Source organism: Xyrauchen texanus, chromosome 9, assembly GCF_025860055.1.
Source record: "Xyrauchen texanus isolate HMW12.3.18 chromosome 9, RBS_HiC_50CHRs, whole genome shotgun sequence".
Taxonomy (NCBI): Eukaryota; Metazoa; Chordata; class Actinopteri; order Cypriniformes; family Catostomidae; genus Xyrauchen; species Xyrauchen texanus.
This window is the reverse complement of record NC_068284.1, coordinates 29196307-29340485: the sequence shown is the minus strand read 5'-3', so window position 1 is coordinate 29340485 and position 144179 is coordinate 29196307. Positions and strand designations below refer to the sequence as shown.

The window sequence follows — 144179 nt, the reverse complement described above, 5'->3', positions numbered from 1 at the left end:
ATTGTGTCACGTCCTCTTTTGTTTGAGCGTCCTGCGTCACTTTATATAGCCGAATTTTAATCAAGGCAAAATATGGGTATGAAATGGCGATGCCCGGCCGGAGCTGTTGACCATCAATTACTCTCACTTGGTCAAGAGCATGTTTAAGGGTTTCGTCCCGCGATTGCTCTAGAGGAATGTCCCCCTCAGGGAATTCCCTGAGAGGAGGGGCGGCCACCTCGCCCCTTCCCTCGTCATTCAGAGCAGCCGAGGACGGCCCCTGCTCCGCCTCCCATGCCAAAGCATCGCACACCGCACACCTCTTTATGCAGGACCCATCCGCGCAAATACCCTCTAAAACATCTCTAAAATCCGGCCAATCAGTACCCAAGATTAGCGGATGAGTGAGGCGGGAACTAACCGCTGCCTCCACACTATGGTTTCTTCCCCTGAATTTAATTGCCAAAGTCACCATGGGATACTTGTGAACATCCCCATGCACACACCTCACCCTCACCACTTTAGCTAAACCCAAAGCCCCGGGTTGAACCAAGCGTTGGTGGATGGTGGTCTGATTGCAGCCGGTATCCAGCAAAGCTTGGTAAATACCCCCCCTGATCCTTACCGGAATCCGGTATGCTCCAGTCCGATTGGGGGCAGCCTGCGGGACGTCAGAGACCCGCACCACCGTCCCCACCTCCATTAGCGGGCACTGATCCCGGAAGTGGTCCGGGTCCCCGCACCTCCAACAGGCCGGCCAGCAGGTCGCACATACCCTCCACGCCTGCACGGGGCAGGAACGGGCCCTGGGGAGAAAACAGAATGAGAGAACACAGGGGAGGGGGAGGGTGGGGGTGCAGACACAGGGGAAGGGGAGAGAGAGAGAGAAGAAGAGGGCTTGTCCGCCCTCAGGATCGCCTCCAAATGGTCCTCCGCCAGCCGAACAGCTTCCTCCAGCGACGCCGGGCGATGGCACTGGACCCACTCCGCCGTTTTCCTGGGCAGCCGTTGGGCGAATTGCTCCAGCACCACCTGATCGATCACTCCCTCGACGTCGCGGTCCCCCGCGAGCAGCCACCACCGACAGGCGTCCCGGAGCCGTTGAGCAAACGCGAACGGGCGATCGGACTTCTCCAACTTCATGCCCCAGAAGAGCTGGCGATTCTCTTCCGGGCTCCGACCGACCCGTTGCAGAATGGCCCTCTTCAGGTCAGAGTAAGCCAGGAGGTTCGTCGCCGGCAGTTGTTGTGCCGCAAGTTGAGCTTCCCCGGACAGAAGAGGAATTAGGCGGGCTGCCCACTGTTCGGGCGACCAGCCCCAGATTTGTGCTGTACGCTCGAATAAATCGAGGAAGGCCTCAGGATCATCATGATCTCGAAAAACCGGCGATCTTGGTCCTGCCGGAGCTCAAGCAGGGATTGCTGGTGGCTTTGATGTAACGTCGCGAGGGACTGGAGGACCTCCGCCAGCTGGGAGGACTCTATGGGGCGACCTTGCTCCATGCTTGGATGCAGTTGAAAAAGAAGTCCCGGGTTTCGGCACCAGTGTAACACAGTTACGTGAAGGAGGACACAGGGAACAGGGTTGTGAACTAAAGGTAGGCTTTTTATTGCCGTTTTCTCTTTTGTTTACAATATTAATCACCACAATTTACAGTACACTGGGTTGCGTGTTGGGTTCTCTCCCTCACTGGGGCTCTCAGTCTGCTTTTATGCCGCTCTCCTCGTGCTCACTGGAATTAGAGACAGGTGTTAGGCATAATTTAGCTCAGGTGTAAGCGCCCTTACCGCTTTCCTCTCCCGGATGGGCGCTTGACCATGCCCCCGCTGCCACATAACCATAATAGTAACTATATGTTGTTTAAGCAGAAATACCATTATATATAAAAGATTTTTAATCGCTAAAAATGTAGACCTACTGTATCTTGTTTTAAATGATTAAACTGCACATCGCAAGTATTTTGTTATTGCATAAACATCAAATAACCCTTCATAACCTTGCCAGTAAACATTTCTGACATAAAATGAATACATTAATAGCCCCATTAATTTTCATCTCATTATAAGAGTAGGTAAGTAGCAAAACTCTTAATTTCACTTTTTATATATATATATACACTCTAAAGTGAAAGAGAGACCACAAAGTAAAAGAAAGTTAAACTTCACCACTGCATCTTTTTCCCACAGTGGTTAAATACAAGGTTAAATATAGGTATTTATTTAACCACATTGAGGATACCACTCCAGAGCACTGTCAACCATGTCTCCTGAACATGAACAGCAGACATTGTGTCAGCACAAACAGAACAGTTAAACAGTGGTCTGCAAAGGCTTTAAACAGAGACACATTTATTCTAAGTAGGCCCGACCAAAAATGTATTAAAGTTTAAAAAAAATTGTATCTCTCTCTTACTACTGCATTTAGGTGGATGGATGTGATTATGTGAGAGTGCGTTTCTAGTGTGTGTGTGTGTCTGTGTGTGTGTGTGTATTTTTGATGGGGAGAAGGAGAGAGTGTTGGATTACCATGAGGAAACTGGTTCCTGTGAGAAATGAGTGGATTAGGGAAGTGTGACATATCTCACAAGGCTGAGAGGCCTCTCTGGCCCTTGAGTTTGGAGAAGTCAGACTGCTCAGTTCTTAATGATGTTAGGGTCAACTCTGTCTAGCTTCAGGAGTCTAAATTACTTATGCATAGATTGCCACTCTCAAGCTTCTGTTTGTGGAGTTTTAATGATTTTTAGTGACTAGAATTACATTGAGGGCTATATATGGGGACTGACAAGCATGCATAAAGGGCATCCTGAAACTAAATTATTTGACGTATGAGTGAATTTATGCGAATGAAAAATGTTTGCATTGATTTCTTCTGCCACAAGAAGCTACTAAAATCTGTACCTCATAGGTTTCTGTCATGCATCCAAAAAAATTGGGCCAAATGACACATTAGGATTTTGTAATTTTTTTAAGCAAATTTTTTAAAACAATTATCAAACGTATGATATTTTCTTTGTGAGTCAAAACATAGCTTCGGCCAAAATGTTTAAAGCACATCAATGATTACTTGCAATGATGAATGATGTCTTATTTTAAATACTGATTTGCTGTACCATACAAAATGCTTTCGTTTGATTTTTGAATGATTTTCAGAAAAGATTTGATAACAGGAAACACCAATATTTGCCCAGGACACACTAAATATTTTTATTCTATTTACATTGATGCATTTAAATTTTAAGATTAGATTTTTGCAGTTTCTGATCGATGATAAACTTATGTGAAAGATGTGCCATTTCCATTGTCAGAAAAGTAAATTGAAATTTAAAAAAAGTACATATTTAAGACACTGGAGTGAACATTCTCATCTGTTGAATCCTGGCAAAAACAAACAGTAGAAAATGTTAATGGAAGAACAGGTTTCACATTTTACAGTATTCATGTGTTAGTGTACAGGATATATAGGCTAAAAGAAATACTCAAACTCATTGTGCTATCATAGAGATTATAAACAAAGTTTCTATCAAGCACATCATTTTCAAGTACAGATTCCCTGCAAAGAAATAAAAGAGGTTCCCCTTCTGTCAGAGGATTAACTGATGCCTACTCTAACCATAAGACATGGGATACTTTATATGGCATTGTCTGAACCTTGGATTTAGGATGGACCACACCGAACCTCACCGAAATTACCAGCCAGGTTGAACTGCGTTTCACATCCCTGATCTCTGCCTGCATCACCTCGGTCTATTGATGGACTACGATCTTGAAATGGAATTCATAGACTAACAATTGCCAACAAAAGCCTTCATCAGCCAATTAACAAGGACAATTACATCTATGTGAACTTCTGCAGTTAATACAGGATGGACTTCAAAGACATTGGTCATTAATCTTACAGTTCAAACAAAATCGATGTTTAAACACTGACCCTTAACACTTACTTAGTTTAATAATTTTAAACCATGACTTTAACTTTGACTTTAACTATACATAAGTAATATTTACATTATATTCATGATGTTAGCCAGAGAGGGAACTGGCCTCCACAGTGAGTCTGGTTTATCCCAAGGTTATTTTTCCTCCATTAATCATCATTTTATGGAGTTTTGTGTTCCTTGCCAGTCGCTTTCAGCTTGCTCACTGGGGTTATTAATACAATTACTATTTAATTACTTATTTTTTAAACACTATAAACAATCGTATTTTATCTAATTACACAATGATGATTCATTGACATTATAGACATTACACTTTTAGCGTCTGTTAATGCCTGATCTTCTGTAACTGCTTTGAAATGATGTGTGTTGTGAAAGGTGCTATACAAATAAAATTGACTTGAAATTGACTTGTCACTCACTCGACATTGTGTCAAAGTAGTGACACTAGAGGGTCGAACTTGAGAGCCCAAAACACCTTGGATCTTTGAGAAAAGGCCATTGAAAATTGGCGAGTGGAATTTGCATGCCACTCCCCCAGACATACGTGTATAAAAGGGAGCTGGAATGCAGATTCATTCAGATTTTTTCTTCAGAGCCAAGCGGTTGTACTATCAGTGAGCTGAATACTACTGCTGTTCCATTCATCTCTACTGAAGTGAATGCTGTTGGATATACACCGCATTCCAGCAGCTTACTTTCCTTCTGCACGCCAAATGCAGATTCGCCCCTGGGTGCTTCGCCACCGCTCTCACTACCCTTGATGGCAGGATGGCCCACAGGTACACGGAGATCCCTCAAGTGGATAAGGCAGTTGCGATACACCTTTGCCTGCAGAACGCCGCCACCTTGCGGGATTGTCCAGTGCTCCCCTCCAGAGCCTGTAGGATTTCGTTGTCTCTGGCAACCAAAGCCTACAGTGCTGCTGGACAGGCTTCCTCCGCACTACATTCCATGGCCCTTCTGCAGGTACACCAGGCCAAGGCACTAAAAGAACTGCACATGGGTAGTCCTGATCTCGATGTGTTGCAGGAGCTGCGCTTGGTGACCGACCTCGCCATCCGGGAGACGAAAATCACGGCGCGTGCACTTGGGTAGTCCACCTTGGTGGTCCAGGAGCGCCACCTGTGACTGAATCTGGTCCAGATGAGAGACGCTGACAAAGCACTTTTTCTCAACGCGCCCATCTCCCAGATTGGACTTTTTGGCGACACCATTGAGGATTTCACCCAGCAGTTCTTAGTGGTGAAAAAGCAGACGGAGGCCATCCAGCACATCTTGCCCCGGCAAAGCTCAAGAACCCGCACCCCATCTGCTCGACGAGGGCGTCCCCCTGCCGTGGTGAAAGAACAGGAAGCTCCGCCTCCGCCTTCCCGAATCGTCTCCAAATCAGCTGGACCACCTGGCGACCTCAGCTGCTGCTGACTCCAGAGGAGGAGATGGCAGGTGAGTTGCGACATGCGGCGAGAGCATACGCCATCTTGGCGATTTATATATGCTACTGTCGCTGTGTTGTCGGACCAGATCAACACATGCTTGCCCTGGATCAATAGCAATAGCCTCCGCAGGGCAAGTAGTACAGTCAGCAACTCTAGGCAGTTGATGAGCCAACCCAGTCACGTTCCTGACCAGGAACTGGCGACAACTGCGATGGGATGGAAAGCGTTAGCAACGTATCCAGGCTCCGGGCTCCCAGGAACCTCTTGCCACAATGCTGTACTAGCCGCTGAAATGGATGGGACCGTGTCTTGGTTCCTCAGCACAAAACCTGAATGAATCCGCAATCCAGCTCCCTTTTATATCCGTATGTCCGGGGAGTGGCATGCAAATTCCGCTTGCCAATTTTCATTGGCCTTTTCTCAAAGATCCGAGTTGATCGGGGCTCTCAAGATCGACCCCCTAGTGTCGCTACATCAAAACAACATCTCATTCCCTGCATCAGGCGTTTTTATTATATATATATATATATATATATATATATATATATATATATATATATATATATATATATATATATATATATATATATATATATATATAAAATGACCAGCACATACCTGTTAGCACTTCTTTTCATATACAGTACAAAAAGGGCAGCACCAACTGTAGAAATTACCAAGAGTGTCAGTCCCACTCCCACCCCAATGCCTACACAAACCAACAAAAGGGACTATAAGGTGCTTCTGGCTTTGACAAGTCACACTTTACAAAAATAATATAATTCATTTCTGATAAATGTGTGAGATTTAAGTAAATAAGACCAACAGGCATGAAAGTATTGCTAACTATCAAGACTGTTTGGAGGTGGATATCTGAGATCTGATTTACAAGGCCCAGGGCTGATGTGAATATCATCAATAGCTACATTTCCTTCGGTAAATGGTCCCTTAATAAATGTAAACATAAACTATTGGGAGAAAAGAGGACAATGTTGACATTTTGTGGTTTTGAGTGAATCTCAATCTCCCATTTGTGGGATGAGTGAAACCCTGACATATGAAATAATTGTCAGAAAATTCAGTTGTTTTTTTTTACATTCATTTGTTTTTAGTACCATTAGACAAACTATAAAAAGTCTATAAAATCGTAAAAATATTTTTTTGCACATTTTTTATTTAAATGTAACATATTTGATACTTGGCTTTAAAGGTGATTATCCTCCTACTGCTCAGCAATTAATGTTTGTGTAGAACATTTGTTATTTAAGTGTTTCTTGGGGTATTATCAGAAGACTCCCTGGGCTTTTCAGAGATACTAAATGTTTGAGAGTTTGGCCATGTCAACTTCCTCTCCTTGGTCTATAAATGTGGATTGAAATGTATCACTGTTCAATTAAGCACATCAAATTCAATATGACTAAAATATTATTTTTTTGTCATATATATTTTATGCATCAAACACTATATTGACATTTAAAAAAGGGAAATTGTAAAACTTTTTTGCTGGGTGTCAGGAACTTATGGTAAGATGACATCATAATAGCTTGTAATGAATAATAATGAAATATTTATAATGGGAGAGCAGGCTGCATATATGAAAATTCACAGAAATATTAGTTCACACTTTAATTATATCTTATAAGTAGTATATGGCATAATTTTCAAAGCTCTGTGATTTTTTTGTGGTAGGCATGAATGGAATATAATGGTGATTGAGAGATTTACCTCAAAAGTCTGATTTATAATATATGATATATGGATTTTTAATATGGATGTGCTGGTGGGCTGGTTTGAGTATTTCTGTTACTGTTGATCTCCCGGGATTTTCATGTACAACAGCCTCTAGAATGCAAAAAACAAAAAAGGGGGTGTTCGTGTGATATGAGCGTGAAGCGATCATCTGTGTTCAGCAGCTGCTTTCGGGTCCTTGAATAACATATAATGTGCGAGTAAGGGCAGCCGTTGGACTTTCTGGTGCCCTGCTAGGTTAAGATGGTGCCCCCCTAGGGAGTTTGTGCCCTATGCGTGGTCTGCGTATAGGCAGCGGCGGTACTGGTCCTGTGAAAGGAGCTCTAATATCAGTGTTGCCAGATCTTAAATGTTTAACAAGTGACATGGTCTGGGAAAACAAGCCCAAAACAAGTAACTTGCCTCACCCAAAAAAATAAATAAATAAGGGAACCTATTTTTTTTTTCTCTTTATCTGTAACTAGCCATATAAAAATTGCAATTTATCACAAAGTAAGGCCTAAAAAAACAAACAAACAAAAAATAAAATGTTTTATTTAATTTTAATCACAGGTCAGCTTTTCAGTCAAAATCCGGCAGCATCATATCTGTATTAATGCATCATATCTAACAATAATTCAGTGAACACTTGGAAACACCTAAGAAATGCATTTTTTTTACCAATCATCCACATCATTAAACTCAATGGTATGGCTTTTAGTTTAGTGGGCAATTTTGTGCAACTAGTAATCTGTAATTGCTGTGCCAATAAGTGACAGCCTTTGTCTATGAATAACTTGTGTCAGGGTTTTGAGGCTGAAATATGGACTTGAATCTTCGATCTGTCAACAGACACAAAACTGACTCTGGAACCCACACTTTAGTTTGATTCTGAGAGGGTTGGTGGGGTCTGGGCAAACCTCCACATTCCTTCTTGTCCTCCAGATTGGGTCACCTGCAAGGTCTGATCTTTGTCCGAGAACTGTTGATACACATTTAAGGTCTCAGTGCCTTTTCCCTCCATTAAATTAAACCGAATCCAACAGCATGCTCTTAGGTTGAAGACACAACTTTCACCCAGGGAAAATTAATTAATTAAACCAATTCAATAATGTACATTTTCAAACTGTAAATATTCAAAAATGCATTGTATTCGGTTTGCATGATTTAAAGTTTTATGATATGTAAATTCAGTACTGCCACTCCCAGTAAGCAGACTACGCAGTCTGCATAGGGCACCAACTCCCTAGAGGGGCACCATCTTACCCTAAGGGAACTAGAAAGTCCACCGGCTGCCTTTACTCACACGTTATATGTTATTCAAGGACCTAAAAGCAGTTACGGAACACAGATGATCGCTTTGTGCTAATATCACGTGTTCTCTGGTCAATTTTGACACGGGTATCAATTATGTCTTTACACATGATATTATGTTGAGTTTTTGTACATCTATGATTTACATATTTACTTATAAACACTTATATTTTGCCTCTTTCCTATACTACACAGACACACACACACAAACAAACTAAATCAAAAGTAATACTGTCTATAGAGGGGTGTGTCGAGAGCAGAAGTTCATGCACACATTAGTCTAAATAGTGCTTGAAAAATTGCCCACATTTTACTCTGTAGCCATCTGCAGCCGAACCAGCTTACAGCACACCCACGTGTCAATATTCGGCAGTTCATGCTAGTAAAAAGAATAGATTTAGCTTAAAAACAAAGCAAAAAATTATTCATGTTGAATACTTGAGTTGTAAATTTGATTTAATAATGTTTAGTTGAAAAAGAATAAGTTGATTTCATAACTTTTGACCACCAAGTTGTATTTTGCAGTTATGAGTTATAGGAAATTTATTCAAATTAATAAATATTAATATAAATTGTACATTATATTATATTTAGATAAATGTCACAGAAATGGTGATTAAAAAAATATGTCTTTACATGGATCAGGTTTTGCTGTAGTAAATGTATACTTCGAAATGTCAAAGAATTACTACATTTGATTATTTCTAAAATAAATTGCATATTAATTAATAACTTTTATTTTTGTCAATTAACCTGCCACAAATATCAATCTTTTTACATGTATGAACATTTAAGAACCTATTAATGACTTACAATATAGTTTTAGATGAACACCATCAGGTTATGAATGATTCATATGGTCAGAATTGACCCGCAAATGCAAAAGGTGTTGCAATAGGAGGGTTAAGATCCATATTGTTAAGTGACCCTTGATTAGATTCACAGTTTTGAATGTTAAATTTAATCAAGTTGCCTTTGACATAAATAAAATGCCCTCAATTTGTCACCAAGCTTTAAAGTCTGAGACAGCAGATAGAATCTAGATGGATGAGTAAGACATTATATTATAGTTGTGCCAAATGTCTTTGGTGCCCTAGCAAGAATGGATGGCATTTCAACAGGGCAATGTGAAAAACAATATACACTGAATGCTAAGCTATGCCATTTATTACCTGTGGGAGCACAGGCACCTTTAGTGACTGATAAATCATCAATAACCATGTGCCCTTCTACTGAAGTGTCAATTCATATCTTATGAACTTCCTGCAGTTTCACATGACTTTGGGCCTTAAGCGATTCATTCCCCTGAGACCCCTGACTGCCACATCTACAATTGCAAGCACAGTAAAAACCTTTTCAGGGATAGTTAAAATTTTTTACACTTCTTATTTATGTGACAAAAGAAACAAGATATGCCCATCATTTTTTTTTTTTTTATTATGTTCAATCCTTGTATAGACATTCGCAGTGATCACAGAGTTGCTCCAAACATGCGATACCAGAATGTGATGGGTATTGCTTCACATTCTGGTATCGCAGTGATCACAGAGTTGCTCCAAACATGCGATACCAGAATGTGAAGCAATACCCATCATTTCCAGTTGGGGGGGACAGTTGAGACTTCAAATGAGCCATATCACCTGTTCTGCTGTGGCTTAAGTTCTTGATGTACAAATAATAGCCTGTAATATAACTCAAGACTCACATAATGGAGACAAACATGATGATTGAGCTGGTACTGATACAGTGGAAATGGTTGTTGACTCCCCCTTTCCACTGGTGTGGTCTCCCAGGTACCTGTGTTTAGGGTCTCAGTTGGTCCACTCGGTCTGTGCCAGTCTAGCTCCTCTGCAGCTCCCTGGATCCACCCACACATGTCCTTCTCAAAGGAACATGCGGCCAAGGAAAAGTCTGGATAACAGCAGAAGTGAGACATGACATTATAATGTGGATCAAGTTCCGTTAAATCTAAACCCTTAAATGCATGGGAATTTCACCAAACAGTCTTACATGTTTGGGTCTTTAGAGGCCTGGCATATATATATATATATATATACATTTGTGATATATATATATATATATAAAATCACAAATGGATCTACAAAAGAAAACCACACTATAACATACCTAGGGTCTCTAATGACCCTTTACACCTTTGGTACTTAAATCAATATAATATATATATATATATATATATATATATATATATATATATATATATATATATATATATATATATATATTTGTGTGTTACTCTATTTATAAGAGAGAGATTTAAGGAATACTAAAGATGTGTGGACACAGCTCCAAATAATGAATGTGGGGTACATAGGGTGGAATGATGTCCGCGGGCACTAAAGACCTTCTTTATTTAGCTTTATTAATTTCCAGACAGTACCATGGCAAAAAATAAATATCTTGATCTATTAATCAAACTTGTTTTAGATAGAAGAACAATCTTGTTTTAAAATTCTGATCTGTCTCTGACCTTGTACATGCTTCCATCTCAACTAACTTCTCAGCAGCTTCCCCACCTGGAGGTTGGTAGTCTTTTTCACAGTCGTGGAAGGAGATATCATCCAGGGCAATGTCCCTAGTAGTAGTAGGCAAGGAATCATCCTGTCAGATGTAAGGTCTGCATGCTAAAGATGATCTTAAATAGGACGGGATGAGTGTAAATATGCATAGACATGCCAAAATTCTACATTTTAAGATATTTTAAAATCTCAAAATGATACATAAGGTATGATCGCAATATAATGCAGAACTGTGTAGTAAATGCTTTGCATCCCCTACATATCCACACTGACATACACTGTAAGGCTGTTCTTGTTTGCCCATTGGTAAGTGTTCTAGGAGTCATTGAGTTGAACTGCTGTTGAACTGACAAGAGCAACTACCTGTCCTCCTCTCCTTTTCTAAGAGCATGCTGAGATTGCTTAAACTACTTGCTCCCATGTGGAAGTGCTCCTATTGTGTAAGAAAACAAACAAGAGAGAGGAACATTGAAAAGTGTTGTGTAATTGTAACGGTAGCCAGCTGGTATGTGCTGTGCAGTGTGTGTAAACCTCACTCCCCTGGCCTCAAGAGGCACACTAGCTACTGATGCTGTACACTTTAGCCTCCGTGTTAGCGGGCCTGCCTCCCATGCTGGAGACCCCGATTCAAATCCCACATGGAGTAGGTTGGCAGGATTGGTTACATAATGTCTGTCTGTTTCACAAGAGCTACATCTACTCCCACAATCGAATTGTCCACAATTGTTCCCTGCCTTTGATTTTCAGCATAATTCTTTTAGTATCAATCATTCTAACAAATTTCCCAACAACCAATAGTTCAACAACATTCAATACTCTCCTTTGAGACAGCAAATATAAATATCTGATAGGCTGTAGAGGTCGTACATTTGAATATTACTGAATATATAACACATGACACAACATAAATTAAATATCACACACACACACACACACACACACACACACACACACACACACACACACACAGTATATATATCATTATATAGCTAATATAATATAGAATATATATTTTAAATATCTGGGGCATTTCAATTTGGTGGCACTTTCGCAACAAGCAATTGTTAATTTCCGACACTGTCACAGTAATATTATAAATCATGTTGATGGAATATGGGACCATGCACTTTTCTTACAAGTTTGTAATGGCATAGTTATAAATTAACTCACAGAAGCTGGCAAAATGCAGAGCTGATTTGCAGGTATGGGCTCTGGAATAATGAATGTGGTGTACATAGGGTGGAATGATGTCCCCGGGCACTAAAGACCTTCTTTATTTAGCTTTATTAATTTCCAGACAGTACCATGGCAAAAAATAAATATCTTGATCTATTAATCAAACTTGTTTTAGATAGAAGAACAATCTTGTTTTAAAATTCTGATCTGTCTTTGACCTTGTACATGCTTCCATCTCAACTAACTTCTCAGCAGCTTCCCCACCTGGAGGTTGGTAGTCTTTTTCACAGTCGTGGAAGGAGATATCATCCAGGGCAATGTCCCTAGTAGTGGGCAAGGAATCATCCTGTTGGAGTAAGGTCTGCATGCTAAAGATGATCTTAAATAGGATGGGACACAGTGTAAATATGCATAGACATGCCAAAATTCTACATTTTAAGATATTTTAAAATCACAAAATGATACATAAGGTATGATCGCAATATAATACAGAACTGTGTAGTAAATGCTTTGCATCCCCTACATATCCACACTGACATACACTGTAAGGCTGTTCTTGTTTGCCCGTTGGTAAGTGTTCTAGGAGCCATTGAGTTGAACTGCTGTTGATCTGACAAGAGCAACTTCCTGTCCTCCTCTCCCTTTTCTAAGAGCATGCTGAGATTGCTTAAACTTCTTGCTCCCATGTGGAAGTGAAACCTATTGTGTAAGAAAACAAACAAGAGAGAGGAACATTGAAAAGTGTTGTGTAATTGTAACGGTAGCCAGGTATGTGCTGTGCAGAGTGTGTAAACCTCACTCCCCTGGCCTCAAGGTGGGTTTTGCATCTCCCCCACTTAGTGTTAGATCTCCTCTCCAACATCACATGCAACTGTGTACTTCCTCTGAAGTTTCACCGCCATCTTCAGGAGCACAGTATAACCTGCCTGGTTTCCTCCCAACTCCTGGAAAGGAAATTTATCAGCTTACTGCACATGCACAAGGGAACTGGGATTATTTATTTGACTGTCTGACACAGCAGGATAGAGCTGTGAAAGAACTTACCCAAGACTTCACAAAGACCATGTCTCTTCATGACTGCAAAAATGGAGTCTAACCATCAGCAACTTCACTGCAAAAAATGATTTTCTAGACAAGTATTTTTGTCTTGTATTCCTGTCAAATTATCTAAACTTTCTTAAAACACGATTTATTTACTTGTCAAGCAAAATGGGATAAGATATTAAGTCTTGTTTTAAGATAACTCTAACTAAATTTAGTGAACTTTAGACTCAAAACAAGAAAAAAAATCTGCCAATGGGATAAGCAAAATAAACTTGTTTTCCTTTTAAATTAAGTTTATTTTGCTTACCACATTGGCAGATTTTTTTTCTTGTTTTGAGTCTAAAGTTCACTAAATTTAGTCAGATTTATCTTAAAACAAGACTTAATATCTTATCCCATTTTGCTTGACAAGTAAATAAATCGTGTTTTAAGAAAGTTTAGATAATTTGACAGGAATACAAGACAAAAATACTTGTCAAGAAAATCATTTTTTGCAGTGTTCTGAACACAATAACTGCCAATAAACATTTACATTTACATTTATGCATTTGGCAGACGCTTTTATCCAAAGCGACTTACAGTGCAGTTATTACAGGGACAATCCCCCTGGAGCAACCTGCCTTGCTCAAGGGCCCAACAGTGGCATCTTGGTGGTGCTGGGACTTGAACCCCTTCTGGTCAGTAACCCTGAGCCTCAACCACTGAGCCACCACTGCCCCATATAAATAAACATTGTGAGGAAAAAAATGCAGATCAAATGACCAAGGCCATGAAGGTGATGGTGACAGGAGAACTACAAAAAAGTGACATTACCTTATGTGGAGCGGAGGGGGGCGGGGCCGGGGCCGGGTCGGAATATCGCGCGCCCGGTCCCCAATCGGCCTGATGAGGCACGCGAGGGATAAAGGCTGCCGGTGACGATTGTTCGAGAGAGAGAGAATTACGGGCATGTCCGTCATGTGCGTTTGTTTATGTGTTTTTGAGTTTTCATTAAATTATTATTTATATTGACAAGCCGGTTCTCGCCTCCTCCTTGCCCATCCTTTAACTGTTTTACATTGGTGCCGAAAGCCGGGAAGGAGGAGGGATGCCCGTCGCAGAGTCCTCGACACTGCCGTCCACCCTGGGGGCGCCGCTGCCATCTGCCGGGTGATGGAGTAGCCCGACCGCCCGGATGCGGGGAACGGCCGTCGTCCGCGGGGCAAGTGGGGATGGGATACCCCGACTGCCTGGAGCGAGGGAGCCGCTGCCGGGGGCGGAGGAGTGCCCTGCTGTCCCCAGAGATGTGGAGGGGTCGAGGGAAGACCGCCGTCCGCGAGGGGAGGAGGGAAGAAACTCTCCGACCGCCTGGAGCGGTACAGGCGCTGCCAGGGGCAGACGAGTGTCCCCATTTGCCGCCAGAAAAGCGGAGGCGCATTCTACCCGCTGGAGGTCGAAGGTTTCACTCCGGTTCGCCCGGGGTTGGAGCGGCTGTCGTCCGCCTGAGTGTGGAGGAGTGTTTGAGGACCACACGACGGTACATCAGAGAACCGGTGAGTGAGCTTTTTTTTCTCTCTCTCCTCTCTCTCTCCCTTTCGCACCGTGTTGGCCTTTTCCCTCGCCTATTTTGTTGTTGTTTTTCCCCTCCTGTCTCCTCCCAGGGTGAGGAAGGCGGGGATGACCACGCGGGACGCGAGATACACCCCGCCCAAGGGATGGGGGGGGGGGTGTACGTCATGCCGGTGGCACCCCGGCCTGAGATAACGCCGGGAGGAATGTGGAGCGGAGGGGGGCGGGGCCAGGTCGGAATATCGCGCACCCGGTCCCCAATCGGCTTGATGAGGCTCGCGAGGGATAAAGGCGGCCGGTGACGATTGTTCGAGAGAGAGAGAATTACGGGCATGTCCGTCATGTGCGTTTGTTTATGTGTTTTTGAGTTTTCATTAAATAATTATTTATATTGACAAGCCGGTTCTCGCCTCCTCCTTGCCCATCCTTTAACTGTTTTACACCTTAATTTCAGAAGTTCGCTTCATGGTGGCACAGCTCCAGCTGGAGCTGCAGGAGGACATTCGATCCACACAGCAAAACTCTCGAAAGGACTGTGAACAGCTGTCCAAGGAGATTAATCACTGTAGCACACAAATGAATGCCCTACGAGACCACCTTAAAGAGCTGCAACTGGAAATGAGTAACAACTTAAAGTCAGTGGCAGACCTTCAAAGAAGTATACTACTATCACCTCCGAACACAATTACTTCACCTCCACCTCCCGTGACTGCGACAATATCAAACCCTACACCTGCTGTCAAATGTGATCATTTAAAATTAACATTCCCCACATTCGGAAGACCATCTGATGACTCCGATCCATTGATGTGCTTGACTCGATGTCAGGACTTTTTGGCCTTGCATCCCCTGGCTGATGATGATATTTTGGCTACCTTCCGCACTGTCCTTTATGGTACGTCACGTGAGTGGTGGGAAGTTGCATGAGCCTCTATTACCACCTGGGGTGAGTTTGAATCCGCTTTCCTCTCAGCTTTCCTCTCTGAAGACTATGAAGACGAGCTGGCTGAGCGAGTCCAAAGCAGGATACAGGGAGAAAAGGAATCAATTAGGGATTTCGCCTTCACATACAGAGCCCTATGCAATTGATGGAAGCCCACCTTAATGGAGATTGAACTGGTAAAGATGATACTTAAAAACATCAAGCCTTACCTTGCCAGCCAACTTCGCAGCCGAGTAAACACTGTGGATGAGCTAGTGAAATTGGGTCATCAGCTGGAAAAGGATTTTGAGCATCAGTTGCACTACAAAGGACACATAACAACTCAACCTATACTACAAAAACCCACCCCTAACAGACTTTCTGAAAAAACTCTAGTCCTGTGTTGGAGATGAAAAGGACAACATCCCCCTGGAAACTGTCCACACTATTCCACACATTCTCCCCATCAGCATCTTACTGCTGGAAGTAAGCATTCCTCCCAACCTCAGACATCAGGAGGTCCGCCTTCTAACAATGCCATGTCTGTCACAATTCCCTCAAAATCATTCACCGGGTCTGAACACTTCACTGCTTCTAACTAATTTGTTTCCATACCTCAACAGTTGTTCCCATTAGTATTGGATCCTGGAAGGGAAAGGCCATATTAGATACGGGGCAAATGATACTCTCCTTCATGAGAGCCTGTGGAAGGAGCTCGCTCCACATGATGAACTCCATCCCTGGTCCTTGGGTCCACTCTATTTGGCCAATGGTGAGGCCGAAGTACCTTTAGGATGGACTAATATACAGATAACCCTTCACAACAAAGATTTCACCATACGTGCTGCCATTCTCACCTCCAAAGCACTGGCTTATTTTGCAGTCCTAGGTTTGGACTTCCTCTTTCCAGTGGTCTACAGATAAATGTAGCTGACAGGAAATACTCATTCAAGTCAACCCCGATGAAGAGTATCCTTTTCAACCAGGCCAGGCTAGCATTCCGGCATTGAAAAGGAGACCACACACCAAAAGTCCAAACCAATCACTTTCTCTACTCAGTTCCCTTCCTCCATCACAGTTCTCACAAGTATCACAGCCAATAGATAGCATGGATGACCAAACCTTAATAGAGGCCGCAGTTAACAAGGGTGTTAACATCATCAAACTGATGTTTTCACTTGAAGGAAAACATCAGTTACTTCCCCTCCTAGAATCCAACTGTAAAATAGCTCAAGGTTGGGCAAGGAGGAGGCGAGAACCGGCTTGTCAATATAAATGATAATTTAATGAAAACTTAAACCAAAACACATAAACAAACACACACGACGGACATGCCCATAATTCTCTCTCTGTCGAACCATCGTCACCGGCCGCCTTTATCCCTCGCGCGCCTCATCAGGCCGATTGGGGACCGGGCACGCGATATTCTGAACGGCCGCGCCCCCTCCGCTCCACACTCCTCCGGCGTTATCTCAGGCGGGGTGCCACCGGCATGGCGTACACCCCCTATCCCTGGGGCGGGGTGTATCTTGCGTCCAGCGTGGTCATCCCGCCTTCCTCACCCTGGGAGGAGAGGAGGAGAAAAAAAAACAAACAACAAAATAGGCGAGGGAAAAGGCCAACACGGTGCGAAAGGGAGAGAGAGAGAGAGAGAAAAACTCACTCACCGGTTCTCCGATGTACCGTCGCGTGGTCCTCGAACACTCCTCCACACTCAGGTGGGCGACAGCCGCTCCAACCCCGGGCAAACCGGTGACACCTTCGACCCCCAGCGGGCAGAACGCGCCTCCGCTTTTCTGGCGGCAAATGGGGACACTCCTCCGCCCCTGGCAGCGGCTCTACCGCTCGGGCGGTCGGAGAGATTATTCCCTCCTCCCCTCGCGGACGGCGGTCTCCCTCGACCCCTCCGGCGTCTCGGGGACGGCAGGGCACTCCTCCGCCCCGGCAGCGGCTCCTCGCTCCAGGCAGTCGGGTTATCCAGTCCCCATTTGCCCCGCGGACGGCGGCCGTTCCCGCATCCAGGCGGTCGGGCTACTCCGTCACCCGGAAGATGGCAGCGGCTCCCCAGGGTGGACGGCAGTGTCGAGGACTCTGCGACGGGCATCCCTCCTCCTTCCCGGCTTTCGGCACCAATGTAAAATAGCTCAAGGATGGGCAAGGAGGAGGCGATAACCGGCTTGTCAATATAAATGATAATTTAATGAAAACTTAAACCAAAACACATAAACAAACACACACGACGGACATGCCCATAATTCTCTCTCTGTCGAACCATCGTCACCGGCCGCCTTTATCCCTCGTGCGCCTCATCAGGCCGATTGGGGACGGTAGCGATATTCTGATCGGCGCGCCCCCTCCGCTCCACACCAACCCACAAGTCTGTACCCTCCATCTTGGAAGAACGACTGTTCTTCAGCACTGCCTCTATACCACGCATCCAGTACCTATTAATCAACGCCCATATCGGTTAACACCTGAATAACTGGTCTCTCACGACAGTTTGTTTAAGGAAATGTTGAAAAATGGTATAGTAGAACCATCTCACTCTGCTTGGGCCTCACCTGTTGTTCTGGTCCCAAAAAGGATGGAAGCCTAAGATTCTGCGTAGACTACCGTAAGCTTAATGCCATCACAGAGAGGGATGCGTATCCTCTACTGACCATCACAGAGATCCTAGAATCCCTCTCCGGAGCAGTCATCTTTTCCACCATTGACTTGAACAGTGGTTACTGGCAGGTAACTGTGGACCCAGAGAGTAAGCCTAAGACTGCCTTCATCACTTCCTCAGGGCTGTACCAGTTTAATGTTATGCCTTTTTGGTTTGAAAAATGCTGCCTCAACATTTCAGAGATTGATGGAGACTTTTTTGGGAGAGCTACAGGGACAAATATGCTTTGTATATATTGATGATGTCATCATATACTCACCATCCTTGACCCAACATTTCCACGTCCTCTCCCGTTTACAAACCGCAGGCTTGACCATAAATCTTAAAAAGAGTCAATTCTGTCTCCAGGAACTGACATTTCTTGGACATCTAGTAAACCTTAATGGCATTTCCGCAGACCCCAGCAAAGTGGAAGCCATACGTTCTTACCCTGTACCTACAAATATTAAAGAAGTTCAGCGCTTCCTCGGATTGGCGGAATGGTATCACAGGTTTGTACCCAGCTTCTCACAAATAGCTGAGCCCATCAATGCTTTGAAGAAAAGGGGCGTGTATTTCAGTGGTCAGCTCCATGTCAGAAAGCTTTTGATCAACTGAAAGCCTGTCTCATTTCACCTCCCATCCTGGGTCATCCCGATCTACGTCTGCCATTTGTGGTGTATACTGACGCCAGCAACACCGGACTGGGTGCGGTTTTGACACAGCGGAGAAGCCAAGGTCTCAAAGAGGTTATCGCCTATGCCAGTAGAACATTAAGTAAAACAGAAATCAATTACTCCGTGACTGAAAAAGAATGTCTTGCTGTAGTTTGGGCACTGGAAAGGTGGTAACATTACCTTAAACCTACATTATTCACCATTGTTACCAACCATTCAGCTTTGCAGTGGGTAATGAGTTCCACAAAGACTACCAGTCGTCTTATCCAATGGGCTCTCCGCCTACAAAAATTGTACTTTGTGGTCGAGTACCGCAAAGGAAAGCTCAATGTGGCACCGGACGCTCTTTCTCGGATGCACTCCAGACCGGGATGTAGCCTGTTCTCAACCCAAAAGGAGGATCCAGAACTTCCCTTTTCAGCTGTTGTCATCTGGGAAGAACAGCACAAAGATGCAGAGATCACAATAATATTTCTAACATTAGCAGAAGATAACTCATTGGAGGATCAATATGAGGTAATCGAGGATAAACTATATCACACAACACACCTGCCCAGTGGTCAAGTCCATTACAGGGTATATGTTCCTCTGAGCCTCATCCCAAATATTCTGCAACAGTACCATTCACATCCTTTAAGTGGTCATGTAGGAATCTTCAAGACGTACAAGAGGTTGCACAATGTCGCCTTCTGGCCTGGAATGTGGATGGATGTGAAACAGCATGTTAAAAGGTGCAGTGTGAAATGCCAGACGCATAAAAGTGAGAACCAAAAACCTGCTGGGAAGATCCAACAAGTCACCACCTCTCATCCAAACGAAATGCTAGGAGTAGACATCATGGGTCCTCTGCCCTGCAGCACTCATGAAATGAATACCTCCTAGTTTTTGTGGATTATTTCTCATGATGGGTTTAAATGTTCCCCATGTGGAAGGCCAATGCCCAGACCGTTGCATCACTTTTCCGGAAAGAGATTCTTACCTGGTGGGGTGTTCCTGATTTCATTTTGTCAGATCGAGGTACTCAGTTCATTTCGGCTGTGTTCCAAGAGATCTGTGCAAAATGGAGGGTCACTCAGAAAATGACTACGGCATATCACACACAAATCAACATGACGGAATGAGTAAACCGCACCATAAAACAAATGATCTCTGTATATGTAGATGACAACCACAAAAGTGGGACCAATACCTTCCTGAACTGAGGTTTGCGATCAATTCAGCAGTACAGGAGACCATTGGAATGTCCCCAGCCGAGCTCCAGTTGGGAAGGAAACTACAAGGACCCATGGATAAATTCATACAGGGCCAGAATCTCTCTCCCACCGTTCCCTCCTATGAAATTGTCGAGCATATAACCCCATTGCAATCAAGAGCAAAAGAGTGGTGCAGATAAGCCCAGATAAGACAACTTAGGAGTTATAACAAAAAACGAAAAGAGTGTAACTTCAAAGAAAAAGACCCAATCCAGTGCACTTCACCACTTCAGTGCCAAACTAGCAACCAAATGGAAGGATCCTTACCAAGTGATAATGCAGTTGGGCCCACTGAACTATCGGGTAGCACTAGAGGCAACTGGAGAAGATGTCCGCACTGTCCATGTATGCAACTTGAAACCGTGTTTTCTCACTGCCGAAGAGTTGGAATCCCGGAAAAGCAGAAACTAATTGAAATCTTCTACGAATCCTCCGAAGATGAAGATTTTCAGGGTTTTGAGTAACCCTGTCCTCTAACAACCTGGGGTTGTTTTCTCCAGGGGAGAGTGTGGCGGAGCTCGAAAAACAAAACAAACAAGCTTTTGTTGTTGCCGCCCCTCAGATAAAATCGGAACGTAATTGACGGATGTGAGGTAATGGTGTGTGTGTATATATAAGGTGAAGTCCTCAAATGAAGGGTGTTGGGATGTAAGAAGGAGAAAGAGTGCAAAGCGAATACCTGAGTGAAGAAAGACGCCGCCTCATCAGCTGAGCGCACGCTGTGTTTAGGGCTGTGATTTCAGGAGTGTTCCGAGGAATTGTGCTCGAGTTTCGAATTCCAGTGCAGAGCGTGGGTGAACTCAAGAGCTGAATGAGTTTCAGTACAGATATCTTCATTTCCTGGTAATCTTTACATACAATTCCCCGATCAAAGCTGTTTCCCGAGTTATCAAGAGTAGCGGTTCGGCTGTATGGCTTGCTTCACATACACCCCCACACACAAACAGCGCCACTTCCGCAACACATTCATTCATGCACCTCGTCAATAGTTGCTTGAGTATATGAATTTCCTTTTTTTTTTTTTTTTTTTTTTATTGTTTTACAATTTAACATTGTTGTATTTTTCCCTTTATTTTTTGCTATGGTTGTTCAATGAGATCTGGACTCTTGAATCTGCCAATTTAAATGCGGGATTGGAGCAGATCCTCTGCCATATCTCTATTTATATTTACTTATTTATTTTGTTGGTTTTTTGTTTCCCCTTTCGTTTGAGTCAAGGTGTAAAAGGTAACTGTAATAGGCTGATTTTTGTTTTGTTTTGAAAACATGAACTTGAAACCTCTTTTTCTCTTGTCTTATTATTTTATGTAGGTGTAGAGAGCCAAAAGGTTAAAGTAAAAGATAATTTATTGTGTATGTAGCTGGTGGCTTTTAGAGCTTATCTGTGGCATAATTTTGTATTTTGACAGGCTTACTCCTGTCTGGCACCGAAAAACTGTATTTAGATTGAATTATTTAATTACTGATTTCAATTGTGTTTCCTGGGAGCTGCCACCGTTACAACACACACACACACACACACACGCACACACACACACACACACACACACACACACACACACACACACACACACACACACACACACACACACACACACACACACACACACACACACTCACAGTATATATCATTATATAGATAATATAATATAGAATATATATTTTAAATATCTGGGGCATTTCACTTTGGTAGCACTTTACGCAACAAGCAATTGTTAATTTCGACACTGTCACAGTAATATTAAAACTCATTTTGATGGAATATGAGACCATGCACTTTTCTTACAAGTTTGTAATGGCATAGTTATAAATGAACTCCCAGAAGCTGGCATAATGCAGAGCTGATTTGCAGGTACGGGCTCTGGATCACAGCCTCAATCTTAGATGGATCCAAGTCTTCATGTAGTGTCCTAAAGAGCAGTATAGGGAAAAGGAAAAATGTTAATTACATATTCTTGGCCTGGGATGGCATTACCTGATCCAGTGGTGTAGTCAGGTGGCAAGCCTGTGGTGTTAGTGGCCTGTACCCTTTGCCACTTTTTAGGACCTACACTTAAATCACTCCACTGGCACAGTCCACTCTCAAAGTGACATGGACATATTCTTTCTTCCAAAAGCAGTTTTGAGGAGGCAGAACCATTAAACTTACTGCATGTTTCTTCATCTTCCCCTAGGGGCAGTCTAAGATAGAATAACACTGGGCATCAGCTTCAATGCATTTTACACCATCAGACAGCCAGCAGTGAAACTCATTCTCCTGAATTTGACTAAGAAACAATGTAACTGAATTAACAGAGAAAAGCTTGTTTCAAAAGAGTAAAGAGCAGCATAAAAGAGAGAATGGAAAATGGAGAGTATGTCTCAGTCATTATTCACATTCATTGCATCTTTTAGTGCTGTTACTCCCTAAAATTCTACCTTACATTTTGTGTTCCATGGAAGAAAGCAAATCATATGGGTTTGAAACAACACACAGGTGAATAATTGATGACAGAACTGTCATTTTGTCACAACTAAACCATTAGGATAAAAAAAATAATAATTAATTTGAAAGGATTAAAAAATCTAAAGGACATATATTAAAATGTCAGTCTGACCTTACTCTAAACCGAGGAGGAGAAGGTGACCTCTGCTCTATTCCAGTGGAAGCTTTGTGTGACAGCACTGTCCCAAGTTATACTGTCATCATCTACATTATGAAGTATCCTTAGTCTGACAACTATTCTGGCAGCAGTGATGTTACCTTCACAATAGTGGTGGTTACCTCACCTGCAAGAACAGAACAGAAACTTGAAAAAATAAGGTTTCATTCTGCGAGTGTGTTGTGCATGATACATTATTTATGTGGCATAAGTATTGTATGACTACATAATAACTCACTGCAATGAGAGCTGAGCAGCAGAGTTCTGGAGATCTTTGCTGTTTGAATCTTGCTCAGCTCATGTGCTGGAGTAATGTAATGACCTGGAATATGCCACACCCATTTCTTTAAAAAGGAGATTACTCTGTCTAATTATGATATAGAAGTCATGCCAAACATACTGACCCCAGACACAGTAATCACAACACACATGTGATTATGTGATGTATAATATGTTAAATGGTATACCATAGGGATTGGACGATATGGTTATCTCACGATTCGGTTCAATGTACGATATACTGTAAGGTTCACAATTCTATATAATCTACATTTTATATTATAACACCCTAAATTACAAAAATATTACAGACAATGTTTTATTTTCTGAAATTGTTTTTTTGAGTTTAAATAATAAGAGTTGCTCATATACCTTTCTCTATAGGAAAATGTCACAAAAAAATAAGCTTCCAAATATAGAGGGGTTCATTCAAGCTGATCAGGTGCAGAACAAGCAATAGAAGTGAACTTGAACCTGAAAAAAGTATGTCAAAGTATTTATTTTATTCTTTAATCATTTGATTAAAAAAGCTAAAAGAGGTTACTGTCACTTTAAGAGTTCAACTAGCGTAAATATGAATCTCTTGGTTTCTTTAGCATAGAGATGCACAAACAAAGACGATGACCTTTGATTTGGCCCGCCTTGAAATATATGACAAGAATAAAAAAAATTATAATAAAAAAGAATATATATATTATTGACATGGCTTTTCATTGCATTAATTTAGCAGATTGCAGAATAATGTTTTTTTGTATAATGAAATTATAATGGAGGGGAACCAGGGCATCTTTAAGATTTTAATATAAAACAGTTTGCAGAGCCTGAAATTCGGTGCGGGATTGCTGCTATTACGCACAATTTTAATAATTCCTGCAATTTCCATGTTCATAATGCAGGAAATTCATGCACACTTTTATACACTTTACAGTGAAGCTACAAATTAGTCTCTCTATTAGTAATCCATACAGGTGAACAAATCAAATCATAAACTTGTTTTGTATCAAACTGTAATTCCAGAACCTGCATAAATAAATCCACTCTGTCTCTCCCTCTCGTGCAGCTGACCTTAAATGTTCTGGCCACCATTCACTTGCATTGTATGGACCTACACTGCTAGGATATTCTTCTAAACATCTTTGTGTTCAGCAGAAGAAAGAAATTCATACACATCACAGATGGAATGAGGGTGAGTAAATGATGAGAGAATTTTCATTTTTGGGTGAACTATCCCTTTAAATTGAAAGACATATTTCACCAAAAATTTTAATTCTATTATCATTTACTCACCCTCATTTTGTTCCAAACCTGTATGACGTTCTTCCATAAAAACCAAAAGATGTCAGTCAGAATGTGGCAGAGCCGAACTATGCACTGTCCCTTTAAGAATCCACCACCACCACCACCACCAACTAAAATGGCTGCTTGTTAGGGTACCAGGTGTTTTTTTTTTTTTTATTGCAATATAACAAGAACAAAAATAATTTACATACAAGAGTACATATAACCATACATGTCCCAATAGTATCCAGCTGCAGACCCGCAGCACCACCAGTTTCAGAACCCCAGAGCCAGAACCTGAAGTGAGGGGCGGAGCTTACGTACTAAACCGAGTAGCGCCACCTAACGTTTTGGAGCGTAGTTTGCTTTTATTATAAACGAAACATCATACTTTATACGTATGTTATAATGGTACATTAAGGTACAGTACAATAAGCATTTTAAAACATTGATCTTGTGTAATATAATTGTATATAGTTATCCGTTTCTTTGTATTATGAGAGTTACTTCCTGATCATGATGGTGAAAAATAATGCTTGAAACTTATGGGCATTTTATATAAAATATACTTTATTTCACAAGAACATGTGCAGCATGCATTTTTCTTTATGTAAAATAAAACATGTCAAAAAACTAAAAAGAGAGAAAATTCAGCATCATTTTAAAAGAAACAATAAAAATATATACAACAAATGACCAATTCACCCCTAGGCCCATTTTATCATGACAATCCTGTATAAATTAAACTTAAAATGTATCAAATGAGGAATTCACTGTCAGGCCCATTTTGTCCTTACATTCTTGCTAAAATAACTCCATGTCATCCCTGAACACAAAATGAAATAGAAAGGGCTCTCTGGAAGCTTCTGACTGTTCCAGGAGATTGTTGCGGGACTTTTCCTTGTCGTCTTCATTCATTCGAATGAAAACAGGCTCTTCCACTGGACCCCTGAGCAGATGGCTGTTGGAATGGAGCAAACACTTTAACACCTTCACAAGATGTCTTCAAAACATCACCGCAAGGCCCATTTACAACATGCAAAAATGTATCGAACCATCCGTAGAATTGTTTTTTAATACAATAAAGTATGACAACATATTCAAGCTTCAATAAGATGATAAAGTTATGCACAAATTAAATATTTAGCAGATAAACGCCGAACTTAATATATGCGATAATTTTTCACCACATGATGTCAAAAACGTTAGACAACGTTACACAACTCACCATGCTCTCCGCCATGCTTGTCTTATTGTCAGTAACTCCGCCCCTCACTTCAGGTTCTGGCGCTGGGGTTCTGAAACTGGTGGTGCTGCGGGTCTGCAGCTGGATATATCTCGATTTAACTGGGTAAACACCATGGAAAATTTTATATGAAACCTCTTTCACTTTATTTGTGATGCAATACTTATGAGGCGTCATCCAAATTTTACTCCAATCAAAACGTCTTTTAAAATGAGAATTCCAATGAGTTGTAACAGCAAGTATATTTTTTGATTGAAGAAGAGAATGCAAGAAAATATTATTACATCCAGAACTTGTGAAATACTTGCCCTGCAGCTTGATACAAGCAGTAAATTCTTCAACTGTTTGTAAAGAATAATTATTATTACATTCTAATAGCCTCAAAATTTCCTTGGGGATGGCATGTAAAACCAAAAAATATTGGATAGGATCAACTGAAAATATATAAATATGAACAAATTCAAGATAATTGTATAAAACACCATCTTTTTTGATCAACTGTTTAACCCAAATATTTCCCTTTTCAAACCAATTCTCAAAAAAATATTGATTTGTTTCTAATCCTTATGTATCTATTATTCCAAATGGTACATTTATGAGGGGAAAATTATGACTATACATAAGAGTCCATGAATTGCTTGTTTGTGGAAACTTGTACCAGGTCATCAATATAGGCAATCTATAAAGGTAACCAGGAAGATGGTTGTGGAATAAAAAAGAAGAAGAAAAAAGGAAACCAGAGGACAAAACAGATGACAAGAGATAAAAGAAACAAGAGAGATTTGAGACTGGAGTGAGCTGAAGTTTTGGTGGGCCAAGCTGTGAAAGGAGAAATAAAGTTTGCTGCATTGTACTGTGATGTGGATAAGGAACGTGATTGGAGAAGAGAGGAGACAACAAAGGGACTAATTTGACAAGTGCTCATCAAGAGTGAGGCTTGGATTTTTCATCACCGTTGTATGCACTTCTTGAGTTAAAGTGGAGTGGCAGGAGTTCTTTTGATCTTCAAGCGCCGAAGAGCTCCATGGTCAAGGTGTGACGGTAAACATTTAAGGTCTAAAGTGGAAGCGCCAGGTGTGTCCTTCATTCTTCTGACCTAACTTTATTCCTGTTTGTCAGACTCTCACTCTGCGTCCTTCTTGCCCACAGTCGCCGTTCAGGTACACTGCAAACTCTTCATGACCCAGCGTGCACCTTTCACAAACACTCCTACTGCCTTAAATCTCTCACCTACACACACACACACACACACACACACACACACACACATTTGAATTATTGTTGTTACATTTGTTCTGTTGGGATTTATGTATTTATTTCTGGTATTTTGTTTGAGTCTTTGACTCCTTGCCTTTTGTTTACTGTTTTCTTTGTTATTTAAATACACTTATGCTTTGATATACTATTTTGTTATTGTCAGAGATCAACCAAGCTTGATTCCATCCACCACACAACGATCACTTTCTCCGGATTACTAATCACACACACCTGTTCACCATCAGCAGCCTCATCAACAAGCACTATAAAACACTCACATAACCCCAGTTCAGCGTCAAGCCTCCAACAGGAACAGACCTTTCACCAGTGTCGTCTGAGCCGCTGATGTATCCTGATTACTAGACGTAACGTATCCTCACCTGCGAATCTCTAACCTCTGTGTCCTCGTTCTGTTGTCTCCAGGACTCCTGTTCGAATTGCCCATTGCCAGTGATACTGTATTCTTCCAATCCTCCAGTGAGTTCTCCGAACCTGCTTGCTAGTGACTGCATCGGTAAGAGAGAAGACTAGTATCAATGAATTGTGACTTGGTATCTACATTCCTGAAGAGAGTGTGTTTACCTGCTGCCCGTCCTGCACCGAGTGATCTTCACCGTATCTGCACTTGAACTCACTAAATACTCACCTAGCACTCTTGCCACCTTGAATAAAGCTGTGTTTGGATTCACTTACCTCTGTCTCCTTGCCTATATCCTGACAGTTATTGTTTTATTGCATGTAATTGGTGGCTTTTAGAGCTATCTGGGGCAATGTATTAATTTTGAATTGTGGCATTTAAAATGAATTAAAATTTAGTACATGGACTTAAATCGTTACAAGAATGTTAGCCTTAGTCACCATTCACTTGTATTGCATCTTTTTTCCATACAACGAAAGTAAATGGTGACTGAGGTTATAATTCTGCCTAACATATATATATTTTTTTTACACAGAAGAAAATCATACAGGTTTGGAACAATACGAGTAAATGATGACACTTTTGGGGGGCAGCAGTACGAAAAATGCAACATTACAAAGTTTCACTTGCATCAGAATAATAGTGTCCAAGACAGATTAGATTGCAACAAGGGGATGTATATATCACCTATATTATCAAACATTTTATCTTTTCAAATTCATATTAAAGTGCACTCAATCTCTGAACTCATTTAAATATTTTCTTCTTATAGAAGATCCCCAAGACCCCACTACTTTGGCTTTGTCTCTGGGCCCCGATGTCCCAGTCCTTGCCCAGTTTTGAAGAGACTGTTTAGGATTTTTGTCTTTTAAAAAGTACTTTTGCTGTTAAGTTGAAAATGTATATTCATATGTCACTTCATAGCCATACTGACACCATGCTAATTATTGTCCAGACCTTTGCTGGGACGGATATATTTAAAGTGAAAAAAAGAACCCTGCTTTACATTGCAATTCATGGGGTCCATTTAACAGCCCTTCCATGAGCAAAATCCTCATGGCCTTCTTAAAATCTATGCCTACATGCATAACATTTTCTGGGAAAGCAAAATGCTGAGTCCCCTAACTTTTTGACCGGATGTGCAGGAACACTAGTACAAGGCATATACGTGCGCAAAAGGGAGCATCCATATCATGATTGTGTGCATTTTACAATATTTTACTGGCATTGTTGTATATGCTGACAGGGCAGAAGTATTGCTGGAAAGAGGCATGTGTCACTGTAAATGTGTATATGGTACATGATTCAGGAGGTGACAATGATTATATTTGTGACTGTCTGGATGTTATCTGTTGAATTATTTGTATAGTACTAAAATAATCACTGCTCACTCTGTAATTACTCCATATAAAATGATCAATTTGGAGTATATAAAATTTAGAATCTGGAATAGCTGTTTGTGTCATTATAGTACAGACACTATTTACTGATTTTGCAACATGCAGACGAAATGTTTCAAAGCACCATGACAAACACTTCCATCGAAGTCCACAGAATAAAGCTGACTTTGACAATTTTTCAATAATTGTGGCAATTCTTCCGTCATTTCAGGGAAGCCTTGTGGTTACATTGTTTCAACAGTTTCAAAGGAAAAGGCATGTGACAGGATATTATGCTGATTGGTACACTCAAACCCATTTTAAGAGCATGCAGAAGATCAGTTAAAGGCAGAGTCTGTCACTGGATTGAACCCATGAGCAGCACAGAATATTTTGCATCATCAAGATGAATACAGTATTAACAGTAGTTCTTTTTTTTGTGTTCGATTTATCAAGCTGCTTTGCACAGTCAGGTATGCAGGTTTCTGTCCTTTTGTTCTTAAATTGAAAAAGGAATTAAAATGATCATAAATGGGGTAATTATCATATTTTTTTGTTATTGTGGTTAGATATTCAATACTATTTATTGAGAAAATATCATATCAATTTCTACATTAGCTAATTTTATATTTAAAAACAATATTTCACCTGCATATAAAAAGCCCCTCCATGTAAAGTTTGCATTTCCTACAACTTTCTACTTATAAGCATACTTTTTAAGTTATGATAAACTGAGAGCAAATGGCTTAACACTGCCTCATCTCCTATTTTTGTGCAGAAAGAAACTTTTTAATATATAGTGTGCATAATAACAAATGCATGGGAAACTTCTTGGAACGTCTTGTCTATTGCGACCCACTCAGTCAGCAGCAACAGTTTCGCTGGACTTCAAAGGATCGCATTTTGAACATTTTCACAAAGAAATGCCTTGGAGTAGGAAGTAAGACAGTTGGTAAAAAACTCCAATGGTTAATGTGTGAAGATGACAATGTTCTGCAGAAGTGGGTGTGTGCTAATAATACATTGCTTGGCCTGAAGAATGAGTCTCTGTACTTATCTGTAAATGAAAACAGTGTGCCGCTGATCTCTAAAGACACTGGAATAAAGAGCAAATGGACAATTCATGGAACACAGGACAGCATTTGCTCTCGACCTTATGAAGGTATGTTGATTAATGTCTAGACTTATTGTAACATTGACATATAGGGACAATATATATGTTTGTTTTGTTATGATGTAATTAATGTTTTATGTAGAATGTACTTATATTCTTTGAATGGTCCAACACACATGAAGGGTTAATCTATGAAGCAAACCACTTTGTAGAGAAAAAATATATACTAAATGAGAGAGAGAGAGACTCATTTTATATATATATATATATATATATATATATATATATATATATATATATGCTATTTTAAAATGCTATGTAGGTTGTCCTTGCAACTGTGTTAAGAAGATTCAATCATACTATGTTTACTGAAAGGGATTTTGATTAATAAAAATGAATCCGATATGGCTAGACATATGCAGCTAACGTATTATGGTTGTGTTCACTTACTGAAAGTAAAAAAACAAAAAACAGTGCTATGTAAATACTGTATATTTAACTAAATCTAAATCCAACTAAACTAATTTAATAAGTTTTAATTAAACAAGCTTGATTCATCTTTTAGAAATGCCTGGTTCTTTTCAATATAGGATGCTGCTTTTAAAGTGAAAAACAAAAGTAAAACCAAATGTCTACAATAATATCGGTGCATATATAGTATTCTGTCTCAAAACCCACCTGTTAAAGGAACACAATAGGAGTGATTTTATGGGGTAGCGATAGATTGCTTCTGTTTAGTTATCCAGTTTCACATTTGTTTTTGTGCAAATATTTACATTTTTCTCAGTTGTGGTGCTTAGCTAAAAACACTCAAGTAAATCAGTGAATGAGGACATATTAGTGGGCCTATCAGTGAATGAGGACTCATTTTGTGATACATTAAAGCTTAACCAGTGATTTCCCAAACTTACGGTAACATTATCTATGTGGTCTAAAATTCAATTTCATCTTACCAGCCTTGTTCAATCAACCCATGTAACTGAATGTGTACTTTAATTATGTGAATTGTTTAATCTTTCGATTAAATTTAGCTATTTAAGTTATTTATTATTTAGTTTAAATTATCTTTTATATTTTTATTTCAAAGTTTACATACTTAAACTAATTATCACTTTAGGCAATTATCAGGTGAATTATAAAATATGGTTTAAAATACTGATCAGATGCACTCATAATTGAATTTTATTATTTATTTTTTAACAGAATTGTACACTATCGATGGAAATGCATTTGAGCGTCCTTGTCATTTTCCTTTTCTTTATGAGAGTAAATGGTATGCAGATTGTACCAAAGATGGTGCCCAGTCATAACGTCTGTGGTGTTCCATTGAGTCTGACTACAGTGTTAATCAACTTTGGGGCTATTGCCCAACACGTGACAGTAGGTTTTCTTCCTCTCCATTTTAAATCTGTTTCAAGTGTTATTTGTACAATAAAAAGTAAATTAATTAGAGACCACAATTATCATTTGTCAGTTATTATAGAGTATAATAATGTATCTGTTCTAACAATGTTTGCTCACACATACTCACTAGTTGTTATGTTTTCATAGATAAGTTGTGGGCCAAAAATCCTCTGACAAACACCTATTACCAGCTGAATGCTAAGTCTGCTCTGACTTGGCACCAAGCCAGAAAGAGCTGTCAGCAACAAGGTGCAGAGCTACTGAGTGTCTCTGAACCTCATGAGCACACCTTTATATCAGGTACGGTCTCATCAGAAAGACCTTCTGCATGGTATGAGCTATTCATCATTATGACATTAACAATTACTATTAGTAAGTAAGTATTTCCACAAAAAATACTTTACACATGCCATTTGAGATGATATAAACACACCGTGAGCAGCCCTATGCAAATCATGTAACTAATGAAAACCAGAATATCTGAATGAAAAACTTTTACACTCATAACATTTTCTTTGTCTAGGAATAAGTCAGGGGACACAAGGGCTACTATGGACAGGACTGAACAAATTAGATGTGTCCAGTGGATGGCACTGGAGCAATGGACAGCCTTTACGTTATCTAAAATGGCTCAGCGGTAAGACTGTCTTTCGGTCAATGGATTCAGTCAACTTGTAGAGAATGGCACCAATAATAAACAAACAGGCATTGCATTTAAATGCAATGTAAGTCACTTGAGCATCTGTAAAATGCTTCAATGGAGATGCATGAATGGAGGGAACTTCACTTGCCTTAATCACATCCTATAAGTGATTGGCTTGTTGCACTAAATATGTTAAATTAAACAGAAAAACTAAATCATGATTCATTAACTAATTGAAAAAATTAATTGACTTAGACGATCATTGCTTTAATTTTTAAAGGGTTCCCAATCACTCAACCAGACTGTAGCTGTGGTGCCCTGGGAACCGTTTATGGTTCAGAATGGACAAATACACTTTGTTTAGAAAAGCTTGGATACATCTGCCAAAGAGGCCACTCTGTTCCCACTGTCCCACCAGGTGTGGAATTTATTATTATTTTTTTATTATTCCATTAATTTCTGATGCATGTTGGTGTTTGGTTGCAAGGAATGTGATTTTTGTATATTTTTGCATAGTGGTGCACACTGGATTTTGCCCAAGCCCATGGATTCCATATTCAGGCCACTGTTACCTGCTTCATCGCAATAAACTGACATGGTTGGAGGCGCGAAATGCCTGTCAGCAAAAAGGAGGAGACCTGCTGAGTATTCAAAGCATAGAAGAGCAAAGCTTTGTCATCACACAACTTGGATACTGTGAGTTTCCTTCGATAAATTGAGATGTAAATTTATGAAAGTTTGTCACAGTTTTGGTAATCACTCACCTCCACCACTATTCACAGTGAAGACAGATGAGCTGTGGATTGGTTTTAATGACCTCAAAATTCAAATGCTTTTTGAGTGGAGTGACCAGTCCAGTGTCCCGTTTGTCTCATGGGAGTTGTGGGAGCCAAGTCACAGTGCTTTCCATGCGGAGGACTGTGTGTTAATGAGAGGAGAGGTAAAATTATGTTCTTCTAAAGAACTTCAAAAGCAAAAAGTCAATTACAAAATCCTTTACTAAACAATAATGCATCACTGTGAAAAATTTAGCATTTTCAGGAACCATTGGTGTTCCATGGAGAACCTCTAGACAAACTTTAAAGCAGTCTCAAATATCCTATACATGAACTCCAGGAACTTCAGTATATATTTCTAGTGAATCAAAAGTTCTTCACTTGTAATGTGGTTACTGAAAGAACTATTAACAGTCTTTAGAGTTCTTACATGAACTAAGAGTAAGTTTCCCAGAGGACTGAATGGGTGTCTAGAGGTTTTCCAGATAGTTTTGCCAGTGTGGCATCTGAGGAACCTCAAATTGTACATTGTAAAATCTTTTGATTTTCATAGGTATCAGAATGTTTTAGTACATTTTAAGATGTCATCTAACATTCTAGAATTATTGGTTGCTAATAAGTTCATTTGCATAATTACTGTTTATCTTTTAGGAGGGAAAGTGGGCAGATGAAATCTGTCAGCACAAGAATGGCTTCATCTGTAAGAAGAAGGCCAACTCTAAAGCCTCTAATAATGACACAGATATCACAAGCCCAGGCTGCAAATCTGTAAGTGTTTGTAAAGAAACATTTTAGGATGGATATTATCTACAATTGCAGGATTGTGTCTTTGCTCATGTTTAAAGAAGCCAGGTGTACATTCAGGTTCTGAAAGGAGTTAGAAGTTCTAAGTGGACAAATATATAGACTTTATTTGATTGTTTACCCCAATAGGGTTGGTCCAGGTATGGGTACTACTGCTACATGGCAGGATCTGAGACAAAAACCTTTGAAGAAGCCAAACAGATTTGTGAAAAAGCTGGGTCACAACTGGTTGATATTGCATCCAGGTCAGAGCACTTACAACACTGATGGCATCTTAGTACATTGGCTAAAACCTTAAAATAAAATGCCTACAATAAGACACTGCCACTATAACTGTGTAAATATGTTAATATAAAATCATGAATAGGTTTTATTATAAATGTTTAACTTACAAAAGACAAACTTTGCATAGGATTAAGACAGCGGTTCTTGAGCCATTTGATACTTAATGTGAGTTTTCCCCCTTTAGAATAGAAAATGCATTCCTGGTTAGTCTAGTTGGAGCAAGACCAGAGAAGTATTTCTGGATTGGCCTATCAAATCAAAAGGATCAGCACACCTTTGAATGGACCAACACAAAGCAAGTTCCATACACTCATTTCAATGCTGGGATGCCAGGTATAATGCCAGAGAGGACTAAATTAATTTAAATTAAATGACAATGTTTTGTCTCACAACATATTGTAGCAAGTGTTTTTGTCTTAAAAAAAAACAGGAAGAAAACAAGGCTGTGTTGCCATGACGACTGGAATTCTTGCTGGACTTTGGGATGTGCTCAGCTGCTCAATTAAGAACAAATACATCTGCAAGCAGACAGCCGAGGGAATCTTTACAACTCAAGCCCCACCAACCACACCTGCCCTTGGTTGTGCTGAAGAATGGACACCACTATTATCCAGAAACTTTTGTACTAAGGTAAATGACAATAATGACCACAAAGATAATATAAGCATTTGAAACATCTTAATTTAGCCAGGAAGGACAAGATTACTAGATCAACATATTTAGCTGGCCCTGGAACAACATTCCAGTCAATCATAGACTAACCATAACCCTGACCATGACCCTAACTATAGTCAAACCTTACAATCTGAGATAAATGATAGATTTATATAAGCATGTTGTTAAAGCCCTTAATCTCAGCCCTAACACTAAAGTAATTGGTTGAGAGGCATGTTGTTCCAAGACCAACAAGTATGTTGATTCAGAAACAGGTCTGACTTGAGTAAATCACATTAAGCATAGTGTTTATTTGGCAAGTACATTGTATTATGAAGATCATCAGTTATTTTACATGCGGAAATTAGTCATATAAACAATATGTATTTTTATATACATATATACATATTTATAAATTACAATATAAGAAAATGTATAATATGACACATCTTGTTTTCTAACAAAATTCTTTCTCTTTTTGAAGTTATATAATGTGCCCTCCTCCCAAATGAAAACTTGGAAGGAAGCTCTTGACTTCTGCCGAGAGCTTGGGGGTGATCTCCTGAGCATCCATAATGAGGTTGATATTCCTTGGAAACAAAGAGGGTAACGATTATAATTCCTTTTGCATTACAATAAATAATAAACACCAAGCTAATAGACAAATTCAGTCAATGTAACACAATGTATAATGGGCTCCACAAAACCTTTCATAAATTAAGTCAATGTCTGAAAAAAAAAGAAAGAACATTTTTGTTTTTTCTTGTAGCGTGTTTCCTGCATGGATTGGTTACAGTCTCCAAGATCCCTCTGTGGGTTATGTGTGGAGTGATGGTTCTTCGGTGAGTACATTGGAATCAACCATTCAGAAAGAACTTGTTTTTGTTTTACCAGAAAAAAGGCTCATTACATGCAATTTATTGCTCAATTACTATAAAGTAGTATTGCTCATTCCTCACTAACCTTTTAAGTGTTTTTAAAGATTTCCGGCACACCCAAAATTAAAGGCCTATCATTTGAAAGAAAACGTTTCTAAATTTCTAATGATATAGATTTTGAAAAATTATTAGACTCAGTCTAAGAAACTGCTGAAAAATCATAAAATAAATATTGAGTCAAAAAGTTTCTTTTCTTATTTTTCTGATTTGACATTATATATCTCAGGGTATAAATCAGATAGCTCCGGAAAACTTTGAAAAAAACATCATCACTGAAGGGTAAATCTACTTCCGCTACGGCTTTGTGGCTATTACTTTAGTAGCCTATACATTTACCTCGAATAACATTTCTTACCTCTTCTGTATGGTCTGTTTTCCAACGAGTATAATGTACACAGAAACTATTTATCATTATTTCCCAACTGAGTCGGCTACTCAGGTTGCAGTCTCTTTTGAGTGTATATGCTCAAATGCATCGCTGGTGTGGTTTCTTCACTAGCTCCCGTCTTGTTATCATAAATAAGAATCATCACGTCTCCATAACATGAGAAATTAATTGTAAAAAAACTTGATATACACCCAGCACATATGTAAAAATAAAATTCACTATATATCATTGCACCTCGTATTAAACTCCCAAAACTTTTAAATGCAGTATAAATGTATAAAAAATACAATTAATGAAAACAAGTCATCCTGTTGAATTTATTTACCTATTTGTCATAAATTATATACAGTACATTATATCCACAATGTACATTAAACCCACCATCCCAGTAACAGAGCAGCAGAGAGCAATACGGAACTGTGCAATAGGCTAAAAAATGCATTTTATACTGATTATAACAATGGTTGTGTCTCGTTTAGAAGGCTGTGTGCTAGGTTGGACGCGTCCTTTGAAGGCTGCAGTATACCGAGTGTCCTCCTTTAAACAAGTATCCTTTAAACGAGACGGCCTTTGTAGGACAAACGGAAACGAAACGTAACATGGTTACTATGATAGCACGCCACTCTTGTTACCTTCTCACTCTATTCGCTCTTGTTAAAAAGTCTCTTTAGAAGGGAATGTATGAGATACATTTTAGGAGAGTTATGCTGTAAAGAGAAAAGAAAATAGATTTTACAGGTGTACATTTAGTCTAAATTTAATAATTTATTTGAATTATATATTAATATAATAATACATATTATATACTCTTCACCCATCTACTGAGGTACTTCAACTTGGGAATTAACATTTCTTGCGTTTGAACATATTTACGAGCAAAGGCGTAATTTTTTTTTAGATATTTCCGTTGAAGCAACACTCTAAAAATTGCTTGGTTAAAAACAACCGAATTTGGGTTATTTTGGCAACCCAGCGCTGGGTTGTTTTGATTCAGTTGGGTGGGTTAAATGTTTGACCCAGCATTTTGGGTTAATTTGTTTAACCCATCTATTGGTTAAAAATGACTGCACTGCTGGGTTTAAATTCCTTCCCTTTGTCCTTCCCTCCTTGGATAATAATTTTTCCCGGGTTTCGGCACCAGTGTAATACAACTCTCGAAGGAGGACACAGGGAACAGGGCTTCAAAATCACAGGTGATGTTTAATTTAGCACTTCTACAGACATATAATCTTTTCATATAAAGAACACAGTAGGCTTCTTTGTGTCAGACTCTCTCTCTCCCTCTGGAAGTTCTGTGGCTGTTTCTTATGCCGCTCTCCCCGTGCTTACTGAAATTAGAGACAGGTGTTAGACATAATTTAGCTCAGGTGCAAGCGCCCTTACCGCTTTCTCCCCTAGACGGCGCTTGACCACGCCCTCGCTGCCACAAATACAACTCTTCAATGTTTGGTCACTATGCTTAAAGCACTAGTTTCATTGAAGTAGTTAATGTGACTCGCAATTAATTTGTATGCTGCACAGCCAGTATTCCAACATGGTGGCTACATCAATAAAATCCTCACTGGTTCTTATGTCATGACATTTGGTCTCAGGAGAGACAAGAACCAATGTTTGAAATTAGGGCTTGAATTGATAAATTATAAAAAAATTGAGAGCAAATAATAATTTAAAGGCATAGTCCACCCAAAAATACAATTGTCATCATATAACTCACCCTCACGTTATTCCAAATCTGCATGACTTTGTCATCTTCAGAACATAAATGAAGATATTTGAGCTCAGCTGTTTTTGTCCATGTCATCAAAAGCAACCAAACCAAAACTTTCAAGCTCCAAAAATGACAATTACACCATGTGGCTCAAATCGTATATCAGAAGTGTTCGGAAGCAATACAAAAATTTTATGTGATGAACTTAAATTTTTACAAGTCATTTTTACTCTCAAATCATGACACTCATTCTAACTTGCATATACAAAAACTACAACACTGCCATTAAATCAAACCTAATATTATGACATCATGACGTCACTGAGTATCAATGAGGTTTGATGCTAGCAGAGTTTTGTGATGTCATTTTGTATGTGTTATGTGTGTTTGCTGATCGGTGTAGTGATTTGATCACCACAGCGGATGATCCACATCTTTTATTTGGCACGTTTTACACCGAATGCCATTCCTGATGCAACCCTGCCCATTTATCTGATCTTGAGTGATTTGAGTGTGTATAGTCATCAATTATCAATCTAATCATCATATAAAGTGATAGGATCACTTCAGAACACTTCTGATATTTGACCTGAGCCGAGAACTTTTATGATGCCTTTATGTCCTTTTTAAGCTTGAAAATACAAATCATCATTGTCTGTCATTATATGGACATGAACAGCTGAGAACATTCTTCAAATGTCTTCATTTATGTTCCAAAATTGAACAAAAGTCTTACAGGTTTGGAATGACAAGAGGGAGCATAAAATAATGAATTCTAATTTCTTGCAGAATTGTCCTTTAAGTGAATACTAAGAAATGTATGGGTGCTTTAAGCTTTTGGAGTCATTAACTGCAAAATCAGAGCATTGTATATGTAGAGTGCAATGTTTTTAGAAATAACTGTTAACTTACAGGCTGTATGTCTATGAAGGCCTTCCTGGTTTCTATGAAACTTGGTCTAAACATTCTAAAATCCAAGGAGGACAAATGGCTGAGAAACAGACAAAGAGAAAAAGTTCAGATGAATATAAACAAAAAAAGAAGGATTATGATAAGTCGAGGGCTAGGAACTTCATCAACATCGGCGAGGCTTTTCAGCGGTGGAGAGACTCGAGAAGTTTTGGGGGGCAGAGCTTCCAAAATAGCACTGAAGTGAGGGGTGTGTTTGTTTTGGCAGTTGAGTTTGAATAGCCACATTTTTTCTCAGGAATCACCGAGTGCACCTTTAATAAAACCGTCTAGGTTACGAATGTAACCTCCGTTCCCCGATGGAGGGAACAAGACATTGTGTCAGAGAAGCGACACTAGGGGTCTCTCTTGAGCACTGAATATACCTCTGATCTATGAAAAAAGGCCAATGAGAAGTTGGCAGCTATTATTTGCATACCCCGCCCCCGGACATACGGGTACAAAGGCGAGGCAAATACTAGAGTTGATTCAGGATTTTTCTGAGAAGCCGGAAATGGTCTGGCCACTACAGCGGCTCGGCTCAGCGACATGGCTGGGAAGGACACAACGTCTCGTTCCCTCCATCGGGGAACGGAGGTTACATTCGTAACCTAGACATTCCCCTTCTGTCGCTCTCTCCACGTTGTGTCGGAGAAGCAACACTAGGGGTCCAATTTAAATTACGCCATGCGCTGAGCCGTGTACGTGGTCTGACACAGGAGCGGGAAGGTGTTTTTACGTGCCAGATGACCAGCTGTATCAGACTGCACGTACCCTTCCCCAATGCCCCACCAAAGTCGGCGGAATTCTTTTGGTTACCCTGACAGGGGAACAAGGCGACGCTTGCCAACCTGGGTACGGGCCAAGCCTGGCTGGGCCTCTTTTCTCTCTATGTTTCTTGCATAGAGCAATAGACAGCCGGGCCCTTACACGCACTGAGGGAAGGGGTCTTACCCAATTTCCTATTCTTTCAGGGGAAAAGACCCTGCGGAGACCACCCCTACCCAGCTGGGGAGGTAAGGTGGTGAATACATCACATGTGTTTTTAGGCGACACGTGGAAGTGGCGCGTGGTGGATCCAGCCTCAGCAGGGGAGTTGCTACAACACGCGACCGGAGGACAGCCGGAACTGCGGGTCCACTCGTAAGGGGACCGTATCATGGAAAATACACACAGGGGAGTCCGCGTAGGAGTCCTCACCCTGTGGAGCACCTATTCCAGTACAGGGTAGATTAGAGTACCCACAGTGGTTTGGGTCGGCAAGTTCCTCCACTGAACTGCGGACCCATGAGGGCTAGGGAGGAATCGACCAGGGATTCGAGTTGAGTGGAATCTCCTGGGAAAAAAGACGCACAGTTTTACCTCAACCGAGGGAAAGGGCTATATGCAAGCGATTCACCCGGCCAGCCCAGGCAAGCGTCGCTGACAGAGAACGCTTGCAGGTCCCTGACCCTCTTGATGGAGGCGGCGCAATCAACAGGGCAGTCTTCAGAGAGAGGGCCTTGAGTTCAATTGATTCTAGCGGCTCGAAGGGAGGTCTGGATGCAAGAACAGCTGTTGCTTCTTGCCCAACTTGTATATGAAAAAAAGGACATAATTAAGGGAACCTTGATCTCCGGTGTTATTGGGTTGTTTCTATTTGTTGGTAAAGTGATTGCATCCCTAACTAGCTCTACTACACTCCTAATACTCTTGCGATTAAGGCGATACCTTTTTAAAAGCTCATTATCGTGAAATGTTTCTAAAATGTTTACGTTTCGAGGCGGATTGTCGGCAACAGCCATTTTAGGATTGTTTGTGATTTGGTCTTGGTGACTTAAGAGTCCTCTTCTACTTTTCACAGATTTAGAAGCTGGGTTTAGCACTAAAATGCTTTGTGAAAAACTCTTTAAAATTTAGGAGTCCTAAAATTAATACTGACACTTAGAGAGGTTCTCCTAAATCGCCAAGTTAGGAGCTACTTTTACCCTTAAGATATTTTGTGAATACGGCCTCTGACAAATTACCAATAAGAAAGCACACCTAGACATCCAATCAGTTTGGGCCCTGACAATAATCATCCCTAAATATCTTTTATAGGTTAATGAGGACCATTCATAAACTCAATCAGTCAATCAACCAGACAACCAATCAGACAATCCTGATATCAAATGGTGCTCCAATTAAGTTTATTTCAAAAGTGTTGTTCAATTATAGGTATTAATACTGAAATAGTCACAGATACAAACATAGTTTCTAACAAATATAGCAAAAACAAATATCAGTATTCAAAGAATTAACAGTACAAAAAAAATTATTTCAAATACAAATCCTCATTCATCTCACTTGGAAATAATAAAACATGTACATTTTAAGAGGTATTGAACATATAAAACCCAGTATAAGAGGTGGGAATCATGTATATATATGTAATGTTAGAAATACACAAAGTTTTTTTTTTAATCTTAAAAGTTTATTTCCAAGAGGGATGAATGAGGCTTTTTCTTTCAAGGAATTTTCCACATTCACATCATCCTATCAATTATATACTGTAGCAAGGTGCTAAAAACCAATCAGAACACATTAGCATGCACATAGTAGCAATGCCCTGGCATCCACCCACAGTAAACATTGCTGCATCGAATTTTGTACGTACGGGCAAGCTCCACTCACATTTTCTTCTGAAAATTCAAAAATCTAGTTGGTCATTTTTATGTCATCTTGATTTTTTAAATCTACTCTCTTTTAGTCATCTTATCAAAACTGGGCCAATGATGAACCAAACAATTTAAACAACATTGAACATTGTGTTGAAATGAAAATTTCATGGTGGGACCGGGATGGAAATTGGAATGATGTGAACTGTAATGACAAAAAGGACTGGTACTGTCAGATCCCAAAAGGTACTGAAAAATAAGTATTTAACCTTATTTGGGAAGGTGGCAAACTCATAAATAATATGGAAAAAGACAAATTCTGTCATTACTAGATTGCAAATAAAAGCAGATTTGTCATTTTGAATTCACTCTATTTAGGAAAGACCCCAAAAGAACTGAATATAACAGAATCACGTAAGTCTTTTACTCAACACTAAACACTAGAAACAATCTTTCTTTACCTTTCTTTGTATAATTGATTAGTAAAAGCGAAAATTTAATTTGGAATCTTCCATTTTATTTCAGATTATAATATAACAGAGGATGGCTGGATTGAATTCAAAGACAATCAGTATTATGTAGGTCAGTACTCATCCATGTCTGCACATGAGGCACGGAGATTCTGTAAGAAAGGACATGGCGATCTTGCAGTTATTAATGATGAAGAAGAGCGGTGTTCATCTGGCATCAGGTATGACACCTGAGTGACCAATGTGAACTTTTAAGCAACAACTTTGTGGTGCACTAATTCTGGATCAATATGTGTTATTTTAAATAAGTTTTATATTACAAATGGTTCATGCTTAACTTACTGACATGTTCAAAACAGTATCTCAATGTGATGTATTGTTCTGTTTTGCAGGCTAAAAATACCCGTAGTGATGTTATCATTGGCTTGATAGTTGAACTGGATGGATCGTTCATGTAAGTTACATTTTTTTTAAATAAAACTGTATTATGTACACTTCCAATAACAGCAGATGATTAATTAAATGAATACTTTACAAAGATGGATGGATGGGTCCCCGGTAGTGTTTCAGGCTTGGGAAGCAAATCAGCCTGCGCTCAAAAACAGTGAGGAGAGATGTGTGAAGATGACTGGATCACAAGGTACTGTACAATCTCTGAAGATTTATGAAGACTTCAGAGATAATTAGTGGAATTTTCTGTTGTTCATTGATACATTTGGTGCAAAAAATGTAGCTTGTGTATGATCAAATACCTTTGTCATGACCCGTTTTTTTAAATGAAAAACACACAAGCTAATCAGTTAGAATTTGTTTTTTTCCAGGACTCTGGGAAACTGTCAACTGTGGTGATGATTTTGAGTTTGTTTGTAAAAGAAGTCAGTCTCCTCCAGTCAATGCTACAGTGGCCCCAACAGAAGAGCCAAAAGGAGGCTGTGCTCCTGAGTGGAAACAAATTGGAGTAAAGGTAAATATTATAACTTATTACAGTATTCAATTTAAGCTAACACATGTTTTTTTTTTTACATGTGCTTAAAACTTTTAGTCACTTACGTAAATTAAAATAAAGCAAAAATGTGTTATAGCAAAATCAGATTATTCATTTCATTGAGAATATAGATTTTCATAAAAGTAAAAAGAGTAAAAATATATATTTATATATCATAAAAAGTGTTTTTGCTCTGTATTATAGATATTGGTAGATAAACACTGACAGCAATGCAATGTTTGTGAAATATCTTGACAGTCAATTATCAATTAATGTTAGAAGAAATAACATTAAATTAACATATATTGTCTAATATTCTCTCAAATCTAGTGTTACAACATGAATGAGGAAAAGAAAACATGGTCAGAAGCAAGAGAATACTGCAGAGAACTTGGTGGAGATCTGGCATCCATTACAACTAGACAACAACAAGGTTAGAGCAGTGATTGTTAACACTTCAAAATATTGCAGCATTGCTCAAAAGTATGACTCCAAATTAACCTAATGTGACATTCTATTATTATTCATTCCATGTAATGTGCGTTATGTATTTATGTAAACAAAAAAACATCCCTGTGTATCAAGTGGTAATACGTTTATTTAGTCCTCTGCTTTTTCTTCACAATGCAACAAATGTGCTCACAGTTCACTCATTTCCTCTTGGATTTGTTGCAAACAATAAATGCATTCAATAAAATTATAATTTAGCATTGCTAAAACTAATACAATGTAATACAAAAAAGTAGAAATTATACATATAGGTTTGATTGTTGTTTAGCGATACCCTTTGATCATTATTATACACTTTATGAACAGAATCATTATATTTCTTCTGTCTGTTACAGCCTTTTTACAACATTGATTATTGATAGAACCACAGACTTTTGGATTGGATTCAGTAATTTGGCAAATGGAAGGTACAAGTGGACTGATGGGAGCAGTGTCACATACACAGCGTGGGCCAAAGGGGAACCTCAAGACTATCATGTACTGACATATTTTTGGCATTTATGAGTGGTTTATTTTGTCGCTAAGTAAATAAAAAAAATGTAGCCTAACACATTTTTGTTAAGTTGATGTTTTTACATGGAAATGCATACAGCCTGAATATAAAATATCTATTATTACTCTTACAGTGGCATGGATACCTCTGGACAAATTATCACTATACAGATAATCAGGTAATTTGATATTCTGATATTGTACCTGAATATTACATTTAAATAGTAATGCTGAAAAGTGGGTGCTCTTCTCTTTCAAACAGGAATGTGTTGTTATTGGAAGAGGTTTAAGGTCTGAATTTGGCAAGTGGGTGGCAACTGATTGTAATTCGACTCAGGGTTTTATCTGCAGTCGTGATCTTGGTGAGTTTAGATAAATATTTTAGGCATTGCTTTAAGTCTTTACCATCACCCCATTTTTCTTCCATTTACTTATTTCTTAAATTTACAGATCACGGTATCATCCCAGTGCCAATTGAAGTTCCCAAAAGCTTTGTCAAGCTCGGAAATTCATCTCTTAAAGTGATTCAAGAGAATCTAACGTGGAGTGAAGCAAATCGTCGCTGTGAGGCAGAGGGGCTCATCTGGTCAGCATTCAGGACTCGGTAATACAAGCTTACAGCGAGCTACAGGTCTTCAGAGCCAAGCAGCCCATGTGGATCGGCCTTAACAGCAAGCAGGTACAAGAGTGAGAAATGGAAAATCATAGTGTTTGTTTTTAAAGGAATAGTTCACCCAAAAATAGTTCGCCCTAATTTTATTCCAAACCTGTATGATTTTCTTTCTTCAATAAAACACAAAAAGAGATGTTTAGCAGAATGTACAGGCTTCCTTTTTTCATGCAATGAAAATGAATGGGCACTGGGGCTGTCAAGCTCTAAAATGGATAAAAAAGCCCCAATTGAAATATCATAAATTAGCCACTACTAACTATTCCTTTAAGCACTCATCATTCTGACATTAAAACAGAAGGCTGAAATGCTAAAAAAAAACAACAAAAAAGAAACATAAGGACGTAATATTGCTTATCTAAGCTTTCAGATGTAAAGTATACACTCCTGTATGTGTGATATATTTGTATTTACACAATTTATTAATTCTATATTCACAATCATTAACAGACAAATGGATTCTTTTTATGGGTGAATAATTGGCCCATAAACATGGAGAAATGGGCACCTGGTGAACCACGGCACAATGGTCCTTGTGGATACATGGATGTAAATGGAGAATGGAAAACAGCTCTCTGCAATCAAACCTTTTTTAGTGTCTGTGAGCACTCAACAGGTATACTATTGAGTTGTATACCAAAATAGCACAGAACATAATAAATATATTATACATAAAACAGGACATTGCATATGGTGTTGTATTTTACTGTATGCAATTGTCAAAAGAAATGTTTATTTAATTGCAAAACAATTCTCAGTTGCATCTCCAAAAAATTGTGAAAGAGGTTTTTTTTTTTTTTTTTTGCAAGTACACTGCATTTACAGCTTTCTGAAATTTGGATTTGTACAGAAACTTTATTTATCTTAAAATATGTCATTTAATAAACATAATGTTTTTTCAAACCCAAATTACTTTTATTTCTTCCATGGAACACAAAGGAAATGATAGACATAATGCTAAGGACTGACAGCCTCAGTCATTAAAAAAGAGCAGTGTCGACATTGTTAGAACTTCTCTTGTGTTTCACAGAAGAAATAAAGTCATACAGTTTGGAACAACATGAGAAAATAATGATGGGATTTTTTCTTTTTGGGTGATCTATCTCTTAATTCCCATCTGCATTGGTAAATTTTTCTTGAGGAACACCACAATATAATCCACAAGGAATGGACAGTAGGTCTTGCATCATCGGCATCATATGCAAGGCTTGACATTAATACCAATACTTGCGGTTAGAAATCAAGAAGTTATAGCTGCAGGCCAGAGACCTCCAAATGTGGGCTGAATCTCCAAAAGAGGGCAGATTACCTTCAGAAGAGGGTGAAGTTTCTCTAAAAGGTGGTTGCATCAACTCCAAAAGGGGGCATCACTTCCACTCACGGTTAAGGTTAGGGAAAGTGTTAGGTAAGGAGCTCCCTATATCTTTATTGGTGGTTTGTAGCTCCTGCTCCTTCTTGGCTGGTAAGTATAGCTGCAGGCTGGAGACAGCTCTGGTTAGAAGGTAACCCCCCAGCAGCCTAAGCCTCATGAGAGTCTCATTCACTGTTAATAAGGTTAGGTTTAGGGTTCGATTTAGTGGTAGGCTTAAGGTTAGGGTTAGGTTTAGGGGTAGGTAAAGAGCTTCTGTAGGACTCTAAATAAACACAAATACACAGTGTGTGAAAATTCAATGCTGTTCTCGTGAGACTTTAGGTAACTGGGGGTTACCTTCTAGACACGATTGCCGGAGACCTCCAAATTGGGGAAGGTTACTCCAGAAGGGGCATAGTTCCTCCAAAAGGGGTTGCGCTAACTCCAAAAGGGGCCATCACTTCCACTCATGGTTAAGGTTAGGGAAAGTGTAAGGTAAGGGGCTCCTTATATCTTTAATGGTGGTTTGGAGTTCCTGCCCCTTTTGGAGCAATGCCTGCAGCTATATCATTCAACTTTTGTTGCAATGCCTGCAGCTATATCCTTCTCGTAGAAATTGGCAGTTACGGGTAACTTTGTCACTCTTACTAGCCACTTTAGTGGGTGGCCACAGCCAAAGCAAATTTTATTGTATTAATCTCACGTCTGTGCTGCAGCCACCTGGTCTCACGTTCAGCTCTTAATAAGCAGTAAACAAATGTGTATCGGTTGGGGCTGAATGAAGCATTCTGTCGCATGAACTGCTGCAGCGCACATCAGTGTACACTAGACATAAGATCGCCAGAGCTCTGGGACAGTCAAAGCATCAGTCAGGCTTTACTCGATATTGCAGCAGCCGACAGAGACCCCAAAATGCTGGTTACGGATTTAACCTTGGTTCTGTGAATTCGAATGACTGCCAGAAATGGTGCTATAGTAGTGGATAATTGCAGCGGCAGCAATATAGGTCAAAAACCATTACCAATGAAGTCACATATCGATGTAAGCCAAGCTGAGTGTAAAATAAGCCACTGCACCCTGCCTTAGAATGTCTTTCTCATGTCTTCCAAGTGATAGCAAACTCTGCTGGTCATCCGAATTCACAGAAACACGGATACACCCGTGATCACCATTCTGTTTCATTCCTCCTGACTGCCAGAGATGGTGCTATAGCAGTGGATGATCAATTCCAACAAAGTCACAGGGAATAAAACAAACCCATGGGTTATCGCTGGAGCACAGCAGAGCTCACATCATGGTATGAGGCAGCATTGATGTTGTGTAAGATGTTGTAAAATCTCATAAAGGTCCAAGGAGAGGACCAGGTGGCTGCAGCACAGATGGCAGAAAGGGAAACACCCCTGAAGGCAGCCCAAGAAGAGGAAACATGGCAATATCCTCAACAATCCACCATGATAGCCTGTGTTTGGATAGAGGGGAACCCTCTTTAACACCACCATAAAAAATATACTGTAAAACTTATCAGATCGCCTTAATTTTACAGTAGCCTCTATATAACACCTCAAAGCTCACACAGGACACAAGAACAGAAAACGTCTCTCAATACTGGATTCAAGAACTGGTGGTTGGAAAGAACACCACCCAATGGACTGATTAATAAACTGTTGAAGGAGCACCTTAGGAATGAAAGTTGGGATGGGCCAGAGGTTGACACCAGTGTCCTCTGGCTTCCACCTCATGCAGGACTGACTGATGGACAATGCATGAAGCTCACTAACTCTTTTTGCAGAAGCAACAGCCAGAAGAAAAGCTGCTTTCAAGGACTTCCACTTAAGAAGGTCTGCATCCTCTAATGTCTCAAAAGAGGTAAACAAAGAGACTCCAACACCATAGTGTCGCCAAGACCCAAGGGTCCGACACTGTGCCTTCCCAATAACTCAGATGACGTGCTGAAAATGTCCTATCACCAGCCCAAACATGTAAGGCCTTGAAAGTTCAGCATTTCAAGGTTGTGTGTGTGTGGGGGGGGGTACTGACATGGTCACCCTGGGGTACGGGGGGTACTGACATGGTCACCCTGGGGTACGGCCGGGGGTGGGACTACTTTGGGGATGACGCATGTGGGCATCATCAGAGCCACGATATATGCTTGGTCTGAGGTCAGTTGGGGGGAATATGACAGAAGTGTGGCTGTGTAGATGCATTATGATGTTGAGCAAGTGCTGTTGGATTCTGAAGTTTGGAGCATGCTGCACCAATGTGAGCTGCTGGGTGGTTGCAGACAACTTCATACACCTTTCCAACACCTTAGAGATATCTAGACCAAAAAGATTCCTGGGGAAAATGGGTAGGTCCTTCAGGGTTTTCTTACAGTCCTCTGGCAATCTGGCTTGAGCTGTCAGAAGCATTGCTGTGAGAGAGCCTTGTGTCACTTGTCCCATGGCCAGCAAAGCCATCTGTAAGAACTGTTAAACAGAGGAATCCACTTCCACAGATTCCAAAGAGCTAGAGGCAGCAAGAATCAGTTGGCAGATTGTGTTCTCAGGACAAGTGATATAGTCAATGGACTTCTATTCTTTTTAAGAAATTAATCTGTACACTGGGTACTAGGGCATCAGACATTCCCTCAAAATGCTGCATCTGGTAACACTACCAGCATGGCGACCGGCTATTCAACCTCTGGCACTCCAATGGAATCCACTTCAGCCATAGAAGCCCAAATGCATGCAGTCTTGGCCGTCTTTTGTCCTTTAAGGGCACTTGAAAATTCTCACCAGAGTGAACAGGATGCACAGGGCGCTCATCAGGCCCAAGGCCACTGCCATCTGAAGCACCTCCAATGTTTCATCCACTGGAGGTGGAACAGTCGCTGAAGAATGATGTGAGCCTTCACCAGAGCCACCTGCTATCGTGGACACCTGCTACCATTTACTCACGTTCCACCGTGAACGAGCGTCCACGGTGGAACCCATAGCAGCAGCAGCAACTAAGTCTGCTGGCTGAAGGGCCTGCAGGAGACTTCAATTTCCGCCATATCTGAAGAAAGGTCAGCAACCTTCTTTGACAACAGGTGCCCTGCCAAATGGCTGCCTCTAGCAGTAAATATTTTCTTTGGCTTGACAGCACATAAACGGCGATATGCAAATCCCAATAAAACAATAAGATCACCAGAAATAAAAAAATAACTAGCCCAATAGCTATGATGACACACCCCAGATAGAACCTTGAGGCACAGTGATACCGATGTATAATTATGAACTTCGTATGAGGGAAAAAATAAAAGCAAATGAAAACTACCGACCCGGCTGTGAAGAAGAAAAAATAATCCAATCCATTGCAAAACCATAACATCACAGCTTGGGAGGACGAATGTTTACTGCTCTGAGAAAAGCTGCACTGATGCTTGACGATGAAAATAATCATATAAATGACCTAATATGAAGATGAGAAAGCAAAAGAGGTGGGGGTGCCGAGCTGCAGTAGCTTATATTTCCCTCATCTCGGTTTACGTCACTATGTGTTTTCACCAATCTGGCTGGCACTGCGATTATCCATTACTATAGCATCATCTCTGGTAGTCAGGAGGAAAGAAACAGAACTTACATGACCCATTTGAATCATAAAGAGAACGTTCAAGGAAAAAGCTCTATATGGAGGAATTCAAACCTCTTCAACTGCTAGACAGCCCTTATAAATGGCACAGACGGGATAAAGAGACAACAGTGTGAAATGCATCAAAATCGATTACAAGGTTTTTCAAATACAAAGATTTCCTCCTGTTCTATCCTACTCCTGTTCTAACTGGTCATGTTTGCCTTCAGACATTCTAAAGATAACTTTAATAGGCTTTTGTCCTGCTGAACTCATATCATTCTTGTTCAAATAAATTGTCCAAACAAATGCATGCAGTGACAGTCTCCAGTTCCCTTTATCACTTTTTGTGGGGTGGGGGATTTTGGCTTGTGAAAATGCTGAGGGACTAGTGACTTTGAAATATCACTAGCCACAGTGGCCGGTGAGCAAAAAAGTTAATATCAAGCCCTGATATAATAGTAAGTAACTGCCCTTAGCTACCATGCTAAGCAAACTTTTTCCATGTGACATTTTCTATAGAGATTGCCCCGACCCCTCCAGCACAGTACCCAGGTCAGTGCCCTGAACCAACAGATGACAATTCACTGAGGTGGATACCTTTCAGAGACAGTTGCTATGCTTTTGTGACAGACGACCAGCCATGGAGCAGAGCCTCTAGAATCTGCATGATCAGTGGTAAGGATTTAAATATACATAGATTTAAACGGTGGTTCTTATAGTTTTTGGTCAAACATTTGATATTTGCAAAAAGTATAAAGGTTTGCACATTCTTTTTCCTCCTCATCAGGAGCATCTCTTGTTAGCATTATGGATGCAGCAGAGGAAAAGTTTTTAGAGAGCAATCTCTTCTTGCTGAAAAGAACCAAAGACTTTTGGATAGGACTTTTGCAGAACCACAAAGGTACAAATAGCAACTCCCACACTACAGGAGTCTGTTTTTTTTTTACACGTTTCTAGTCACAGAGTCTTTAAATTAATAACGAATGACCTCATGAGTCTAGCAGTGTTACTTATAGATTTACTCACTGCTCTGTTTGAACAATTCAGGACACTGGTTATGGACAGACAACAATGCAGTAGATTACACTAACTGGGATGATTTGTCCACATCTATGGAGAATTCTAATGAAGAATATTTTCAAGAATCCTCAGGAAATCCCAGCTGCGCATTTATCTTTACCAAAACAAAACAATGGAGGAAAAGGCATTGTGATTACTCATATTTACCGTTTATCTGCAAAACAGCCAAAGGTAATTATTGTGGGAACAGATTTCAGAATAGCTTTTTTAAAAAAAGATTTTTACATTTTGTAATACATGGTAGACCACGGCTAGTTGTAATTTGAGTCAATTGTCCAAATGCTTACATGCTTATTTTTTCTAGTGGTTATCTATGTGGATTTCAGTTCAAACCTTTTGTAAATGAAGAGATGTATTTTTTGTAAATTCTAATCACAAAAAATACAAAATCATATTTTTGTAATAGTTTGTGGGGAAACAAGTAAAAACACTCTGGCATACAGTAAGGCAATTATAATATTAATGTATATTTTGAAGTAATAACACTAGTTTATGTTGCAGTTTTATGCAATTTATTATTCACAATATTAGTGGGCCAAAACAATGGTTGGACAATTTTTGTTACCTTTTCCATTTTTGCTGTTTCTTGAATTGCTTTACTTTATGAGTTTTGCTGGAAAGCCTTTAAATAGTCTACAATGCATTTTAAATGCAGGCATATAATTGTTTTCACAAATGATTGTCTTTGACTAGTCACAAAAGCTCAACATGTGCTAAATAAATGTCTTTTCTTTTTCCTGGGACACAGTGGTGGAAAAGTTCCAAATCTTTTTAAATATGTAAGAAATTGATTTTATGAAACTTGCCCTATTAAGGTTTTCACAAGATGAGGACCATCTGAAAAATTTATTTATATTTAATACAAATGCTTTAGGGGAAAAAAGGGTATATAACACAAAAACATTATCAATTGAGATTCTCTATTGATTACACTTAAAATTGGTCTGACATGTGTCTGTTTCTCCTGCAGTGGAAAATCCTACAGTTCAGGCCCCAAATAAAGGTAATGTTATGACTTAATTCCCTTCTGTATCTTCTGATTAAAATTTTTACATGAAATATTGCTTCGAATCTGCTTGGAGTAACATTTTTACCTGAAAATACAACATATTATGCTCAAACATGCAGATAAATAATAATGTTTGTCTTCATTTTTAATATTAAAATGTAGTGTGATTCATGTATTATCATAGTTACACATTAGAGAGCCTCAATTAATTATTAGTTTTCTCTGATTTCTCTGAGTGTTTTTTTTATTTATTTTTTTACAGTTCCTGAACCTAATAAGGCCTATACTGGTTTGGCTGTGTTCTTGGGCATTGCAGTGTTCAGCGTATTGGGAGTTCTGGCTTACATTTACCTCAAACGTTCAAAAAGACTGTCTTGGCCTACATTTGAAAATCCAATGTATAGTCACCCAGATGCTATTTATTCAGAAAGTAAAGATATCAAAGCATTGATTGACCCTGACTTATCTGAATAGACTAGTTTTATGGTTCCCCAATACTAGTGTGTATGTAAGGGATAATGTGGAGTCATCATTCTGCCAACTCATTCATTATTCATGAATACAAAATAAACCCTGTTCATTGTCCCACCTAGTAAACTGCTATGGACATATTGATCTGTTGCAATTATATTATGTGAGAAGAGAGACCACAAAGTGATATACTATAGAGACATAAAAACATCCACAGCTTGGTAATTGGTTGTCCGGGACAACTATCCATTTTTAGCAGTCCTTATACACAGAATATTTCAAAGCAGAATGCTGCATTTGTCCAATCAGATTTCAGTATTCCAGAGAGCCCTGTAATAAGGAAGTAAATTAAACTGTACAAGAAAAAGCATCACTGGTTAATACTGGCATAAACTTTGTCCGTTATGTTTTCCTACAAAGTTATTTCAAAGCTTTTGTACAAGGGTCCAGACTCTAACAATAAAAAGGTCTATCTTTTGGTTTTTCAAAGTTTTTTGAAATGTTAAATGTGTTCTTGTAAATAAACTCTAAGATTACAATCAAATTGTCAGTCTCTTTTTTCATATTCAGAATTTACATTATATATATCAAAGATTCAATTTGCAAAGTAAATATGATTTAAGTAGTGTCAAAGTGTCATCTTTTGGGGTGCAATGCCAAAAAAAACAGGATACGCTGAAATAAAGTTAGCTGACATGGCAGTACTGAAGTAGAGGGACAGTGTTGAATGAGAATTTAACTGGTATTTTCAGGTATTTTTAATTTCAGAAAATATTGTACCCGCTTTTAATTCAGTGGCAATTCCAACCAGGCATATAATTATTTTGCCCGAACATCCAAGTGTATTAAAAACACATTTTAAAACTGTATATTGAATGTGTACTCGTAAGAAAAAAATTCTTCTTAGTTAATTCTTCAAAGTATAGTTTTGTATTCCCTGACTACAATGAAAGATATATTTGGGGAAACAAAAAAATGCAAAAATGATAAAACATTATAAATTGAAGTGTGCAGTACTGGTTAAGGAGGACATATCAATTAAGACAATTTACAGTCAGACCAAGTTAATACAGAAATACATCTATATTACAGTGCAGCAGGAGCTGTTATCAGTTTTATCAGTCCATATCTACAAAGGCATTTATGAGGTACGTACAAATGCATAGAAATAATTTCCCAGATATAGTGTTGAAAACAAATGCATAGAGTACTCATGAAACATAACAGTATCAGGGAATGCAAATAAAAAGTCATAGATGTATCAACCATATGAACAGATCTACAAGGTTTAACTTTTGTTTACTTATTTTCTTTATCAAAACTTACCATGCTGTAGTGATAAAATAGCAATTTATTTGTTGTTGAAAATATTGTACTAGTTTCTTTCAGGACAACAGTGTGCCTTTTTACTTGACATGAGATGTATGGCTAAGACAAAAGAACATGTCCAAGCAATATATATATATATATATATATATATATATATATATATATATATATTATTATTATTATTATTTTTTTTTCTTTCTTTTTGTATTATTTGTATAATTTATTTTATTTAGAGGTTCAGGGTCATATAACGTGTTGCTATGAGTAGGCCTCAATGCTGAAACTAGAAATAGTCTACATGCAGTCTTTTGGATAAAAAAGGATCACTTTAATATGAATCAAATATAGAACAGAACATAAAAGTGTTCATTTGCATTAATTTTGCATGAGAAACGAACATTGGTATTTGGGATTTTGATTTCACTACACTTAAGGTTCATCTGCCCTTCTCAACAGATGTCTTTGGAGCAAACAATCCTTTAATAATGAATAAAATGTCTAGAGTAAAGTCTGTATAGGCTTCTGCCAATTACAATCCACAAAGCCTGGCCAAATTAAACAGTGTGTAGATTTTCAAGGCTGTTGTTTGTCTGAATGCTTAAAAAAAAAAAACTTTCTGATCCTTGTGGCCAGTAGCATGAGAATCATTTGAATCATGAAAGGCCGTTCACACCGAACGTGATTGTGCATAGTAATATTTGTATTATTATTATGATTATTATTGAAACATGGTAGACTGACATCTTTGACCGTTGCTATGTCCACGGTCAAATAATTTGCATAGCCAATCAGAAGACTTTCTGCCTATCAATCATTGTGTGCACTCTTAAAAGTGCCTGTGGGTGTCCTAAGGGGACCCAAACCCTTTTCATATATCCGGGTTTGGAATGCGGGAGTAAACCATAGCAGGTTAAACTTGTATAGAGGTGATTGGGAGACCACAGCAAATATAATCTTTGCCAACCAATTTGCTTAAACGGTAAAAGAAAAAACAAATCCACCAGTACACTTTCCCAGCTTTCCTAAAAGAAAAAAAAAAAATAGAGAGCAGTGGATAACATAAGTTAGAAGATGAAAAGAAGCCAAATTTCCTATCTTTTTAGAAACCTCATTGCAGATTATAAAACTTATTTCTCTGGCGATAAGGTGAATGCACTGTAAGTCACCTGGATAAAAGCCAAATATATAAAATGAAAATGTAAAAATTTGAAAATGCGTCAAGTCATTCTGATCCATTCATCTAGCTTTCTTTAGTGCAACTACGCATTCGGTCTGAACAGCCCCTATGTAGCCTCCTTTCTATGTAGCCAATAGCAGCATAGAATGAATGCAGGGTACACAAAACATTTTTTCAAGTGGCTAGCAAAATAGCCCTTGCAACTTCCCTGTGGGTAAATGCTAATATCTGTTGTTCCAGTTTTACAATAAATTATTTCTGTAATATTTTCATACCTACTGCTTGTTTAGTAACAAAGATTCCCCATGAATGATCATGAATGATAATCATACCCAAACCAAAACACTTTATATCACATGTAGTTAAAATTTTCCAGGGCCTTAACAGTCCTAAATGTTGAATTGCTGAGGTACTACGGATGAAATGTATTTCCCTAAGAAATTACAACTAAAATGATGTTAGGTGGGAGCAGAATAATTATGTATGCTCCACAGAGATGACATAAAAAGTCTGCATCAACCATCACTCTATTGTTGCTTTAAATATAATTCCAGGTCATGCTTTAAACTGTCAATGACATCAAACCTGATGTAACGGCATTGCCGCCATTTGTTGAATTAAGCAAGCCCAGGTGCAAATTGTATTTGAGACCCACGGCAGAGGGGAAGATTATGAGTGTTGGTTTGCCGAAGAACATTATCAAATGTATGGCTTTAGAAGACTATAGTGCACCAGTCGTCAGGATTACTTCTATGGTGCTTTTTGTCTTTTTTTGGACATTTAAAATTGCCATTCACTTTCATTGTATGGAGAAGACCTGCTCACGTACTGTACACTGCATAATGTATCTTTTTGTGTTTCACAAAGGAAATAAAGAAAATAGTGCTGGGTTGGAATAACATGGGGTGAGTACATCTTCATTTTTGGGTGAACAATTCCTCTATAAACAATGGTAATAGCCAGTGATGTAACAAACGTAATGAACACAATATTATATGAATGAAAGATTCAACATCAACAGAGAGATAAAGAAGTTTAGTTGTCAACCAAAGGAGACGATAATTCAGCAGTATAACAGACAGGGCACAACAGATCAAGAAAGTGAAACCGTGTTGTCCTGAGTACACAGTAGCCAGCATTTCACATAGCAGCATTAAAAACAATGCAAATCCAGACCATCTCAGTGATGAACGTACATATCTTCAGTCCATTTTTCTGTCTCCACACGCCTGTCCCTCTCTCTGTCCCTGTCCCGCTCCTGTCCCTGGTAGTGGTATTGATTGTGATGAGGGTTAACGTAATGATGTTCTTGGTGCGAGCGCAGCTGGCCCTGGTGTCTCTGTTGCCTGTTACGCTCATTGTGCTCCAACTCGTAGTCCTGCTGTCCGTGGTGGGAATAATCTGTAGCAACATCTGTGGTCCCACGCCAGTGTTGATGATGACGATGGCGATGGTTGTGATGGTGGTGGTTATGGTCCCTGTGTGTTGTAGTCCTGTTTTGATAGACCTTGGTTTGGTCCGGATCGTCCTCATCCAGGAGCACATGTCTGCTCTGGGGCTCCATGTACAAAGAGTCTTTAGTAGGCAGCAGCTCCACGTCAACGGGATGCTGGTGGCGAACTTGGTGGTGCTGGTGTTTGTTGTGGTGCTCATTTCGGTTGGTGCTGGACCGATGGTGATGATGATGATGGTGGTGATGGCTGTGTCTCTTTGGCTCACTACGAAGTAGTCTCTCCTCCTCCTCTGCCTCCTGCTGCACTTCCTCCTCTTCCTCTTCCTCCTCCTCATCTCTCATCTCCTGGGCCTGGGGCAGATGCTCCTGCTGGTGCTCCTGAGATCCTTTCCTCTTGGTGGCAGCCATCTTCTTGCTTTTCTGTTCATCCTATATAGAGGAAGAAGGAAGAATGATGTTTTGATATGTATCAATCTAGAATGTCCCCCCCATTCTTTCTCTATTTCTCTTATCTTGTCTCCCTCTATGGAATTTCCTTATTTAAAAAAATAAATAAATAAAAAAAATAAAACAATATATATCCAATCATATGTTGAGAAGGTTATCCAAAAAATTAAAAATCAACAAATAAAGGTAGCTGTGATTTATTTATTAATTCCTAAAAGAAAAATATTGAATAAAATAACCCCAAACAAAAACATTCTATGTGTGCTGAATGAGTACTAAAAGCTATTTGCCTGCCACACATGCCATTCACTTCCTAAACTCATTCTCATTTACAGGTGATAAAGAAAGGACTTAGGAGATAATAAAAATACATTCAAGTCAAAATAAGTCAAAAATCAAAAGCCATAAAATGTATAGTCAAAGCTACAGTATTTCCATAAATCATCATTAAAACAATACACATCATAATTAATAATCAATTAACAAATAACAAATGCATTTAAACTTAAAAGAGCTCCACAAAAATGTTTTTATTTCTTTAGAGATGCTTCTCTAAATTGTCGGTTGCAGTAATTGCTTGTGTAGAACTAAACAAATAACCAGTAAAAAATCTCTGATTGTTATGCTGAGTTTACACTACACGATTTTAAGCCCGATTTTCACTCTCCGACAGTTTTGTGGAGATTGCCGACAAAAGCCCGAAATCATAGGCAAATCAGAGCCAAATCACATGAAAATTCCAAACGCAAATGAGAGAGCATGTTATGGTGTGGTGGTGGCGTAGTGGGCTAAAGCACATAACTGTTAATCAGAAGGTCACTGGTTCGATCCCCACAGCCACCACCATTGTGTCCTTGAGCAAGGCACTTAACTCCAGGTTGCTCCGGAGGGGACTGTCCCTGTAATAAGTGCACTGTAAGTCGCTTTGGATAAAAGCGTCTGCCAATTGCATAAATGTGAATGTAAATGAGAGAGCAAGAAATGGGGCATGGGAAGTTTCAGTGGGAGGAGTCCTGATGTACCTGCAACAGCTTGCATTGGACCGAAGAAATGGAGGAAACATTTGTGGAACATTATCAGGAGCACCAGTGCCTATTTGATGTTTCCTCTGAACTGCACCACAACCGGGTGGAGAAAGAGAAGTGTTGGAGAGAAATTGCCTATTCTTTTGGACAGTTTGGTAAGCAAATAGGTAGATTTTTCAGTAGGAGGTACTTTTTCATATTGTAACAAATAAAATATATGAAGCCTTTAAACATTATGTAAAGTGATTAAAACATACACATCATATTCTGAAATGCATAACATATGATAAAACATGCATTTGTTTTCGTAACTCATATAACTTCTCGCGTCTACTCTGTTGTGAAATGTAACTTAGAGTCCAGGCAGAGTCATGGGTGGGGTTCATCAATTGTGAAATGTTTTGTAACGTGTTCACCCCTGTCACTGATTCCTCGTGTAATTTGAAAACCCCACGACTTCCATGACAAGACAGACAGTTGTGTAATATGAACAGTACCACAATCTGACGTCTTTGAAAGTCGTGTAGTGTGTAGGAGGCATAAGGTGTTAAGAAAAGACATTAAACTACAAAAGTAGCGCTACCACCCTATTGTAAAGTTTACTCACACCTAATACTATGGATTACAAAGCACTAGTGTGTACTACACAACAGACATTTTGCCTCATAGACTACTATCGCACTCACCAAAAGTTTTACCTCAAGTCTTCTTTAAACATCCAAGAGAATTTAGTAAGAGGTGGGGAGGAAATAAAAAATGCAACAAGACAATTTCTTTTGTCACCACAAAAGAAAGTTTTTAGCACATTATGGAGCATGTAGATGTTCAAATTTAAAGGCAGTAGATTATTAGAATTTATGAGTTTAGGTTGACCTGTTTAGTTGATTGTCAAGACATAGAACGAAGGGGGCTGCATTTTCAAGAATTATCATGTTAATTCTGTATATGATAACCACACTGCAAAAAATCTAATACAAATTACATAGAAAAAAAATTATAGCAAACATACATATATACATTTATATATATTTATATACAGATTACTATATATATATGACTTATGAAGCCGACATGTGTTTAATTTTGTTTTTAATTCAATAGGGATTCAGAATTCACATTTGAGGTATGATTGTGTGTAATTTATGTTGTAGAACAAAACGTCCACATTTCGATCAAGTGATGTTTACCACAGACCTTATTTTTCAAGTTAAAATACCCCATTATAAAAACCCAAATCCAGAGGGAACCCATGGTGAATTCTCTTCCATGTTTTTGCACTACAAACTGAACAGCTCTATAGTGTAAGATATTAAGACCTGTTCCACACTGATTATTTTTCTAACCACCTTGGTACATTGTTTTTTCTTGTTTTAAGATATATTTAGATGTACAGTACATGTATGCTTAAAACCATAAAAAATATTTGCCAATTGGGAATTAAAAATAATTCAAATATATTCTTGGAGAAAAAAAATGATATTCTGACTAAGAAACACAAATGACAAAATTAATGATCAGTGAAATAATTTTTTGCCGTGCATTATTCAGGACTAAACAGAAACATCTTCTACTAGAACCAGTGTGCATAAAACTGAAGAACAGGTGATATTAATGAAGAAACACAAATACAAATTGCATACAAATGGAACACACAAGTCTCAGGTCCGAAATTGTTTTGGGTAGCTTTCTCACAGTACTTTTGCTCCTGCTAAAATACATTTAATTCTGTCAGAGTATGTACCTTAGCAGGTGTGGGGCTTGTGGGGAGTGTGTTTTCTGCCAGTTTCTCCAGCATGGGATTGGGAGGCTCCATTTCAGGAGGGTGAGTGGCTCTCCAGTAGGCCTCCAGGTAATCAGCGATGTGCTCACAGGCATCTGTGAGCTGGTTCTCATCCAAGATGACATCAAAAAGCTCCTGTGATAAAGAGAGATGGTGACTTCTTAACAATGGTGTGTATACTGTAATTGACTATGGAACAAACCCTAAAAGCCCATACCACAAAGTAATGCTGGGAGGCTAATTTATGTCCATGACTGCCTGTGGTGTACCTTAAAGTGCCTTGCTACATGGTAAAGCTTAAAAATAACAGTCTCTTGATAATCAGATTAAGACAGTTTCTGATTAGTCCCTACAGCTAAATTTGGATTAGAAATAAAGGCAGTTTCAAAAGGGCAACCTCAAAGAGGTAGAGCATTTCAGCATGGGTGTTCATATTTATTTTCTAAATACACTTAAGTACAAATTATCAGAGGTTATATACCAAAGACAGAGTAATAGAATGTTTTGTGTTGAGAAATCCAGACTAATTAACTAATTTTATAGAAAAACTTCACCCAAAAATACAAATTCCAAGTTATTCCATACACATTTTTCCCCCCATGTGAAACACAAAAGGAGATGTTAGATTCCAGTCTGTTCCTTAAAAAGCTATTGAATGGCTTCAGAATGCTTGGACTATAGTACAAAAGAGTTGTATTGACGTCTTCTATGATACTTTAATGGTGCTTTTTTGTTCTTTTTCGAGCTTGACCATATAAATCACCATCCACTTGTACAGAAAACAGTGGTTCGGGCATTCTACCTTTCATGATCTCCTTTCACATCAGGAAAAAACTAATTTAGAGTTGGAGTGTCATGAGGAAGATTACATGATACATTTCTTTGTTTGTTTTTAAGCAAGTTTCTATGGATGACACTTACATTAGGACACTGGGCCAGTTTGTCAGCAGCCACCATCTGAACATTCAAATGTTTAGTCTGAGACTTGCCCCTGGTCTTAATCAATCTTGTGAGGACCTGAACAGTTGGTTAAAAGAGGAAGGAAAATGGACAGGAAGGATGAGTGGGTGGAATAGGGAGTAAAGAACAATGGGCGTTAGATCATGTTGGGTCACAAGAGAAAGGTTAAAGTTTTTGTGCAACCAGTCTTCTCTGTAAACTAAGCAGTTAATTATTCTAAAAAACATTTTTTATGTGAAAGCAATAGCTGTGCTTTAAATTGTTTTGGGTAAATGAAACTGTTCTTCCTGTAGCCTAGCAGTGACAGACAGATTGACAGATTAAAAGGCTATTAAACTAAAATATACACTCACTGAGGACTTTATTAGGAACACCAGTACACCTACTTTTGCATGCTATTATCTAATCAGCCAATCATGTGGCAGCAGGTCAGGAGCTTCAGGATGGGGAAAAAATTTGATCTCTGTGATTTTGACCATGGCATGATTGTTGGTGCCAGATAGGCTGGTTTGAGTATTTCTGTAAATGCTGATCACCTGGGATTTTCATGCACAACAGTCTCTAGAGATTACTTGGAATGGTGCCAAAAACAAAAATATATGCAGTGAGCGGCAGTTCTGTGGACGAAAACACCTTGTTGATAAGAGAAGTCAACAGAGAATGGCCAGACTGGTTCGAGCTGACAGAAAGGCTACAGTAACTCAGATAAACACTATGTACAATTGTAGTGAGGAGAATAGCATCTTAGAATGCACAACATGTTGAACCTTGAGGCAGATGGGCTACAACAGCAGAAGACCATGTCTGACACTTTATCAGGACCATAGTATTCCTACTAAAGTGCTAAGTGAGTGTATTTTCAATCTTTAGAAAAGACACAAGTTAATCAAATAAGTCATAACATATCAAGGTATCTGGATATTGCTATACTGACAGAATAATCTTGTGTCTGCCTTCTAGTGGTAACTCCTATTCATGACATTATCCTATCCTACTTGAGCAACTTTCCAAGCTCTGAAAAAGGCATTTCAACCTTAGGTGATGAAATCTTGACATAAACCAGGATTGGGGCCAATGAGGTCTTGCTAAGCTGGATAGGGTGGTTAATGGTGTCTGCATCCAGAACCACGAGCTGTAGACTGCGGGCTAACTCAAAAATCCTCTCTACTTCTCCTTGAATTTGGGCTGTAGGGACAGAGAGAGAAAATGAGGCAAGCCCTAAAATTTTCATGACATTTTCCACATATTATTTCATCAAAGTATGAATCTATTAAAGTGCAGCCTAAAGCATATAAGTGTTATGTGAAGCTTTTAAAGGAATATACCGGGTTCAAAAGTTAAGATCATTCGACAGTATTTGTGGCATAATGTTGATTACCACAAAATAATTTTAACTACTCCTACCTTTTCTTAAAAAAATAAAAGCAAAAATCGAGGTTACAGTGGCAGTGAATGGGGCCAATTTTGAGAGGGTTTAAAGGCCGAAATGTGAAGCCTATTATTTTCTAAAAACAATTACATTAATTCTAATGTTAAAACTCATGTATTATTTGAGCAGTAAAGTTGTTTAAATCGTAATTTTTTCAGTAATTTTAGGGTTTTACATTACATCATAATGGCAACAAAGTTGTAAAATTGTCAATAACTTTACAAAGAAAAGATTTGTAAGTGATTTTAATCACACTAAAATCTTGTTAACATGTATATTGTTTATGTCTTGTGGCCATACTTTTGAAATAGTGAGTATTTTAACAATTTTATGAATTGGCCGCCATTCACCTTTGTATGTCTCATTTTTTATTTATTTATGTGGTAATCAACATTATGCCACAAATACTGTCATTCGATCTTAATATGTATTAAACACATAATATTACTTTAATGTCCATTTTTCTGCTAAAATCAAAAGTAAGAAGAATATCTAGAGGAGTAAATGTAAGTATAACAGAAAAGACTTTCCTTAATTTTATTGAGTTTCAGAAGCAAAGCTAAGGTCATTCAATGTGTCACTGAAAACAGAGATGGGAAAAAAATGCTGATGGTACAGTTCCTCATCCACAGGAAAGAACAGAACAATGAAGGTTTAAAGCTCCAAAGTGAGCAAAGTTTAATACCCCCACCCTCCCCCTTTGCGCTGTATTGGAAACCAGACTGGTCTTTCACAACTAACTGAATACAAAAACACGACATACTTTGGCTTATATTTTTGGGACCAAAATAATTATACATGAGTCATGACTTATAGCAGATTTAGTGGTTATGGTGTCTATCACAAGCCGAAGCTTTTAGAAGTAGTAACCTTCACTAAAAGTACCAGGGTTCTTTGACATGTAGTGTTCTTTAATAGGTGGAGTAGCTATGATGACACCAACAGGAATGAGTTGGGGAACATAGACAGGCGACTGCTGAGTAATACATACCCGCGACATCTGAGGTAAGAGCGCATGTGAGGGACAAAGTGGAAATAACCAATCAGATCCCCTTAAGAAAGTTAGAAAACTAAGATCCACACTTGGTGAGAAAACACAATCACTAATGTTAAACAGCTACCTAATCAAAATTAATAACAAATTAATGTGTTGTGACATTTGTAAGTAATTTGAAAAAAGTTTATCTTTATTTTGAACAGTATAAGCTCAGATTCACCTTACCTATTTTTTATTTTTTTTTTGCAGTTTTAATTTGCTTTTACTTAATAATCGTTTCACATGAGCTAAAGTATAAGTAAAGGTCTGGGTTCAATGATCAATCAATTCTTTCAATACTCTGATTTATGTAGTCACTGATTCAGCATTAAATTGCAATTGATTATTTAAAGCTGAGGTGTTATTTCTCAAGGTTAAAATACTTTCTCATATCCCAGGTTAATATCCAGATACAACTTTGATAAGCCACTTATAGGCACATGAATAACACACTTCAGCTTTTATATCTCAAGCCGATACATTTAGAATATATCATGTGATTCGTTTGTAATGAAAGATAAAGGTAGACAAAAAGAGAAAAGGGCAAGTAGTGATTACCTAAGCTGGAGCGGGTGTTGGAGCGATCCATTATGGCATGTTTGCTGGGGTTGTTCAGGATAGACCGTTTGGCAAGTGCAATATCTGCTGTCACCCGGGTGATAGTTATTCTAGTAATTAATTTTATATATTAGAAATGCCACAGTAATCTAAATGACTACACGTTATAAAATCATGATCCATTAATTCTGTATTCATACGGACATCATACCTTCCTTCAAATCTGTGTTTTAAAAAATCAAAGAGAGCTTTTTGCATCATGTCTGTAACCTGCAAAATAAAAAAAGAAGGAAAACCCCTACGCAATTAAGTAACAAGCCAATAATAAAGACTTCAGAGACTAAAGTGTCATTTAAGTACTGTACAGTAGGGGGCAGTAAATATTTGTACTATGTGAGGCATTTTTGGACAATCCACAGGTTCTGTTTTAAGACACATTATGTTCACATTAAAGACAATTCTTAAACTTAAATCTGTACTGAGAAACATAATTTTCTGTTTTTGTTTTAATAGTAAAATCTAATTTGCCTGCTGAGCTACTGGATATTTGAAGCTGTAATGTTGGAAAAAAGCAGAGACTTTAAACTGTCTGTGAAGGGATGAACATGGCATACATTTAAGACCCCTTACCTCATAGCCCTTGAGAGAAGGCCCCATGAGCACCACAGGACGCATGGAAGGCACAACATCATATGCAGCCAGTTGCTCTCCCTATAATAATCAAAAATATCTTGGTGCAAATATTCTTCATAATAAAGATATGTAAATAGTTTGTATAAATATGCATATACATTGTATAATATAATACAATATAATGCAATACAATACAATAATATTAAAAGAGTGTGTATGGGGAGGGGGTGCATACCGATTTCTTCTTCACTTGCTGAACTGAAGTTTAAGATAAAAAAAGAGAAATTGTATTGCATGCAAGCATGTAAACGATAACACTGTGTATGTTCTACCTTTATTCAAATTAAAAGGACAGATAAAAATCTTTTTTGTCCAGGAGAATAGAAATAATAACAATTTCTGAATAATTATTATGAGAAACTCATGTGAACTAAAATATGAATGTAGTAATGAACAGCTCTCTTAATTAAGCTATTTGTCCTAATTTACATTAAAAACATAATCATTCATGTAATATCAGCACACCTGTTTGTGGTGGAGACACTTTCTTTGCATTCATATCATCTTTGGCAGAACTTGCCGCTTTACTAGAACAAGAAATACAAATCATTTTCAACATTATGAATGTTGCAGCAATTAACTTGCATTGTAATATCTGATTCATTCTCATTCAACATAAAAAGACAACACTGTAAAATAAACAAGTTCTTTACTTGGCTAGTGCTTTGGCAGCCTTCCTGGCCTGCACCTCTCTCCTGATCAGAATGGTCTCCAGGTTTACTGGGCTGGGGATAAAACCAACCTCTCCCCATCCTTTACAGGCCGCCCAATCCACCAATCATTATTAAATTTCTGCACAATAAAAGCAGTAACATGATGTGGCTTAAAAACAACTTCACTGACTATCCCTGACTAACTAATTTGACTTACCTAAATGTAATGATTGCACTGATGATTAGCTGGGCTACTACATTGTTGGAGAGCCTATGGCTCTCTCTCACCTCTTTGATATGCAGGAAGTCTTTAGCCTCAAAGGAAACTCCGTGCCCTGGTATAGGGACGTTATCATCATCTGAAGGAGTGTAGGTGAAGTTTGTGCGTACAGCGAAAGCAACAGGCTTATACTGCAAAAATGAAGAAAAAAAAAGACTGAAAAGAATTATATATTATATATATTTATTGATTGAATTAATTGAAATTTCTGCCTCTAGGTATTCACACACTTGGTTAATTCTACTCTCTTTCATGAGTTTATTTTTATCAGCTCAGATGAGCATGTTGTTCATTTTACATCACTGACACACAATATGTGGACATTTACTAGTGTATGCAATACATGGATATTTACTATGTCTTTGTTTAACCTATTATTACAGTAAAGGAAAATGTAAATATTTCAGTGTTACGTATGTGACAAATGTAATCCTTTGTGAGCAGATACTTTTTAATCACTAACAGCGTGTTTCAGGTGAGAATATTATAGATAGAGGTATACATGAAATATTAATGTATCACGTATGGGTAAGAATCTTTGTAAATCTGTATTGTGGCAGTTTGTATGACGAAGGGATTCTGAGACAGAAACACTGTTGAGTTCAGCATGTGCTGCATTGCCCCAGGCAAGTTACTAATAATAGCTTTTATGCATTTACCTTCAAACCAATTGGTAAGCATGAATTAATTCTTGAAAAGCTCAATATCATTCTAGTGAAGGGTAATACAGTCTTATGGCAACTATATGAATCTTGAGGATAGTGCAGATTTGGATATGTATGATGAGACTGAGTGAGATCATTGTGATTCAGTGTGCACTGTGAAATCTGTAAAGCCATATAATATAACTTGCCCTCAAAATTCTGTAAAACGTGCAAGGATATTTAATTTGGAGTGCAATATGTAACCCTTAAATAAGGCACGTGTGCTACCATGTGATCATATTTGATTCTTCCATGTGTATTTACATTAGCATTTGTGCTAAAACACTTAAACAAATGCATATGGTTCGTCCAATGTAATTGTCTGTCCATGTCAAATAAATAAATAAAAAATAAATAAATAATAAAAAAAATCCTTTTAACATGCAGTTAAAAGGATGGTGTGGTGTGGAATTAAGTGTTGACAAACGGGATTTTATGATAAGCACCTCAATATGCTTGGATTACAATGTAAAGAGACATCTGTACAAAATATGTCTGACAAATTAATAAATTTAATGTGTAAATGTACACACAATATAGTGGGAATGCAATTACTTTACATTTTTTAATTTATATATATATATATATATATATATATATATATATATATATATACACCTCACATTGAAATAAGTATTCAGACCCCTTGCTATGACACTTGAAATTAAGCTCAGGTGCATCCCATTTCTCTGGATCAATTTTGAGATTTTTCTACACTTTGATTGGAGTCCAACTCTGGCAAATTCAATTGATTGGACATGATTTGGAAAGGCACACACCTGTCTATATAAGGTCTCACAGCTGAAAATGCATATCATAGCAAAAACCAAGCCATGAGGTCAAAGGAGACAGGATTGTGATGAGGCACAGATTTGGGGATGGCTACAAAACAAATTTGGCTACATTGAAGGTTCCTAAGAGCACTCGCCTTCATAATTCTTAAATGAAAGAAGTTTGGAACAACCAGGACTCTTCCTAGAGCTGGCCGCCTGGCCAAACTGAGCAATCAGGGGAGAAGGGCCTTAGTAAGAGAGGTGGCCAATAACCTGATGGTCACTCTGGTTGAGCTCCAGAGATCATGTGTGGAGATGACTCTGGTCTTATAAAATGAAGACGCAACTGTTTGGCATCAATTTCAAGCATCATGTCTTAAGAAAACCAGGCACCGCTCATCACCTGCACAATACCATTCCAATGGTGACGCATGATGGTGGTATGCTGTGGGGGTGTTTTTCAGCGGCAGGGACTGGGGGACTGGTCAAGGATGAAGGAAAGATTAACGCAGATATATACAGAGATATCCTTAAAGAAAACCTGGTCCAGAGCGCTCAGGACCTCAGACTGGGATGAAGATTCAGCTTCCAACAGGACAATGACCCTAAGCACACAGCCAAGACAATGCAAGAGTGGCTTAGCGACAACTCTATGAATGTCCTTGATAGGCCCAGCCAGAGCCCTGACTTGAGAGCAATCAAACATCTCTGGAGGGACCTGAAAATGGGTGTTAACCAACGGTCCCCATCCAACCTGACAGAACTTGAGAGGATCTGCAGAGAAGAATGGCAGAAAATCCCCAAATCCAGGTGTGCAAAGCTTGTTGCACCATACCCAAAAATAGTTGAGGCTGTAATCGCTGCCAAAGGTGCTTTAACCAAGTACTGAGTTAAGGGTCTTAATACTTATGTCAATGTGATATTTAAGTTTTGACGTTTTAATACATTTGCAAAGTAATAAAAAAACAGTTTTTTGCTTTGTCATTATGGGGTATGGAGTATAGATTGATGTAAAATTTATATTAGGTTATATTATTATTTTTTATTTTTTTTTACCTCAAAATATATATTTGGCCTTTTGTATATAAAAAACATAAAATTGTATCCATATTTAAAAATCATGTCACAATCAAAGTGCAAAAAATGATAAATTATTATTTCATTTTAATTACATGCATTTATTATGTCATAATTTGGTATTTAATTTAAAGCAAAGTCAAATGTCAGCACAATGGCAGTCTAGCTGTTAATAGCTTGGTCTGTGGGAGATGGTAGACTTAACAAGGACATTATGCTTTCTGCTCAGTGCCTTAATTAAAAAGACTGTAGGGAGGTAATTTATACGCTCAGGGAATTTAATTCCATGTTTTTAAAGTGAACAGAAAAAATGGACACTGTGAAGAGCTATTGGTACAACACCAAGCATTTGTTGCTCGTTCAAAGCTTGCTACTTCAGGTAGTTGTTATCAAGTTTTGGACTTTCTTAACAAATAGAAAAAAAATATATGCAATAATTAATTGTGCTGTTTAAGGCAAGCATCATAATGATTATTGCTCACACTAAGGGATAGGGATTTGAACAAACCCCTGAGTATTTAATTTTGGCTTGTAACTCATACTGAACTGTTTGTGCATATGGACTTGAATGATACTTTAAATCACGTGGCTTACTGAGAAAAGGTGTGCTATATTTATCTATGTAATCAGCCTTTAAAATGTTGTCTAACCGACTATAAAATGGTGATAAAATTACCTAGACTTACATTAAAGGAGGGATCTAAGCCAAATCTAAAGACACAAATATCATAGACCCATGGAAGTGGGCTCTTTTGTCTTAGGCCAGAAAGCAACCACAGTGCAACCACTTGGCAATGCCCTAGCAACCACCCAGAACACTATCTGGCAACTACCTACAACACCCTAGAGTTGCAGCACAAGTTTAGTACAGATACACACCTCACTTTTTTTCAGAATATGTAAAACTCTAGTTGTAGCTATTGCTTCTCAGTCAAATGCAGGGCAATGCTTTTGTAGAGCTCAAGATTTAACACTTATGTGATCATTTAGTAATTAGCTAACGTGTCACTTTGACAGAGGAAAAATAACCCTACAACCTTTATGGTGACATCTAAGGCCTTGATATATTTAGTCCTTGTGGCCAACCATGTCATAGGCAGGTGGAAATGGGGTTGGAGTTGCAATCTACCTTAGCCTTCTCCAGCTGGACTTGGGCATTCTTCTCCTTCTCCTCAGTGGTCCCTGAGTCTTGACGGTCCGTTGAACCCTGCAACAGTTCAAAATAAGAGACCTGGCATTATTATATCACCTAGACTCACTCTTTTTCACAAGAACTGTCTCTCCATGCTGTCTCAAGCTCATTAGAATCACAGACTCACTGTATTGACTCAAGACAACAAGCACTTAACTGTGCTCATTTTGTCAAAACTAACACTCAAGAAAATGTGACATGAATCAAAATTAGTTGAAAATAGGCTTTCAATTACTAAATTAATTCTTGAACTTAGTGTGCAGATTCCATTTTGGTTTTGACTTATCCAACATACTTGATTAATCCTACTTATTTTTGGCACAGAACAAGTTTATTTTTATAAGATCAAATGAATATGTTGATCATTTTACATTATCACAATAGTGTATACAATATCTGTATATTTGTCAAAATTATATGTCTTTGACAAAACTACTGTTCTGTATGAGAAAGTGTAAATGTTTTAGTGTGTTATGTAAAATATAAATGTAACATTTTTAGTAGTGAAAATACATTATTTAAAGGTCCTATATCTGTTAAATAGGAGCACTATGTGTATTTTCATGTGACATGATATCATGTCAGTGTCATCAGTGTTTTCCCTATATGCATTCATCAGCGATGCTTTCTGCAATCCACGCAGTAGTGATTTTTCATTCGTGAATTAATAGACTAATTAATTAGTCTTTCTGAACGGATCTTTTAAGTTAACAAATTGTCCTTGTTCACCCCGATACACTGACTCATATTACTCTTTCACTGACGTCTCTCACTTTCAAAGCCAATGAGCTCTAGTTTGAAGTGTGAGACTGCTTTGGTGGCTTTAAATGCCTGTATGACTGACTATATAGCATGTGTCAATGGCATTCCAGTGTGGGCTGTGTGAAGGAACATATCATTGGTTTGACCCACTGAACGAATATAACCCTTCACTGAACGAGAGAGGATCAGGATCTAGGAGGTATGTCTTACAGTGCTGTGAAAATGTATTTGTATCCTGATTTCTTCTACTGTATTTTTGTGTATATCAGAATGAGCTTTATCAGAAGCTCATTCTGATATAAACAGAATCAGATATCACATATATCACTGTGGAGTGGAGGGGGCCCGGTCCACAATCGGCCTGATGAGGCGCGCGAGGGATAAAGGCGGCCGGTGACGATGATTCGAGAGAGAGAGAATTACGGGCATGTCCGTCATGTGTGTGTGTTTATGTTTATGTGTTTGTGCTTTTGGTTTAAGTTTGCATTAAATTATGATTTATGTTGACAAGCTGGTTCTTGCCTCCTTGCCTTTACTTAACAGTGTTACATTGGTGCCGAAAGCCCGGGAAGGAGGAGGGATGCCCGTTGCAGAGTCCTCGACACTGCCGTCCACCAAGGGGAGTGCCGCTGCCATCTGCCGGGTGACGGAGTAGCCCGAGCGCCCGTCCGCGGGGCAAGTGGGGACTGGATACCCCGACCGCCTGGAGCGAGGGAGCCGCTGCCGGGGGCGGAGGAGTGCCCTGCCGTCCCCAGAGACGTGGAGGGGTCGAGGAAGACCGCCGTCCACGAGGGGAGGAGGGAAGAAACTCTCCGACCGCCCGGAGCGGTAGGGCCGCTGCCAGGGGCGAAGGAGTGTCCCCATTTGCTGCCAGAAAAGCGGAGGAGCGTTCTGCCCGCTGGGAGTCGAAGGTTTGACTCCGGTTCGCCCGGGGTTGGAGCGGCTGTTGTCTGCCTGAGTGTGGAGGAGTGTTCGAGGACCATGCAACGGTACATCAGAGAACCGGTGAGTGAGCTTTTTCACTCTCTCCCTCTTTCGCACCGTGTTGTCCTTCTGGTGCCTTTCGGCAAACTCCAGGCAGCTGTCATGTGCCTTTTACTCAGGGATGATCAGTGGAAACAGGATGCACCTGAGCAAAATTTTTAGTGTCATGGCAAAGGCTGTGAATACTTATGTACATGTGATTTGTTTTCTGTTTTTAATTTTTAATAAATTTGCAAAGATTTCAAACAAACTTCTTTCACGTTGTCATTATGGGTTATTGTTTGTAGAATTTTTAGGAAAATAATGAATCAGTTTTGGAATAAGGCTGTAACAACAAAATGTGTAAAAAGTGAAGCGCTGTGGATACTTTCCAGATGCACTGTAACCTCTGTTAATTGATGAAGGGAACAAGACATTGTGTCCCTCTTGCCAACCGCTGAAATGGCCTGGTCTTTGGATCGGCTCCTCAATGAGAAACCTGAGTGTGTGTTTGCGAACGGCACTCCTTTTATACCCGTATGTCCGGGGGAGTGGCATGCAAATCACACACGCCAATTCTCATTGGCCTTTTCTCAAAGATGAGAGATGTCTGGGCTCCCAAGGGTGACCCCTAGTGTCAACTCATCAACACAATGTCTCGTTTCCTCCATCAGGGAACGGAGGTTACATCAGTAACCATGACGTTTTTTCACATGGGTGATATAGGTGTTGGATAACTTTTTTGCTTCAATAAAAAAAATATATGTATATTTGAAAACTGTAAAACTTTGTGTTTACTCAGGTTGCCTTTGTTTTAAGTTATATCTCTGTAAAGGATTAAATGGAAAGGAGGAGGTGAGAACCGGCTTGACAATATAAATCATATTTTAATGAAAAACGTAAATATAATACACAAACACACACACATGACGGTCAGCTGCCCATAAACGTTCTCTCGCTCTCTCTCACACCACCTTCCGCAGTCAGCCTTTATCCCTCTCAAAGGCTTAATTAGCCTTATAAGGGACTGGGTGTGTAAAATCATGACCTGGCCCTGCTCTCCACCCTGTCACAATCTCGTTTGAAGATCTAAAACAATTTACAATGAAAAATACACAAAAATAGAAGAAATCAGGAAGGGGCAAATATTTATTCACAGCACTATACATTAACTTAGGACATTTTGTTCAACAAGGAGAGAAAGTGGCTGGATGAATTATGAGTAAAAGTGACTGATGACATCAGGGCATTATTGATTCACTTACAATTATTTTTAGGCTAATATTGACTTTTTGTATATTTATGCACAGCACTTAAAACAAACTATAGCTATGTTTTGTAAACCCACCCCTAACAGACTTTCTGAAAAAACTCTAGTCCTGTGTTGGAGATGAAAAGGACAACATCCCCCTGGAAACTGTCCACACTATTCCACACATTCTCCCCATCAGCATCTTACTGCTGGAAGTAAGCATTCCTCCCAACCTCAGACATCAGGAGGTCCGCCTTCTAACAATGCCATGTCTGTCACAATTCCCTCAAAATCATTCACCGGGTCTGAACACTTCACTGCTTCTAACTAATTTGTTTCCATACCTCAACAGTTGTTCCCATTAGTATTGGATCCTGGAAGGGAAAGGCCATATTAGATACGGGGCAAATGATACTCTCCTTCATGAGAGCCTGTGGAAGGAGCTCGCTCCACATGATGAACTCCATCCCTGGTCCTTGGGTCCACTCTATTTGGCCAATGGTGAGGCCGAAGTACCTTTAGGATGGACTAATATACAGATAACCCTTCACAACAAAGATTTCACCATACGTGCTGCCATTCTCACCTCCAAAGCACTGGCTTATTTTGCAGTCCTAGGTTTGGACTTCCTCTTTTCCAGTGGTCTACAGATAAATGTAGCTGACAGGAAATACTCATTCAAGTCAACCCCCGATGAAGAGTATCCTTTTCAACCAGGCCAGGCTAGCATTCCGGCATTGAAAAGGAGACCACACACCAAAAGTCCAAACCAATCACTTTCTCTACTCAGTTCCCTTCCTCCATCACAGTTCTCACAAGTATCACAGCCAATAGATAGCATGGATGACCAAACCTTAATAGAGGCCGCAGTTAACAAGGGTGTTAACATCATCAAACTGATGTTTTCACTTGAAGGAAAACATCAGTTACTTCCCCTCCTAGAATCCAACTGTAAAATAGCTCAAGGTTGGGCAAGGAGGAGGCGAGAACCGGCTTGTCAATATAAATGATAATTTAATGAAAACTTAAACCAAAACACATAAACAAACACACACGACGGACATGCCCATAATTCTCTCTCTGTCGAACCATCGTCACCGGCCGCCTTTATCCCTCGCGCGCCTCATCAGGCCGATTGGGGACCGGGCGCGCGATATTCTGAACGGCCGCGCCCCCCCCTCCGCTCCACACTCCTCCCGGCGTTATCTCAGGCCGGGGTGCCACCGGCATGACGTACACCCCCCCCCTATCCCTGGGGCGGGGTGTATCTTGCGTCCCGCGTGGTCATCCCGCCTTCCTCACCCTGGGAGGAGAGGAGGGAGAAAAAAAAAACAAACAACAAAATAGGCGAGGAAAAGGCCAACACGGTGCGAAAGGGAGAGAGAGAGGAGAGAGAGAAAACTCACTCACCGGTTCTCCGATGTACCGTCAGCGTGGTCCTCGAACACTCCTCCACACTCAGGTGGGCGACAGCCGCTCCAACCCCGGGCAAACCGGTGACACCTTCGACCCCCAGCGGGCAGAGCAGCGCCTCCGCTTTTCTGGCGGCAAATGGGGACACTCCTCCGCCCCTGGCAGCGGCTCTACCGCTCGGGCGGTCGGAGAGATTATTCCCTCCTCCCTCGCGGACGGCGGTCTCCCTCGACCCCTCCGGCGTCTCGAGGACGGCAGGGCACTCCTCCGCCCCGGCAGCGGCTCCCTCGCTCCAGGCAGTCGGGTTATCCAGTCCCCATTTGCCCCGCGGACGACGGCCGTTCCCCGCATCCAGGCGGTCGGGCTACTCCGTCACCCGGAAGATGGCAGCGGCGCTCCCCAGGGTGGACGGCAGTGTCGAGGACTCTGCGACGGGCATCCCTCCTCCTTCCCGGCTTTCGGCACCAATGTAAAATAGCTCAAGGATGGGCAAGGAGGAGGCGATAACCGGCTTGTCAATATAAATGATAATTTAATGAAAACTTAAACCAAAACACATAAACAAACACACACGACGGACATGCCCATAATTCTCTCTCTGTCGAACCATCGTCACCGGCCGCCTTTATCCCTCGCGCGCCTCATCAGGCCGATTGGGGACCGGGCGCGCGATATTCTGATCGGCCGCGCCCCCCCCTCCGCTCCACACCAACCCACAAGTCTGTACCCTCCATCTTGGAAGAACGACTGTTCTTCAGCACTGCCTCTATACCACGCATCCAGTACCTATTAATCAACGCCCATATCGGTTAACACCTGAATAACTGGTCTCTCACGACAGTTTGTTTAAGGAAATGTTGAAAAATGGTATAGTAGAACCATCTCACTCTGCTTGGGCCTCACCTGTTGTTCTGGTCCCAAAAAAGGATGGAAGCCTAAGATTCTGCGTAGACTACCGTAAGCTTAATGCCATCACAGAGAGGGATGCGTATCCTCTACTGACCATCACAGAGATCCTAGAATCCCTCTCCGGAGCAGTCATCTTTTCCACCATTGACTTGAACAGTGGTTACTGGCAGGTAACTGTGGACCCAGAGAGTAAGCCTAAGACTGCCTTCATCACTTCCTCAGGGCTGTACCAGTTTAATGTTATGCCTTTTTGGTTTGAAAAATGCTGCCTCAACATTTCAGAGATTGATGGAGACTTTTTTGGGAGAGCTACAGGGACAAATATGCTTTGTATATATTGATGATGTCATCATATACTCACCATCCTTGACCCAACATTTCCACGTCCTCTCCCGTTTACAAACCGCAGGCTTGACCATAAATCTTAAAAAGAGTCAATTCTGTCTCCAGGAACTGACATTTCTTGGACATCTAGTAAACCTTAATGGCATTTCCGCAGACCCCAGCAAAGTGGAAGCCATACGTTCTTACCCTGTACCTACAAATATTAAAGAAGTTCAGCGCTTCCTCGGATTGGCGGAATGGTATCACAGGTTTGTACCCAGCTTCTCACAAATAGCTGAGCCCATCAATGCTTTGAAGAAAAGGGCGTGTATTTCAGTGGTCAGCTCCATGTCAGAAAGCTTTTGATCAACTGAAAGCCTGTCTCATTTCACCTCCCATCCTGGGTCATCCCGATCTACGTCTGCCATTTGTGGTGTATACTGACGCCAGCAACACCGGACTGGGTGCGGTTTTGACACAGCGGAGAAGCCAAGGTCTCAAAGAGGTTATCGCCTATGCCAGTAGAACATTAAGTAAAACAGAAATCAATTACTCCGTGACTGAAAAAGAATGTCTTGCTGTAGTTTGGGCACTGGAAAGGTGGTAACATTACCTTAAACCTACATTATTCACCATTGTTACCAACCATTCAGCTTTGCAGTGGGTAATGAGTTCCACAAAGACTACCAGTCGTCTTATCCAATGGGCTCTCCGCCTACAAAAATTGTACTTTGTGGTCGAGTACCGCAAAGGAAAGCTCAATGTGGCACCGGACGCTCTTTCTCGGATGCACTCCAGACCGGGATGTAGCCTGTTCTCAACCCAAAAGGAGGATCCAGAACTTCCCTTTTCAGCTGTTGTCATCTGGGAAGAACAGCACAAAGATGCAGAGATCACAATAATATTTCTAACATTAGCAGAAGATAACTCATTGGAGGATCAATATGAGGTAATCGAGGATAAACTATATCACACAACACACCTGCCCAGTGGTCAAGTCCATTACAGGGTATATGTTCCTCTGAGCCTCATCCCAAATATTCTGCAACAGTACCATTCACATCCTCCCAGATAGCAATAAGTCGGCGGTCCGCCGGCGGCGCGCCGGCGGCAGTAGAAGCGGCAGAATGGCGAGATCGCAAACACGTTCGACGGCGGTCCGCCGGCGGCAGCCGCTTTTTAAAAGCGGCAGCCGCCTTCCTACCGCCTTCGTTCCGCGGACGGCCCGCTGGCCAGCCGCCGCTCCGCCGCCGTTATATCGAAGGCGGACCGCCGGAGGCAAACCGCTTTTCGAGCGATCTGCCGCCGCTTATTGTATATATATATATTTATTTATAGCATGCAGTTTATCAAGAATAATGATTGATCAAAGCAGACATATTTCCATTTGCCGTTTTTATTCCACATTTCAAATTACAGTAACTGTCATTGAAACAATATGTCAGATCACTGAAATATAAATAACAGAAAAATACAAACATATATACACCCAAAGAAAATGCAGGTTTCCAATTAAATTTTGGTAAAAACAAGCAAAAAAAAAAACACTTTTGTAAAAAAACACTATTGTAACACTTACAACAATTGTAAATAATATAAAGAGGTCAGCTCTGGGATGAAAAGAATTACCAGTAAACATAAGCAATGAGGATATTTGGTACCAAATAAAGTGCAGGATATCAAATAAATTGAGGTATAACATCATATTTACAAGTCATTTCTAACAATAGGATAAGTGGTAATAATTTAGAGTAAAGCTCTGGAGTATAATATGCCATTATAACTGCAATGCTGACCTGTGGCACAAGGATTTACAAGCTATATTTAACAATAGAATAACAGTTAAGCACACTGATGGAATGAAAGTAGAATTTTTGGTACTAGTGAAAGTGCAATATCAAAAGGTATGAAATAGTATAACCAAGCTATTTTTAATAGAATAACAGTTAAGCACACTGATGGAATGAAAGTAGAATTAACTGGTACTAGTTAAAAGTGCAATATCAAATATCAGAGGTATGAAATAGGATTTACAAACTATAATAGAATCGATTAAGCACTGACGGAATGAAATAAGCCAATACTAAAGTCACGGTAAGTAGAATATTTGCTACCAGATAATGTGCAAATATCAAGTATTAGATGTATAATCTAGGATTTATAAGCTATATTTAAAAATAGAATAGTTAAGCACTGTAACAATGAAATAAGCAGCAAATTGTATATTAAATAATTGAGATCTTTGGTATCAAAGAATGTGCAGGATAATGTAAAGTTTTACATTCAACTTAAACATGACAATAAGTGGGAACAAATGCAATTAACAGCAGAAAATCTGGCTGTTGAGAACACAGTCAATCACAATGTCTGGAGTGGTTGGGGTCTGGTTTTCCTCGACCTCCACAATGAGGCAGTGCAAATTGGCACATCTTCAGTGATTCCTCGTGCGCCTGTATAAAAAGACAAACCATCCCATATTCATCCAAGGAGCTGCCCTGAAGGCAGGGTCATGAGAGGAAAAAAAAAAACATCCCATATTCATCCAAGGAGCTGCCCTGAAGGCAGGGTCACGAGATGGGGAAAAATAAAAAATAAAAATAAAAAAAAACAGCAATTTCTAGTGAAGAGTGTGGATTGAGTGAGTTTAGTCTGACACTTTTAGCAGGGGTGTCGGTAGCCAGCCTAGGTTTGAGGGGTCGGCTGTGGGTCCCTCTCAGCTGTGCGGCGCCTTTTTCCACCTTCACGGTCAGCTGCTCCTTTCAGGTAACGCGTAACGTTAACCTGGATCGCCTCATCAGTGGCATCCTGGGTTGCCGAAGTTCTTCCGGATGGCTCCTGTAGAAAATAAAGATCTGTCATTCCATTTGATTGGCATAAGGTCATACACATCTACTTAAATATAAAAAAATATCCAACTTACTTTGAACAATGGTCTTCAGGAACATGTCTCTAAAACATGCTTTTTCCCTGCACCAGTCCAGGTTGTGTTAATGGAAAGGCGATTAGAGAAGATACTCTCAAGCATTCGCCACACAGTTGTCTTGAGGTCCCTCCCACACTTGATTGCCAAAAACCGAAGCTGAAAAAAAAAAAAAGGGTTACAAATTACATTTCTCTGAAGCTTCTCATAAATTTAAAATGTGACCGGCTGTGGATTCAGACTGTAGAATATGCAGTGTACAATCTTAATTTTAGATAACCCTATGGCGTTATAAACGAAATCAGCACACTTACAAATCGTTGCTGGAGCTCTTTATCCTGCCTCAGACTGCTGTCAAGCAACGCTAAATCGTCCTGGGTGTCTAGTGGGAGTAACAGATCCCCTGGCAGGGATAACCCTCCAACGGACACACCGGCACTAAAATGTTGCAGCATAGTGTCCATTTTGATGTCCATGCTTCGCACAACATCGCCAAACTCTCCAAGACGCCGCAGAATTAGGGTCTGATCTGCACCTACAGGGGTCCCCAGAATAAAAGAATAAAGTAGTCAGTCCTGGTCCTTCAACTACTAAACTATGACATTTATATCTAGGTCTACTAGATGTACAGGTTCATAAGTTGTACCTGATTGCCCAGTGCGAGCAAACGTCTTTAACATTGTCCCAACTTGCTTCACCTGCTCCTGAAGTGATCCGCTGTCATCCGAAGCTACAAAATGAAAGGCATATGGTAATTTTGGACCTACATCACACACAAAAAAGTTAAATTTAAGAAAGAGTGCATGTTCTCACCTGCTGGTGCATTGCTTTCCCTCAGGGCTTGGTTCTCATCCCTCAGGGCTTGGTTCTCATCCCTCAGGGCTTGGTTCTCATCCCTCAGGGCTTGGTTCTCATTCTGGAGTCTCTGGAAATCTACGTTTAAAAAAATACAACAACTAAAGGCACTTTTTTCAATACTGTTAAAACACTGGACACTAAGACATAGGCCTTAGACATAGGCCTCTTGGCTCTGTGAAGTGGAGTCTGGATTACTGGGGAGAAACCTGGTTCTGAGAAAGAGGAAACTGACATTTTAAAATCTAACAAAGTGTATAGTTTATTGGCAGGATCACAAATCAAACTTCACAGCACTACATTTTACATACCAGCTCTGAAATCTACAGATGGCTCAACATTTTCCTGGTTTTCTGGAATCGATGCAACCTCTGGAGCATCGGGCAGCACTGAAACCTTGTTACTGGGAACAAGGTTTTCAAAGCTCAAAAGAGGTTGCTGAAACGACAGCACTGCTGGTGCATCTGGAAGACAAGACTCCTCTTCATCAGAAGAGGCCTGGGGTCTGTACTTGGAAGTTAAGCTTCTCTTTCGCTTTCCCTTCTTGTCATCATCCGTCGTTTCAACGCTGGAACCTGTTTGGAAGCGCACCAAATATCTCATTGCCTCTTGCCAAGATTCTAGAGCAGGGAATAATGAATGAAAGTCAGTTATCCACCATAAACAGACAAAGAAATTACACAGATGAAATGCAGGAATATCAAATGCACAAGTCAGACCCATTTACCTGCTCCCTTCATAAACTTAAAATGATGTTTCTCCCAGGTGCTGTGTGGAGACGTACAGCGGATGGCTAAATTGTTTCCCTTGTCTTTTTTGCGGAGGTCAAATGGGGGCCAATAGCACATGTCATTGCTGAGCCACACTTGCGGAACCACTGCAAATGGCAGATCATCCTCGTTGATAAATTGAACAATGGCAAACAGCATCTAAAATAGAAGAAAGATAGCATAAAGTATACATTTTGATTAATTTTCAGAAGAAAAAAAAACAATAACATTCAAAATGCTCACCCCTTCAAAAAAAACAAAAAAAAAAACAAGTGTCATTTTTACAAGTGGATCAACGGAAAACCAGCCTTTCCATCCGGGCAAGGAAGAAGATAATATTTCTTCTGAACATTTGCTATATGGGAAAAGCGGAGTGTATCTGATAGGCCAGATAAATGAAAAATGCCCAGCTTGGAAGATTCCACAGGGTAAGTAAATAAATCGACCATGTTCGGAACCTCTTGTAGATGACCAAAGTGTTGTCCATTTCATCAACGACTACATTCTCTATAACAACTATGTCCTTATTTTCCAACAGGACACAGTTGTTTCCCTCTGAACGTTTCACAACAAAGTCTTGAAAGTAATACTCCTCATACTGCTTTTTCACAGAAAGACCATTGAGGAGTGGTCCATGGTTGTGCTCCCTCAAGGGCCTTGTTTTGGAGATGTTTGTTCTTCTGTGCTGACTTCTCTCCGACAATCGGTGAACAACCTGCTCCAGTGGTTGTGTAGGTTTGCGCAACAGTTTCTTCAGGCGTCCAAGGAAGTTTTCAAATGGGAAGCATGAGATGTTATCAAGAACACCATACTTTTTTGCATCTTGCCAGAGGTGCACCAATCCATGCATGTTGTATGTCACATGTTCCTTTCCATAAAGCTTGCTGCAGTGATCAACAAAGAGAACCAATATTCCGTGTGCATAGTCTGCGAGGTCAGCACACAGGGATACATTCAGTAGGATGGTGATGCCAACTGAAAGCAGCATGAAGTTGTTGTACACTTGAGTTGGTACAAGGCCTTTTAAGCTGACTGGTCCAGTGTACAAGAGGAACTGCCTGAATTCTGTAGCTTTCCAACGATCAACATCTTCCATGGATCGTTGCTTCCTGTTGAACTCGCCGACGGAACATGAGGTGTGAAGGTCAGGAGTACTCTGGAGAGCTCTTTTACCATGCTGGGCGAAAATCTTGTCAGCCGCCGTCCCTTTAGCCAAAGATGCAACAACTTTCTTGTCACTCCAAGGCATACCAGATGCATATAATCCAGTGGGAACTGGGTGACCAAACCAACAGACAACAATGCCAGTGGCGTTTCTCCACACTGATGACTGTCATCAGAAAGTTCATCACGGACTGCATTGTCTAATCTCAGAGTAGCATCTGTTTGTGGAAAGGTCATCCTGTTCTCGTAGTGGACCCCTTTTGAACACACTTGTCACACCCATAATATCCACTGTGACCTTTGACATTTCTAACAAGTGCACGAGCAGGGGCGTCACAGATGAACGTTGATATTTTGAAAGGAAGTGATCTCCCTTCAAACAGAACTCCTTCCGTTTCAAGTCGCTGTGCCTCTCCTACAAAAGGATTCAAAAAGTGAAGGCTGCTTGGCTTCTTCTTCCCATAATAGAGACCAATGACAAACGGAAGTTTGTTTTGCTGGACATTACCCACGTATTGCTCAATTAAACCAAGAACTGGCCAGAACTGGGCATTTGAGCTTTTGAAAAGTGGAAGTCCATCAACATTAACTTGCATTGAAACTGACGTCAACTTCTGCAATTCGGGAGACACTAACAACTGCGATAGTATCCCACTTTCAATTCCAGAGTGATGGTATACACCACCTGAGAGTTCGGTTGTTTTAACACAAGTCACTGTTTTCAGAAGGGTTCTTGGGTCTTTAGGAAGGGTTGGATGATCCTTGGACAAAATGGTTAAAAGCTTACCAAGTGCCACATGGGGATCATGTTGTCAATAGCCCACCCTGCCAATTGTGTCCTTAGGCAATCCCCTTCCTCTTCACTATCTTCCGTGCTTGAGGAAAACATTTCAGAAGGTCCATATACCTCATCATCAGTTATTTCCTGTGCTTCAGGGATTACAGTTTGTCCATGGCTTATTGTAGCCATTCCATGTTGATGTTCATTAACAGGAGGATTTACTTGGTCAAAGTCGGGAATAACAGCAAGTAGAGCATTGTTTGCAGCTTCAATTTCCTGTTTGTCCCTCTCAACTCCTTTCAATATTCTTCTCCTTTTGGCCCAGTAACTAGACATTGTGACTAATGATGCATTTACCTTTAAAGCAAAAAGAATTGTCCAACAGTAGGTCTCTTGGGTGAAGATGACAGGTTATGCTCTGGTCAACGTATCTGCAAGAAAATGTTAACAAAACCACATTGTTAACGTTTTAGGAATATAGCTATGCAGTGGGGAGAAATCCTAGAAGTACAGAAGCAACACAGCACGTGTTAGCTAACACTTTCTAGCCACTGTATCTACGTTATGAACTGAACTAGCAGCATACTTGTTCGGACAAACATCATTATAATTTACACAATCTATATACCTCATTGTTTTGTTAAAAAAAGCACAAGCTATACTTAATCTTTGGCTAACTACTGTATGTAGCAAATAACATTGTAATGTTACTAGTAATATCGCTTAACCTCAGTGTGTACTGTAAGGAAAGCAACACAGCACGTGTTAGCTAACACTTTCTAGCCACTCTAGCTACATTGTGAACTGAACTAGCAGCCTAATTCTTCGGACAAACATCATTATAATTTACACAATCTATATACCTCATTGTTTTGTTAAAAAAAACACAAGCGATACTTAATCTTTCTAGATGTAAAGCTTTGGCTAACTACTGTATGTTGAAATGTTATTTGCTACATGTAATGTTACTAGCAACATTGCTTAACCTCAGTGTGTACTGTAGGAAAGCAACACCGCACGTGTTAGCCAACACTTTCTAACCACTATAGCTACATTGTGAACTGAACTAGCAGCATTCTTGTTCGACAAATATAATCATTTACACAACCTATATACACATCATGGTTTTGTTAGAAAAAAAAACACACAAGTTATACTTAGTCTTTCTAGATGTAAAGCTTTGGCTAACTACTGTATGTAGTTAATAACATTTCTACATGTAATGTTACTAGCAACATTGCTTAACCTCAGTGTGTACTGTAAGGAGGGCAAAACAGCACGTGTTAGCTAACACTTTCTAGCCACTCTAGCTACTGGACTAGCAGCATACTGCAAGAACAATGGTGACTAACTTAGATATTTTAAAAACAATGTAAACATAATATTGCGTTACACAAAAAGGAAACATGTACTTACTTAAACGATGGTAGTCGATGACTTTGCTAACTGTAGGCTGTTGAAACTAGTACTGAGTCTGACTGTAACTCGTGATTGAATGGCAAACTGAACCGAATGTGCTCTAGTCATATTGTTACGGGAGGGGCCTGCCTCGGTGGGTCCAGTGCGTCATCGAGCCACCGTTTTAGCCCCGCCCAAAAGAATCCTGAACACAGCACTGGTGCAAAACTGTTTAACGGTTTAACTACACAATTCAGTACTTCACAGTCCACAGTGTAATGTGTTTTAGCAATAAATTTTTACCATGTATAGTGTGTTTGGATTATTTAATTTTTATTGCCTTTACAGGGACTTTCACACTTTCTTAAACATTAGTACAGGTCGTAATTGCAAATGAATCCCTTACCTGTAAAAGGTAAAATAACAAAAAAAAAAATCGAGGTTGGAAAAAATTACAGACAAACGAAATTTCGGCGCAACTGTGAAACCAGGGGAGAAAGCTTTTTCATTGAGTTTATCCTTCACGTCAAAACGGGGACAGATGTCTTTCACTGTTCACTGATAGTCAGGCATTGGTGAAAAGTCTAACTTCATCAATTTATTCTGCTAAATTTTTCATACCCTGTATTAAATATCTATTTTTAAACCTAATCAGAATCAGAAAGATATTTATTGCCAAGTAAGTTTTACAAAAAGGAATTATTCTTGGTTTATTGGTGCATGTCTCAATGTGCATCAATCAAAGAAATATAAACAATTTTCACCTAAGTGCATAAATAATTCAATATATTTTACATATATTACTGTATAATCGCTTCAGAGTTTCAAAGTAATTTAAATGTCATTTCCTAAACCTTACCTTATCATGGAATCAAGAGTCAAGAATCTGTTATAAACCCTAATGGCTTTGGAGCAAAAATAATAATAGCCAAATGGCTGGTCGATTTTGAGAGTCAAGCTGTGACTGTATTTCAAAGCGGCTTGCCGCCGGCCGGTCGATTGCCGCCGGTCGCGGTCGAATTGCCGCCGGCCGGCATGGTCGAATTGCCGCGAGGCAACCGCCAGAGAAATGACGCGGGCGGCCCGCCGTCTGACCGCCGGTGGCATCTCGCAAGAAATGGGCGTGACGAATTCGGCGGCAAACGCTGGATCACCGCCAGTGGGACGCACCTATAGCCGACAGCTTGGGGACAGCGGCAAAAAGAAGCCGTGCGGACATTTTTTGCTATCTGGGCTTTAAGTGGTCATGTAGGAATCTTCAAGACGTACAAGAGGTTGCACAATGTCGCCTTCTGGCCTGGAATGTGGATGGATGTGAAACAGCATGTTAAAAGGTGCAGTGTGAAATGCCAGACGCATAAAAGTGAGAACCAAAAACCTGCTGGGAAGATCCAACAAGTCACCACCTCTCATCCAAACGAAATGCTAGGAGTAGACATCATGGGTCCTCTGCCCTGCAGCACTCATGAAATGAATACCTCCTAGTTTTTGTGGATTATTTCTCATGATGGGTTTAAATGTTCCCCATGTGGAAGGCCAATGCCCAGACCGTTGCATCACTTTTCCGGAAAGAGATTCTTACCTGGTGGGGTGTTCCTGATTTCATTTTGTCAGATCGAGGTACTCAGTTCATTTCGGCTGTGTTCCAAGAGATCTGTGCAAAATGGAGGGTCACTCAGAAAATGACTACGGCATATCACACACAAATCAACATGACGGAATGAGTAAACCGCACCATAAAACAAATGATCTCTGTATATGTAGATGACAACCACAAAAAGTGGGACCAATACCTTCCTGAACTGAGGTTTGCGATCAATTCAGCAGTACAGGAGACCATTGGAATGTCCCCAGCCGAGCTCCAGTTGGGAAGGAAACTACAAGGACCCATGGATAAATTCATACAGGGCCAGAATCTCTCTCCCACCGTTCCCTCCTATGAAATTGTCGAGCATATAACCCCATTGCAATCAAGAGCAAAAGAGTGGTGCAGATAAGCCCAGATAAGACAACTTAGGAGTTATAACAAAAAACGAAAAGAGTGTAACTTCAAAGAAAAAGACCCAATCCAGTGCACTTCACCACTTCAGTGCCAAACTAGCAACCAAATGGAAGGATCCTTACCAAGTGATAATGCAGTTGGGCCCACTGAACTATCGGGTAGCACTAGAGGCAACTGGAGAAGATGTCCGCACTGTCCATGTATGCAACTTGAAACCGTGTTTTCTCACTGCCGAAGAGTTGGAATCCCGGGAAAAGCAGAAACTAATTGAAATCTTCTACGAATCCTCCGAAGATGAAGATTTTCAGGGTTTTGAGTAACCCTGTCCTCTAACAACCTGGGGTTGTTTTCTCCAGGGGGGGGGGAGAGTGTGGCGGAGCTCGAAAAAACAAAACAAACAAGCTTTTGTTGTTGCCGCCCCTCAGATAAAATCGGAACGTAATTGACGGATGTGAGGTAATGGTGTGTGTGTATATATAAGGTGAAGTCCTCAAATGAAGGGTGTTGGGATGTAAGAAGGAGAAAGAGTGCAAAGCGAATACCTGAGTGAAGAAAGACGCCGCCTCATCAGCTGAGCGCACGCTGTGTTTAGGGCTGTGATTTCAGGAGTGTTCCGAGGAATTGTGCTCGAGTTTCGAATTCCAGTGCAGAGCGTGGGTGAACTCAAGAGCTGAATGAGTTTCAGTACAGATATCTTCATTTCCCTGGTAATCTTTACATACAATTCCCCGATCAAAGCTGTTTCCCCGAGTTATCAAGAGTAGCGGTTCGGCTGTATGGCTTGCTTCACATACACCCCCACACACAAACAGCGCCACTTCCGCAACACATTCATTCATGCACCTCGTCAATAGTTGCTTGAGTATATGAATTTCCTTTTTTTTTTTTTTTTTTTTTTATTGTTTTACAATTTAACATTGTTGTATTTTTCCCTTTATTTTTTGCTATGGTTGTTCAATGAGATCTGGACTCTTGAATCTGCCAATTTAAATGCGGGATTGGAGCAGATCCTCTGCCATATCTCTATTTATATTTACTTATTTATTTTGTTGGTTTTTTTGTTTCCCCTTTCGTTTGAGTCAAGGTGTAAAAAGGTAACTGTAATAGGCTGATTTTTGTTTTGTTTTGAAAACATGAACTTGAAACCTCTTTTTCTCTTGTCTTATTATTTTATGTAGGTGTAGAGAGCCAAAAGGTTAAAGTAAAAAGATAATTTATTGTGTATGTAGCTGGTGGCTTTTAGAGCTTATCTGTGGCATAATTTTGTATTTTGACAGGCTTACTCCTGTCTGGCACCGAAAAACTGTATTTAGATTGAATTATTTAATTACTGATTTCAATTGTGTTTCCTGGGAGCTGCCACCGTTACAACACACACACACACACACACGCACACACACACACACACACACACACACACACACACACACACACACACACACACACACACACACACACACACACACACACACACACACTCACAGTATATATCATTATATAGATAATATAATATAGAATATATATTTTAAATATCTGGGGCATTTCACTTTGGTAGCACTTTCGCAACAAGCAATTGTTAATTTCCGACACTGTCACAGTAATATTAAAACTCATTTTGATGGAATATGAGACCATGCACTTTTCTTACAAGTTTGTAATGGCATAGTTATAAATGAACTCCCAGAAGCTGGCATAATGCAGAGCTGATTTGCAGGTACGGGCTCTGGATCACAGCCTCAATCTTAGATGGATCCAAGTCTTCATGTAGTGTCCTAAAGAGCAGTATAGGGAAAAGGAAAAATGTTAATTACATATTCTTGGCCTGGGATGGCATTACCTGATCCAGTGGTGTAGTCAGGTGGCAAGCCTGTGGTGTTAGTGGCCTGTACCCTTTGCCACTTTTTAGGACCTACACTTAAATCACTCCACTGGCACAGTCCACTCTCAAAGTGACATGGACATATTCTTTCTTCCAAAAGCAGTTTTGAGGAGGCAGAACCATTAAACTTACTGCATGTTTCTTCATCTTCCCCTAGGGGCAGTCTAAGATAGAATAACACTGGGCATCAGCTTCAATGCATTTTACACCATCAGACAGCCAGCAGTGAAACTCATTCTCCTGAATTTGACTAAGAAACAATGTAACTGAATTAACAGAGAAAAGCTTGTTTCAAAAGAGTAAAGAGCAGCATAAAAGAGAGAATGGAAAATGGAGAGTATGTCTCAGTCATTATTCACATTCATTGCATCTTTTAGTGCTGTTACTCCCTAAAATTCTACCTTACATTTTGTGTTCCATGGAAGAAAGCAAATCATATGGGTTTGAAACAACACACAGGTGAATAATTGATGACAGAACTGTCATTTTTGTCACAACTAAACCATTAGGATAAAAAAAAATAATAATTAATTTGAAAGGATTAAAAAATCTAAAGGACATATATTAAAATGTCAGTCTGACCTTACTCTAAACCGAGGAGGAGAAGGTGACCTCTGCTCTATTCCAGTGGAAGCTTTGTGTGACAGCACTGTCCCAAGTTATACTGTCATCATCTACATTATGAAGTATCCTTAGTCTGACAACTATTCTGGCAGCAGTGATGTTACCTTCACAATAGTGGTGGTTACCTCACCTGCAAGAACAGAACAGAAACTTGAAAAAATAAGGTTTCATTCTCGCGAGTGTGTTGTGCATGATACATTATTTATGTGGCATAAGTATTGTATGACTACATAATAACTCACTGCAATGAGAGCTGAGCAGCAGAGTTCTGGAGATCTTTGCTGTTTGAATCTTGCTCAGCTCATGTGCTGGAGTAATGTAATGACCTGGAATATGCCACACCCATTTCTTTAAAAAGGAGATTACTCTGTCTAATTATGATATAGAAGTCATGCCAAACATACTGACCCCAGACACAGTAATCACAACACACATGTGATTATGTGATGTATAATATGTTAAATGGTATACCATAGGGATTGGACGATATGGTTATCTCACGATTCGGTTCAATGTACGATATACTGTAAGGTTCACAATTCTATATAATCTACATTTTATATTATAACACCCTAAATTACAAAAATATTACAGACAATGTTTTATTTTCTGAAATTGTTTTTTGAGTTTAAATAATAAGAGTTGCTCATATACCTTTCTCTATAGGAAAATGTCACAAAAAATAAGCTTCCAAATATAGAGGGGTTCATTCAAGCTGATCAGGTGCAGAACAAGCAATAGAAGTGAACTTGAACCTGAAAAAAGTATGTCAAAGTATTTATTTTATTCTTTAATCATTTGATTAAAAAAGCTAAAAGAGGTTACTGTCACTTTAAGAGTTCAACTAGCGTAAATATGAATCTCTTGGTTTCTTTAGCATAGAGATGCACAAACAAAGACGATGACCTTTGATTTGGCCCACTTTGAAATATATGACAAGAATAAAAAAATTATAATAAAAAAGAATATATATATTATTGACATGGCTTTTCATTGCATTAATTTAGCAGATTGCAGAATAATGTTTTTTTGTATAATGAAATTATAATGGAGGGGAACCAGGGCATCTTTAAGATTTTAATATAAAACAGTTTGCAGAGCCTGAAATTCGGTGCGGGATTGCTGCTATTACGCACAATTTTAATAATTCCTGCAATTTCCATGTTCATAATGCAGGAAATTCATGCACACTTTTATACACTTTACAGTGAAGCTACAAATTAGTCTCTCTATTAGTAATCCATACAGGTGAACAAATCAAATCATAAACTTGTTTTGTATCAAACTGTAATTCCAGAACCTGCGCAAATAAATCCACTCTGTCTCTCCCTCTCGTGCAGCTGACCTTAAATGTTCTGGCCACCATTCACTTGCATTGTATGGACCTACACTGCTAGGATATTCTTCTAAACATCTTTGTGTTCAGCAGAAGAAAGAAATTCATACACATCACAGATGGAATGAGGGTGAGTAAATGATGAGAGAATTTTCATTTTTGGGTGAACTATCCCTTTAAATTGAAAGACATATTTCACCAAAAATTTTAATTCTATTATCATTTACTCACCCTCATTTTGTTCCAAACCTGTATGACGTTCTTCCATAAAAACCAAAAGATGTCAGTCAGAATGTGGCAGAGCCGAACTATGCACTGTCCCTTTAAGAATCCACCACCACCACCACCAACTAAAATGGCTGCTTGTTAGGGTACCAGGTGTTTTTTTTTTTTTTATTGCAATATAACAAGAACAAAAATAATTTACATACAAGAGTACATATAACCATACATGTCCCAATAGTATCCAGCTGCAGACCACGCAGCACCACCAGTTTCAGAACCCCAGAGCCAGAACCTGAAGTGAGGGGCGGAGCTTACGTACTAAACCGAGTAGCGCCACCTAACGTTTTGGAGCGTAGTTTGCTTTTATTATAAACGAAACATCATACTTTATACGTATGTTATAATGGTACATTAAGGTACAGTACAATAAGCATTTTAAAACATTGATCTTGTGTAATATAATTGTATATAGTTATCCGTTTCTTTGTATTATGAGAGTTACTTCCTGATCATGATGGTGAAAAATAATGCTTGAAACTTATGGGCATTTTATATAAAATATACTTTATTTCACAAGAACATGTGCAGCATGCATTTTTCTTTATGTAAAATAAAACATGTCAAAAAACTAAAAAGAGAGAAAATTCAGCATCATTTTAAAAGAAACAATAAAAATATATACAACAAATGACCAATTCACCCCTAGGCCCATTTTATCATGACAATCCTGTATAAATTAAACTTAAAATGTATCAAATGAGGAATTCACTGTCAGGCCCATTTTGTCCTTACATTCTTGCTAAAATAACTCCATGTCATCCCTGAACACAAAATGAAATAGAAAGGGCTCTCTGGAAGCTTCTGACTGTTCCAGGAGATTGTTGCGGGACTTTTCCTTGTCGTCTTCATTCATTCGAATGAAAACAGGCTCTTCCACTGGACCCCTGAGCAGATGGCTGTTGGAATGGAGCAAACACTTTAACACCTTCACAAGATGTCTTCAAAACATCACCGCAAGGCCCATTTACAACATGCAAAAATGTATCGAACCATCCGTAGAATTGTTTTTTAATACAATAAAGTATGACAACATATTCAAGCTTCAATAAGATGATAAAGTTATGCACAAATTAAATATTTAGCAGATAAACGCCGAACTTAATATATGCGATAATTTTTCACCACATGATGTCAAAAACGTTAGACAACGTTACACAACTCACCATGCTCTCCGCCATGCTTGTCTTATTGTCAGTAACTCCGCCCCTCACTTCAGGTTCTGGCGCTGGGGTTCTGAAACTGGTGGTGCTGCGGGTCTGCAGCTGGATATATCTCGATTTAACTGGGTAAACACCATGGAAAATTTTATATGAAACCTCTTTCACTTTATTTGTGATGCAATACTTATGAGGCGTCATCCAAATTTTACTCCAATCAAAACGTCTTTTAAAATGAGAATTCCAATGAGTTGTAACAGCAAGTATATTTTTTGATTGAAGAAGAGAATGCAAGAAAATATTATTACATCCAGAACTTGTGAAATACTTGCCCTGCAGCTTGATACAAGCAGTAAATTCTTCAACTGTTTGTAAAGAATAATTATTATTACATTCTAATAGCCTCAAAATTTCCTTGGGGATGGCATGTAAAACCAAAAAATATTGGATAGGATCAACTGAAAATATATAAATATGAACAAATTCAAGATAATTGTATAAAACACCATCTTTTTTGATCAACTGTTTAACCCAAATATTTCCCTTTTCAAACCAATTCTCAAAAAAATATTGATTTGTTTCTAATCCTTATGTATCTATTATTCCAAATGGTACATTTATGAGGGGAAAATTATGACTATACATAAGAGTCCATGAATTGCTTGTTTGTGGAAACTTGTACCAGGTCATCAATATAGGCAATCTATAAAGGTAACCAGGAAGATGGTTGTGGAATAAAAAAGAAGAAGAAAAAAGGAAACCAGAGGACAAAACAGATGACAAGAGATAAAAGAAACAAGAGAGATTTGAGACTGGAGTGAGCTGAAGTTTTGGTGGGCCAAGCTGTGAAAGGAGAAATAAAGTTTGCTGCATTGTACTGTGATGTGGATAAGGAACGTGATTGGAGAAGAGAGGAGACAACAAAGGGACTAATTTGACAAGTGCTCATCAAGAGTGAGGCTTGGATTTTTCATCACCGTTGTATGCACTTCTTGAGTTAAAGTGGAGTGGCAGGAGTTCTTTTGATCTTCAAGCGCCGAAGAGCTCCATGGTCAAGGTGTGACGGTAAACATTTAAGGTCTAAAGTGGAAGCGCCAGGTGTGTCCTTCATTCTTCTGACCTAACTTTATTCCTGTTTGTCAGACTCTCACTCTGCGTCCTTCTTGCCCACAGTCGCCGTTCAGGTACACTGCAAACTCTTCATGACCCAGCGTGCACCTTTCACAAACACTCCTACTGCCTTAAATCTCTCACCTACACACACACACACACACACACACACACACACACACACATTTGAATTATTGTTGTTACATTTGTTCTGTTGGGATTTATGTATTTATTTCTGGTATTTTGTTTGAGTCTTTGACTCCTTGCCTTTTGTTTACTGTTTTCTTTGTTATTTAAATACACTTATGCTTTGATATACTATTTTGTTATTGTCAGAGATCAACCAAGCTTGATTCCATCCACCACACAACGATCACTTTCTCCGGATTACTAATCACACACACCTGTTCACCATCAGCAGCCTCATCAACAAGCACTATAAAACACTCACATAACCCCAGTTCAGCGTCAAGCCTCCAACAGGAACAGACCTTTCACCAGTGTCGTCTGAGCCGCTGATGTATCCTGATTACTAGACGTAACGTATCCTCACCTGCGAATCTCTAACCTCTGTGTCCTCGTTCTGTTGTCTCCAGGACTCCTGTTCGAATTGCCCATTGCCAGTGATACTGTATTCTTCCAATCCTCCAGTGAGTTCTCCGAACCTGCTTGCTAGTGACTGCATCGGTAAGAGAGAAGACTAGTATCAATGAATTGTGACTTGGTATCTACATTCCTGAAGAGAGTGTGTTTACCTGCTGCCCGTCCTGCACCGAGTGATCTTCACCGTATCTGCACTTGAACTCACTAAATACTCACCTAGCACTCTTGCCACCTTGAATAAAGCTGTGTTTGGATTCACTTACCTCTGTCTCCTTGCCTATATCCTGACAGTTATTGTTTTATTGCATGTAATTGGTGGCTTTTAGAGCTATCTGGGGCAATGTATTAATTTTGAATTGTGGCATTTAAAATGAATTAAAATTTAGTACATGGACTTAAATCGTTACAAGAATGTTAGCCTTAGTCACCATTCACTTGTATTGCATCTTTTTTCCATACAACGAAAGTAAATGGTGACTGAGGTTATAATTCTGCCTAACATATATATATATATATATTTTTTTTTTTTTTTACACAGAAGAAAATCATACAGGTTTGGAACAATACGAGTAAATGATGACACTTTTGGGGGGGCAGCAGTACGAAAAATGCAACATTACAAAGTTTCACTTGCATCAGAATAATAGTGTCCAAGACAGATTAGATTGCAACAAGGGGATGTATATATCACCTATATTATCAAACATTTTATCTTTTCAAATTCATATTAAAGTGCACTCAATCTCTGAACTCATTTAAATATTTTCTTCTTATAGAAGATCCCCAAGACCCCACTACTTTGGCTTTGTCTCTGGGCCCCGATGTCCCAGTCCTTGCCCAGTTTTGAAGAGACTGTTTAGGATTTTTGTCTTTTAAAAAGTACTTTTGCTGTTAAGTTGAAAATGTATATTCATATGTCACTTCATAGCCATACTGACACCATGCTAATTATTGTCCAGACCTTTGCTGGGACGGATATATTTAAAGTGAAAAAAAGAACCCTGCTTTACATTGCAATTCATGGGGTCCATTTAACAGCCCTTCCATGAGCAAAATCCTCATGGCCTTCTTAAAATCTATGCCTACATGCATAACATTTTCTGGGAAAGCAAAATGCTGAGTCCCCTAACTTTTTGACCGGATGTGCAGGAACACTAGTACAAGGCATATACGTACGCAAAAGGGAGCATCCATATCATGATTGTGTGCATTTTACAATATTTTACTGGCATTGTTGTATATGCTGACAGGGCAGAAGTATTGCTGGAAAGAGGCATGTGTCACTGTAAATGTGTATATGGTACATGATTCAGGAGGTGACAATGATTATATTTGTGACTGTCTGGATGTTATCTGTTGAATTATTTGTATAGTACTAAAATAATCACTGCTCACTCTGTAATTACTCCATATAAAATGATCAATTTGGAGTATATAAAATTTAGAATCTGGAATAGCTGTTTGTGTCATTATAGTACAGACACTATTTACTGATTTTGCAACATGCAGACGAAATGTTTCAAAGCACCATGACAAACACTTCCATCGAAGTCCACAGAATAAAGCTGACTTTGACAATTTTTCAATAATTGTGGCAATTCTTCCGTCATTTCAGGGAAGCCTTGTGGTTACATTGTTTCAACAGTTTCAAAGGAAAAGGCATGTGACAGGATATTATGCTGATTGGTACACTCAAACCCATTTTAAGAGCATGCAGAAGATCAGTTAAAGGCAGAGTCTGTCACTGGATTGAACCCATGAGCAGCACAGAATATTTTGCATCATCAAGATGAATACAGTATTAACAGTAGTTCTTTTTTTTGTGTTCGATTTATCAAGCTGCTTTGCACAGTCAGGTATGCAGGTTTCTGTCCTTTTGTTCTTAAATTGAAAAAGGAATTAAAATGATCATAAATGGGGTAATTATCATATTTTTTTGTTATTGTGGTTAGATATTCAATACTATTTATTGAGAAAATATCATATCAATTTCTACATTAGCTAATTTTATATTTAAAAACAATATTTCACCTGCATATAAAAAGCCCCTCCATGTAAAGTTTGCATTTCCTACAACTTTCTACTTATAAGCATACTTTTTAAGTTATGATAAACTGAGAGCAAATGGCTTAACACTGCCTCATCTCCTATTTTTGTGCAGAAAGAAACTTTTTAATATATAGTGTGCATAATAACAAATGCATGGGAAACTTCTTGGAACGTCTTGTCTATTGCGACCCACTCAGTCAGCAGCAACAGTTTCGCTGGACTTCAAAGGATCGCATTTTGAACATTTTCACAAAGAAATGCCTTGGAGTAGGAAGTAAGACAGTTGGTAAAAAACTCCAATGGTTAATGTGTGAAGATGACAATGTTCTGCAGAAGTGGGTGTGTGCTAATAATACATTGCTTGGCCTGAAGAATGAGTCTCTGTACTTATCTGTAAATGAAAACAGTGTGCCGCTGATCTCTAAAGACACTGGAATAAAGAGCAAATGGACAATTCATGGAACACAGGACAGCATTTGCTCTCGACCTTATGAAGGTATGTTGATTAATGTCTAGACTTATTGTAACATTGACATATAGGGACAATATATATGTTTGTTTTGTTATGATGTAATTAATGTTTTATGTAGAATGTACTTATATTCTTTGAATGGTCCAACACACATGAAGGGTTAATCTATGAAGCAAACCACTTTGTAGAGAAAAAATATATACTAAATGAGAGAGAGAGAGACTCATTTTATATATATATATATATATATATATATATATATATATATATATATATGCTATTTTAAAATGCTATGTAGGTTGTCCTTGCAACTGTGTTAAGAAGATTCAATCATACTATGTTTACTGAAAGGGATTTTGATTAATAAAAATGAATCCGATATGGCTAGACATATGCAGCTAACGTATTATGGTTGTGTTCACTTACTGAAAGTAAAAAAACAAAAAACAGTGCTATGTAAATACTGTATATTTAACTAAATCTAAATCCAACTAAACTAATTTAATAAGTTTTAATTAAACAAGCTTGATTCATCTTTTAGAAATGCCTGGTTCTTTTCAATATAGGATGCTGCTTTTAAAGTGAAAAACAAAAGTAAAACCAAATGTCTACAATAATATCGGTGCATATATAGTATTCTGTCTCAAAACCCACCTGTTAAAGGAACACAATAGGAGTGATTTTATGGGGTAGCGATAGATTGCTTCTGTTTAGTTATCCAGTTTCACATTTGTTTTTGTGCAAATATTTACATTTTTCTCAGTTGTGGTGCTTAGCTAAAAACACTCAAGTAAATCAGTGAATGAGGACATATTAGTGGGCCTATCAGTGAATGAGGACTCATTTTGTGATACATTAAAGCTTAACCAGTGATTTCCCAAACTTACGGTAACATTATCTATGTGGTCTAAAATTCAATTTCATCTTACCAGCCTTGTTCAATCAACCCATGTAATTGAATGTGTACTTTAATTATGTGAATTGTTTAATCTTTCGATTAAATTTAGCTATTTAAGTTATTTATTATTTAGTTTAAATTATCTTTTATATTTTTATTTCAAAGTTTACATACTTAAACTAATTATCACTTTAGGCAATTATCAGGTGAATTATAAAATATGGTTTAAAATACTGATCAGATGCACTCATAATTGAATTTTATTATTTATTTTTTAACAGAATTGTACACTATCGATGGAAATGCATTTGGGCGTCCTTGTCATTTTCCTTTTCTTTATGAGAGTAAATGGTATGCAGATTGTACCAAAGATGGTGCCCAGTCGCAACGTCTGTGGTGTTCCATTGAGTCTGACTACAGTGTTAATCAACTTTGGGGCTATTGCCCAACACGTGACAGTAGGTTTTCTTCCTCTCCATTTTAAATCTGTTTCAAGTGTTATTTGTACAATAAAAAGTAAATTAATTAGAGACCACAATTATCATTTGTCAGTTATTATAGAGTATAATAATGTATCTGTTCTAACAATGTTTGCTCACACATACTCACTAGTTGTTATGTTTTCATAGATAAGTTGTGGGCCAAAAATCCTCTGACAAACACCTATTACCAGCTGAATGCTAAGTCTGCTCTGACTTGGCACCAAGCCAGAAAGAGCTGTCAGCAACAAGGTGCAGAGCTACTGAGTGTCTCTGAACCTCATGAGCACACCTTTATATCAGGTACGGTCTCATCAGAAAGACCTTCTGCATGGTATGAGCTATTCATCATTATGACATTAACAATTACTATTAGTAAGTAAGTATTTCCACAAAAAATACTTTACACATGCCATTTGAGATGATATAAACACACCGTGAGCAGCCCTATGCAAATCATGTAACTAATGAAAACCAGAATATCTGAATGAAAAACTTTTACACTCATAACATTTTCTTTGTCTAGGAATAAGTCAGGGGACACAAGGGCTACTATGGACAGGACTGAACAAATTAGATGTGTCCAGTGGATGGCACTGGAGCAATGGACAGCCTTTACGTTATCTAAAATGGCTCAGCGGTAAGACTGTCTTTCGGTCAATGGATTCAGTCAACTTGTAGAGAATGGCACCAATAATAAACAAACAGGCATTGCATTTAAATGCAATGTAAGTCACTTTGAGCATCTGTAAAATGCTTCAATGGAGATGCATGAATGGAGGGAACTTCACTTGCCTTAATCACATCCTATAAGTGATTGGCTTGTTGCACTAAATATGTTAAATTAAACAGAAAAACTAAATCATGATTCATTAACTAATTGAAAAAATTAATTGACTTAGACGATCATTGCTTTAATTTTTAAAGGGTTCCCAATCACTCAACCAGACTGTAGCTGTGGTGCCCTGGGAACCGTTTATGGTTCAGAATGGACAAATACACTTTGTTTAGAAAAGCTTGGATACATCTGCCAAAGAGGCCACTCTGTTCCCACTGTCCCACCAGGTGTGGAATTTATTATTATTTTTTATTATTCCATTAATTTCTGATGCATGTTGGTGTTTGGTTGCAAGGAATGTGATTTTTGTATATTTTTGCATAGTGGTGCACACTGGATTTTGCCCAAGCCCATGGATTCCATATTCAGGCCACTGTTACCTGCTTCATCGCAATAAACTGACATGGTTGGAGGCTTGAAATGCCTGTCAGCAAAAAGGAGGAGACCTGCTGAGTATTCAAAGCATAGAAGAGCAAAGCTTTGTCATCACACAACTTGGATACTGTGAGTTTCCTTCGATAAATTGAGATGTAAATTTATGAAAGTTTGTCACAGTTTTGGTAATCACTCACCTCCACCACTATTCACAGTGAAGACAGATGAGCTGTGGATTGGTTTTAATGACCTCAAAATTCAAATGCTTTTTGAGTGGAGTGACCAGTCCAGTGTCCCGTTTGTCTCATGGGAGTTGTGGGAGCCAAGTCACAGTGCTTTCCATGCGGAGGACTGTGTGTTAATGAGAGGAGAGGTAAAATTATGTTCTTCTAAAGAACTTCAAAAGCAAAAAGTCAATTACAAAATCCTTTACTAAACAATAATGCATCACTGTGAAAAATTTAGCATTTTCAGGAACCATTGGTGTTCCATGGAGAACCTCTAGACAAACTTTAAAGCAGTCTCAAATATCCTATACATGAACTCCAGGAACTTCAGTATATATTTCTAGTGAATCAAAAGTTCTTCACTTGTAATGTGGTTACTGAAAGAACTATTAACAGTCTTTAGAGTTCTTACATGAACTAAGAGTAAGTTTCCCAGAGGACTGAATGGGTGTCTAGAGGTTTTCCAGATAGTTTTGCCAGTGTGGCATCTGAGGAACCTCAAATTGTACATTGTAAAATCTTTTGATTTTCATAGGTATCAGAATGTTTTAGTACATTTTAAGATGTCATCTAACATTCTAGAATTATTGGTTGCTAATAAGTTCATTTGCATAATTACTGTTTATCTTTTAGGAGGGAAAGTGGGCAGATGAAATCTGTCAGCACAAGAATGGCTTCATCTGTAAGAAGAAGGCCAACTCTAAAGCCTCTAATAATGACACAGATATCACAAGCCCAGGCTGCAAATCTGTAAGTGTTTGTAAAGAAACATTTTAGGATGGATATTATCTACAATTGCAGGATTGTGTCTTTGCTCATGTTTAAAGAAGCCAGGTGTACATTCAGGTTCTGAAAGGAGTTAGAAGTTCTAAGTGGACAAATATATAGACTTTATTTGATTGTTTACCCCAATAGGGTTGGTCCAGGTATGGGTACTACTGCTACATGGCAGGATCTGAGACAAAAACCTTTGAAGAAGCCAAACAGATTTGTGAAAAAGCTGGGTCACAACTGGTTGATATTGCATCCAGGTCAGAGCACTTACAACACTGATGGCATCTTAGTACATTGGCTAAAACCTTAAAATAAAATGCCTACAATAAGACACTGCCACTATAACTGTGTAAATATGTTAATATAAAATCATGAATAGGTTTTATTATAAATGTTTAACTTACAAAAGACAAACTTTGCATAGGATTAAGACAGCGGTTCTTGAGCCATTTGATACTTAATGTGAGTTTTCCCCCTTTAGAATAGAAAATGCATTCCTGGTTAGTCTAGTTGGAGCAAGACCAGAGAAGTACTTCTGGATTGGCCTATCAAATCAAAAGGATCAGCACACCTTTGAATGGACCAACACAAAGCAAGTTCCATACACTCATTTCAATGCTGGGATGCCAGGTATAATGCCAGAGAGGACTAAATTAATTTAAATTAAATGACAATGTTTTGTCTCACAACATATTGTAGCAAGTGTTTTTTGTCTTAAAAAAAAAACAGGAAGAAAACAAGGCTGTGTTGCCATGACGACTGGAATTCTTGCTGGACTTTGGGATGTGCTCAGCTGCTCAATTAAGAACAAATACATCTGCAAGCAGACAGCCGAGGGAATCTTTACAACTCAAGCCCCACCAACCACACCTGCCCTTGGTTGTGCTGAAGAATGGACACCACTATTATCCAGAAACTTTTGTACTAAGGTAAATGACAATAATGACCACAAAGATAATATAAGCATTTGAAACATCTTAATTTAGCCAGGAAGGACAAGATTACTAGATCAACATATTTAGCTGGCCCTGGAACAACATTCCAGTCAATCATAGACTAACCATAACCCTGACCATGACCCTAACTATAGTCAAACCTTACAATCTGAGATAAATGATAGATTTATATAAGCATGTTGTTAAAGCCCTTAATCTCAGCCCTAACACTAAAGTAATTGGTTGAGAGGCATGTTGTTCCAAGACCAACAAGTATGTTGATTCAGAAACAGGTCTGACTTGAGTAAATCACATTAAGCATAGTGTTTATTTGGCAAGTACATTGTATTATGAAGATCATCAGTTATTTTACATGCGGAAATTAGTCATATAAACAATATGTATTTTTATATACATATATACATATTTATAAATTACAATATAAGAAAATGTATAATATGACACATCTTGTTTTCTAACAAAATTCTTTCTCTTTTTGAAGTTATATAATGTGCCCTCCTCCCAAATGAAAACTTGGAAGGAAGCTCTTGACTTCTGCCGAGAGCTTGGGGGTGATCTCCTGAGCATCCATAATGAGGTTGATATTCCTTGGAAACAAAGAGGGTAACGATTATAATTCCTTTTGCATTACAATAAATAATAAACACCAAGCTAATAGACAAATTCAGTCAATGTAACACAATGTATAATGGGCTCCACAAAACCTTTCATAAATTAAGTCAATGTCTGAAAAAAAAAGAAAGAACATTTTTGTTTTTTCTTGTAGCGTGTTTCCTGCATGGATTGGTTACAGTCTCCAAGATCCCTCTGTGGGTTATGTGTGGAGTGATGGTTCTTCGGTGAGTACATTGGAATCAACCATTCAGAAAGAACTTGTTTTTGTTTTACCAGAAAAAAGGCTCATTACATGCAATTTATTGCTCAATTACTATAAAGTAGTATTGCTCATTCCTCACTAACCTTTTAAGTGTTTTTAAAGATTTCCGGCACACCCAAAATTAAAGGCCTATCATTTGAAAGAAAACGTTTCTAAATTTCTAATGATATAGATTTTGAAAAATTATTAGACTCAGTCTAAGAAACTGCTGAAAAATCATAAAATAAATATTGAGTCAAAAAGTTTCTTTTCTTATTTTTCTGATTTGACATTATATATCTCAGGGTATAAATCAGATAGCTCCGGAAAACTTTGAAAAAACATCATCACTGAAGGGTAAATCTACTTCCGCTACGGCTTTGTGGCTATTACTTTAGTAGCCTATACATTTACCTCGAATAACATTTCTTACCTCTTCTGTATGGTCTGTTTTCCAACGAGTATAATGTACACAGAAACTATTTATCATTATTTCCCAACTGAGTCGGCTACTCAGGTTGCAGTCTCTTTGAGTGTATATGCTCAAATGCATCGCTGGTGTGGTTTCTTCACTAGCTCCCGTCTTGTTATCATAAATAAGAATCATCACGTCTCCATAACATGAGAAATTAATTGTAAAAAACTTGATATACACCCAGCACATATGTAAAAATAAAATTCACTATATATCATTGCACCTCGTATTAAACTCCCAAAACTTTTAAATGCAGTATAAATGTATAAAAAATACAATTAATGAAAACAAGTCATCCTGTTGAATTTATTTACCTATTTGTCATAAATTATATACAGTACATTATATCCACAATGTACATTAAACCCACCATCCCAGTAACAGAGCAGCAGAGAGCAATACGGAACTGTGCAATAGGCTAAAAATGCATTTTATACTGATTATAACAATGGTTGTGTCTCGTTTAGAAGGCTGTGTGCTAGGTTGGACGCGTCCTTTGAAGGCTGCAGTATACCGAGTGTCCTCCTTTAAACAAGTATCCTTTAAACGAGACGGCCTTTGTAGGACAAACGGAAACGAAACGTAACATGGTTACTATGATAGCACGCCACTCTTGTTACCTTCTCACTCTATTCGCTCTTGTTAAAAAGTCTCTTTAGAAGGGAATGTATGAGATACATTTTAGGAGAGTTATGCTGTAAAGAGAAAAGAAAATAGATTTTACAGGTGTACATTTAGTCTAAATTTAATAATTTATTTGAATTATATATTAATATAATAATACATATTATATACTCTTCACCCATCTACTGAGGTACTTCAACTTGGGAATTAACATTTCTTGCGTTTGAACATATTTACGAGCAAAGGCGTAATTTTTTTTAGATATTTCCGTTGAAGCAACACTCTAAAAATTGCTTGGTTAAAAACAACCGAATTTGGGTTATTTTGGCAACCCAGCGCTGGGTTGTTTTGATTCAGTTGGGTGGGTTAAATGTTTGACCCAGCATTTTGGGTTAATTTGTTTAACCCATCTATTGGTTAAAAATGACTGCACTGCTGGGTTTAAATTCCTTCCCTTTGTCCTTCCCTCCTTGGATAATAATTTTTCCGGGTTTCGGCACCAGTGTAATACAACTCTCGAAGGAGGACACAGGGAACAGGGCTTCAAAATCACAGGTGATGTTTAATTTAGCACTTCTACAGACATATAATCTTTTCATATAAAGAACACAGTAGGCTTCTTTGTGTCAGACTCTCTCTCTCCCTCTGGAAGTTCTGTGGCTGTTTCTTATGCCGCTCTCCCCGTGCTTACTGAAATTAGAGACAGGTGTTAGACATAATTTAGCTCAGGTGCAAGCGCCCTTACCGCTTTCTCCCCTAGACGGCGCTTGACCACGCCCTCGCTGCCACAAATACAACTCTTCAATGTTTGGTCACTATGCTTAAAGCACTAGTTTCATTGAAGTAGTTAATGTGACTCGCAATTAATTTGTATGCTGCACAGCCAGTATTCCAACATGGTGGCTACATCAATAAAATCCTCACTGGTTCTTATGTCATGACATTTGGTCTCAGGAGAGACAAGAACCAATGTTTGAAATTAGGGCTTGAATTGATAAATTATAAAAAAAATTGAGAGCAAATAATAATTTAAAGGCATAGTCCACCCAAAAATACAATTGTCATCATATAACTCACCCTCACGTTATTCCAAATCTGCATGACTTTGTCATCTTCAGAACATAAATGAAGATATTTGAGCTCAGCTGTTTTTGTCCATGTCATCAAAAGCAACCAAACCAAAACTTTCAAGCTCCAAAAATGACAATTACACCATGTGGCTCAAATCGTATATCAGAAGTGTTCGGAAGCAATACAAAAATTTTATGTGATGAACTTAAATTTTTACAAGTCATTTTTACTCTCAAATCATGACACTCATTCTAACTTGCATATACAAAAACTACAACACTGCCATTAAATCAAACCTAATATTATGACATCATGACGTCACTGAGTATCAATGAGGTTTGATGCTAGCAGAGTTTTGTGATGTCATTTTGTATGTGTTATGTGTGTTTGCTGATCGGTGTAGTGATTTGATCACCACAGCGGATGATCCACATCTTTTATTTGGCACGTTTTACACCGAATGCCATTCCTGATGCAACCCTGCCCATTTATCTGATCTTGAGTGATTTGAGTGTGTATAGTCATCAATTATCAATCTAATCATCATATAAAGTGATAGGATCACTTCAGAACACTTCTGATATTTGACCTGAGCCGAGAACTTTTATGATGCCTTTATGTCCTTTTTAAGCTTGAAAATACAAATCATCATTGTCTGTCATTATATGGACATGAACAGCTGAGAACATTCTTCAAATGTCTTCATTTATGTTCCAAAATTGAACAAAAGTCTTACAGGTTTGGAATGACAAGAGGGAGCATAAAATAATGAATTCTAATTTCTTGCAGAATTGTCCTTTAAGTGAATACTAAGAAATGTATGGGTGCTTTAAGCTTTTGGAGTCATTAACTGCAAAATCAGAGCATTGTATATGTAGAGTGCAATGTTTTTAGAAATAACTGTTAACTTACAGGCTGTATGTCTATGAAGGCCTTCCTGGTTTCTATGAAACTTGGTCTAAACATTCTAAAATCCAAGGAGGACAAATGGCTGAGAAACAGACAAAGAGAAAAAGTTCAGATGAATATAAACAAAAAAAAGAAGGATTATGATAAGTCGAGGGCTAGGAACTTCATCAACATCGGCGAGGCTTTTCAGCGGTGGAGAGACTCCGAGAAGTTTTGGGGGGCAGAGCTTCCAAAATAGCACTGAAGTGAGGGGTGTGTTTGTTTTGGCAGTTGAGTTTGAATAGCCACATTTTTTCTCAGGAATCACCGAGTGCACCTTTAATAAAACCGTCTAGGTTACGAATGTAACCTCCGTTCCCCGATGGAGGGAACAAGACATTGTGTCAGAGAAGCGACACTAGGGGTCTCTCTTGAGCACTGAATATACCTCTGATCTATGAAAAAGGCCAATGAGAAGTTGGCAGCTATTATTTGCATACCCGCCCCGGACATACGGGTACAAAGGCGAGGCAAATACTAGAGTTGATTCAGGATTTTTCTGAGAAGCCGGAAATGGTCTGGCCACTACAGCGGCTCGGCTCAGCGACATGGCTGGGAAGGACACAACGTCTCGTTCCCTCCATCGGGGAACGGAGGTTACATTCGTAACCTAGACATTCCCCTTCTGTCGCTCTCTCCACGTTGTGTCGGAGAAGCAACACTAGGGGTCCAATTTAAATTACGCCATGCGCTGAGCCGTGTACGTGGTCTGACACAGGAGCGGGAAGGTGTTTTTTACGTGCCAGATGACCAGCTGTATCAGACTGCACGTACCCTTCCCCAATGCCCCACCAAAGTCGGCGGAATTCTTTTGGTTACCCTGACAGGGGAACAAGGCGACGCTTGCCAACCTGGGTACGGGCCAAGCCTGGCTGGGCCTCTTTTCTCTCTATGTTTCTTGCATAGAGCAATAGACAGCCGGGGCCCTTACACGCACTGAGGGAAGGGGGTCTTACCCAATTTCCTATTCTTTCAGGGGGAAAAGACCCTGCGGAGACCACCCCTACCCAGCTGGGGAGGTAAGGTGGTGAATACATCACATGTGTTTTTAGGCGACACGTGGAAGTGGCGCGGTGGTGGATCCAGCCTCAGCGAGGGGGAGTTGCTACAACACGCCGACCGGAGGACAGCCGGAACTGCGGGTCCACTCGTAAGGGGACCGTATCATGGAAAATACACACAGGGGGAGTCCGCGTAGGAGTCCTCACCCTGTGGAGCACCTATTCCAGTACAGGGTAGATTAGAGTACCCACAGTGGTTTGGGTCGGCAAGTTCCTCCGCCGAACTGCGGACCCATGAGGGCTAGGGAGGAATCGACCAGGGATTCGAGTTGAGTGGAATCTCCTGGGAAAAAAGACGCACAGTTTTACCTCAACCGAGGGAAAGGGCGCTATATGCAAGCGATTCACCCGGCCAGCCCAGGCAAGCGTCGCTGACAGAGAACGCTTGCAGGTCCCTGACCCTCTTGATGGAGGCGAGCGCAATCAACAGGGCAGTCTTCAGAGAGAGGGCCTTGAGTTCAATTGATTCTAGCGGCTCGAAGGGAGGTCTGGATGCAAGAACAGCTGTTGCTTCTTGCCCAACTTGTATATGAAAAAAAGGACATAATTAAGGGAACCTTGATCTCCGGTGTTATTGGGTTGTTTCTATTTGTTGGTAAAGTGATTGCATCCCTAACTAGCTCTACTACACTCCTAATACTCTTGCGATTAAGGCGATACCTTTTTAAAAGCTCATTATCGTGAAATGTTTCTAAAATGTTTACGTTTCGAGGCGGATTGTCGGCAACAGCCATTTTAGGATTGTTTGTGATTTGGTCTTGGTGACTTAAGAGTCCTCTTCTACTTTTCACAGATTTAGAAGCTGGGTTTAGCACTAAAATGTTTTGTGAAAAACTCTTTAAAATTTAGGAGTCCTAAAATTAATACTGACACTTAGAGAGGTTCTCCTAAATCGCCAAGTTAGGAGCTACTTTTACCCTTAAGATATTTTGTGAATACGGCCTCTGACAAATTACCAATAAGAAAGCACACCTAGACATCCAATCAGTTTGGGCCCTGACAATAATCATCCCTAAATATCTTTTATAGGTTAATGAGGACCATTCATAAACTCAATCAGTCAATCAACCAGACAACCAATCAGACAATCCTGATATCAAATGGTGCTCCAATTAAGTTTATTTCAAAAGTGTTGTTCAATTATAGGTATTAATACTGAAATAGTCACAGATACAAACATAGTTTCTAACAAATATAGCAAAAACAAATATCAGTATTCAAAGAATTAACAGTACAAAAAAAATTATTTCAAATACAAATCCTCATTCATCTCACTTGGAAATAATAAAACATGTACATTTTAAGAGGTATTGAACATATAAAACCCAGTATAAGAGGTGGGAATCATGTATATATATGTGTAATGTTAGAAATACACAAAGTTTTTTTTTTAATCTTAAAAGTTTATTTCCAAGAGGGATGAATGAGGCTTTTTCTTTCAAGGAATTTTCCACATTCACATCATCCTATCAATTATATACTGTAGCAAGGTGCTAAAAACCAATCAGAACACATTAGCATGCACATAGTAGCAATGCCCTGGCATCCACCCACAGTAAACATTGCTGCATCGAATTTTGTACGTACGGGCAAGCTCCACTCACATTTTCTTCTGAAAATTCAAAAATCTAGTTGGTCATTTTTATGTCATCTTGATTTTTTAAATCTACTCTCTTTTAGTCATCTTATCAAAACTGGGCCAATGATGAACCAAACAATTTAAACAACATTGAACATTGTGTTGAAATGAAAATTTCATGGTGGGACCGGGATGGAAATTGGAATGATGTGAACTGTAATGACAAAAAGGACTGGTACTGTCAGATCCCAAAAGGTACTGAAAAATAAGTATTTAACCTTATTTGGGAAGGTGGCAAACTCATAAATAATATGGAAAAAGACAAATTCTGTCATTACTAGATTGCAAATAAAAGCAGATTTGTCATTTTGAATTCACTCTATTTAGGAAAGACCCCAAAAGAACTGAATATAACAGAATCACGTAAGTCTTTTACTCAACACTAAACACTAGAAACAATCTTTCTTTACCTTTCTTTGTATAATTGATTAGTAAAAGCGAAAATTTAATTTGGAATCTTCCATTTTATTTCAGATTATAATATAACAGAGGATGGCTGGATTGAATTCAAAGACAATCAGTATTATGTAGGTCAGTACTCATCCATGTCTGCACATGAGGCACGGAGATTCTGTAAGAAAGGACATGGCGATCTTGCAGTTATTAATGATGAAGAAGAGCGGGTGTTCATCTGGCATCAGGTATGACACCTGAGTGACCAATGTGAACTTTTAAGCAACAACTTTGTGGTGCACTAATTCTGGATCAATATGTGTTATTTTAAATAAGTTTTATATTACAAATGGTTCATGCTTAACTTACTGACATGTTCAAAACAGTATCTCAATGTGATGTATTGTTCTGTTTTGCAGGCTAAAAATACCCGTAGTGATGTTATCATTGGCTTGATAGTTGAACTGGATGGATCGTTCATGTAAGTTACATTTTTTTTAAATAAAACTGTATTATGTACACTTCCAATAACAGCAGATGATTAATTAAATGAATACTTTACAAAGATGGATGGATGGGTCCCCGGTAGTGTTTCAGGCTTGGGAAGCAAATCAGCCTGCGCTCAAAAACAGTGAGGAGAGATGTGTGAAGATGACTGGATCACAAGGTACTGTACAATCTCTGAAGATTTATGAAGACTTCAGAGATAATTAGTGGAATTTTCTGTTGTTCATTGATACATTTGGTGCAAAAAATGTAGCTTGTGTATGATCAAATACCTTTGTCATGACCTGTTTTTTTAAATGAAAAACACACAAGCTAATCAGTTAGAATTTGTTTTTTCCAGGACTCTGGGAAACTGTCAACTGTGGTGATGATTTTGAGTTTGTTTGTAAAAGAAGTCAGTCTCCTCCAGTCAATGCTACAGTGGCCCCAACAGAAGAGCCAAAAGGAGGCTGTGCTCCTGAGTGGAAACAAATTGGAGTAAAGGTAAATATTATAACTTATTACAGTATTCAATTTAAGCTAACACATGTTTTTTTTTTTACATGTGCTTAAAACGTTTAGTCACTTACGTAAATTAAAATAAAGCAAAAATGTGTTATAGCAAAATCAGATTATTCTTTTCATTGAGAATATAGATTTTCATAAAAGTAAAAACAGTAAAAATATATATTTATATATCATAAAAAGTGTTTTTGCTCTGTATTATAGATATTGGTAGATAAACACTGACAGCAATGCAATGTTTGTGAAATATCTTGACAGTCAATTATCAATTAATGTTAGAAGAAATAACATTAAATTAACATATATTGTCTAATATTCTCTCAAATCTAGTGTTACAACATGAATGAGGAAAAGAAAACATGGTCAGAAGCAAGAGAATACTGCAGAGAACTTGGTGGAGATCTGGCATCCATTACAACTAGACAACAACAAGGTTAGAGCAGTGATTGTTAACACTTCAAAATATTGCAGCATTGCTCAAAAGTATGACTCCAAATTAACCTAATGTGACATTCTATTATTATTCATTCCATGTAATGTGCGTTATGTATTTATGTAAACAAAAAAACATCCCTGTGTATCAAGTGGTAATACGTTTATTTAGTCCTCTGCTTTTTCTTCACAATGCAACAAATGTGCTCACAGTTCACTCATTTCCTCTTGGATTTGTTGCAAACAATAAATGCATTCAATAAAATTATAATTTAGCATTGCTAAAACTAATACAATGTAATACAAAAAAGTAGAAATTATACATATAGGTTTGATTGTTGTTTAGCGATACCCTTTGATCATTATTATACACTTTATGAACAGAATCATTATATTTCTTCTGTCTGTTACAGCCTTTTTACAACATTGATTATTGATAGAACCACAGACTTTTGGATTGGATTCAGTAATTTGGCAAATGGAAGGTACAAGTGGACTGATGGGAGCAGTGTCACATACACAGCGTGGGCCAAAGGGGAACCTCAAGACTATCATGTACTGACATATTTTTGGCATTTATGAGTGGTTTATTTTGTCGCTAAGTAAATAAAAAAAATGTAGCCTAACACATTTTTGTTAAGTTGATGTTTTTACATGGAAATGCATACAGCCTGAATATAAAATATCTATTATTACTCTTACAGTGGCATGGATACCTCTGGACAAATTATCACTATACAGATAATCAGGTAATTTGATATTCTGATATTGTACCTGAATATTACATTTAAATAGTAATGCTGAAAAGTGGGTGCTCTTCTCTTTCAAACAGGAATGTGTTGTTATTGGAAGAGGTTTAAGGTCTGAATTTGGCAAGTGGGTGGCAACTGATTGTAATTCGACTCAGGGTTTTATCTGCAGTCGTGATCTTGGTGAGTTTAGATAAATATTTTAGGCATTGCTTTAAGTCTTTACCATCACCCCATTTTTCTTCCATTTACTTATTTCTTAAATTTACAGATCACGGTATCATCCCAGTGCCAATTGAAGTTCCCAAAAGCTTTGTCAAGCTCGGAAATTCATCTCTTAAAGTGATTCAAGAGAATCTAACGTGGAGTGAAGCAAATCGTCGCTGTGAGGCAGAGGGGGCTCATCTGGTCAGCATTCAGGACTCGGTAATACAAGCTTACAGCGAGCTACAGGTCTTCAGAGCCAAGCAGCCCATGTGGATCGGCCTTAACAGCAAGCAGGTACAAGAGTGAGAAATGGAAAATCATAGTGTTTGTTTTTAAAGGAATAGTTCACCCAAAAATAGTTCGCCCTAATTTTATTCCAAACCTGTATGATTTTCTTTCTTCAATAAAACACAAAAAGAGATGTTTAGCAGAATGTACAGGCTTCCTTTTTTCATGCAATGAAAATGAATGGGCACTGGGGCTGTCAAGCTCTAAAATGGATAAAAAAAGCCCCAATTGAAATATCATAAATTAGCCACTACTAACTATTCCTTTAAGCACTCATCATTCTGACATTAAAACAGAAGGCTGAATGTAAAGTATACACTCCTGTATGTGTGATATATTTGTATTTACACAATTTATTAATTCTATATTCACAATCATTAACAGACAAATGGATTCTTTTTATGGGTGAATAATTGGCCCATAAACATGGAGAAATGGGCACCTGGTGAACCACGGCACAATGGTCCTTGTGGATACATGGATGTAAATGGAGAATGGAAAACAGCTCTCTGCAATCAAACCTTTTTTAGTGTCTGTGAGCACTCAACAGGTATACTATTGAGTTGTATACCAAAATAGCACAGAACATAATAAATATATTATACATAAAACAGGACATTGCATATGGTGTTGTATTTTACTGTATGCAATTGTCAAAAGAAATGTTTATTTAATTGCAAAACAATTCTCAGTTGCATCTCCAAAAAATTGTGAAAGAGGTTTTTTTTTTTTTTTGCAAGTACACTGCATTTACAGCTTTCTGAAATTTGGATTTGTACAGAAACTTTATTTATCTTAAAATATGTCATTTAATAAACATAATGTTTTTTCAAACCCAAATTACTTTTATTTCTTCCATGGAACACAAAGGAAATGATAGACATAATGCTAAGGACTGACAGCCTCAGTCATTAAAAAGAGCAGTGTCGACATTGTTAGAACTTCTCTTGTGTTTCACAGAAGAAATAAAGTCATACAGTTTGGAACAACATGAGAAAATAATGATGGGATTTTTTCTTTTGGGTGATCTATCTCTTAATTCCCATCTGCATTGGTAAATTTTTCTTGAGGAACACCACAATATAATCCACAAGGAATGGACAGTAGGTCTTGCATCATCGGCATCATATGCAAGGCTTGACATTAATACCAATACTTGCGGTTAGAAATCAAGAAGTTATAGCTGCAGGCCAGAGACCTCCAAATGGGGGCTGAATCTCCAAAAGAGGGCAGATTACCTTCAGAAGAGGGTGAAGTTTCTCTAAAAGGTGGTTGCATCAACTCCAAAAGGGGGCATCACTTCCACTCACGGTTAAGGTTAGGGAAAGTGTTAGGTAAGGAGCTCCCTATATCTTTATTGGTGGTTTGTAGCTCCTGCTCCTTCTTGGCTGGTAAGTATAGCTGCAGGCTGGAGACAGCTCTGGTTAGAAGGTAACCCCCCAGCAGCCTAAGCCTCATGAGAGTCTCATTCACTGTTAATAAGGTTAGGTTTAGGGTTCGATTTAGTGGTAGGCTTAAGGTTAGGGTTAGGTTTAGGGGTAGGTAAAGAGCTTCTGTAGGACTCTAAATAAACACAAATACACAGTGTGTGAAAATTCAATGCTGTTCTCGTGAGACTTTAGGTAACTGGGGGTTACCTTCTAGACACGATTGCCGGAGACCTCCAAATTGGGGAAGGTTACTCCAGAAGGGGCATAGTTCCTCCAAAAGGGGTTGCGCTAACTCCAAAAGGGGCCATCACTTCCACTCATGGTTAAGGTTAGGGAAAGTGTAAGGTAAGGGGCTCCTTATATCTTTAATGGTGGTTTGGAGTTCCTGCCCCTTTTGGAGCAATGCCTGCAGCTATATCATTCAACTTTTGTTGCAATGCCTGCAGCTATATCCTTCTCGTAGAAATTGGCAGTTACGGGTAACTTTGTCACTCTTACTAGCCACTTTAGTGGGTGGCCACAGCCAAAGCAAATTTTATTGTATTAATCTCACGTCTGTGCTGCAGCCACCTGGTCTCACGTTCAGCTCTTAATAAGCAGTAAACAAATGTGTATCGGTTGGGGCTGAATGAAGCATTCTGTCGCATGAACTGCTGCAGCGCACATCAGTGTACACTAGACATAAGATCGCCAGAGCTCTGGGACAGTCAAAGCATCAGTCAGGCTTTACTCGATATTGCAGCAGCCGACAGAGACCCCAAAATGCTGGTTACGGATTTAACCTTGGTTCTGTGAATTCGAATGACTGCCAGAAATGGTGCTATAGTAGTGGATAATTGCAGCGGCAGCAATATAGGTCAAAAACCATTACCAATGAAGTCACATATCGATGTAAGCCAAGCTGAGTGTAAAATAAGCCACTGCACCCTGCCTTAGAATGTCTTTCTCATGTCTTCCAAGTGATAGCAAACTCTGCTGGTCATCCGAATTCACAGAAACACGGATACACCCGTGATCACCATTCTGTTTCATTCCTCCTGACTGCCAGAGATGGTGCTATAGCAGTGGATGATCAATTCCAACAAAGTCACAGGGAATAAAACAAACCCATGGGTTATCGCTGGAGCACAGCAGAGCTCACATCATGGTATGAGGCAGCATTGATGTTGTGTAAGATGTTGTAAAATCTCATAAAGGTCCAAGGAGAGGACCAGGTGGCTGCAGCACAGATGGCAGAAAGGGAAACACCCCTGAAGGCAGCCCAAGAAGAGGAAACATGGCAATATCCTCAACAATCCACCATGATAGCCTGTGTTTGGATAGAGGGGAACCCTCTTTAACACCACCATAAAAAATATACTGTAAAACTTATCAGATCGCCTTAATTTTACAGTAGCCTCTATATAACACCTCAAAGCTCACACAGGACACAAGAACAGAAAACGTCTCTCAATACTGGATTCAAGAACTGGTGGTTGGAAAGAACACCACCCAATGGACTGATTAATAAACTGTTGAAGGAGCACCTTAGGAATGAAAGTTGGGATGGGCCAGAGGTTGACACCAGTGTCCTCTGGCTTCCACCTCATGCAGGACTGACTGATGGACAATGCATGAAGCTCACTAACTCTTTTGCAGAAGCAACAGCCAGAAGAAAAGCTGCTTTCAAGGACTTCCACTTAAGAAGGTCTGCATCCTCTAATGTCTCAAAAGAGGTAAACAAAGAGACTCCAACACCATAGTGTCGCCAAGACCCAAGGGTCCGACACTGTGCCTTCCCAATAACTCAGATGACGTGCTGAAAATGTCCTATCACCAGCCCAAACATGTAAGGCCTTGAAAGTTCAGCATTTCAAGGTTGTGTGTGTGTGTGGGGTACTGACATGGTCACCCTGGGGTACGGGGGGGTACTGACATGGTCACCCTGGGGTACGGCAGGGGGTGGGACTACTTTGGGGATGACGCATGTGGGCATCATCAGAGCCACGATATATGCTTGGTCTGAGGTCAGTTGGGGGAATATGACAGAAGTGTGGCTGTGTAGATGCATTATGATGTTGAGCAAGTGCTGTTGGATTCTGAAGTTTGGAGCATGCTGCACCAATGTGAGCTGCTGGGTGGTTGCAGACAACTTCATACACCTTTCCAACACCTTAGAGATATCTAGACCAAAAAGATTCCTGGGGAAAATGGGTAGGTCCTTCAGGGTTTTCTTACAGTCCTCTGGCAATCTGGCTTGAGCTGTCAGAAGCATTGCTGTGAGAGAGCCTTGTGTCACTTGTCCCATGGCCAGCAAAGCCATCTGTAAGAACTGTTAAACAGAGGAATCCACTTCCACAGATTCCAAAGAGCTAGAGGCAGCAAGAATCAGTTGGCAGATTGTGTTCTCAGGACAAGTGATATAGTCAATGGACTTCTATTCTTTTTAAGAAATTAATCTGTACACTGGGTACTAGGGCATCAGACATTCCCTCAAAATGCTGCATCTGGTAACACTACCAGCATGGCGACCGGCTATTCAACCTCTGGCACTCCAATGGAATCCACTTCAGCCATAGAAGCCCAAATGCATGCAGTCTTGGCCGTCTTTTGTCCTTTAAGGGCACTTGAAAATTCTCACCAGAGTGAACAGGATGCACAGGGCGCTCATCAGGCCCAAGGCCACTGCCATCTGAAGCACCTCCAATGTTTCATCCACTGGAGGTGGAACAGTCGCTGAAGAATGATGTGAGCCTTCACCAGAGCCACCTGCTATCGTGGACACCTGCTACCATTTACTCACGTTCCACCGTGAACGAGCGTCCACGGTGGAACCCATAGCAGCAGCAGCAACTAAGTCTGCTGGCTGAAGGGCCTGCAGGAGACTTCAATTTCCGCCATATCTGAAGAAAGGTCAGCAACCTTCTTTGACAACAGGTGCCCTGCCAAATGGCTGCCTCTAGCAGTAAATATTTTCTTTGGCTTGACAGCACGTAAACGGCGATATGCAAATCCCAATAAAACAATAAGATCACCAGAAATAAAAAAAATAACTAGCCCAATAGCTATGATGACACACCCCAGATAGAACCTTGAGGCACAGTGATACCGATGTATAATTATGAACTTCGTATGAGGGGAAAAAATAAAAGCAAATGAAAACTACCGACCCGGCTGCGAAGAAGAAAAAATAATCCAATCCATTGCAAAACCATAACATCACAGCTTGGGAGGACGAATGTTTACTGCTCTGAGAAAAGCTGCACTGATGCTTGACGATGAAAATAATCATATAAATGACCTAATATGAAGATGAGAAAGCAAAAGAGGTGGGGGTGCCGAGCTGCAGTAGCTTATATTTCCCTCATCTCGGTTTACGTCACTATGTGTTTTCACCAATCTGGCTGGCACTGCGATTATCCATTACTATAGCATCATCTCTGGTAGTCAGGAGGAAAGAAACAGAACTTACATGACCCATTTGAATCATAAAGAGAACGTTCAAGGAAAAAGCTCTATATGGAGGAATTCAAACCTCTTCAACTGCTAGACAGCCCTTATAAATGGCACAGACGGGATAAAGAGACAACAGTGTGAAATGCATCAAAATCGATTACAAGGTTTTTCAAATACAAAGATTTCCTCCTGTTCTATCCTACTCCTGTTCTAACTGGTCATGTTTGCCTTCAGACATTCTAAAGATAACTTTAATAGGCTTTTGTCCTGCTGAACTCATATCATTCTTGTTCAAATAAATTGTCCAAACAAATGCATGCAGTGACAGTCTCCAGTTCCCTTTATCACTTTTTGTGGGGTGGGGGATTTTGGCTTGTGAAAATGCTGAGGGACTAGTGACTTTGAAATATCACTAGCCACAGTGGCCGGTGAGCAAAAAAGTTAATATCAAGCCCTGATATAATAGTAAGTAACTGCCCTTAGCTACCATGCTAAGCAAACTTTTTCCATGTGACATTTTCTATAGAGATTGCCCCGACCCCTCCAGCACAGTACCCAGGTCAGTGCCCTGAACCAACAGATGACAATTCACTGAGGTGGATACCTTTCAGAGACAGTTGCTATGCTTTTGTGACAGACGACCAGCCATGGAGCAGAGCCTCTAGAATCTGCATGATCAGTGGTAAGGATTTAAATATACATAGATTTAAACGGTGGTTCTTATAGTTTTTGGTCAAACATTTGATATTTGCAAAAAGTATAAAGGTTTGCACATTCTTTTTCCTCCTCATCAGGAGCATCTCTTGTTAGCATTATGGATGCAGCAGAGGAAAAGTTTTTAGAGAGCAATCTCTTCTTGCTGAAAAGAACCAAAGACTTTTGGATAGGACTTTTGCAGAACCACAAAGGTACAAATAGCAATTCCCACACTACAGGAGTCTGTTTTTTTTTACACGTTTCTAGTCACAGAGTCTTTAAATTAATAACGAATGACCTCATGAGTCTAGCAGTGTTACTTATAGATTTACTCACTGCTCTGTTTGAACAATTCAGGACACTGGTTATGGACAGACAACAATGCAGTAGATTACACTAACTGGGATGATTTGTCCACATCTATGGAGAATTCTAATGAAGAATATTTTCAAGAATCCTCAGGAAATCCCAGCTGCGCATTTATCTTTACCAAAACAAAACAATGGAGGAAAAGGCATTGTGATTACTCATATTTACCGTTTATCTGCAAAACAGCCAAAGGTAATTATTGTGGGAACAGATTTCAGAATAGCTTTTTTTAAAAAAAAGATTTTTACATTTTGTAATACATGGTAGACCACGGCTAGTTGTAATTTGAGTCAATTGTCCAAATGCTTACATGCTTATTTTTTCTAGTGGTTATCTATGTGGATTTCAGTTCAAACCTTTTGTAAATGAAGAGATGTATTTTTTGTAAATTCTAATCACAAAAAAATACAAAATCATATTTTTGTAATAGTTTGTGGGGAAACAAGTAAAAACACTCTGGCATACAGTAAGGCAATTATAATATTAATGTATATTTTGAAGTAATAACACTAGTTTATGTTGCAGTTTTATGCAATTTATTATTCACAATATTAGTGGGCCAAAACAATGGTTGGACAATTTTTGTTACCTTTTCCATTTTTGCTGTTTCTTGAATTGCTTTACTTTATGAGTTTTGCTGGAAAGCCTTTAAATAGTCTACAATGCATTTTAAATGCAGGCATATAATTGTTTTCACAAATGATTGTCTTTGACTAGTCACAAAAGCTCAACATGTGCTAAATAAATGTCTTTTCTTTTTCCTGGGACACAGTGGTGGAAAAGTTCCAAATCTTTTTAAATATGTAAGAAATTGATTTTATGAAACTTGCCCTATTAAGGTTTTCACAAGATGAGGACCATCTGAAAAATTTATTTATATTTAATACAAATGCTTTAGGGAAAAAAGGGTATATAACACAAAAACATTATCAATTGAGATTCTCTATTGATTACACTTAAAATTGGTCTGACATGTGTCTGTTTCTCCTGCAGTGGAAAATCCTACAGTTCAGGCCCCAAATAAAGGTAATGTTATGACTTAATTCCCTTCTGTATCTTCTGATTAAAATTTTTACATGAAATATTGCTTCGAATCTGCTTGGAGTAACATTTTTACCTGAAAATACAACATATTATGCTCAAACATGCAGATAAATAATAATGTTTGTCTTCATTTTTAATATTAAAATGTAGTGTGATTCATGTATTATCATAGTTACACATTAGAGAGCCTCAATTAATTATTAGTTTTCTCTGATTTCTCTGAGTGTTTTTTTTATTTATTTTTTACAGTTCCTGAACCTAATAAGGCCTATACTGGTTTGGCTGTGTTCTTGGGCATTGCAGTGTTCAGCGTATTGGGAGTTCTGGCTTACATTTACCTCAAACGTTCAAAAAGACTGTCTTGGCCTACATTTGAAAATCCAATGTATAGTCACCCAGATGCTATTTATTCAGAAAGTAAAGATATCAAAGCATTGATTGACCCTGACTTATCTGAATAGACTAGTTTTATGGTTCCCCAATACTAGTGTGTATGTAAGGGATAATGTGGAGTCATCATTCTGCCAACTCATTCATTATTCATGAATACAAAATAAACCCTGTTCATTGTCCCACCTAGTAAACTGCTATGGACATATTGATCTGTTGCAATTATATTATGTGAGAAGAGAGACCGCAAAGTGATATACTATAGAGACATAAAAACATCCACAGCTTGGTAATTGGTTGTCCGGGACAACTATCCATTTTTAGCAGTCCTTATACACAGAATATTTCAAAGCAGAATGCTGCATTTGTCCAATCAGATTTCAGTATTCCAGAGAGCCCTGTAATAAGGAAGTAAATTAAACTGTACAAGAAAAAGCATCACTGGTTAATACTGGCATAAACTTTGTCCGTTATGTTTTCCTACAAAGTTATTTCAAAGCTTTTGTACAAGGGTCCAGACTCTAACAATAAAAAGGTCTATCTTTTGGTTTTTCAAAGTTTTTTGAAATGTTAAATGTGTTCTTGTAAATAAACTCTAAGATTACAATCAAATTGTCAGTCTCTTTTTTCATATTCAGAATTTACATTATATATATCAAAGATTCAATTTGCAAAGTAAATATGATTTAAGTAGTGTCAAAGTGTCATCTTTTGGGGTGCAATGCCAAAAAAAACAGGATACGCTGAAATAAAGTTAGCTGACATGGCAGTACTGAAGTAGAGGGACAGTGTTGAATGAGAATTTAACTGGTATTTTCAGGTATTTTTAATTTCAGAAAATATTGTACCCGCTTTTAATTCAGTGGCAATTCCAACCAGGCATATAATTATTTTGCCCGAACATCCAAGTGTATTAAAAACACATTTTAAAACTGTATATTGAATGTGTACTCGTAAGAAAAAAATTCTTCTTAGTTAATTCTTCAAAGTATAGTTTTGTATTCCCTGACTACAATGAAAGATATATTTGGGGAAACAAAAAAATGCAAAAATGATAAAACATTATAAATTGAAGTGTGCAGTACTGGTTAAGGAGGACATATCAATTAAGACAATTTACAGTCAGACCAAGTTAATACAGAAATACATCTATATTACAGTGCAGCAGGAGCTGTTATCAGTTTTATCAGTCCATATCTACAAAGGCATTTATGAGGTACGTACAAATGCATAGAAATAATTTCCCAGATATAGTGTTGAAAACAAATGCATAGAGTACTCATGAAACATAACAGTATCAGGGAATGCAAATAAAAAGTCATAGATGTATCAACCATATGAACAGATCTACAAGGTTTAACTTTTGTTTACTTATTTTCTTTATCAAAACTTACCATGCTGTAGTGATAAAATAGCAATTTATTTGTTGTTGAAAATATTGTACTAGTTTCTTTCAGGACAACAGTGTGCCTTTTTACTTGACATGAGATGTATGGCTAAGACAAAAAGAACATGTCCAAGCAATATATATATATATATATATATATATATATATATATATATATATATATTATTATTATTATTTTTTTTTTTCTTTCTTTTTGTATTATTTGTATAATTTATTTTATTTAGAGGTTCAGGGTCATATAACGTGTTGCTATGAGTAGGCCTCAATGCTGAAACTAGAAATAGTCTACATGCAGTCTTTTGGATAAAAAAGGATCACTTTAATATGAATCAAATATAGAACAGAACATAAAAGTGTTCATTTGCATTAATTTTGCATGAGAAACGAACATTGGTATTTGGGATTTTGATTTCACTACACTTAAGGTTCATCTGCCCTTCTCAACAGATGTCTTTGGAGCAAACAATCCTTTAATAATGAATAAAATGTCTAGAGTAAAGTCTGTATAGGCTTCTGCCAATTACAATCCACAAAGCCTGGCCAAATTAAACAGTGTGTAGATTTTCAAGGCTGTTGTTTGTCTGAATGCTTAAAAAAAAAACTTTCTGATCCTTGTGGCCAGTAGCATGAGAATCATTTGAATCATGAAAGGCCGTTCACACCGAACGTGATTGTGCATAGTAATATTTGTATTATTATTATGATTATTATTGAAACATGGTAGACTGACATCTTTGACCGTTGCTATGTCCACGGTCAAATAATTTGCATAGCCAATCAGAAGACTTTCTGCCTATCAATCATTGTGTGCACTCTTAAAAGTGCCTGTGGGTGTCCTAAGGGGACCCAAACCCTTTTCATATATCCGGGTTTGGAATGCGGGAGTAAACCATAGCAGGTTAAACTTGTATAGAGGTGATTGGGAGACCACAGCAAATATAATCTTTGCCAACCAATTTGCTTAAACGGTAAAAGAAAAAACAAATCCACCAGTACACTTTCCCAGCTTTCCTAAAAGAAAAAAAAAAAAAATAGAGAGCAGTGGATAACATAAGTTAGAAGATGAAAAGAAGCCAAATTTCCTATCTTTTTTAGAAACCTCATTGCAGATTATAAAACTTATTTCTCTGGCGCATAAGGTGAATGCACTGTAAGTCACCTGGATAAAAGCCAAATATATAAAATGAAAATGTAAAAATTTGAAAATGCGTCAAGTCATTCTGATCCATTCATCTAGCTTTCTTTAGTGCAACTACGCATTCGGTCTGAACAGCCCCTATGTAGCCTCCTTTCTATGTAGCCAATAGCAGCATAGAATGAATGCAGGGTACACAAAACATTTTTTTCAAGTGGCTAGCAAAATAGCCCTTGCAACTTCCCTGTGGGTAAATGCTAATATCTGTTGTTCCAGTTTTACAATAAATTATTTCTGTAATATTTTCATACCTACTGCTTGTTTAGTAACAAAGATTCCCCATGAATGATCATGAATGATAATCATACCCAAACCAAAACACTTTATATCACATGTAGTTAAAATTTTCCAGGGCCTTAACAGTCCTAAATGTTGAATTGCTGAGGTACTACGGATGAAATGTATTTCCCTAAGAAATTACAACTAAAATGATGTTAGGTGGGAGCAGAATAATTATGTATGCTCCACAGAGATGACATAAAAAGTCTGCATCAACCATCACTCTATTGTTGCTTTAAATATAATTCCAGGTCATGCTTTAAACTGTCAATGACATCAAACCTGATGTAACGGCATTGCCGCCATTTGTTGAATTAAGCAAGCCCAGGTGCAAATTGTATTTGAGACCCACGGCAGAGGGGAAGATTATGAGTGTTGGTTTGCCGAAGAACATTATCAAATGTATGGCTTTAGAAGACTATAGTGCACCAGTCGTCAGGATTACTTCTATGGTGCTTTTTGTCTTTTTGGACATTTAAAATTGCCATTCACTTTCATTGTATGGAGAAGACCTGCTCACGTACTGTACACTGCATAATGTATCTTTTTGTGTTTCACAAAGGAAATAAAGAAAATAGTGCTGGGTTGGAATAACATGGGGTGAGTACATCTTCATTTTTGGGTGAACAATTCCTCTATAAACAATGGTAATAGCCAGTGATGTAACAAACGTAATGAACACAATATTATATGAATGAAAGATTCAACATCAACAGAGAGATAAAGAAGTTTAGTTGTCAACCAAAGGAGACAATAATTCAGCAGTATAACAGACAGACAGGGCACAACAGATCAAGAAAGTGAAACCGTGTTGTCCTGAGTACACAGTAGCCAGCATTTCACATAGCAGCATTAAAAACAATGCAAATCCAGACCATCTCAGTGATGAATGTACATATCTTCAGTCCATTTTTCTGTCTCCACACGCCTGTCCCTCTCTCTGTCCCTGTCCCGCTCCTGTCCCTGGTAGTGGTATTGATTGTGATGAGGGTGAACGTAATGATGTTCTTGGTGCGAGCGCAGCTGGCCCTGGTGTCTCTGTTGCCTGTTACGCTCATTGTGCTCCAACTCGTAGTCCTGCTGTCCGTGGTGGGAATAATCTGTAGCAACATCTGTGGTCCCACGCCAGTGTTGATGATGACGATGGCGATGGTTGTGATGGTGGTGGTTATGGTCCCTGTGTGTTGTAGTCCTGTTTTGATAGACCTTGGTTTGGTCCGGATCGTCCTCATCCAGGAGCACATGTCTGCTCTGGGGCTCCATGTACAAAGAGTCTTTAGTAGGCAGCAGCTCCACGTCAACGGGATGCTGGTGGCGAACTTGGTGGTGCTGGTGTTTGTTGTGGTGCTCATTTCGGTTGGTGCTGGACCGATGGTGATGATGATGATGGTGGTGATGGCTGTGTCTCTTTGGCTCACTACGAAGTAGTCTCTCCTCCTCCTCTGCCTCCTGCTGCACTTCCTCCTCTTCCTCTTCCTCCTCCTCATCTCTCATCTCCTGGGCCTGGGGCAGATGCTCCTGCTGGTGCTCCTGAGATCCTTTCCTCTTGGTGGCAGCCATCTTCTTGCTTTTCTGTTCATCCTATATAGAGGAAGAAGGAAGAATGATGTTTTGATATGTATCAATCTAGAATGTCCCCCCATTCTTTCTCTATTTCTCTTATCTTGTCTCCCTCTATGGAATTTCCTTATTTAAAAAAATAAATAAATAAAAAAAAATAAAACAATATATATCCAATCATATGTTGAGAAGGTTATCCAAAAAAATTAAAAATCAACAAATAAAGGTAGCTGTGATTTATTTATTAATTCCTAAAAGAAAAATATTGAATAAAATAACCCCAAACAAAAACATTCTGCGTGTGCGAATGAGTACTAAAAGCTATTTGCCTGCCACACATGCCATTCACTTCCTAAACTCATTCTCATTTACAGGTGATAAAGAAAGGACTTAGGAGATAATAAAAATACATTCAAGTCAAAATAAGTCAAAAATCAAAAGCCATAAAATGTATAGTCAAAGCTACAGTATTTCCATAAATCATCATTAAAACAATACACATCATAATTAATAATCAATTAACAAATAACAAATGCATTTAAACTTAAAAGAGCTCCACAAAAATGTTTTTATTTCTTTAGAGATGCTTCTCTAAATTGTCGGTTGCAGTAATTGCTTGTGTAGAACTAAACAAATAACCAGTAAAAAATCTCTGATTGTTATGCTGAGTTTACACTACACGATTTTAAGCCCGATTTTCACTCTCCGACAGTTTTGTGGAGATTGCCGACAAAAGCCCGAAATCATAGGCAAATCAGAGCCAAATCACATGAAAATTCCAAACGCAAATGAGAGAGCATGTTATGGTGTGGTGGTGGCGTAGTGGGCTAAAGCACATAACTGTTAATCAGAAGGTCACTGGTTCGATCCCCACAGCCACCACCATTGTGTCCTTGAGCAAGGCACTTAACTCCAGGTTGCTCCGGAGGGGACTGTCCCTGTAATAAGTGCACTGTAAGTCGCTTTGGATAAAAGCGTCTGCCAATTGCATAAATGTGAATGTAAATGAGAGAGCAAGAAATGGGGCATGGGAAGTTTCAGTGGGAGGAGTCCTGATGTACCTGCAACAGCTTGCATTGGACCGAAGAAATGGAGGAAACATTTGTGGAACATTATCAGGAGCACCAGTGCCTATTTGATGTTTCCTCTGAACTGCACCACAACCGGGTGGAGAAAGAGAAGTGTTGGAGAGAAATTGCCTATTCTTTTGGACAGTTTGGTAAGCAAATAGGTAGATTTTTCAGTAGGAGGTACTTTTTCATATTGTAACAAATAAAATATATGAAGCCTTTAAACATTATGTAAAGTGATTAAAACATACACATCATATTCTGAAATGCATAACATATGATAAAACATGCATTTGTTTTCAGTAACTCATATAACTTCTCGCGTCTACTCTGTTGTGAAATGTAACTTAGAGTCCAGGCAGAGTCATGGGTGGGGTTCATCAATTGTGAAATGTTTTGTAACGTGTTCACCCCTGTCACTGATTCCTCGTGTAATTTGAAAACCCCACGACTTCCATGACAAGACAGACAGTTGTGTAATATGAACAGTACCACAATCTGACGTCTTTGAAAGTCGTGTAGTGTGTAGGAGGCATAAGGTGTTAAGAAAAGACATTAAACTACAAAAGTAGCGCTACCACCCTATTGTAAAGTTTACTCACACCTAATAGGCCTAATACTATGGATTACAAAGCACTAGTGTGTACTACACAACAGACATTTTGCCTCATAGACTACTATCGCACTCACCAAAAGTTTTACCTCAAGTCTTCTTTAAACATCCAAGAGAATTTAGTAAGAGGTGGGGAGGAAATAAAAAATGCAACAAGACAATTTCTTTTGTCACCACAAAAGAAAGTTTTTAGCACATTATGGAGCATGTAGATGTTCAAATTTAAAGGCAGTAGATTATTAGAATTTATGAGTTTAGGTTGACCTGTTTAGTTGATTGTCAAGACATAGAACGAAGGGGCTGCATTTTCAAGAATTATCATGTTAATTCTGTATATGATAACCACACTGCAAAAAATCTAATACAAATTACATAGAAAAAAATTATAGCAAACATACATATATACATTTATATATATTTATATACAGATTACTATATATATATGACTTATGAAGCCGACATGTGTTTAATTTTGTTTTTAATTCAATAGGGATTCAGAATTCACATTTGAGGTATGATTGTGTGTAATTTATGTTGTAGAACAAAACGTCCACATTTCGTCAAGTGATGTTTACCACAGACCTTATTTTTCAAGTTAAAATACCCCATTATAAAAACCCAAATCCAGAGGGAACCCATGGTGAATTCTCTTCCATGTTTTTGCACTACAAACTGAACAGCTCTATAGTGTAAGATATTAAGACCTGTTCCACACTGATTATTTTTCTAACCACCTTGGTACATTGTTTTTCTTGTTTTAAGATATATTTAGATGTACAGTACATGTATGCTTAAAACCATAAAAAATATTTGCCAATTGGGAATTAAAAATAATTCAAATATATTCTTGGAGAAAAAAATGATATTCTGACTAAGAAACACAAATGACAAAATTAATGATCAGTGAAATAATTTTTTGCCGTGCATTATTCAGGACTAAACAGAAACATCTTCTACTAGAACCAGTGTGCATAAAACTGAAGAACAGGTGATATTAATGAAGAAACACAAATACAAATTGCATACAAATGGAACACACAAGTCTCAGGTCCGAAATTGTTTTGGGTAGCTTTCTCACAGTACTTTTGCTCCTGCTAAAATACATTTAATTCTGTCAGAGTATGTACCTTAGCAGGTGTGGGGCTTGTGGGGAGTGTGTTTTCTGCCAGTTTCTCCAGCATGGGATTGGGAGGCTCCATTTCAGGAGGGTGAGTGGCTCTCCAGTAGGCCTCCAGGTAATCAGCGATGTGCTCACAGGCATCTGTGAGCTGGTTCTCATCCAAGATGACATCAAAAAGCTCCTGTGATAAAGAGAGATGGTGACTTCTTAACAATGGTGTGTATACTGTAATTGACTATGGAACAAACCCTAAAAGCCCATACCACAAAGTAATGCTGGGAGGCTAATTTATGTCCATGACTGCCTGTGGTGTACCTTAAAGTGCCTTGCTACATGGTAAAGCTTAAAAATAACAGTCTCTTGATAATCAGATTAAGACAGTTTCTGATTAGTCCCTACAGCTAAATTTGGATTAGAAATAAAGGCAGTTTCAAAAGGGCAACCTCAAAGAGGTAGAGCATTTCAGCATGGGTGTTCATATTTATTTTCTAAATACACTTAAGTACAAATTATCAGAGGTTATATACCAAAGACAGAGTAATAGAATGTTTTGTGTTGAGAAATCCAGACTAATTAACTAATTTTATAGAAAAACTTCACCCAAAAATACAAATTCCAAGTTATTCCAACCACATTTTTCCCCCCATGTGAAACACAAAAGGAGATGTTAGATTCCAGTCTGTTCCTTAAAAAGCTATTGAATGGCTTCAGAATGCTTGGACTATAGTACAAAAGAGTTGTATTGACGTCTTCTATGATACTTTAATGGTGCTTTTTTGTTCTTTTTCGAGCTTGACCATATAAATCACCATCCACTTGTACAGAAAACAGTGGTTCGGGCATTCTACCTTTCATGATCTCCTTTCACATCAGGAAAAAACTAATTTAGAGTTGGAGTGTCATGAGGAAGATTACATGATACATTTCTTTGTTTGTTTTTAAGCAAGTTTCTATGGATGACACTTACATTAGGACACTGGGCCAGTTTGTCAGCAGCCACCATCTGAACATTCAAATGTTTAGTCTGAGACTTGCCCCTGGTCTTAATCAATCTTGTGAGGACCTGAATAGTTGGTTAAAAGAGGAAGGAAAATGGACAGGAAGGATGAGTGGGTGGAATAGGGAGTAAAGAACAATGGGCGTTAGATCATGTTGGGTCACAAGAGAAAGGTTAAAGTTTTTGTGCAACCAGTCTTCTCTGTAAACTAAGCAGTTAATTATTCTAAAAAACATTTTTTATGTGAAAGCAATAGCTGTGCTTTAAATTGTTTTGGGTAAATGAAACTGTTCTTCCTGTAGCCTAGCAGTGACAGACAGATTGACAGATTAAAAGGCTATTAAACTAAAATATACACTCACTGAGGACTTTATTAGGAACACCAGTACACCTACTTTTGCATGCTATTATCTAATCAGCCAATCATGTGGCAGCAGGTCAGGAGCTTCAGGATGGGGAAAAAATTTGATCTCTGTGATTTTGACCATGGCATGATTGTTGGTGCCAGATAGGCTGGTTTGAGTATTTCTGTAAATGCTGATCACCTGGGATTTTCATGCACAACAGTCTCTAGAGATTACTTGGAATGGTGCCAAAAAACAAAAATATATGCAGTGAGCGGCAGTTCTGTGGACGAAAACACCTTGTTGATAAGAGAAGTCAACAGAGAATGGCCAGACTGGTTCGAGCTGACAGAAAGGCTACAGTAACTCAGATAAACACTATGTACAATTGTAGTGAGGAGAATAGCATCTTAGAATGCACAACATGTTGAACCTTGAGGCAGATGGGCTACAACAGCAGAAGACCATGTCTGACACTTTATCAGGACCATAGTATTCCTACTAAAGTGCTAAGTGAGTGTATTTTCAATCTTTAGAAAAGACACAAGTTAATCAAATAAGTCATAACATATCAAGGTATCTGGATATTGCTATACTGACAGAATAATCTTGTGTCTGCCTTCTAGTGGTAACTCCTATTCATGACATTATCCTATCCTACTTGAGCAACTTTCCAAGCTCTGAAAAAGGCATTTCAACCTTAGGTGATGAAATCTTGACATAAACCAGGATTGGGGCCAATGAGGTCTTGCTAAGCTGGATAGGGTGGTTAATGGTGTCTGCATCCAGAACCACGAGCTGTAGACTGCGGGCTAACTCAAAAATCCTCTCTACTTCTCCTTGAATTTGGGCTGTAGGGACAGAGAGAGAAAATGAGGCAAGCCCTAAAATTTTCATGACATTTTCCACATATTATTTCATCAAAGTATGAATCTATTAAAGTGCAGCCTAAAGCATATAAGTGTTATGTGAAGCTTTTAAAGGAATATACCGGGTTCAAAAGTTAAGATCATTCGACAGTATTTGTGGCATAATGTTGATTACCACAAAATAATTTTAACTACTCCTACCTTTTCTTAAAAAAATAAAAGCAAAAATCGAGGTTACAGTGGCAGTGAATGGGGCCAATTTTGAGAGGGTTTAAAGGCCGAAATGTGAAGCCTATTATTTTCTAAAAACAATTACATTAATTCTAATGTTAAAACTCATGTATTATTTGAGCAGTAAAGTTGTTTAAATCGTAATTTTTTCAGTAATTTTAGGGTTTTACATTACATCATAATGGCAACAAAGTTGTAAAATTGTCAATAATTTTACAAAGAAAAGATTTGTAAGTGATTTTAATCACACTAAAATCTTGTTAACATGTATATTGTTTATGTCTTGTGGCCATACTTTTGAAACAGTGAGTATTTTAACAATTTTATGAATTGGCCGCCATTCACCTTTGTATGTCTCATTTTTTATTTATTTATGTGGTAATCAACATTATGCCACAAATACTGTCATTCGATCTTAATATGTATTAAACACATAATATTACTTTAATGTCCATTTTTCTGCTAAAATCAAAAGTAAGAAGAATATCTAGAGGAGTAAATGTAAGTATAACAGAAAAGACTTTCCTTAATTTTATTGAGTTTCAGAAGCAAAGCTAAGGTCATTCAATGTGTCACTGAAAACAGAGATGGGAAAAAAATGCTGATGGTACAGTTCCTCATCCACAGGAAAGAACAGAACAATGAAGGTTTAAAGCTCCAAAGTGAGCAAAGTTTAATACCCCCACCCTCCCCCTTTGCGCTGTATTGGAAACCAGACTGGTCTTTCACAACTAACTGAATACAAAAACACGACATACTTTGGCTTATATTTTTGGGACCAAAATAATTATACATGAGTCATGACTTATAGCAGATTTAGTGGTTATGGTGTCTATCACAAGCCGAAGCTTTTAGAAGTAGTAACCTTCACTAAAAGTACCAGGGTTCTTTGACATGTAGTGTTCTTTAATAGGTGGAGTAGCTATGATGACACCAACAGGAATGAGTTGGGGAACATAGACAGGCGACTGCTGAGTAATACATACCCGCGACATCTGAGGTAAGAGCGCATGTGAGGGACAAAGTGGAAATAACCAATCAGATCCCCTTAAGAAAGTTAAAAAACTAAGATCCACACTTGGTGAGAAAACACAATCACTAATGTTAAACAGCTACCTAATCAAAATTAATAACAAATTAATGTGTTGTGACATTTGTAAGTAATTTGAAAAGAGTTTATCTTTATTTTGAACAGTATAAGCTCAGATTCACCTTACCTATTTTTTTTTTTTTTTTGCAGTTTTAATTTGCTTTTACTTAATAATCGTTTCACATGAGCTAAAGTATAAGTAAAGGTCTGGGTTCAATGATCAATCAATTCTTTCAATACTCTGATTTATGTAGTCACTGATTCAGCATTAAATTGCAATTGATTATTTAAAGCTGAGGTGTTATTTCTCAAGGTTAAAATACTTTCTCATATCCCAGGTTAATATCCAGATACAACTTTGATAAGCCACTTATAGGCACATGAATAACACACTTCAGCTTTTATATCTCAAGCCGATACATTTAGAATATATCATGTGATTCGTTTGTAATGAAAGATAAAGGTAGACAAAAAGAGAAAAGGGCAAGTAGTGATTACCTAAGCTGGAGCGGGTGTTGGAGCGATCCATTATGGCATGTTTGCTGGGGTTGTTCAGGATAGACCGTTTGGCAAGTGCAATATCTGCTGTCACCCGGGTGATAGTTATTCTAGTAATTAATTTTATATATTAGAAATGCCACAGTAATCTAAATGACTACACGTTATAAAATCATGATCCATTAATTCTGTATTCATACGGACATCATACCTTCCTTCAAATCTGTGTTTTAAAAAATCAAAGAGAGCTTTTTGCATCATGTCTGTAACCTGCAAAATAAAAAAAGAAGGAAAACCCCTACGCAATTAAGTAACAAGCCAATAATAAAGACTTCAGAGACTAAAGTGTCATTTAAGTACTGTACAGTAGGGGGCAGTAAATATTTGTACTATGTGAGGCATTTTTGGACAATCCACAGGTTCTGTTTTAAGACACATTATGTTCACATTAAAGACAATTCTTAAACTTAAATCTGTACTGAGAAACATAATTTTCTGTTTTTGTTTTAATAGTAAAATCTAATTTGCCTGCTGAGCTACTGGATATTTGAAGCTGTAATGTTGGAAAAAAGCAGAGACTTTAAACTGTCTGTGAAGGGATGAACATGGCATACATTTAAGACCCCTTACCTCATAGCCCTTGAGAGAAGGCCCCATGAGCACCACAGGACGCATGGAAGGCACAACATCATATGCAGCCAGTTGCTCTCCCTATAATAATCAAAAATAACTTGGTGCAAATATTCTTCATAATAAAGATATGTAAATAGTTTGTATAAATATGCATATACATTGTATAATATAATACAATATAATGCAATACAATACAATAATATTAAAAGAGTGTGTATGGGGAGGGGGTGCATACCGATTTCTTCTTCACTTGCTGAACTGAAGTTTAAGATAAAAAAAGAGAAATTGTATTGCATGCAAGCATGTAAACGATAACACTGTGTATGTTCTACCTTTATTCAAATTAAAAGGACAGATAAAAATCTTTTTTGTCCAGGAGAATAGAAATAATAACAATTTCTGAATAATTATTATGAGAAACTCATGTGAACTAAAATATGAATGTAGTAATGAACAGCTCTCTTAATTAAGCTATTTGTCCTAATTTACATTAAAAACATAATCATTCATGTAATATCAGCACACCTGTTTGTGGTGGAGACACTTTCTTTGCATTCATATCATCTTTGGCTGAACTTGCCGCTTTACTAGAACAAGAAATACAAATCATTTTCAACATTATGAATGTTGCAGCAATTAACTTGCATTGTAATATCTGATTCATTCTCATTCAACATAAAAAGACAACACTGTAAAATAAACAAGTTCTTTACTTGGCTAGTGCTTTGGCAGCCTTCCTGGCCTGCACCTCTCTCCTGATCAGAATGGTCTCCAGGTTTACTGGGCTGGGGATAAAACCAACCTCTCCCCCATCCTTTACAGGCCGCCCAATCCACCAATCATTATTAAATTTCTGCACAATAAAAGCAGTAACATGATGTGGCTTAAAAACAACTTCACTGACTATCCTTGACTAACTAATTTGACTTACCTAAATGTAATGATTGCACTGATGATTAGCTGGGCTACTACATTGTTGGAGAGCCTATGGCTCTCTCTCACCTCTTTGATATGCAGGAAGTCTTTAGCCTCAAAGGAAACTCCGTGCCCTGGTATAGGGACGTTATCATCATCTGAAGGAGTGTAGGTGAAGTTTGTGCGTACAGCGAAAGCAACAGGCTTATACTGCAAAAATGAAGAAAAAAAAAGACTGAAAAGAATTATATATTATATATATTTATTGACTGAATTAATTGAAATTTCTGCCTCTAGGTATTCACACACTTGGTTAATTCTACTCTCTTTCATGAGTTTATTTTTATCAGCTCAGATGAGCATGTTGTTCATTTTACATCACTGACACACAATATGTGGACATTTACTAGTGTATGCAATACATGGATATTTACTATGTCTTTGTTTAACCTATTATTACAGTAAAGGAAAATGTAAATATTTCAGTGTTACGTATGTGACAAATGTAATCCTTTGTGAGCAGATACTTTTTAATCACTAACAGCGTGTTTCAGGTGAGAATATTATAGATAGAGGTATACATGAAATATTAATGTATCACGTATGGGTAAGAATCTTTGTAAATCTGTATTGTGGCAGTTTGTATGACGAAGGGATTCTGAGACAGAAACACTGTTGAGTTCAGCATGTGCTGCATTGCCCCAGGCAAGTTACTAATAATAGCTTTTATGCATTTACCTTCAAACCAATTGGTAAGCGTGAATTAATTCTTGAAAAGCTCAATATCATTCTAGTGAAGGGTAATACAGTCTTATGGCAACTATATGAATCTTGAGGATAGTGCAGATTTGGATATGTATGATGAGACTGAGTGAGATCATTGTGATTCAGTGTGCACTGTGAAATCTGTAAAGCCATATAATATAACTTGCCCTCAAAATTCTGTAAAACGTGCAAGGATATTTAATTTGGAGTGCAATATGTAGCCCTTAAATAAGGCACGTGTGCTACCATGTGATCATATTTGATTCTTCCATGTGTATTTACATTAGCATTTGTGCTAAAACACTTAAACAAATGCATATGGTTCGTCCAACGTAATTGTCTGTCCATGTCAAATAAATAAATAAATAAATAATAAATAAAAAAAAAAATCCTTTTAACATGCAGTTAAAAGGATGGTGTGGTGTGGAATTAAGTGTTGACAAACGGGATTTTATGATAAGCACCTCAATATGCTTGGATTACAATGCAAAGAGACATCTGTACAAAATATATGTCTGACAAATTAATAAATTTAATGTGTAAATGTAGACACAATATAGTGGGAATGCAATTACTTTACATTTTTAATTTATATATATATATATATATATATATATATATATATATATATATATATATATATATACACCTCACATTGAAATAAGTATTCAGACCCCTTGCTATGACACTTGAAATTAAGCTCAGGTGCATCCCATTTCTCTGGATCAATTTTGAGATTTTTCTACACTTTGATTGGAGTCCAACTCTGGCAAATTCAATTGATTTGACTTGATTTGGAAAGGCACACAACTGTCTATATAAGGTCTCACAGCTGAAAATGCATATCATAGCAAAAACCAAGCCATGAGGTCAAAGGAACTGCTTGCAGAGCTCAGAGACAGGATTGTGATGAGGCACAGATTTGGGGATGGCTACAAAACAAATTTGGCTACATTGAAGGTTCCTAAGAGCACTCGCCTTCATAATTCTTAAATGAAAGAAGTTTGGAACAACCAGGACTCTTCCTAGAGCTGGCCGCCTGGCCAAACTGAGCAATCAGGGGAGAAGGGCCTTAGTAAGAGAGGTGGCCAATAACCTGATGGTCACTCTGGTTGAGCTCCAGAGATCATGTGTGGAGATGACTCTGGTCTTATAAAATGAAGACGCAACTGTTTGGCATCAATTTCAAGCATCATGTCTTAAGAAAACCAGGCACCGCTCATCACCTGCACAATACCATTCCAATGGTGACGCATGATGGTGGTATGCTGTGGGGGTGTTTTTCAGTGGCAGGGACTGGGGGACTGGTCAAGGATGAAGGAAAGATTAACGCAGATATATACAGAGATATCCTTAAAGAAAACCTGGTCCAGAGCGCTCAGGACCTCAGACTGGGACGAAGATTCAGCTTCCAACAGGACAATGACCCTAAGCACACAGCCAAGACAATGCAAGAGTGGCTTAGCGACAACTCTATGAATGTCCTTGATAGGCCCAGCCAGAGCCCTGACTTGAGAGCAATCAAACATCTCTGGAGGGACCTGAAAATGGGTGTTAACCAACGGTCCCCATCCAACCTGACAGAACTTGAGAGGATCTGCAGAGAAGAATGGCAGAAAATCCCCAAATCCAGGTGTGCAAAGCTTGTTGCACCATACCCAAAAATAGTTGAGGCTGTAATCGCTGCCAAAGGTGCTTTAACCAAGTACTGAGTTAAGGGTCTTAATACTTATGTCAATGTGATATTTAAGTTTTGACGTTTTAATACATTTGCAAAGTAATAAAAAAACAGTTTTTTGCTTTGTCATTATGGGGTATGGAGTATAGATTGATGTACAATTTATATTATTATTATTATTATTATTTTTTATTTTTTTTTACCTCAAAATATATATTTGGCCTTTTGTATATAAAAAACATAAAATTGTATCCATATTTAAAAATCATGTCACAATCAAAGTGCAAAAAATGATAAATTATTATTTCATTTTAATTACATGCATTTATTATGTCATAATTTGGTATTTAATTTAAAGCAAAGTCAAATGTCAGCACAATGGCAGTCTAGCTGTTAATAGCTTGGTCTGTGGGAGATGGTAGACTTAACAAGGACATTATGCTTTCTGCTCAGTGCCTTAATTAAAAAGACTGTAGGGAGGTAATTTATACGCTCAGGGAATTTAATTCCATGTTTTTAAAGTGAACAGAAAAAATGGACACTGTGAAGAGCTATTGGTACAACACCAAGCATTTGTTGCTCGTTCAAAGCTTGCTACTTCAGGTAGTTGTTATCAAGTTTTGGACTTTCTTAACAAATAGAAAAAAATATATGCAATAATTAATTGTGCTGTTTAAGGCAAGCATCATAATGATTATTGCTCACACTAAGGGATAGGGATTTGAACAAACCCCTGAGTATTTAATTTTGGCTTGTAACTCATACTGAACTGTTTGTGCATATGGACTTGAATGATACTTTAAATCACGTGGCTTACTGAGAAAAGGTGTGCTATATTTATCTACGTAATCAGCCTTTAAAATGTTGTCTAACCGACTATAAAATGGTGATAAAATTACCTAGACTTACATTAAAGGAGGGATCTAAGCCAAATCTAAAGACACAAATATCATAGACCCATGGAAGTGGGCTCTTTTGTCTTAGGCCAGAAAGCAACCACAGTGCAACCACTTGGCAATGCCCTAGCAACCACCCATAACACTATCTGGCAACTACCTACAACACCCTAGAGTTGCAGCACAAGTTTAGTACAGATACACACCTCACTTTTTTTCAGAATATGTAAAACTCTAGTTGTAGCTATTGCTTCTCAGTCAAATGCAGGGCAATGCTTTTGTAGAGCTCAAGATTTAACACTTATGTGATCATTTAGTAATTAGCTAACGTGTCACTTTGACAGAGGAAAAATAACCCTACAACCTTTATGGTGACATCTAAGGCCTTGATATATTTAGTCCTTGTGGCCAACCATGTCATAGGCAGGTGGAAATGGGGTTGGAGTTGCAATCTACCTTAGCCTTCTCCAGCTGGACTTGGGCATTCTTCTCCTTCTCCTCAGTGGTCCCTGAGTCTTGACGGTCCGTTGAACCCTGCAACAGTTCAAAATAAGAGACCTGGCATTATTATATCACCTAGACTCACTCTTTTCACAAGAACTGTCTCTCCATGCTGTCTCAAGCTCATTAGAATCACAGACTCACTGTATTGACTCAAGACAACAAGCACTTAACTGTGCTCATTTTGTCAAAACTAACACTCAAGAAAATGTGACATGAATCAAAATTTGTTGAAAATAGGCTTTCAATTACTAAATTAATTCTTGAACTTAGTGTGCAGATTCCATTTTGGTTTTGACTTATCCAACATACTTGATTAATCCTACTTATTTTTGGCACAGAACAAGTTTATTTTTATAAGATCAAATGAATATGTTGATCATTTTACATTATCACAATAGTGTATACAATATCTGTATATTTGTCAAAATTATATGTCTTTGACAAAACTACTGTTCTGTATGAGAAAGTGTAAATGTTTTAGTGTTGTTATGTAAAATATAAATGTAACATTTTTAGTAGTGAAAATACATTATTTAAAGGTCCTATATCTGTTAAATAGGAGCACTATGTGTATTTTCATGTGACATGATATCATGTCAGTGTCATCAGTGTTTTCCCTATATGCATTCATCAGCGATGCTTTCTGCACTCCACGCAGTAGTGATTTTTCATTCGTGAATTAATAGACTAATTAATTAGTCTTTCTGAACGGATCTTTTAAGTTAACAAATTGTCCTTGTTCACCCCGATACACTGACTCATATTACTCTTTCACTGACGTCTCTCACTTTCAAAGCCAATGAGCTCTAGTTTGAAGTGTGAGACTGCTTTGGTGGCTTTAAATGCCTGTATGACTGACTATATAGAATGTGTCAATGGCATTCCAGTGTGGGCTGTGTGAAGGAACATATCATTGGTTTGACCCACTGAACGAATATAACCCTTCACTGAACGAGAGAGGATCAGGATCTAGGAGGTATGTCTTACAGTGCTGTGAAAATTTATTTGTATCCTGATTTCTTCTACTGTATTTTTGTGTATATCAGAATGAGCTTTATCAGAAGCTCATTCTGATATAAACAGAATCAGATATCACATATATCACTGTGGAGTGGAGGGGGCCCGGTCCACAATCGGCCTGACGAGGCGCGCGAGGGATAAAGGCGGCCGGTGACGATGATTCGAGAGAGAGAGAATTACGGGCATGTCCGTCATGTGTGTGTGTTTATGTTTATGTGTTTGTGCTTTTGGTTTAAGTTTGCATTAAATTATGATTTATGTTGACAAGCTGGTTCTTGCCTCCTCCTTGCCTTTCCTTAACAGTGTTACATTGGTGCCGAAAGCCCGGGAAGGAGGAGGGATGCCCGTTGCAGAGTCCTCGACACTGCCGTCCACCAAGGGGAGCGCCGCTGCCATCTGCCGGGTGACGGAGTAGCCCGAGCGCCCGTCCGCGGGGCAAGTGGGGACTGGATACCCCGACCGCCTGGAGCGAGGGAGCCGCTGCCGGGGGCGGAGGAGTGCCCTGCCGTCCCCAGAGACGCGGCGGGGTCGAGGAAGACCGCCGTCCACGAGGGGAGGAGGGAAGAAACTCTCCGACCGCCCGGAGCGGTAGGGCCGCTGCCAGGGGCGGAGGAGTGTCCCCATTTGCTGCCAGAAAAGCGGAGGGGCGTTCTGCCCGCTGGGGGTCGAAGGTTTGACTCCGGTTCGCCCGGGGTTGGAGCGGCTGTTGTCTGCCTGAGTGTGGAGGAGTGTTCGAGGACCATGCAATGGTACATCAGAGAACCGGTGAGTGAGCTTTTTCACTCTCTCCCTCTTTCGCACCGTGTTGTCCTTCTGGTGCCTTTTGGCAAACTCCAGGCAGCTGTCATGTGCCTTTTACTCAGGGATGATCAGTGGAAACAGGATGCACCTGAGCAAAATTTTTAGTGTCATGGCAAAGGCTGTGAATACTTATGTACATGTGATTTGTTTTCTGTTTTTAATTTTTAATAAATTTGCAAAGATTTCAAACAAACTTCTTTCACGTTGTCATTATGGGTTATTGTTTGTAGAATTTTTAGGAAAATAATGAATCAGTTTTGGAATAAGGCTGTAACATAACAAAATGTGTAAAAAGTGAAGCGCTGTGGATACTTTCCAGATGCACTGTAACCTCCGTTAATTGATGAAGGGAACAAGACATTGTGTCCCTCTTGCCAACCGCTGAAATGGCCTGGTCTTTGGCTCGGCTCCTCAATGAGAAACCTGAGTGTGTGTTTGCAAACGGCACTCCTTTTATACCCGTATGTCCGGGGGAGTGGCATGCAAATCACACACGCCAATTCTCATTGGCCTTTTCTCAAAGATGAGAGATGTCTGGGCTCCCAAGGGTGACCCCTAGTGTCAACTCATCAACACAATGTCTTGTTTCCTCCATCAGGGAACGGAGGCTACATCAGTAACCATGACGTTTTTTCACATGGGTGATATAGGTGTTGGATAACTTTTTTGCTTCAATAAAAAAAAATATATGTATATTTGAAAACTGTATTTTGTGTTTACTCAGGTTGCCTTTGTTTTAAGTTATATCTCTGTAAAGGATTAAATGGAAAGGAGGAGGTGAGAACCGGCTTGACAATATAAATCATATTTTAATGAAAAACGTAAATATAATACACAAACACACACACATGACGGTCAGCTGCCCATAAACGTTCTCTCGCTCTCTCTCACACCACCTTCCGCAGTCAGCCTTTATCCCTCTCAAAGGCTTAATTAGCCTTATAAGGGACTGGGTGTGTAAAATCACGACCTGGCCCTGCTCTCCACCCTGTCACAATCTCGTTTGAATATCCAAAACAATTTACAATGAAAAATACACAAAAATAGAAGAAATCAGGAAGGGGCAAATATTTATTCACAGCACTATACATTAACTTAGGACATTTTGTTCAACAAGGAGAGAAAGTGGCTGGATGAATTATGAGTAAAAGTGACTGATGACATCAGGGCATTATTGATTCACTTACAATTATTTTTAGGCTAATATTGACTTTTTGTATATTTATGCACAGCACTTAAAACAAACTATAGCTATGTTTTGTTGTAATTTGTGGGGAAAATGCTTATGATGCTCAAACACTCTGCTGAATTCTCTTAGTAGATTTGTAGATACAAATTTTAGTATAATTAGACATGTTTCAGTTGTGAACGACTATCATCAACGGTTTCAAGGCTCACCAAAACACACACACACACACACACACACACGCACACACACACGCACACACGCGCACACACGCACACACACGCACACACGCACACACGCACACACAAACACATACATACATAAAATACATTAATTTGATGCTACCTACTGGTTAAGGTGTGATTTACAAAAATTGTCACTGAACAAAACAGTGAGACAGACAAAAATAATCTGTGGAGTTAATATTGTAATTGTGGGCAGAGTTATTATATTTGAATGTACCATATGCACTTTGGACCCTACTGAACAATTTTTATAACATTCATGCTTCCTCTTTACAATCTTTAGATAAAATAACAAAGAAATGCACATTTTAAACATGAGGCCCTCACAAAATTGTCTCCTCTAAGATAAAAGACATACCACACATAATGCAGGAACTGTTATGCACCATACTTAGAAAACACCATAAAGAACCTAAAACTTTAAAATGTATAGTGTTACAACAGCAAATAACCAAAGGCTATACATTTAAATGAACAAACCGTTCTTGTGTCAGTCTCCTTGCCTAATTATCCTGATTACATTCCCCCAGCATCACCAAATTAACATAATCTGTCCTCGTTGAGATTATTTCACATAACTAAGAAAATTGTTACTGCGTACTGTATGCGTACATAAATTGCTGCCCATACCATTTTTTTTATTCAGTTTTCTCAAGAATCAGCCATTTACAGTTTGATATTGCTTTGTCATTGCTGAAGTCATGATTGCTGAAATATAAATTATAATATACCTTCCACAGTGACAAGTCCCTTGAGAGACACTGGTGGTATGCAGTCTGACAAAATCCTACTGATCTTAAAGACCCCATGAACCATGATTTGCTACTTGCTAGTCACTTGCAGGTGGTATTAGGATGAGGGACCATTTCATTCTAGGGAGCATTTGATTGGAAAAAATCTGTGTAGAGCAGGATGAGTCTTCAATATCTTTGGTTCATTACCCAGAAGAGAAAGAAAGTACATTTTAAATGCGTACATATCTGCTAATAGTGAATTGAAGAAAAAGAAAAAAGCTGAACTCCAAAGACACAGTCACAAAGAAAAAAGCACTGTTCTAAGATTAAATTATGTAAATGTTTCATACTCATAAGTCTGTCAAGAACGTGAGTGACCTCAACCTGAATATTATAATTAATACTTTATATATTATACCTGCAATCTTTGTTGGGTTACAACACACTGTATTGCTCAAGGGCATGTAGTGAACATAAGAGCAGAAATTAGGTCAATTAGCAGAGAATGTGGTGAAACGTGATAAATAAAAATAAAAAGTAAAGGAGAGCGAGATAATTGGGTTGGGGGGTGGGGGTTTAGGATTCCCGTAGGCACAGTTATGTAGAGGTGCTTGATTTTGTTTACTTATGTCTGCCATAGACATCTTGTTCACTCAGCGGCATCTCTTCTGAAAGTCAATGTCATGGAGAGAGCAGTACAAAACGTTGCTGCTCTCTCACTGTTACCAACAAGCACCTCCAACTACAGAGTTGTACAATTTTATGATCACATTCTTACAAATAGGACTCAAAAATTAAGAATTTTAAGCTGACCAAGTCAGGCCAATAGTTCAGATTTTGCTTGCCTTGTTAACATCTTCATTGGTCCCACCACTAAAAATGATTAATTTTACTTTTAAAAATGTATTTAATATGCATAAAAAATATAGATTTAGGCTATACAAAGTCTTTAAAAATATAATTTTCAAAAAAAAATTTATTATGGTGAGGTTCTTCACTGCCGTGCAGAGAAGGAGAAAGCCGCTGATATGCGCTGTAGATCCAATAGCAGATGCTCTACAGAGGTGAGTGGAACAGTAGTGATCTCAGCTTGCTGATCGCACAACCGCACGGCTCCGAAGAAATCTGAATGAACAGATGCACGATTCCCTCGTTTTATACCTGTATGTCCGGGGGAGGGACATGCAAATTCTGTCTGCCAAATTCTCATGGGCCTTTTCTCAAGTTCAGAGGTAACCGAGGCCTTCAAGAAAGTCCCCTAGTGTCGCTTCATTCGACACAACGTCAAAATGAGTGACAGACAGGGAATGTTAACTAGCATATGTCATCATCTAGTGACATTTAGCGACTTTTCGAGCAGGCTTTAGCTACTTTCCATTGAAACCAGTTGGCAACACTGTAGGCAAGACACAGCTTATACAGACAGAGAACAAACCACTCTTACCGAGGGCAGACAACACATGATGAGAACATGTTCTTGCGTTCAAACACATCTTGATGGATTGCAAAACCGAAGGCAGGGATCTCAAGATGTGTTTTTCCAAGTTTCAAACTTAATTTAACCTAAAAACAGTATGTTTATGATGCAATGCAAACGAGATGCTCCAGATGTGTACGTTTGACACAGGTGCACATTGACGCATCCTTAGCCAAGCACTTATAATAAATCTCAGACTGATTGACGAATTCAGTTGCAAAATGGATAGCTGTGAACTGTAGGCCAGTGACAGGTTTATATGTTCAATAATGTGGAAATAAACAATATATTGCTATATTTATATTGCCAATATAAAGCCACTTTTTGTATTGTCATTTTTAATGCTTCACTTGTGTACAGGGCTAAATATTTTTCCAAGTGTGGTGTGATTAAGAAGTATGGGAGGGTAACATTTTGGGATTTTACTGGAGGTGGTTATAGGATTTTTTTAACCACTTTGAAGGTTTAATTTGATTTCAGAAATATTCTTTGTTTAATTTTATTTTCGCAAAATCAACCGGTAGATGTGAAGTGCATGCTCAAATCCACAGCATAACCTCACTGTTAATACTAGCCATGATTTGTGTGTCACTTGATCAATATGATTAATAATACTTAAATTTTATATAATTTAACAGAGCCTATTTCCAAATCCAAATTTCCATGCGTATAAAAGGATCATGCACTGTCAAAGAAATATGCCTAACATTCAACAAGAGCACAGTTAATGCACAGATCAACAGAAGTCCATATATCTATTCTTCTAATTAATAACATACAGCCCATTTACACTACTAACTTCTTTTGAATGTGCTGTCTTTGTTTATATCGCTGGTGCTTGACAGGGAATGGATTATATATATAATAAGGCATAGATGGTGCAATAGCTGAAGAAAAACCTCAGAATTAAATTGTACCTGATGGAGCCCATCAGCATTTTGCATGCAATTTCACCACACCCACTTGCTCCTACTTGCTCCATGCTTGCACAAAAATACCAAATGCATTAGCGCTATCTAAAGTCAATTTATTTATAAAGCACAATTAAACAGTCTGTTGAAATATCAAATATAAAACAAACATATACAACAGTGAAACTACAGTATTAATAACACTAATAAGTATTAAAACTCCTCTCAGCAAAAATATGTGTTTTAAGCAGTGATTTAAAAATGGATAAAGAAGGGGCAGCTGTTATGCACAAGGGTAAGCTGTTCCAAAGCTTTGGGGCAGCTACTGCAAAAGCCCAGTCACCCCTAAGTTTTAACCTGGACCTGGGAACAGTTAAAGTTCTCTGTTCAGAGTAACATCACAGCACTGGCCTGATTGGTCAAGTAACAGTTTTGCCAAATATCCTCTCTGCATGTATTGGAATGTATCTTATGGTCTCTTCATTTTACTAAATACAGACATTATATTTCAGACAGAAAGAGAATAAAGGTAGCTGATTTTTCTAAGCCTATGATCAGATATTTTCTCCCCACTAATTCCTATAGACATTGTTAAAGGTACTTCACAGTTATGCTAATTTGACAGAGGCAATTGTAGATGAATCAAATGCAAGGCTTATCTTATTGTTACAAAAAAGCTCTTTTGAAAGGAACACCTTTATCATACTTTGTATCATAAAATGTATTGTCATGATTTATTTTGAAAAGGATATGTTTTAAGGAAAATAATTAATTATAAGAGCAGATCTAGGGCAACATTAAAAAAAAGTTGAACGCAATAAGAATAAAAAGGGAAATGAAAGAAGACTGGAGAATGAGCTGTGTTGTGCAAAATGTTTTGTTAATTGTTGCACTTTTTGCAGTAAGAGTAAAGATGGATAATATGTGAGCCAAGAGTAGCCTAATTTAAACAGACTAACAGGTCTGGGATTTATTTTAGGTTTGCTTTGAATCATACTGTAAACCAAAACATTTATTTTTCAAAGCAAATCCTCTGCAAATATAGCACCCCCAGATCATCACGATCCAACACTTGGTTGTCTAATGGTTAGACGGAGATCTGGAGAGGCCTTCAAGCCACAGTGTCTCACATCCACTGTGAAATTTGGAGGATTGGGGGTGCTAAGGCTGGAATCGGGATGAATCAAGCCACATACAAGGTTATACTGGAAGAAAACTTGCTTCCTTCTGCTCTGACAATGCCTTAAATCTTAGGATTTTTTTTTCAGCAGAACAATGCTCTATGTCACACAGCCAGGTCAATCAAGGTGTGGATGGAGGACCACCGGATCAAGACCCTGTCATGGCCAGCCCAATCTCCAGACCTGTTTAAAATGTTGTTTAAAATGAATATGAACTTGTTTTCTTTGCATTACTCAAGGCCTGAAAACACTACAGCTTTTTTGTTATTTTGACCAGTTGTCATTTTCTGCAAATAAATGCTCTAAATGATGATATTTTTATTTGGAATTTGGGAGAAATGCTGTCGGTACTTTAAAGAATAAAACAAAAATATTCATTTAACTCAAACACATACCTATAAATAGTAAATCCAGATAAACTTATAATTTTGCAGTGGTCTCTTAATTTTTTCCAGAGCTGTATGTATATATATATATATATATACATACATACATACATCTAATTAAGACTAAGATTAAGATTTCCTGACTGTTCCTAAATGAGCTCTGGCAGGTCACCCAGGTATTCAACCACTCGCATTCATGACAATCCCAAATTATACTGTTTGTACACTGCAAAGTAATAAATACATAAAAGTATTTATATTATATGTAACCTGTAATAGTCAGTGGTGCTATCACCTCAAAACAGTAGCATAAACTTGCATTATATAATACATTGCATATCTTATCATAAATTCTCAGTGGGACCTCTCCGGCTTCAATATCGAAATCTAGTGCAGTGGGAAATAATAAACGGCAACCACATTAACATCTACTAGATATTATTTTGTGTTTAAAACTGCTCAAGTGAGAGTTCCAGTGGCAATGTGTAGCACAGTGACAGCTGGCTGTTTTTTACTGAAACACACTACCACGATAAACTGTGGTAGAAATGCTAGGCCAAGCCACACTCATGGACAGTCTGTCTTTCTCACTGTTGCTCATGGTCATGATTGCTTCTCTGTAAAGAGATTAAGATGGCATGCGTCAATCCAGGATTTGTAGAGAAAGAGACAAATGCAAACAGGATCACAGGATTTCCACTTATGCTACTCCAAAAAATGTGAAGCTCTTTAAAGAGGAAATACTTTAAAGTAATACAGGACCATGGTGGGAGTAAAGCCAAATTAAACAAATGACTTAGAACAGATCTTCATTTTTGAACACAATTCTATATGAAGTTGGAAACAGCATGGGCCTGGTTAAATATCCCATTGACAGCTCGTAACAGTTCCTAGGTAACGGTATCCGATGTAAAGTCTATAGTATGATAGGAAACGGTCATGTATTTTACCACTAAAACACCACACCTGTTTTAAATTTAGAGATAATTTGAGAAACAGCTGAGTTTTGTAATCCTGACAATTGGAAATGGATTATGCACATAACACAGCTCAGCACAATTCCATCAGTTTCTGCATTGCAATGATTGTGCAACCTGTCACATGGAGGTTACATTTCAGCCCAATTACACCTAGATTAATTACACTTTTACATATTTTAAACATAGCATAGTAAGAAAGAATACACATATTTTACCCAAACATTGGTGTAAACACAGTGTATTTTCCATGGCACATAAAAGCAATGATGAAGAGCAACTCAAACTAACATGGATTACATCTGAACGCAACAGATGGCACTGTCCTCGAATGGCACTCTCATGTCTACCTCATCACTCCCTGATGCGCGCGCGCGCGCACACACACACACACAAGACGTTTTACCTTTTTCTTGGGTGGCATGCCCACTTTTCCGTTTTACTTTACGTTTCTCCACGATTCACAGTTTAAGTAGTGGTCAGCCCTATACTCTCAAACCAGTAACTGACAGACGACTGAGGAATATCCATGTCCTATACCCCTTCTGTTCCGTCCTGGGATAGCCAGCCAACTACTCAAATGTACCGCGAGCGGGATTTACGACAGGATTCGCGCATTGTGAAATTCATAATTTCTCGAGCGCCGGGTTTCTGTGGTTGTTGTCCAGGAGAAAGTGCAAACGATGGCTACTGAAAGTCTATCCATGAGTGGATACATCAGCGGCTCCCGCAGTGAGTGGAGTTTGTCACCCCCTCCCCGGGTTTGAAGAGCTTATTCCACAGCGTGGCATCTGTTGCTACAAACCTGCTAAAACCTTCACGTTCTATCACTCTGCTTAACGAGGAAAGTACTCATTTCATTTGATCCGAATTGTAAAAATATATTATGTTTTCTCATATATACGATTTGATACAAAAATAGGGAAGGGTTATAATTTGTAGTGTTAGCAGTCATTTTGATTGCAGTCCTATGGTTGCATCACACACAGTCGTTTCTCTGTCATGGTGGAAATTTCTATTGAGCAAATTATATTTTCTATCACATAACCCCACCACAATGGAATTATTATTTTTTTTTTTAACCAAAAGATGTGACATCTAAATTAACTGTTTTTAGGTTATGCCAAACAATTCAAATTTGGAAGGGTTAGATCAGGTATAGCTCCTTAAAGGGATAGTCCACCCAAAAATATAAATTCTCTCGTCGTTTACTCATCCACATGCCATCCCAGATGTGTATGACTTTTTTTCTTCTGCTGAGCATAAACAGAGATATTTAGAAGAATATTTCAGCTCTGTTGGTCCTTATAATGCAATTAAATGGTGAACAAGTCTTTGAAGGTCCAAAGATCACATAAAAGCAGCATAAATGTAATCCATAAGGATCCAGATTTTAAATCCATATTTTCAGAAGTGATATGAAAGGTGTGGGTGAGAAACAGATATATATGTAGGCAAACAAGTCGGGACATACCACTGAGGATCACCATGGCTCACTCTCAAATGCACACCTTTATCAAATCAAATCAAATCAAATCAAATCAAATCACTTTATTGTCACACTACCATGTACACAAGTGCAACAGTAGGTGAAATTCTTGTGTGCAGTTCCGAGCAACATAGCAGTCATGACAGTGACGAGACATATACCAATTACAATAAACAACATACTTACACAAAACAATTTACATATCAAATGTACACATACTTACTTTAATACTCTGTCATCTGATTAGTGTGATATATAGGTCATGTAAATTGTAGTAGTCTAAGATTAAAGAAAAAACACAATGAGAAAGCATTTTAAATCTAAATTACGATAACCGAATGTATGAGTTTGGGTTTTTAGATATACTTCAATATAGTAATAGTTTGCAATTGTTTGAGGTCAAAATTATCCACATGAAGGTCGCTAAATTTGACAAACATCCCTTTTGGGGCATGCAATTGGGTCATCAATTAGAAAAATTATTAATAAATTATTATTATTTAAAGAGGACTTTTTCCACGCTTAATAATAATAATAAAACTTTATTTTATATAGCGCCTTTAAAAGTTGCATCTCAAAGCACATTACAAGAGAAACATTAATACAAGAAAACATGCAATTACAATTTCTTTTAAATAATACAATAATAAATCATATAATCACAGAAAAGCAACCCTAAAAAAGTGAGATTTATGAGAAGATTTAAAAATACTAAAAGATTCAGCCTGTCTAACCTCAGAGGGAAGAGAATTCCACAGTTTTGGAGCAAAAGAAGAGAACGCCCTGTCACCCATAAAACGTAGATGAGTAGAAGGAACCGTTAAAAAAAACGATTCGGAGGAGCGGAGATCACGCATTGGAGTGTAAGGGGTTAAAAGTTCAGACAAGTATTGAGGGGCCAAACCACGCAAAGCCTTGTAGATAATCATGAGAATTTTAAAGTCTACACGAAGCCTGACAGGAAGCCAGTGCAAGGACTCCAAGACAGGAGTGATGTGATCACTTGTCCTGGTCCTTGTCAAGATCCTAGCAGCAGAGTTTTGCACATACTGTAATTTATTTAAAGTTGATTTAGAAACTCCGACAAGTAAAGTATTACAATAATCAATACGAGAAAAAACAAAAGTATCTATCAGTTTTTCAGCCACCGAAAAAGATAACATGGGGCGCAGTCTTGCAATGTTTCTGAGATAGAAGAATTAAGTTTTAACAGAATTCTTGACATGGGGATCAAATGTTAAATTTGCATCAAATATCACCCCCAAATTTTTAAATTTTTTTGAAACTCCAGAGCAGAGCCATCCATATTTAAGGTTAAAGAACCAGCTTTTCGAAGCTGGTGGGGTGAACCAATGAGCATTACCTCAGTCTTGTCAGTGTTAAGACAAAGAAAATTTAGAGACATCCATTTTTTTATCTCAGTAATACATTGTGCAAGAAACGCGATAGCCACACAATCACCAGGTTTTGAATGGATGTAAATCTGGGTGTCATCTGCGTAAAAATGGTAATTAAGGCCAAGAGATCTTAAGAACTGACCAAGGGGAAACATGTAAATGCTAAAAAGTAAGGGCCCCAAAATTTTGCCAGCATCAAGGCCTTGAATTTAGTACGTGCATGAACTGGCAGCCAGTGGAGAGAGACAAAGAGTGGTGTAACGTGCTCTCTTAGTTTCATTAAAGATCAGACGGGCTGCTGCATTCTGGATCATTTTCAGGGGTATAATTGTGCATGCAGGAAGGCCTGCAATGAGAGTGTTACAGTAGTCCAGTCTAGTTATGACAAGTGACTGAACGAGCAGTTGTGTGGCATGTACAGAGAGGAAGGGTCTTATCTTCCTGATATTGTAGAGTGTAAATCTACATGATCTTGCAGTCTTTGAGATGTGGTCTGTGAAATTTAGCTAATCATCAATGGTTACCCCTAGATTATAGTCAAATGACTTATTAGTTTAAAAAAAAACTGGCTTTGGCTAAACCTGACAGTTCCTTCAGTTTATGTGAATATTCTATAAAAGACTAATTTAATTTATATCACTGAAAGTGACGTGACCAATCCAATTATAATTAAGAAACCTGTCTACACTAGTGGCACGTGATGTCGGAAATGCAGTCGCAATGGAGTATTAATCTTTTGATGGGCGAATTCCAGAGGTGGGTAGTAACACTACATTTTCTTGAGTAACTTTTTTGGGGAAAATTTACTTTTAGAGTAGGTTTAA

The 144179-nt window shown here is 38.6% G+C and overlaps 3 protein-coding genes and 1 pseudogene across 3 annotated transcripts; 2 read left to right on the top strand and 2 right to left on the bottom strand.

Annotated features, from left to right (window-relative positions):
• The first annotated feature begins 29053 nt into the window (after window positions 1-29053).
• LOC127648679 (macrophage mannose receptor 1-like) lies at window positions 29054-52160 on the top strand (annotated as a pseudogene).
• A 2185-nt stretch (window positions 52161-54345) lies between these two features.
• Window positions 54346-141130, bottom strand: LOC127648676 (voltage-dependent L-type calcium channel subunit beta-3-like). Its single transcript, XM_052133396.1, has 13 exons — window positions 140876-141130; window positions 131504-131581; window positions 127796-127918; window positions 127507-127646; window positions 127319-127380; window positions 127029-127051; window positions 63452-63532; window positions 63033-63091; window positions 62822-62931; window positions 60832-60983; window positions 59760-59855; window positions 58800-58973; window positions 54346-56015 (listed from the first exon to the last, which is right to left on the bottom strand). The coding sequence occupies exons 1-13, from the start codon at window positions 140891-140893 to the stop codon at window positions 55314-55316; spliced, it is 1818 nt and encodes a 605-aa protein (XP_051989356.1). The 5' UTR covers window positions 140894-141130; the 3' UTR covers window positions 54346-55313.
• LOC127648677 (uncharacterized) lies at window positions 77438-81979 on the bottom strand. The gene is made up of 6 exons (XM_052133397.1): window positions 81723-81979; window positions 80664-80737; window positions 78319-78520; window positions 77903-78211; window positions 77550-77806; window positions 77438-77466 (listed from the first exon to the last, which is right to left on the bottom strand). Exons 3-5 carry the CDS (start codon window positions 78518-78520, stop codon window positions 77676-77678), a joined length of 642 nt encoding a protein of 213 aa, XP_051989357.1. The 5' UTR covers window positions 80664-80737; window positions 81723-81979; the 3' UTR covers window positions 77438-77466; window positions 77550-77675.
• LOC127648678 (macrophage mannose receptor 1-like) lies at window positions 92440-115487 on the top strand. Its single transcript, XM_052133398.1, is given in 31 exon segments — window positions 92440-92556; window positions 92862-93245; window positions 94401-94577; window positions 94749-94901; window positions 95125-95238; window positions 95526-95663; window positions 95761-95940; window positions 96027-96184; window positions 96672-96788; window positions 96954-97069; window positions 97294-97442; window positions 97542-97741; window positions 98250-98371; window positions 98535-98607; window positions 104484-104637; window positions 104770-104805; window positions 104917-105083; window positions 105255-105316; window positions 105402-105502; window positions 105683-105825; window positions 106177-106282; window positions 106694-106833; window positions 106983-107027; window positions 107111-107210; window positions 107299-107528; window positions 107907-108072; window positions 112914-113069; window positions 113182-113295; window positions 113441-113644; window positions 114446-114478; window positions 114746-115487. Coding segments are annotated over 31 exon segments (4317 nt in total). The 5' UTR covers window positions 92440-92489; the 3' UTR covers window positions 114958-115487.
• Window positions 141131-144179: the final 3049 nt, after the last annotated feature.

Excerpts from the sequence above, each read along its gene's own strand:
- LOC127648677 (XM_052133397.1), bottom strand. The coding sequence starts at position 78,520 with ATGCTGTTTGCCATTGTTCAATTTATCAACGAGGATGATCTGCCATTT. Across the intron at positions 78,212-78,318 it reads TAAGTTTATGAAGGGAGCAG|AATCTTGGCAAGAGGCAATG; the intron begins GTAAATGGGTCT and ends TCCCTGCTCTAG. Across the intron at positions 77,807-77,902 it reads ATCTGTAGATTTCAGAGCTG|AACCAGGTTTCTCCCCAGTA; the intron begins GTATGTAAAATG and ends CCTCTTTCTCAG.
- LOC127648676 (XM_052133396.1), bottom strand. Across the intron at positions 63,533-127,028 it reads AGCAAGTGAAGAAGAAATCG|GGAGAGCAACTGGCTGCATA; the intron begins GTATGCACCCCC and ends TGATTATTATAG. Across the intron at positions 62,932-63,032 it reads AAACACAGATTTGAAGGAAG|AATAACTATCACCCGGGTGA; the intron begins GTATGATGTCCG and ends ATTAATTACTAG.